This window comes from Aedes aegypti, chromosome 2, assembly GCF_002204515.2.
Source record: "Aedes aegypti strain LVP_AGWG chromosome 2, AaegL5.0 Primary Assembly, whole genome shotgun sequence".
NCBI lineage: Eukaryota > Metazoa > Arthropoda > Insecta > Diptera > Culicidae > Aedes > Aedes aegypti.
Genome location: NC_035108.1, coordinates 13,775,268 through 13,919,446, shown reverse-complemented (window position 1 = coordinate 13,919,446; position 144,179 = coordinate 13,775,268). Strand labels below are relative to the sequence as shown.

At 39.8% G+C, this 144,179-nt stretch overlaps 6 protein-coding genes across 14 annotated transcripts; 3 read left to right on the top strand and 3 right to left on the bottom strand.

The window, feature by feature from the left end:
- Nucleotides 1-30,203: 30,203 nt before the first annotated feature.
- On the bottom strand, nucleotides 30,204-48,131 carry LOC5575759 (splicing factor 3B subunit 3). Of its 9 annotated transcripts, none has more exons than XM_021839932.1 (14): nucleotides 47,990-48,131; nucleotides 47,596-47,687; nucleotides 47,320-47,518; nucleotides 45,353-46,528; nucleotides 44,303-44,610; nucleotides 34,460-36,406; nucleotides 34,215-34,263; nucleotides 33,970-34,021; nucleotides 33,715-33,763; nucleotides 31,429-31,642; nucleotides 31,182-31,236; nucleotides 30,955-30,998; nucleotides 30,686-30,741; nucleotides 30,204-30,486 (listed from the first exon to the last, which is right to left on the bottom strand). In XM_021839932.1, exons 3-6 carry the CDS (start codon nucleotides 47,348-47,350, stop codon nucleotides 34,469-34,471), a joined length of 3,453 nt encoding a protein of 1,150 aa, XP_021695624.1. In that variant the 5' UTR covers nucleotides 47,351-47,518; nucleotides 47,596-47,687; nucleotides 47,990-48,131; the 3' UTR covers nucleotides 30,204-30,486; nucleotides 30,686-30,741; nucleotides 30,955-30,998; nucleotides 31,182-31,236; nucleotides 31,429-31,642; nucleotides 33,715-33,763; nucleotides 33,970-34,021; nucleotides 34,215-34,263; nucleotides 34,460-34,468. The 9 variants fall into 9 exon arrangements, with proteins under 9 accessions (XP_021695624.1, XP_021695625.1, XP_021695618.1 ...); XM_021839933.1 differs by having other exon boundaries at nucleotides 47,605-47,687; XM_021839926.1 differs by having other exon boundaries at nucleotides 47,320-47,687.
- Nucleotides 48,132-75,442: 27,311 nt separating this feature from the next.
- Nucleotides 75,443-87,676, top strand: LOC5575758 (kinesin-like protein KIF23). Its single transcript, XM_001662129.2, has 4 exons — nucleotides 75,443-75,660; nucleotides 75,723-76,451; nucleotides 85,416-86,802; nucleotides 87,081-87,676. The coding sequence occupies exons 1-4, from the start codon at nucleotides 75,650-75,652 to the stop codon at nucleotides 87,564-87,566; spliced, it is 2,613 nt and encodes an 870-aa protein (XP_001662179.2). The 5' UTR covers nucleotides 75,443-75,649; the 3' UTR covers nucleotides 87,567-87,676.
- On the bottom strand, nucleotides 87,612-88,844 carry LOC5575750 (THUMP domain-containing protein 1 homolog). Its single transcript, XM_001662128.2, has one exon. The coding sequence runs from the start codon at nucleotides 88,701-88,703 to the stop codon at nucleotides 87,687-87,689; it is 1,017 nt and encodes a 338-aa protein (XP_001662178.1). The 5' UTR covers nucleotides 88,704-88,844; the 3' UTR covers nucleotides 87,612-87,686.
- A 13,996-nt stretch (nucleotides 88,845-102,840) lies between these two features.
- On the top strand, nucleotides 102,841-103,498 carry LOC5575751 (histidine triad nucleotide-binding protein 1). The gene has a single exon (XM_001662127.2). It carries the CDS (start codon nucleotides 102,957-102,959, stop codon nucleotides 103,428-103,430), a length of 474 nt encoding a protein of 157 aa, XP_001662177.1. The 5' UTR covers nucleotides 102,841-102,956; the 3' UTR covers nucleotides 103,431-103,498.
- Nucleotides 103,481-104,898, bottom strand: LOC5575752 (28S ribosomal protein S22, mitochondrial). Its single transcript, XM_001662126.2, has 2 exons — nucleotides 104,607-104,898; nucleotides 103,481-104,541 (listed from the first exon to the last, which is right to left on the bottom strand). The coding sequence occupies exons 1-2, from the start codon at nucleotides 104,740-104,742 to the stop codon at nucleotides 103,541-103,543; spliced, it is 1,137 nt and encodes a 378-aa protein (XP_001662176.1). The 5' UTR covers nucleotides 104,743-104,898; the 3' UTR covers nucleotides 103,481-103,540.
- A 6,026-nt stretch (nucleotides 104,899-110,924) lies between these two features.
- On the top strand, nucleotides 110,925-136,518 carry LOC5575753 (peroxisomal membrane protein PMP34). Its single transcript, XM_021839924.1, has 4 exons — nucleotides 110,925-111,653; nucleotides 111,731-111,791; nucleotides 133,523-134,335; nucleotides 135,973-136,518. Exons 1-3 carry the CDS (start codon nucleotides 111,582-111,584, stop codon nucleotides 134,320-134,322), a joined length of 933 nt encoding a protein of 310 aa, XP_021695616.1. The 5' UTR covers nucleotides 110,925-111,581; the 3' UTR covers nucleotides 134,323-134,335; nucleotides 135,973-136,518.
- Nucleotides 136,519-144,179: the final 7,661 nt, after the last annotated feature.

The following is a 144,179-nucleotide window of genomic DNA, read 5'->3' as shown; positions in this document are numbered from 1 at the left end:
AAGAATCCCAAGTAACAATGGCACCTGAATAACCTCTTTGTAGCTGAATAAGCTGGTATTCAGCTACCAATGTTATCTGGGATACTAGTGACATTCTCATAAGAATCCCAGAAGTATTTCCGGAAAAAAAATCCAGAGTTATTTTCGGAGGAATTCCCGAAGAAATTCTAGTAGAGTTCTAGTATAATTTTTGGCAAAATCCTCTTAAAATATCCAGAAGAATTGCATAAAAATTTTCGGTAAAATCTTCCATAGTATTTCCAAAAGAATTTTCAAGAGTTCCGAAGATTTCAAATTCCAGGATTTCAAAAGTAATCCTTAAGAAGATATACACAAAATTACATACAGATTTCTACAAAAAATCCAAAAAGATGTCCAATAGAATCGGGATATCCAAAAGAATCGCATAAGTAATACCAGAATGTCAACCATTTTATTTTGGATGAATCCCAAAGCGATATCTTAAAGGATTCTGTGATTTCCAGAAGAACTAAGAAATAAATAGAAACAGAAATAATCTCAAGATTTCCAGAACAATCCCAGAGAGGTTTTGAAGGATTCAAGAGTGATTTTAGGAAGAATCCCGTAGGAAACTCCCAAATAATTCTAGAGTAATTTCTGGAACAATGATTAATAGGGGAAGCTGGTCCAATTAGGACCCGGTTCTAAATCGGACCATCAAGCATTTCTCAATACTGGCGCTATTGGAAAGATCGTGTGTACCGTTTTTCTACCCACCGTCTGACAAGTATCTAACACAATACATTTGACGCTATTTAGTTAATTCGTTTAATTTTTATATTAGTTTGCTGTTTTGAAGCGCTCTAGTGTGCTATCGGTCAACATTATTTCCAAGCTTCTGTAATTGACAATACTTTTCCAATATTTCTGTGTTATTTTATAATCAAATCCCCTAAGCCTAAGCTTTATTATGACCATATGGTTTTGATATGTTTATGCACTGTTTATGCTCAACTAGTTTGAAAATTTCAAAATGTGTGTTATATATAGGCACGACTTTGATAGCGAGAATCATATTTTTTTCAAACAAATACATATTTTTATATTTCTGTATTTTTCCGTGGGGCATTTCAAATGCTGCCTACGAAAATGTTGTTCGATAAAATAATCTTTTAGATTGACAATTTTGATTTTAGTAAATCAATTCTTATCTAGCCAGCACAGACCATACTTTTGTGTTTTGTTGGAACTCAACTAGTAATGAATGTTTTTTATCAAAATTTTTCAATGTGTTGTGTTTAATAACATTGTATCGAAGATGTTCCACTAGAATATTGGTTTAAAATTTTATTCGGTTTTGCTTGGAAACATTTGACAAAATGGTAAAACTAAAAAAAGCTAGTTTTTCTCTTCACATAAGATAATTTTACGAACACGTAGCATTTCATAAATTTTCAATATAAATAAAGGTTAATAATTTAATGCTTATTTATGCAAAACATCAAATCTTCGGGATAGGCAACAAGATTTTTAAATTTGGTTTTGACGCTTTCAAAAATCGACCACAGCTGAAAAGGATCTTTAGTTTCTATTCAAATTTCATATACCTAAGTTTATTATTTCCAATAAAATAAGTGATAGTCTGATTATTTATCGTATCAGAAATGAATAATATATTTTGTCAGATTTTCATTGTACGTTCTTAATGACCTGGTTCATTTTTGTTTACAACAAAGTCGCTCAGATATAACGCGATTCGTGCAAAACTGATAAGAGAAGCTTCCACCCTTTAGTTTAGCATATACAAATGATCAGTGTACCGTAATCCGGGGTATCATTGATCAGCGGGGTAACATTGATCGGAATGACTCATCTCGTAATAAGTTGGTTTCATCATTTATTGATGAAACATTTCCAAAGCATGAATGTTGCTTTTTTTCATATATATATATATAGTCAACACTCCCCAGCCCGTAAATCCGGTAGCCGTTTACTGGATACTCCGGAATTACTAACAATTATCTCTCACCTCCAGTACGGCTAGATTGATCGCTGCTCGCCGGAACACACCTCTACTGGTTCGCACCTCCACCTATACTGCCATCTTCTGCTACTATCACCCTTTCAACAATTCCTCTGATCCAGCTCTTCCTATTCTGCCCATCCACTACAAACACGAGGTCGCCGACATTCAACGGCCTCCGCTCTTCGCACCATTTCGTTCGTCGGTTGATCCCCGGCAGGTATTCTCTATACCACCGTTGCCACATTTTGTCCGCCAAATACTGTGAACGACGGTAAACATCCCGCAACGCTTCTCCCAGCTGGAAAGGTCCATCCACCTTCAGGTCTTCGGCGACGACCGCCCCACGCAAAAAATGATTCGGGGTAATCGCTTCCTGCTCATCCGACTCCTGCGACATGTAGGTAAGAGGACGGGTGTTAATCATGTCCTCTGCCTCAGCGAGGGTCGTTTGCAGCACTTCGTCCGTTAACTTCCGCCCATCGTCAAACGCCTTCAACGCCTCCTTCACTGACCTCACCATCCGTTCCCAGATACCGCCCATATGGGGGGTCCCGGGTGGGTTAAAATTCCACTTCGTCGTGGCACACATGACGGCTTCAGTACACTCCTCGTCTACCTGCTTCACGCTCCTACCAATTTCTTTGCTGGCTCCTACGAAGTTTGTCCCGTTATCCGAGAAGAACTCCTGCGGCATTCCACGTTTGCACACAAACCGACGAATCGCTATCAGGCACGACTGCGTCGACAGGCTGTGTACTACTTCGAGGTGGACTGCTCGAACTGCTAAGCAGGTAAACAGCGCCACCCACCGTTTCTCGCTTCGGCGGCCGACTGTTACCGTCACTGGTCCGAGGTAATCTACCCCAACCGCACTGAAAGGGCGCAGACTCGGTGTTATCCGCTGCACTGGTAACGAGGCCATCAGCGGGACTTGCGGTAAACAACGATGGACTTCGCACCACACACACTCGATTACCACCTTTCGGATCACCGCTCGCAGTTTTGGGATGTGGAACTTCTGCCTCAACTCGTTGAAAACGGTCTCCCTATTCGCATGTCCGAACGCTTCATGGTAACATTGGATGACCAACTCCGTTATTCTGTGATTCCTCGGCAAAATGATCGGGAACCGCTTGTCGTACGGCATGTACTCGGCTCGCTGCAGCCTCCCATCGACTCGCAGTACCCCATCTTCATCTAATATCGGCTTCAGCTGATACAGCACGCTCTTCCGCTTCAGTAAATGTACCTGCATTCCCTTATTGCGCTCCGTCTTCAATGCATGCAGCTCGTCCGGGAATCCTTCGCTCTGCGCTTGCTTCCACAGCACCACCTCCGCCTTCTGGAACTCACTCTGCTGAAACGGTTGCTGAACAACCTTCATCCCCGCTTTTATCTTCTTCACCAGCGCCTCCGATGCTTTGATCGTCCAAATTGGCTCTCCTCCAGCTTTTCGCCGACAGTTTCCAACGAACCGTAGCACTGCAGCTGTGATTCGCACCAACTTTTTCCACCGATTGGTAACTTCCACATCAATCACCGGACCACCGCGAATTGCATCGTGGAAAAGGAAACGCGCCTTCATCTCCTCGACCGTGTTTGCCGTTGGTATGTTTGGAACAGGCCATCCTTCCTCCGCTCCGTACAGAAATTCTGGTCCCCTGAACCACTGGCTGTCCGACACCAGGGGAGGACCATCACCCCACTTCGTCAACACGTCCGCAATATTACATCGGGTCGGGATCCACCGCCAATCCGCTAATACGCCACAGCTCCGTATGCGCACTCGCTTGCGTCAGTGAAGATGTGCAGCTCTATCGATCGGAGAGAAGAAGAGTAGAGATCTCCGAAGTACCTTCTGGGTATACGCAGCGCTTCCACAGCAGACAGCAGGCTCATCCACCGCGTACTCCATCGCATTCTTATTTTTGACAAACTGCGCTGAGCACGGCGAACACGTTGAGCCAAACGTGGCTACGTCCATCACGTAGATTTTTGGTGGCTCGCTCTCCGCCGCTCGAAACAGGAAACGCTGAGCTTGCTTGTCCTCCTCTCTTATCCTAATTTGATGGTGCATTTCCTTGATGTCCCCACTAAATCCGATTCGCCGTTCTCGGAACCGGTTTATCACCGCGGGCAGCGATGCCAGCATGTCAGGCCCCTTCATTAGCTGCGAATTCAGCGACACTCCATTCGCAGAAGCACGGCCGTCCCACACTAAGCGAACCTTCCCTTTCAATGGATTCAGCTCGACGTCCAACGGTATGTACCACACTTTGTTGGGATTGGCGTTGGCGAGTTCCTCTGGTGTCGCCAGATGTGCATACCCTTTGCACTGGTACTCCTCGATCTGCTTATGCACGCTCTCTCTGAGTGCCGGATTTTTACCAAGCTTAATCTCCAACTGCTTGCTCCGACGCAGGGCCATCTGATAGCTGTCTGGAAACTGTGGATCATCGGCCTTCCATAACAATCCGGTTTCAAACCGATCTCCAACTCTAACGGTCGTCGTCTCCAGGATTTCTCGGGCTCTTTTGTCTTCTTAGGACTCCTTCACCTTACAAATTACCGATTCCTCCAACGCATACTGACTCTTGATGAGGTCGTGAATCTGCTCGTTGGTGACTTCACCGTGGTAACCGACAACGTGAGCATTAGTCGATTCTGCTCCACGGTTTGGACCGTATATGGTCCATCCCAACGGTGATTTGACTGCTATCGGTTCTCCAGGTCCGCCTAACCTTGCATCGATCGGCGCCATCGTATGCAGATTATTCAACCCGATCAGAATTCTCGGACGATTTCTCTTATACGGTGTAATCGGTAGATCCCGGAGGTGTTCGTAACGCTGAGACATCGCTCGAGCATCTAACGACTGTTCCGGCAGTGCCAATTCTCCTACGGTACACACTTCATTCATCAGCAGCTGATTCGTACTTCCTACAGCCGATATCTTCAGGCTGATTCGCTTCGAATGCTTCTCAACGCGGGCTACGTCTCCGGTCCACCTAATCTCGAGCTTCTGCCGGATGCCCTCTGCACCCAACTGATCTGCCAGTGCCTTCTCCACCATAGTAACAGACGCTCCATCGTCCAAAAACGCCAATGTGGTTAGGGATTTCTCCCGGAAGTACAACGTAACGGGAATCATATACAGTGCTGTTCTGAATAATAGCAGCGCATGTCGATTTTCATACAAAATGCTCAACTTTGACATGCTATAGTTTGGTTCCCTTTCAAGCAATCGAGCTGAAATTTTCTCAACAGAACTACAAATATGATCAATTTTGTAACTACAAAATTTCAGTTTTTTCTGAGTCCCTGCCGAAAAGTGAGACACTAGGTGAAATTTTTGGAAAAAATAGCAGTTTTTCATTTAAAATTTTTCTTCTACAAATATTTTAAACATTTTCGGTTTAGATGTAGGTTTGATAAGTAGGAGGAGATTGTTCCAATGGTAAGTGATATACAATTGAAAACTATAATGTCAAGCCGAAATTCAAATTTTTAAAACTGCTATTTTTTCGAACAATTTCACCTAGTATCTCACTTTCCGGCAGGGGCTTAGAAAATTTTGAAATTTTGTGTTTACAAAATTGGGCATATTTGTAGTTCTGTGGAGAAAATTTCAACTCGATTGCTTGAAAGGGAACAAAACTACAGCATGTCAAAGTTGAGCATTTTGTATGAAAATCAACATGCGCTGCTATTTTTCAGAACAGCACTGTATATATATATATATATATAGATATATATATATATATATATATATATATATATATATATATATATATATATATATATATATATATATATATATATATATATATATATATATATCTCGAAAACTTATTCAAACAGACTCAAATCAAAAAAATATATAAACTTACTTTATCGATTCTACGTGTTTCGCAGACGAAATCCTACACGTGGCGCTCTAAACCAACTCGATTTTTCACTTTTAGAACGTGTAATTTCCGGATTTACAAAACGACGAAAGTAAGATTTTCAACTTTCGCAACCTAACCCCTACTTTCGCCGCTCCGCTGTATGGAGAGACAAAGTGACTTAACCACGAATCAAAACAAAACACTACTTGAGCCGATTTTACACTGATAGAAAAACGTCGAAAGTAACTGAATAAATCGGCTTATCATTTTGTAATATTTTTTTTGTGGGATATAACAGGAACTCCCTAGTTTTTGAACGCGAGCTTAATGTATGCAAAATTTAAGCGATGTACTCGGCGAAAAAATGTTAAAAAGTTGATTAATTTTAAAACAGTTTTAAAAGACAGGTTGTGATTCTTCTGAATTTGTTTTCTCAAAACCGTATGAAAGTTACTTACGTCGATTTGAAAAAGTAATCGAGATATATATATATATATATATAAATATATAATATATATATATAATATATAATATATATATATAATATATATATATATATATATATATATATATATATATATATATATATATATATATATATATATATATATATATATATATATATATATATATATATATATATATATATATATATATATATATATATATATATATATATATATATATATATATATATATATATATATATATATATATATATATATATATATATATTAACTTATGCGTAAATTTGTCAAGTTCGCGAAACAATGATTTCAATGGTTAAGGATGACACTACCGAAGATTCATGTCTCACATAGGTTCTACAAGCGATATGAGCAAGGAAAATGCGGTTCTCACTAAAAATGACATCGCCAAAAACGATTCCGCTGTGAAAACTTTTATAAGTATGTTCAATTACGCAACATTAACGAATTACTGTTAAGAATGTAGAATTCCCTTAGGAAATGGTCTACCTTTAGGCGTATTTCGCTGTTCGAGGTGTTTTTAATTTTAAAATAACTCCAAAAGTAAATGAGATGTAAGCGTTTGACCTTCATATTCGGCTCCAGAGGTCACGATTTAAGTAAGTAACGACATTTTCAATATTACCGAACGTTGTTCACATGGATGATCAATGTTACCCCTTATCAGCTAAATGAAAAAATCACATAATACATTTTTGTAAACATGCTTAAATCTTTCAAAAAACAAAATACAGTATACAGTCACGAGCTATGGGTGGCAGTACTTGTTTTAAAAACATAAAACTCAGAACATTTGCATTTTTGAATTAAATATTTGAGAAATATCCTAAAAACTGATCAATGTTACCCCGGATTACGGTAATAAAATTGGAATTCTAATGATGTGTGCCGAAGGCTTCAGCGAGAAATGCTTCTGTGAAAGAAAATCGGATGAACATAAAAGTTGCATAATAACCACCTTTGGACGAAGCGTGCGGAACTCGACGGTTGTCTTATGGTAAAATAAATGCATTTCTGTTTAATTTATTTCATTCGGTCTTGATTTATGTCGAACATAAGGAAACCATATGATGAATAGAAGGGAATTAGACGCCGTCGCCGGCGTTCGTTGCTTCCTGAGGGCCCGTTTGGTGTGTCACGTGTCCACGGTTGTTTCCTTACGAGGCGAATATGCGGCATTTAATCTCTGGTAGGAGGAGGGGCGTTTACTGTTTGACTTGAGGATAGTGGACTGGGACAGAGTGTGTCCCTCAACATCGTGCTATCACTAAGAAATGAATCACTTTGATGAAAATGACCGGAACGGGGACAGACAATCTGCGCGACAAAAAAGCCATCCGCTTCTGCCGAGTCGAGTGCCATGTGGGCGCATTGAAGCGAAAATTGCATTTCCAACCAACAGCATGCCCACGAGAAGATCTTCAGCCCAGTTGAGTGAAAAGGTAAATCTCATAAAGACATTGCGAAGGAGGAGGGTCCCATTATAAGCAATTGCATTATTGGTTGCCCCTAGGGCCTGTCGAAGGAAGATCAACTCGTCTTGGGCGAAGCAGACTGGAGAACATCTTGAGACGATGTGCATGGATTGATCACGAGTGCGGATGGAGACTTCCTGCCTTCCCACTTCGAGAGACATGGGGAACGACAGTGTGCAGCAATAATGGCACGGGGTAATAATATGGTGTTGGAGACATTGACTGGGGCGCGAAAAGGTAGGCAGAACACCGCAAGAATTATGAGCACCGTGTGCAGCTAGCTATAACAATGAGCGAGTGTCGCGACGATATCCAAATTGGGTGCTCGATGATGGCGCCACGCCACTTAGTTTGATCGGTTAGGTTTGCCTCCGAGATTGATGTGTTTGTCTACAGTGCGGAGTAGGTGTATACTTTTATCTTACAATTACAATTGTAATACCAGGACATTTCACAATACAAACAGTATTTGGAATATTTATTAGTTACCGTTATTATAAGTAATATGTGATATTTACTTTCAGTGATCATACGCACAAATAATTAAAAATGCAGGTATTAAATGAGCACTATACTGCCCATAACTGCATATTTGTAACATTCGCCAAAGTAGGCATTGAGTAAATGGAATACCAAATTTGCATTTTATGGCAGTATGGGAGAAAACTAAAATTTCTAAAAATTACCAGGAAAGAGCTTATTTGAAGTTGATATTCTGTACAACTCATATCGCATACTATGTGAATAGTCAGAAAACAATTCTGATAGAAATTTCATTGCTATTACATTACGAGGCTCATTTATAATCTCAATGTGACAAAACAACTTGGTATTTTTTCGAATTTTCTGGAACAATCTCGCAGATTTCAGTAAGTTGATCGAAAGTATTTATCATTTGATGACTCCCCATGGTATTAACTCCAGTTTGTCAAAAATTTCGAATGTGACTGTTATGCAGTTATGGGAAGTATATTGGCGGTATACAAAGGGGCCCCTAGAACCGTGGCAATAAACCAGTAGCTATTCACCAAGATCAAGCTGAGGGTCATGGATTCGAATCCCACCGGTCGAGAATAGTTTCGTAGAAGAAATTCAATGCTATCCAGTATTTCGACAGCTATACCACGTTGTTGCATGTAATGGCAACAAGGATCAAAATAAGGTACCGCGGGGCAAGTAGGAACGAAAAAAAAGATAGTTCAAACAAATTGTTCAATAAAATTTTCAAGTGTCAATATTTTTCAAATCCAACAACACAATTACGTTTTGGCAACAATTTTGCTGGTGTGTGCATGAAAATAATAGAATAATTTCGAAATTGTGAAAACCTTGGAAGAAAGTTTTAGAATGAGCCAATGGACGCAGTTACCTCGCTAAGCGGGGCAAGTGAGACACATCCAGTTTCATGTGTCAATCCACATCAGTAAGTCAACCATTACAATAATAGGATTGATAAGTCATAGATTTTTAATTTTAAGTACATATTTGATGTACATAAGGGATCAACCATAAAATACGTTACGTTTAAGGAAGAAACCCTTTATTTAATAGTATGTCACCTCACATTTAATATTAACTGAAAATTCCTCAATAAAAGCGTAAAGAGGAATTAAACATGTTCAAAATATATCATTTATAAGTTGTTAATTAAAATATAGCACATAAACATTCAATAATTGACGAAATTATAAATATGTTTTGTTATTATTTATATGCATGGCAGAAAACCACCTTATGGGGTGGAATTGTTTTCCATTACTACTTAATTTGGTAGAAATAACAAATAAAATTCAAATAACATAGAAAAGTAATCGTTCTCATGATGCATTTCAAAGTTCAGCTGTGTGTTTGTTCAATTTTGATGTCGTATTTCAAAAATAAAAAAATAAATAAAAAATAAAGAATAATAACACTTTTGCAATTACGTAATTTGAGGTTGATCTTTTTTGATAAAAATCATTTGTTTGAATGTTTTAGTGCTACTCTCTAGCAAAATGTATGAAATGCGTACGAAAAGTTTTGATTCTGGTTTTTGTTTTGATAGGTCCCACTTACCCCAGGTATAAATATATTTTGGGGTAAGATAGACCATCGAAAATTTCATATGAAATGAAAACAAAATACTGATTTATCGTTAGCAGCTTATAATAATACTAAAAATTATAGCTTACTGATGGAAATTCGATTTACAACACATTTTTTTTGCGAGTCAATGTAAGACGTTAAACGTGTCACAATTTGTCATGCAAGTTGAAAATGGCTCTGAACTGACAACTGTTACATGAACCACATGGTTATAAAAATAACAATATGTTTAGTACTAAATACATTCCTTGTCATTGTATCTTCAACTTTCTAGAAGAATACCCCCATGAAAAACTTTTCCTAGTTAAGTTATGACGAAACGCCCCACTTACCCCGGGGTACCTTATAAAAGTTTGCACCTCTTAAACCCAGCAGCGCCACAAAAGTCATTCTCCTGTTAATGTGCGTTCAATGAATTCGGTAGAATTTCGCGTTTATTTATATAAAAAAAACCTCGACGACATCGTGGAGGGTAAGGTATATCGTCGAAAGACATGCGGATTGGGCGCGACGACGAACGTTGTTTGAATTCACGGGGAGCGAAAATAGACTGAATTGTCAAACGGCGGCGACGACGGCAGCTGCGGCCATCCGCGTGGCGATGATGAGACCTTGCCATGATCGCTTGCCGGTGCCTTAACTGCACATTCAAAAACATATGTACCATTAGGGTGGATCAGCTTCGCGCGTTTTTTGAAGTTATATACAGAGGTCAACATTCGTTCAGCAGAGCAAAACAATCCAAATGAATAGTTCCACCGGAAATTTTTATCGTGATTATATACTACAACGACAACTCTTTTATGCACAGTTAAAAATAATGAAGATTACACGTCATGTAAACTTCATTTATGCCATGTAAACACAACGTCATGTAAATTTAATTCTGAAATCATGTAAAAATGTGTTATATGTCATGTAATCACTCAGGATCCTGCTGGATTACATGACATATAATTGAAGTTTACATGACATATCATGTAAATATCCATTATATTCCACGCTCCAATTATGTGCATTATATGTCTCAGAAACTTACACGTTTCGTTCGAACTGTGTGAGTGGATGTTGTTCTTTTCTTCTTCTTAGCATTACATTCTCACTGGGACAAAGCCTACTTCTCAGCTTAGTGCTCAATTAACACTTCCATAGTTATTAACTGAGAGCTTTCTTTGTCAAAGTAGCCATTTTTGCATTCGTATATCGTGTGGCAAGTTGATACTCTGTGCCCAGGGCAGTCAAAGAAACTTCCATTACGAAAGGATCCTGGACTGAACGGGAATCGAACTCAGACACCTTCAGCACGGCTTTGCTTTATAGCCGCGGACTGTAACCACTCAGCTAAGGAAGGATGCTGTATAACACTTACTGTGCTATTAATTACTGAATGAAAAAGGAGGGATAAACACAGCAAATGCCAATTTGACCAGACATTCGTTTAGTCTACACGCTCAAAAAAGAGTTCTGGAAAACGTGAACTGTCGAAAATACACCATGAACTACCATCATGTTTACGCATAATTTATTTTAATTTATCTATACACTGATCAATAACTAATAATTTTAGTGTTAATGCCAACCTCAGTTCCAAGGTATTTATATTTCAATAACAAGATTTACACATGTTTGTCTAGCGTAGCATATCAATTAAGTTATCTTAATCATCCAGGGCAATTCAATCTTATGGTTACTTGGGTTGAGTTTAACTGAGCTTAACCTTCGGGCTCTCGCTGTTGTACTTTGTACAACAGTTTTGATTTATGTGCTATCACTTTTCAACAAAGATATCTATCGACACCAAACCAAAATGTATTCCTCAGGAATCTTCTTAAGAATAATACTCGACAGGTTTTTTTTACAGTATCGCTCTTTATAATGCGATTAAATCAAGAAATTTATGAGGAAGTCGCAAATAACAATGAACGCATTATATACGGTTCGAGTAAACCACAGTTTGAAATCGGTATATCACAAAATCCAGATAATTTAGAAACTTGGGGTCTTTAGTAAAGTTTTTCTGGAAGTGAAGCGCTATCTGATGGTACCTCATTTAATTCGGAATTTGAACGCTAAATGGCACTAGTGGGCATGGAAGTTTTACTTTTGTTTTGCAAATATTTCAGGATCCTAATCATTTAGAAGGATGGCGTCTTCGACAAAGTTGTTTAGTGAGTTGAGAACTATCATTGTTCAAGATAGTTCATTCAAAATTTTGCCACTAGGCGGCGTTAGTGAGCATGAAACTTTTGTTTGCAGATATCTCAGAAGCCTGACCACTTAGAAAGATAGCGTCTTCGCTTCGGCAAAGTAGTTCAGCAGCTCAAGGGCTATCATTATTTGAGCCAAGAAAGGGTTAATTTGTCACCAGGCAGCGCTAGTAAGCATGAAATTTTTGTTTTGCGGATACTGCAGGATCTTGACTTCTTAGACAAGCACCTTCGGAAAGTTGTTCAGAAGCTCAGGACCTCAACCATCTTTCTAAGTTGTCAGGATCCTGAGATCTGCTAAACAAAAGTTACATGCTCACTAATGCCACCTAGTGGCAAAATCTCGAATTTCTTGGTGAAAATAATGATAGCCCTTGAGCTACTGAACAATTTTGCCGAAAGCATCATCTTTCTAAGTGGTCAGACTCCTGGGATATTCGCAAAACCAAGGGTGTTGTACAAAGTACAACGCGCAACTACTCGCGTTACAAACCGAAAGACCCTTGGAACTGAATTTAAGCCTGGGACAACTTGGGACAAAAAGTACTCGATGTGTTAACTACAAGCTTATTCGATTTTTTTAACCGCTTTATAAAAAAACACCATAAAAGCCACTATTTTGAAGCTTTTTTTAATTGTTTCTAGGAAGCCTTTTTTGTGAGCTTTTAAATGGTGTAAAACATTTTACGTAAGTATTATAGAAACAATGTTATATTCATTTGAGTAAACCATAGTTTTTGTTAATAAAAACAAGTTTTTCTCCATAGGCTCAATTTTGGCACCTCATATCTGAGTGTGCAATGCAAATCATGCCCTAATATTTTGGGGATTTCTTAGCAGACATGTTAACAATGAAATGGCGAACAAGAATTGAAATTTGGGGCACATCACTTTTTTGATTATTGGCCACCTTATAAGCCATAGTGCATACATGGAGAGTGGGGGGCGAGGATTCTAGCCAAAAACTGGGGTTCACACAAATTTTAATAATGTTGTGTGGACAAAACACCACAAGGGGGAAGGGGGTCTGAATATCAAGAAAAATGATCACGTGACTTAGGGATAGCCCTTTTAACCCACGTTTTTCTTTCAGTGTATGTGAATGTGTACACGCCTAAAAATATATATCAGATTGCTTAAATACACGGAGACGGAAGTCAACTCAATTTTGGGTTGTTTCAACGCAATTCCATAGTTGAGCCCAATAACTCAATTTTGGCTAAATTTCCAAGGTCCCCACTAGGTAGTTTGGCCTTAATTCCATTAGAAAAATATACTCAATTTTGGGTTGATTTAACGCAAAATTGAGTTCTTTCGACCCAAACATAAGAAAAGTTGCATTTACCCAAATTTGGCTTATTGGGCCAAAGTATCCCCATTGGGTAGATGCAGCTCTCTCTATTTTTGACAACATTCGTGTGGGAGAAAGAGAAAACCGAGAGATTTTGGGTTGAAACTATAATCGATATACTTAATTTTGGGTAAAGTAAACTCGAAAATTAGGTAAAATTATTTCTCCGTGTACCATTCTAAAACCATATTCGGTCTATTCACTCATTCAAATGAATTTTAATGATTTAAGCATTGCTTAGTATAAACAGATCTTATATCGGTAAATGATTTTTCCAGAATTATGCATTTAATGCTCAAAGTTTTAAAATCATGTACAATGAATAAAATAATCCATTTTTCTTCAATTTCAGTAAACAAAGGCAAAAAGAAAAAAAAGAAAGACAATTTTTGAATGCAACGCATTTATTTCCTTACTAGTGGTCCCGGCAAACTTCGTCTTGCCATCAAGTAGGCTGTTGAAAAGCGCCATGTGACGTCTCATACAAAAAGACAGTTATATTCGCTCTCGTTTTTTCGACTTTCCCGGTGTATATTTTGAGTTTTTTAAACACACAAACACCTCGAAACACTTCAAGAACCTAACTGTGGAAGAATCAGGTAAATCCTTTGACTCGTTCTCAAGTTATTTCGTGACATACAAACACCATTCCATTTTTATTTACATAGATAGATAGATAGATAAATCATATCATGATGTATGGGTCTCAGCTACTCATGGTTAAGGATTCTTCCAATCTGTTCCTCGTTGATCATAATATATTTCCCCAGGCCCCCTCCAGAATTTTGAATGAAAATATATATGAAAAAAATATTTACATAATTCTAAAGTGAAGTAAAATCTTCTGAATCTATTGATAAACATTCTTCAGTAGTTACGTTCTTTTATTTTGTTCAAGAATAGTGGAAAAAACCTAGCTTGTCGTTCACAGCATTATTGTGGCGGTTCTGAATTCATTGAATTGTGCGACCATCGAAAAATTAATCGTCCTGCTGTCGCTCGACATCTCCGTTTCAAAATACTGTGATATTAAAAAGCGTAAGTATCCTAGAAAATCGGTTCCTTAAATTCGCATTTTCTGAGTGGGGCAAACCATACTGTTTCAAATGTTCTAGCATAGTGTAGCCTTTTAACTTACGATTTCCTGTGTTATTGGAGGGTGCCCTGATCGAGGTGTCCGGTGATGATGATTGTCCCCATAAGATTTCCTTAAAAAAAATCATTGATAAAAAAAGGTCTCGGCAAAGAAATAAATAGGCAAAATTACTAAAGGAACTTCTAAGACGTAAAATAGCTGCAATTATTGGCGAAAAACAAGGCCTAATTCAAAACATATCTCTTCAATGAATTTCGAACTTACCTAAGGCTTCAAAAAAAAAGTAAAAATATCGGCCATAATTTTTGATTCCAGCAATATGTTCTTTCTCTGTTTTCGCTTCATTTTTTAATAATTTCGTATGAATGAACTTTTTAATTTATCTCTAAACTACGTTTTACCCAGTAAGTTTTTTACAGTCTCAAGAATTTTAGTGATCAAATTCGTTAAAGTATATCAAAGAGTGGTTTATACCTTTTGCTACAAATATTTTAGAAAGTAGTCAAATAATATTGAGATTTGCTAAAAATTGCTAAATCTTGAAAAAGTTCAAACTTTGCCCTAACATTTTTTTCTAAATAATCGTTGATTCTGTCAAATTCCTTTATATAGGGGAGTTTACGTATTCTTGACAGTCCAAACCGATGTCGCGCTTCTTTTGCAATTTTCTCGAACATCAGCAGACAAATTACGTTTTTGCCTGTTTACATGTATGGGATGGTACACAAATTATGTCACGCTAAATTTCAACATTTTCGACGTGTCTTAAAGCTTGTATGATTAAACTGATCACTTGAGTGTTTTCTTTCAAAGCTTAAAGATTCGTATGAAACAAAAAAATAGGGAAACCTGAGTAGATACCCAGAAAATCCTGAGTCATCTACTTACTAATCATACTCAATTAAAATCTTCAAGATTTCAAATTCTCAATGTTTTCCTCTACATGTATTTGTTTAATATAAGAAGATGCTATTTCATAAGCTATTACAGAAAATCTTACATTATTCCTCCATAAACTAATGCGAATATTTCTTCAAAAATACTTAGGAAGATTTTTTCAAGAGTCTCATTTTTTTTTCACTCATAATGAATTCAGCATTTTTTCGGATAGGTACTTCAAATAATTCTTCGCGAAGATTTGTTACAATTTATTTATTTTAATTCTTTAATTTATCGATGCTTCTAAGAGTATCTTCAAGAAATCTCACAAAATTTTAATCTATCGTAGCAGAAATTCTATTTAGAGAATTTCTGGATTCTTAAAAATCTTGGAGCAGGGGAAAAGTACTAAAATTTCGACTCACAAGAATTCGGCAAACGTTAGGTAAATGTTACAATTTTAATTTCACCGGAAAAGGCCGATGAAATTGTCAATAAAATTAAATTTATGATAGCGGGGATGATCCAGACATAACAAATTGCAAAGAATCGCAGATTGAACACTTAAGGAGAATGTCAGAAGAATCTCCAGAATATCTGGGGAATTTTTTGTGTTCATTCTGCGATTCTAAACATCAGTATAGGAAAGCTCCTAATGAAAATCCTAAAGTAGCGCTTGGAAATTCTGAGGATTTTTTTATAGATAGTAAAATATAGTTTACTTTACCATACATAACAGAGCTTTATCAATGGTTAATAGCTAAGATTGATTACTCATTTCGTCCAACAAATTTATCGTATTCAATAATTTGCAGATAATCAACTCGTTTGATGTTGTAATATAGTATTGATAGATAATTTTCCCTGACCTGTAGTGAAATTCCCTGACTTTTCAGGTCAAAAATTGGATTCCCTGACATTCCCTAACTTTCCAGGTTTTTCCAGGTAGTCGACACCCTGACTTTAAGAATTTCAGAGAGATTTTTGAACACAATTTTGGTAGTATTTATTGTAATATTTCTTGGAAAAATCCTAAGTATTTCCAGAAAATCCTTAATACATTATTAATGAACAACTTAATGATATTTTCAACAATTAAAATTTATGTGTAATAAGTACGTAGTTTAGCTTCATGGAGAAATGTTCAAAATTCTGATGTCTTCTTTTGAGCAATTTGATACAGTTTCTTCGAAAAGCTCCAGATTATAAAGCCTAAAGAAACTCCGGGAAAAATCTGTTTAATAATAACTACTTATTCCGTGGGAGTCCCAGCACAAACTGAGTGAATACTGGTAAAGGCGTTCTTGCACTGGAAAAGTACGGAAATAGTTCATGAAGAGATCCCCGATACTTGAAGCAAGAACTTCAAAGGGATATTCTTCGTGAGTTCTTTGGAAAAATTCTTTAAGGATTTTTTAACTGCATTAGACAAAGAATTGTTCGCCGCAACAGCGTACCGAGCACCTCTGTGATGAGCAACAGTGAGCAACTACCTGTTCTATTCCGCTCATCTGACAACTACGAATGGTCAGAAACGGTGACGAGCAAAAACAATAGTAAACAGCGATACTGAATAGATTCGAATTATTGATAAAGTTATTGAATTACTAAAATTATCCTACAAAAGGTGAAATATTATTTATACTTAAAATTACATTAAAACTTACAAGCTACCTACAGGCTAAGGAATAAAATTTGAATTTGTGTTGTGGATGGATTAAAGTTTAGTACGGAGACCGAATTGTAGGTAAACCCATGAATTTATTACTGAACTGATACTAAAAATAAAATCCTTTATAGCTTTAAGCTGATTACCAAATTTGAACTTATTGGTCACTGCTGGAAGAACTCCCATCACATATATCTATCCCAACAGATATTTTCCGTAATTATTATTGTTATTATTATTATTATTATTTATTTACACACTTAATTTAGAATGCCGAATCTCGGCTAATTTTAACCGAGATCCACACAGCCGAGTAGTCGGCAAACAAATTTCCTGGGATCTCAGCAAATTAAAGCCGGGTATCAGTAAATCGTGCGTCGTTGCTAAGCAACCGGACAATTTGTTATCTGAGTCTCGGTTAAAATCAGGAAACCGAGATCCGCACAGCCGAGCTCGTGAAAAAAATCTAAGTGTGTACCATACGTGTGGCATTCGTGTCGAATTTTCCGTAATGAAAATTGTAATTTACAAGCATTATTGATATTCAGAGATAAAAGCTGATTGGAGACAAAAACACAAACAGATAAAATCAACGCAAGTTTTCGCAAACTACGAAATTTGCGAAAATCATGATTATTACTTCGGTAAATCAAGAATTGTCTAGGCCCCCTCCAGGAAAAAATCCTAGCTACGCCAATGGTTTCAGGTTATTAAAATCCAACACAATGAAGCTTAGATGATTTATACAAAACATGTGATAATTTTGCATCACCCTAATCGTACATAACATGTCGCACTACGTGCGTGTAAACAAGCCCTAATAATGATGAGTATGACGACGACAATGCCGACCATGACGGCGATTCCCAAAAATTCACGCTGCGTGCGATGTGTGCAACTCATCGGGGGATATTGCCACCGCGTGGCGCTCAAATAGCATCGCCATCATCATCATCATCCTCATAGGCTGCAGGAGCAACGTGATATATTTCCCAAAAATAGAAAGGTGCATTGCGACCGAAGACGACGACAGCAACTGCAGACGCCACATGCTGCTCCTATAGATATAGATCTTCTTCGGCTCATCCTGCGTGCAATGAGAATGTCTTTCTTCTTGCTATTAATAATCCTGAAAACCGTCTCCAGTAGTCGTTCAACATCGAGAAGAGAATTCAATTTCTTGCACTTTTGGTGAACACGTGCATCTCCTGCGGCTTGCCACAAATAGTATAGCGCTTTGACTCAAATCGTGCTTCCCGCTGCACCTATATTAGGATCGAAAAATCTATTGGCTTCGGGTTCAAGTAGGTCCATTGAATGACATAACTCACGCGAGGTGAACCAATTTAGAGGCCTCACCCCCCGAGACGAATGTGTGTTTTTTCGCGCGTTGTTGGATGCTGCTGCGTAAGACGTGCCCACAGTTTTTTTTTACCTTTATACACTACCGTGCAAATGTTTGGGGACACACCCTAAAGCACACAGAGAATAGTTTTGTCCGTAACTTTGTGAAAACACGTCTAATGGTAACTCTCTATAGCTCATTCTAAAGCCAATAAGTTATCTAACTTCTTAGGTATTTTGACCACTATTTGTGGCTTTTATATATGTGTATTTTTAAATTAATTTCTCATGGGTAAAAAACAAGTCATATATCAAAGTGCTAAAGTTCACCTGATTAATGTACTAAAATAAATCATCGTAATTGGTTAAACCGTTACAAAGTGTTTCATTTGAAATATTTATTGTACATGAAACATTATACATTAATTTGTATACATGTGTGCTGTTTTAAACAATTAATAATTACACAAATTTCATATAAATAATGCATTCAGCATTTCATCTATCACTAAATGTACCGTATTCAAAAACTTTAAATGGGAAGAACATTGATAGATATTTCAAAAAGAGCCATTTTCAAATGCAAGTCAGACAAGTAATTTTCTACAAAGATTGTGATTAAAAATGTCGCAACTTCAAGTAAAATCTGAGTAACAAAATTCAGATAAAATGGTCGAAATACATACGAGATAAGATTAATCGTTCGAATGAGCCATGAAGTGCACGATCAGTTTTGTAATCATTGATAAATGGACAAAACACTTTTGTATGGTTTTTCGGGGGTGACCCCAAACTTTTGCACGGAAGTGTACGTTCTACCGAAGAGAGACCTTTGAACGAATTCCGATTGCGCCACACCTTTGCGACGATTGCCACGTGAGATGAGGTTCTTGGTTCGGGTTGGAGAACGCGCCACCAAATCCCAATCTAATGATTTTCAATCCTTTTCCGAGCAGAGCAAAAAACAGCTGCAAACAAATCGAACAAAACGCCGAACCGCGGCCAAGAAGAAGGTAAACGAAATCCCAATATTTACAGACACCCGGTCTGGGCTTTGGCTGATTCAAATCCACAATGAAGTGATTTAAAACTCGCGTTTGCAAACGCGAGAGAAGGGCAGCACTTATTCTCACACTCGAAAACGACTTCCGTCCAGCTGGACTCGAATGTCCATTCCAGTCGACCATCGATCGAGGAGCGCGCCATTTGGCTGATCATCTGCAACACGGGCAATATCGAACAATCAAAATGTTTGACATAACTCTCCTCTTCGAGCGCCTTTAGAGTGGTATGTTGGTCCCCAGCTGATGATGATGGTGAATGGTTCGGCTATGGTTGAGTCATACAAATGACGGTATACCGAGGCAGCTGAATCAGCAAAAAGCGAGGTGAAGAGAAGCAAATCATAACAACCCTAATAAGAGGTGATCGGACCCAAATACTCGCGAGCCGAACCGAACAGCGCATAATCCCATTGATGGAGGCACCACACGTGTGCACAAATTGGGTTTATCAGTCGAAAATTACAACCGATTCATTCAGGGTTCAAAACGTGTCGTTGCAGCTGCGAAGGATGGGACCAGCAGGGGAAAACCCAAAATTCTTCTATGGATCATTTCAGAAGTTTTGCCTAACACTTTCAGGATTCAAGATTTGGTTTCAAATCTCATCAAATCATTTCCACACATTTCCATTACATTTTCACTACATTTGCATTATTCTGAACCGCGCTTTAAATCGGAGAAATATAGAGAATATGCAAATTTTTGCCTAAATTCAAATGCTTATAACTTTATGAAGAATGGATCAAATTGGATGCATCCGGAAGCATTCAACGGCACATTTTGTTTAGTTCCAGTATCTTGCTGGGTCATGTATATTGGCCACTGGACGCCGGAGATTTTCCGAGGTAATGTCAAAATGGATTTTTTCTATCGCTTGTATTTGTGTGCAGTGTGAAGTTGTATAGATTTTTGCTATTTTCCCGAAAACTAGAACTAATAGGAAATTAAATGCCGCTGGACTCATTAAAATTCGTTGAAAATCTTCAGAAATATTACTATTTCCGTAAAACTGCTTTCGGAATATGGTCATTTATGTTTGTATTTCCAATCATGCATATTATTCGGAACTACAGTCGACTCTCCACATCTCGATAACTCTCCCTATATCGATGATTCCTTCATTTTGCATACGATTTCTCTCTCCATATCTCGATATCTCCATATGTTGATTTTGTTCCCAATTTTCTCTCCATATGTCGATATGGAAGCTTTGCTATCTGTGCCTCAACGAACACGGGAGCGCACGATGCAAACTGAACTTCCGGTGCAACGTGAACCAGTGCAGCGAACGCCACAATTTAATTTTTCTCAAAAACTTAAGTATTTTAAAATTTTAGAAACAATTATGTATCTTTATCTTACTTTTAATAGAATCAGTACAAATAAATAATTGTTGACAGGCAAATACAGCCGTTTGCAAAGGTTTATTTTGATATAAAAAAATAATATTGAATTTTTGCACAACACAGATTTTTACCAAGATTTTTGAAGGTTAACCTAAGATGAAAAAGATTTCTTCGGTCGAAAACACAGATGAGATTCGGAAGAAATGTGGCAACACTGGCTACCGCAGCAAACGGTCGCTATGTCGCAAGTCGTCAACGGCCATCCCCACCTGCGAGGTCTGCCGGAGGCCGAATTCCATCTAGGAGTCCCGCAAATCTTGATAGGACTGAAGGACATCCATCTGTATGCGCCTCTTGAATCCAGGATTGGTAAACCGGATGAACCAATCGCCGTCCGATCCAAGCTTGGTTGGATCTACGGTCCTACGCGTGCAAGCCGAGCCGAGTCTGGAATAGTCGGCCATCACAACTGCGAAACGGTTTCGAACCAGGAGTTGCACGACATGCTACGAAGCCACTACACCCTGTAGGAGTCGGTGATTTCCGTGGCGATGCTGCCGGAATCCGAAGAAGATAAGCGAGCGAAGGCGATTCTCAGCAATGCGACTGTGCGAATTGGTGACTGCTTCGAGACGGGGCTATTGTGGAAGGAGGACGAAGTACGGTTCCGCGACAGCTTCCCGATGGTGATGAAGCGTTTCCGTTGTCTGAAAAGGCGGCTAGCGGAAGACGATCAGCTGTGCAAGAAGGTAAGCGAGTTGATTAATGACTATGCGATAAAGGGCTACATTGACGTAGCGACAGAAGGGGAGTTCAGACAATTCGAGCCAGAAGAGGTGTGGTACTTGCCGATCAGCGTGGTGGTGCATCCCAAGAAGCCGGGGAAAGTACGTCTGGTGTAGGACGCGTGTGTCGCTGAACTCGAAGTTGTTGAAGGGGCTGGACATGTTGACTCCGCTTCCCAATGTTCTAGCGAAATTCCGTGAGCGAGTGGTAGGTTTCGGAGGCGACATCAGGGAGATGTATCTGCAAGTGCGAGTGCGCGCAGCAGACAAGCGAGTGCGGTTCGTTTTCCGCAGCAGCGCGTCGGAAGAGATGAAGATCTACACTATCGACGTGATGATGTTTGGCGCGACGAGTTCTCTTTGCACGGCGCAGTTCGTCAAGAACCGTAACGCAGAGGAATACGCCGGACAGTTTCCGGAAGCGGCTAGAGCGATAGTGGAGAATCATTACGTGGACGATTATTTTGACAGCACTGACACCGTCAAAGAAGCAGGGAAGAGGGCCCAAGAAGTGAAATTCGTCCATTCCAAGGGCGGGTTCGAGATCCGAAACTGAGTGTCGAATTCGGATGAGTTTCTCCATGGCATCGGAGAGCGCACACCCGACCAGAGCGTGCAGATCCTGCAGGATAAAGAATCCAATCTGGAGCGTGTGCTGGAAATAGTGTGGAATCCAGTTAGCGACGAGTTCACCTTTCTGGCGAAGCTTCGAGAAGATCTGGTGCCTTATTTCTCTGGCGAACGGCGGCCGACTAAGAGGGTGGTGATGAGCAGCGTCATGAGTCTGTTCGATTCGCTAGGAATGCTGGCAACATTCGTGATCCACGGGAAAATGCTGATCCAGGATCTGTGGCGAAGCGGCAGCGACTGGGATCAACCGATCGACGAAAGAAGCTGTGAAAAGTGGGATAGGTGGCTCGTCTCCCGGAGATTGAACAGGTGAAGATTCCCCGCTACTATTTTCATGGGTCGAGGTCCGTGGATTATGGTACGCTTCAACTTCACGTTCTTGTCGACGCCAGCCAGGACGCATATGGTGCAGCGGCATATTTCCGGGTGATCACAAGTGATGGGCCGGCTTGTTTTTTGGTGATGGCGAGGTCGAAGGTTGCTCCGTTGAAAATGATGTCCATTCCGAGGCTAGAGCTGCAAGCGGCGGTGAGATTATTGCACACGATCCTCGAGGCGCACTCGCTAGACATCAAACAACGGTTCATTTGGTCGGATTCAAGAACCGTAGTCTCCTGGATCCATTCAGAGCAGCGGCGGTACAAGCCTTTTGTGGCGTTCCGGATCGGAGAGATTTTGAACCTCACGAAGCACAGCGAGTGGCGTTGGATATCGACGAGTAGAGTGGAAGTAGCCTGGACTCGAATGGATCGTTGTTTCGAGGTCTAAGTTTTCTTTACCAACCGGAAGAACGGTGGACAAATCAAGAAGCAGTAGATGCGAATGCTCCTGAAGAGGTACGGGCGTGTCATCTGCTTCACGACATTTCGATAGTAGAGCCAATGGTCGATGTGTCGCGCTTTTCCCGTTGGAAGGTGTTGGTCAGGGCGGATGCATGCGTCTACCGGTTCATATCCAACTGCGACCGGAAGAGCAAGGGTCTGGCGATCGAAGCGATTCCGGCAACACCTAGAGTGCGCAGTTTGATGAAGAAAACCATGCCAGCGGTGGCAGTTCCACTAAAGCGAGAAGAGCATCAGCGAGCGGAAGCCTATCTTTGGCGGTCGGCACAGGTCGATTCTTACGAGGAAGAAGTGAAGACGATGGTGAAGAACCGTGAAGTACCACGCAGCGAGGGGCAACCGATCGAGAAGTGCAGCAGTCTGGACAGCTACAGCCCGTTTTTAAACGATGATGGTGTACTGAGGATGGAAGGCAGAGCGGCACAGGGTTCGTTCCTCCTTTTCGAACTCCGGTTTCCGGTTATTCTACCGAAAAAGCATCCCATTACCCGGAAGTTGCTGGAATATTACCATCAGCAAGCGGCGCACGCGAATTCGGAGACTGTGCGTTTGCGGATTCCGAATCTCCGAGCTGAATTAAAGGACAAGGAAATGCGCTTCAAAGGTTCCTCGGATGGCACCTCTCCCACTAGCGCGGATTACTCCTGGGTGGAGGCCATTCAGCTTCACCGGCGTGGACTATTACGGTCCGATCATAGTGACGGTTGGGCGTAGATCCGAAAAGCATTGGATCTGCCTATTCACGTGCCTCACAACGAGAGCGATTCACCTGGAAGTGGCACACAGCTTGACGACGCAGGCGTGTCTGATGGCGATTCGACGTTTTGTGTGTCGCAGAGGCAAACCGGTTAAATTCTATTCCGACAACGGGACAAATTTCCAGGGAGCGAGCAAAGAGGTTATTCAGAAAATAGATGGAGAATGCGAAGAAGCGATGACGGATGCTCGGACTCGGTGGAACTTCAATCCACCAAGCGCGCCCCACATGGGAGCGGTTAGTCCGATCCGTGAAAGCAGCACTTCAGCACCGTTTTAATTTCAATGAAAATCATTCTCACAAAACTTGAAGTGATTTGGAAAAAATTTGGTTGTGCTCCCGCCATTTAATGTTTGTATGGAAATTACGATGGAAAAGGCAAACCTTTTGTGTTCAGTCCTTTAACTGCTCGTAATAATAATGTATGGAAAAGTTAACAAATTTCTCTCATGTGAAATCTTTCCAGCTACAACTTTGTCGATAGGACGTAAGGATAATTTGTTATTTTTGATAACAAAGCCTAAATAATGCTGAGATGCTCATTCAATTACATGACGGACTCGATTATCCGGGATTCGATTATCCGGACTTTTAGACTCGATTATCCGGAGTATGATTTTTTATATTCTTGTTTTTCAGTTTTTATGCATAAATTTGAGATAATTCAGTATTGCAATACACAATATGAATGGTTTAGAAGTTTAAGAATTAGGTAGGAGAAGGGGGTTTTCTGCGTACGCTGACCAAAAACTGTTTTTTTTTTTTTTCTTCTCAAAACCCCTGATGTTCCTAGAAATAATTTCTGGCTACTCCACTGCGTCATATAAATAAAACAACAAAAAAAGATAATCTTTAAGTTCGTTTATCACAGATTTCAATTTTTTTTTTCTTAGTGATTCGATTATCTGGAGTGAAGAATAGTCGAAAAAAAATCGGATAATCGTGTCCGACCTGTACTTTCAGACCAACACTGCTTTTTTACTGTAAAACATAGTAGCCTGGATTACTTTGATCTATGGACCGATGCACGAGTTCGCTATTTGACGTTTGAGCGGTACCGTGTTATTTACGTGACCATGGCAACGAGTGAATTCGGCACCGCTCAAACGTCAAATTAGTGAACACGTGCAAAGGTCCATGGACCAATGCATGAGTTTACTAATTTGACGTTTGAGCGGTGCCGAGTTCACTCGTTGTCATGGTCACGTAAATAACACGGCACCGCTCAAACGTCAAATAGTGAACTCGTGCATCGGTTCATTCTTCCCGCCAGGAGCAACACTGTTGCCTGCCGAACAGTTTGTGAAGCATGCCACATGCAAACCCACTTTATTATTTATTTATCTATCTATCTATCTATCTATCTTCTATCTTCTATATTAATAAAAAATTGAGTCGTGTTGGTATATCACGAAATGGCTTAAAAACGAGAAAACCGATTTGCACAATTCTTTCACCGTTGACTTCTTGAAGGGTTCCACCGTGTTGGTGTGACAAAAAAGTTGAGGGAAGTTTCCGGAAAATCTGGTAAATCGGGGAAGTATTAACATGTCATTTTGTATGGGAGGTTCCATGACATTTTTCAATAGCCTACTTGATGACAAGACGAAGTTTGCCGGGACCACTAGTGATGAATCAAATCCTGACGTCCAATCAATCCTACTAAATCAAACAACGAACCAACACTCAACCTCCTGACGTGATCTTTAAGTCCCTTCTAACATTAGGGGGCGTCCATAAATAACGTAGCGCTAAATTTTGCCATTTTAAACCCACCCCTCCATTGACCACACTTTTTGTATGGAGCTTGAGCTTGAGCTTGAGCTTGATTGGCCGCCCGTGGATGCACTCCAGTATCGCCAGATCAGCTGCACTTACACAAGGAACCAATCGAATGACTGCTTGGGACTAACAGGCATCCTCAGTGTATAAGTGCTGGTGATCTTCTATTTTTAGGCAACAATGGCACCTGCCACGTCAGAATGCAGACCAATGAGGGGAAGGGGGAGGAATTGATGATGCATTGAACTGGCTCCCACGTAGACCGTATATTCCACTGCATCTACGCCAGTTCATGCGGGAGTGTATGGATTGGGGGAAAGGCATGGCAGAGAGGTTTGCTTTTGTGGTTAGCAGACTGCCTATGTATCAGGCGTAAGAAAGGCGTGCGCGTGGAAGTAGGAAGCGTTAGGGAAACGGTTTCTTGTCCGTCTCTGGTTCTAGCGTTTGCTATGAACGAATAGTTTCAGTGTGATATATTTAGAATGGAAGATAGAAGCAAGTGAGAGATATACAACTACAAAGTACGAGGAAAGGGACGGGCCTGGGATTGAACCCATGACCTTCTGCATATGAAGCAGAAGCGGTAGCCATCAGACCACCAACCCCGTCAAGACCACACTTTTTGTATGGAGTGTGAAAATTTTATATGGATCTTTCCTAAACCTCCCTCTCCCAAAAACGTTACGTAATATGTGGACGACCCTTTACATGTCACTACATAAAAAATTTGGTTCTGCGGACGGATTTACCATAAATATTACTTTTCTAATTTTAGATACAATATTTATTCAGCAAACATAAGGAATATTATGTTTCTACACGCAATCGATTAAATTTTCAGCTCGATCCGCTGTCTAATTCTTTAGAAATGTGCTCTTAAAAATTTGAAGTTTGGCTTTGATACATCTTCATCTTAATCGCTCGCACCGGCAATTTTCAGCAGACCAGAAATGCGTTTGATTTTACCATGTCTATTGTCGAAAATAAATTGATGAAAATGATTTCGGCGAAGTGTACCAGTAAAGTGGTGATATGTACCATAAACATAGTACGCTCAGGTTTTTTTTTCACGTAGGTCGATGTCTCGTGTAAAAAACTCTAATTTAAAATCAACGTAAAAAACGCGTTATTTCAAAAAACAACGTAAAAAGAAACAATGCACGAGTTCATTATCTGACTTTTGAGCGATGCCGTGTTATTTATGTGGCCATGGCAACGAGTGAATTCGGCTCCGCTCAAACGTCAAATTGGTGAACTCGTGCATCGGTCCATGGACCAATGGACTTATGCACGGGTTCACTATTTGACGTTTGAGCGGTGCTGTGTTATTTATGTAACCATGGAAACCAGTGAATTCGGCACCGCTCAAACGTCAAATAAGTGAACTCGTGCATTGGTCCATGCACGTGTTCACGAATTTTACGTTTGAGCGGTGCCGAGTTCATTGGTTGCCATGGCCACATAAATAACACGGCACCGCTAAAACGTCAACGAGTGAACATGTACATTGGTCCATAGACAAAATTGCAAACCAAGAGCCTTTACGTTTATGCGAAAACTGTGGTTTTTCGTGTGACTTCATCTCGAAATTGATGTCAAACACTTGAAGGCTGTTATTTATGCGTTTATGAGCAAAAGAACCCAAGAAATTTTAAATAGACATTTTTTATTCTGCAATCATTGATTTACGTTTCATTTTTGGACGCTCGTTTGGTCATTTTCAGAAAATCTCGCACATCACTACTATTTTACTTGCAATATTCTAAACGATTCCAACGCCACCTGTGCTTAAGGAATTTCTATAGGGATTCTTACAGAAATTCATCAAGGAATTTATCCAACAATTCCTCTATGATGTATTTCTCTAGGGGCTTAAAGAATTTTCCTATACTGGAATAAATACATGCATTTCTCTTTGAACTCTTTCAGAGTTCCTTGCACAAATTGCTTCAGAATGCCTATAAGAGCAGCAATTGTTCTTAGAATGCTTATGCAATTTGATACATTTTATCACCATCCATCCGTGAGATCATAAACAGAATATTGGATTTACTACTCTAATCAAATTTATTCCAACGTATTTATTACAATAGGATTCAAACTAAATAGCAAACTTAACGAATTTTCAATGACCCAGGCACACAGACTTGACTGGAGTGTCAAAATGAGAATATTTCGTTCGAAATAAGTCATTGCTATTATTACGCGGTGTAAGTTTTACGTAACTTCAAGTGAATATTAATAAAAATACTTATAGTTTTTGATAAATTTGTTTACGTCGATTTCTGACGTGTTTTTTACATTATTTCTTGAATTAACTCGCTTGAAAGAAAACTTCAGTGTGGATTGTTTTGAAATTCTATAGTATGTAGTTTCAAGAATGGGCGTATTCGTAGCCAGCTAAAGTAGTAATTTTTAATATTTGTTCAGACGTGTATTTGCATCGTAGCTTGCTTTGTAAAAGCCGAGGAGTCCTCTGCACTTTCACAAGAGAACACTGGGAATTTAAATATGGGAAAGGATTCATTTAGGTAAACGATAAATAGGGAGCCGGATCCTATTCTTGGCACTTTTGTTTCACTTCGGCAGTGGGTTTTTTTGAAAGCTACTGAGCTCATTTTTGGCTACAATATGCGTCATATTGAATTGCTTCGTTTCGGTCGAGAAAAATCTCCCGTACCAAAGTGAATCATGGAAGTGCCCAAGTAGCTCTGCACCCTATATAGTTTGAAATGAATGCGGATGATCGTTACCGATCGTGCGGCTACTACGCGAACCAGACACGATCCTGATTTTGTTGCTTGCTCCACAGGAGCATCTAACAGATTCAACAGACCAAACACTACTGAGGCGCATTGTTTTTCCCCGCACACTGTTTTTGTTTTACACGCACTATACGAAACGGACACACTTGATCCGGATTCCGTCGCTCGCTCACAAAGGATCAAAGATTCAACGGACCAAACACTACTGACCCGAATGGACAAAAATCCATCCACCTAGAAATTTAAAAACGTTGTTATCAAACCCTTAAATAAAGAGAGCCCTAAGCAAAGCTGCTCAAAATAACATTTTCTACAAGTTTGCTGAAGAGTGCTATCACGATATAACTTCAAATTAAAATGTTTAATAATTCTCATTCTCGTTTAGAGGCTGTCCATTAATTACGTAAGGGTTTATGGGGGGAGGGGGGGTTTGAGATTTCTTACGCGCCATAAAATTTGTTTTTTATTTTCATACAAAAAATCTTATCATATGGGGAGGGGGGTTGAAAAATCCCAAAAATTGCCTTACGTAATAAATGGATCGCCGCTTACGGCGGATCCAACTTTCGATCGAATCCTATTCGTTCGAATCCACGGCCCACTTGATTTTGCTGGCGAAAACGGGGTATCAGAAATTATACAGGAATGCATTCACCAGATTTTACAATTTCTAAAAAATGTGTAATGATTAATTACGCAACTCAAAACAGTTTCGTAATGGGAAAGCGTTGCGTTATGAATCATTACAGCACTGGTTTCAGTTGCTTAATGACTATTCTCGCACTGCATACTTCAGTGCAGGAAAGTAGGCTGTTTCATGACAGATTGACGTGATGGAAAACAGCCTATTAGGGTGTTTTATGTATTTTGGACAGAGCGTTACGCGTATATAATTTGGCCACTTCCATTTGATTTTGCCTTAAATGTCCAAATTATATACGCGTAACGATCTGTCCAAAATACTTTAATCACCCTATGATGAGAAATTGCAAAAAATGTACGTATCTCGTTGCAGAATTCGGTTTTTACAGCACGATTCGTAAGTAGGATAATTACAACGAGTGCGGTAAAAATCGAATTCTGCAACGAGTTCCGTAAACTATTAGTTCGAGACGATTTTCCAGTCCTGAAACTGTGCAAGTGCTCATGAGAAGCTAAGAAGCAGTCATTGTCCCAGTTGGGACGTAACGCATTAAAAAAAGATGCTGCGCCTACAATAAGACTGCTATGCTGTAGCCAATCAAGTTCGGGTAAGTTGTTGATAAATTCTGAGTTTGCTCCAATACGCATCCATATAATGCGGGTTATCCCATAACTGTGGGATGACTGAACAGTACCATTTGTTTAGAAAGTGTGCGAAAAACTCTCACGACCCCATCCTTTCGACGCTGCCTCATAACAGAGGAACCAACCCAGCAATCATTTAACAATCGCAACCAATTGTCCGCATACTTATGCAGCGTTTCGAGAACCGGAAAACCGGCACCACCATAGGCAGTGAAGATACTGGAGGGGAGAAGAAAGCCGTCGTCTTACTGTTAACATGCATTGCTACCGTTCTTTTGCTATGTCGCTTTCGCGATCGACACCTGGGCACCTGGGCCCTGGCAAAATATATGGCGGCGATGACGACGACCACAAGAAGCAGCAAAGCGGAGGACCTTATTTGGGAAAAAGATCAGAAAGGGACCCGAAACGACACGCTGCCATCGTCATCTCGGCAGATTCGGATATTACTTGCGTGAGAAAAATTTCGCTGCGTTCGTTTCAAGGATTGTTGTTTATTGACTTTTTTTTTCGTTTGTTCCTTACGTGCTATTTGTATAAGAGGGCTATGTGTGTACGGATGTTTGAGTGTTCCGTTGCTTTATGATTAAAGACAATCGCCGTTCGATGCACGAAAGGATTTTTTTGTTGGGTATTGGGGTGATTATTACGTGGTGATTTTGAAACGTGTGGGTTCACTACAACGTGAAAAGAAAGATGGGTAATAAATACTGTCGGCCTCGGATTGGCACCCCCAAAAGTGTCTTGGGACGGGAACCTGTAAGATAAAAGAAATACAGACCATTAGGATCGATTGTCAGGTGTGGGATTGAAAAGTTTATTGTTGAGATACTGGGTTGTCAGTGAAACAGTAACGAATCATTATAAAAATTAATAAGTCCGAACTTATATTTTTGTTGATCATCACGAAAGAGACTGTTAAATAGTATTTTTATTTAGAAATAAGGAGAACTCACCTTAGCTTGGATCGATGATGCCATCAAATAATTTTCTATAGAATGAAGGATTCAATCTGAAAATTCAAACAAAATAAAGATAAATTAGAAAACGTTTCTAGCCTTAATTAGGTTGATTGATGATATGATGAAAATGTGGTATAATCAGAACTAATAGATAATCATTCTTCTGCCCTGAGCATTTGGGCCGTAATAGCGTATATTAAGAGTAACATCATTTTGAAGAATATTACATGATGGACATGATTGTAGAATACAAAGAAACTCACCATTGGAGCTTGAAGGCAGAGTAGCAAACACCGATTCCAAGAAGCTGCAATAAGTAAAAGAAAACGAACTTCATTAAGTTTTATTACGAAACAAAACGTTATAGACTTTGGATGAGAGGAATCAGTTAAGGAAGTTTTAATCAATGGAATTCGTTAGTCTATCTTGCGTGAAAAGTATTTCATCACAGAAGTACTAGAAGCCATTGCAAACTGTGGGTAATTCTTACCTATCCAAGGGAAAAAATATCCAGTTGCAAATGAAAATCCAAAACCGACAGTTTCCTAGAAATAGAAAGAAATAAACGTTTGACGTTAGACTATTGAATGAAAACAAAATAGACTGATTGAAAGAATATCAAGGATCAGGTCATAGAGTTTTAATCAATGATGTTCTTTAGTCTATCTTGCGTTAAATGGTATTTCATCATTTAAAAGCGTGAAAATCAACTTTAGCCAGTTTATAAGACAACTCACCTTATGAACTAAACTGATGAATCCCTCGCGATTGCAAGGATTACCAGCAATCGAGTTTACGTAGTTTTCGCTTGAAGATATGCGGATCAACATTTGAAAGTGTTACCGTGGACGTACCATATTTGACGCGGTTAAGAAAATTCTAAATTCAAACACTTGTCAAATCGTCTAAATCTATCCGATTTTGTTGAAATTTGAATCTATGCTAGCTCAACTATTATAGAATTAGGGAAAAATCAGTAAAAAATATTAAACGATTTTTTCTTCATGTTTGATTGACTTTTTGTGGAACACATTAGGTTCCTTAATTGACGCATCAATTCTTCAATGTGCCTAATTTGACGCATTATGTTCCTTATTTGACGCACTTACAAATAATTGCTAAAGTTCAAAATATACAACAGTTTCAGTATTCAATAGTTCAATTAATTGAAAAAAGCGTTTTAGAGAGGACATAAAAGTTAGAACCTTTGGAAAAAGTTTTGAATGACGTCATCCGGTAGTCACTTTAGCTATGTGTTTAGTTAGTGTAGAAAGTAAAACCGGCGATTGAGTTCAATCCATAGTTAAGCATTATTGTTTAGTTTAATGTATCTTCGTCGTGATATTAAACAAGGGAAAGATTTGAAAACTATGTTGCGCTGGAACGGGGAAGGTAGTTGCTAAAATAAGGACAAATTGGTCAAAAACTAGAACGAAAACAATCGGTTCCAAAAATGGCCGTTTGATAATCTTCGTTACTTATAACACGTGAACTACGCCTACACGCAAAAAAATTGTGCGGTAAAAACTACCATTTTAGGGGGTTAACTCAAGCGCTCGCACCGGCAATTTTCAGCAGACCAGAAATGCGCTTGATTTTACCATGTCTGTAGTCGGAATCAGATTGTTGTAAATTATTTCTGTCAAATTTACCAGTAATGCGGTGGGGTGTACCGTAAACATAGTAAATTGGTCTGAATTTCCATGGTAGTTTCAAGAATGGGCATAGTCAGCTAAAATAGTTATTTTTACCACAGAATTTTTTCCCGTGTACTTGTCCCATGTTCTATGTCACCCTTATGGACCGCGGGACAAATATGCGTAGAACCAACGGCAGTATGGGCCTCGAAATAGATCGAGAACCATATATGGGTCATACATTAAATACGTCATGTTATTAGGGGGAAGGAGGTGTTCTGCAAGATGTGACGAATCATACAAGTTTTTTGAAGGCTCCATATAAAAAGTGTGAAGTAGGGCGAATGGGCGGGGTTTTTGTAGAAAATGGTATGTTTTTGTGACACGTATCTCATGGACACACCCCCTATTGTATAAATTATACGAAACAAATCATTGAACCTACACCTCACCTCCTGACGCATTTATTGAAGCTTCCTTGAAACATTAGGGGACGTCCATAAACCGCGATAAATTGTACAATTTTCAACCCCTCTCAACCTTGGCCACATTTATTTTATGAAAAGTGCGAATATTTTGTATGAATCGTTGCGTTTCCTTGAACCTCCTCCTCTTCCTAAAAACGTGACGTAATCTATGGATGACCCTTTACATCCGATTACATAAAGCCTCGGATTGTTCTGCGGACGGATTTTTTGAATGCAAGCACCATAAATATTTATTTTCCTATTTTCGATTCAACAAAACATGCTGAACAAAATAGCAAATAATTAGGAACATTGTGTGCCTAACTTGACGCACAAGATTTTCATACAACAATATGTCTTAAAGCTTAAAAGTAGAAAACTTTCGACGTCAATTCATGAATAAAATAATATTACTGACTGTTGTTGATTATATTGCTGTCAAACAGCACAATAATTTCACGAAAATTGATCAACAATAGTTAGCACATTCACTAAGGAATGAAAAAATTGACGCACTTGTCGGATGCATTTTCAAATAAATTTTATTTTTTAACTATTATCAATCAAATATAAACTTTTTTCGATTGGAATCCTTCAATAACATGTAAATAAAGATTAAGCAATACATTTTTGAGTGCTAGTCTGATCTAGAATTAATTTATGATAACATTAATTAGAAAATGCGTCAAGTTTGGACCCGCGTCAAATATGGTACGTTTACGGTACCTGCAAAAGAAAAGAGAAGCGTGGTTGAAAAATCTGGTCAACTCAAATACGCCGATTTTAATGTGTGTGGCTTCGATCAGAAAGGATAAGTTATAATCAACAAAATTCAGTTGAAACACGGTTAACCGACAAGCGGTTAGACATCATGGAAATACGCCTAGCTTCAATGCGAAGTATTTAAAACTTGACTCACCTTAATTAGATTTAAATAGCTTTGCTCCAAGTAACTTGGGTTGGATAGTCTGGAAACAAGGAAAGAAAACACTATTAGATCGAATGATGTCAATCGCGGGAAATGATATCGTCAAATCAATAAGCATCAGTGCTTTCTAACGTAGTTCTAATCAATGCTGTTCGTTAGGTGTCCAAAGGTCTTATTTAAGCAATTCATCATTGCGACATTCTTATGTACGAAAATAAAGGCATCATAGAAGAAGATGAAACTTACCATTCTAGTGAATCAGTGGTTGGAGAATCGCAATGCTGTTTAGTATGAATATCTGAAATTGAAGAGAAAATGTCCATAAACAACTTTGTTCTGAATTGACACCACTTTTTAATCGAATACGTAAGCATCAGTGCTTTTTAACGTAGTTTTAATCAATGTTACTTCTTTAGGTGTCCAAAGGTCTTATTTAAGCAATTCATCATGAAAAATTTCAACAATTGCAGTTATGATTGAATACAACTCACCTTAAAAAGTTACTCTACAGTACATCAAATCAGACGCTTCCTCACAAATCTGCAAACGATACAAAAAGTTCAATTAGTCCAACGGTCCAGAATCGCTAAACCTTGATCAAGTAAGAACACAAACGTCAGTTAACTACTTAACGTAGGATCGTAAACATTGGATGTTCTTAAGTGTCCAAAGGTCAAAATTTAAGTCATCAGGACAGGCAAAGCAAAGTCGTTGCCCGAATCAATCCGAAACTCACCTCAACTCCTTAGAACGCGTACCGCGTCCGGATGTCTTCCAGCTTCTTCGCCACCTCGTTCGGCGTTCGTCCCAAATCCGACGCGATGCTCTTCTGCTTGGCCGGATCCATCGAGGTGAACTGTTCGCACAGATCCCCATCCATGACGTGCTTCACCGGGTAGTAGTAGCTCCGGTAGCTCAGATGATCCCTACCGCACAGTGGCGTGTTCTCGTTGCGCATGTGCATCTCCAAGTGCTGGAAGAAGTCGTAGTCTTCCCGGCTGGTGAAAGGCACCAAAGCTCCCACCGTTCCGCTCATCGTGGCGTAAATCAGCGATTCGGAACCACCCGGAATGAGGGTGGCCTTCTGCAGGGACATGATCGTTTCGCCCAGATGGAATGTACAAATGTTCTCGGCCTTTTGCGAGGCGCCGTTTAGCAGACCTCGATCCCACAGGGCTTTGTTTCCGGTTGGATCTTCGTCGACGTCGTCCGAAACCGAGTGCGGCAGTCGGAGGATAGCGATGTTCCCGAACTTGTCAGCCGTTGCCACCGTGTCGTAATCCAGCAGAGTGGACGTTGTGATCCACCTCGGGTGGGTGTCGTCAGCGAAGATGATCAACTGATTCTCAGCCCGTTTGTACTTAATGCAGTAGATCGATTCCTGGACGTCGGAGACGAACACTCTCGATCCCATTGCTTGAATGTTGACGATCTGATTGGGAATGTGTTTGTTCTCGCATTTCCGCAGAAGTTTCTTCTTGCCGAGATCGTAGATCCTCAACACTCGTCCCACTCCAACCAGAACTCGTCCTTGGAATCCGGCAATCGCCCCTGGAGCATCGTCGATCTCCGTCCTGTGATAGTGCTCTAGTTGATGCGTGTGGACATCGTACTTGTACACATCTATGAATCCGCCATTCGCTATCTTCGGGTTCATCTGGAGATCCTTGGCAACTCCGGCCACGACGTACCATTTCTGATCCACAGCAAATCGCACCAAGGCCATCGATAGCACGGCTTCGTTCTGTGCCAACTGTACCTTCGAGTATGTATGTCCATTGATCGGATCCATCACTCGAATCTGCGAAGCCCACATTCCGGTACCGGCCTTAGGCGCCGAAAATACATCCTCAGGAAGTACCTCGTTGATAAATGCATCGGCCATCTCATTGGCCAACTCCTGCTCGTCCTCTCCGGCAGCTTCTTTCATCTCATCGGCCATCTGCTTCTTACGGATGTTTTTCGTTTCCTCCGTGTAAGCATTGTGATCGGTTTCGCTGATGACCAGCTTTCCTGTCTCGTTGTGAATCAGGAAGCGTTTCGGCGTATATTCCAAGGGGAATGTGATCTGGTTAAACACTGCGCCTAGTTTTTCCAGCGCCAAAATTCTCAGCGTGTTGGTTGAAATGGCTACGATACCCTCCGAACATTGTTCGCTGGAGAATCCAGACGCGTACTCCAAAGTCTCGTACGACAGTGGCGTCAAATGGAATCGATTCTGGAAGTAATAGCTCAGCCAAGTTCGACTGGACATGGCCAGCACGGCTTCCGATCCCTGCATCTTGATGCGGAACAGTTTCACCGGGCGAGATCCCAGATATCGGGTTCGGGTATCGGCCAAATCGCCAGAAACCGGATCCAACACCGTACGCAATAGGACTCCGTTGGTCAACCCGATGTTCAAATAGATGCAACCGGCGGACGAGGCAACACCCTCCTCGTTAGTATCTCCGGTTCCCATTTCGACTATGCAAAGGGACTCGGCAGCCGATGGCAGGGCTTGCATGGACCGGGGCGAAAGACAATCGCTGGGATCAAGGGAAATGACACGCACCGTATTGTCTGCCAAACCGACGGCCAAGAACCAGGAGCGCTGCTCTCCGGCCGGAACCGACCCTAAGGCCATGCACATCACATCGCTGGGCATTTTCTTTCGCTCGGTGTATTCGTTGAGCTGGCCGGTCTAAAGGGGGAAGGGGCGAACAAGATGGAAGAGAACTGGTCAGTATTGTTGGGAAAGAGAGGGACGAACAGTTTTGAGTTTGGTACAAGGTCAGCACTGCAGGACACCGTTGTACTCTTCAAAACAATTCTGATTCAGGTGTTCATCATGGAAATTATACAATATGCCGAGGGATTTGTAGCTTAACGTTTGGATAGTTATACTATGACTTGAGGTCTCACGCCACTCGTAGAATAAACCCAAAAGTTAATGGATGGGGGCCATTATAGGAACCATGCTAAAAAACATACCTCCACTAAAAAGGAATAGTATTCCTAATATTAGTGGAATGATTTCTGCAGGGCAATTTAAAATGAATCGTGAAATCTATCGACTGATACATTAAAATTATATATTTCACTATTTTATCAGCATATTTTAGCTAGTGCTCCACTAATGGTATTCATTTGACATATAACATTTATACCGTAAGGACGCCATTCACCGCTCATTTAACAGCATTTCAACACATTAAATTCTGTCATATATCGGTTTTTCGATATTTTTCGCAACTTTTTGCGCTAGACGCAAGGTAAAACATTTGTTTTTGTACGAAAGAAGTTGAAATGTGAACAACGTATAATGGTACCGAATAAAATGTATGCCAATGATACATGTGTAGGGCGCCATTCACCGCTCATCCCAAGTATGAGGCTCTATCAGGGTGTCTACTCATTTACAGAAATAGAATTCCCTGATATTTCCAGGTTTTTCCAGGTTCTGGAAAATAATTCCAGGTTCAAGAAACTCTTTAAAATCCTTAAGTGTTTGGTGAATTTTTAATATTAGATGATTAAACATTTATTTTCAAAGATAGGAGTTTGGCTTTGAAACATTTAAAAATAAAGTCTAACGAAAAGTATTTTCAAAAAAATATCTGTTTGTTTTACGTGTGTAAACAACTCAAGAAAAAAATGGTTATTTTGTAATAATTCCACGAAAACCAAGAATTATTATCAAATGATCTGAAAGTGCCTGTCATCGTCAAAGTCAGATATTAACAACGATTGAACTTAAGAAAAAAAAAGACTTCCCTAAAATGGTATTCAGTTTTATGTACATCAAAAACGTACTCGTTCCATTACGATTGCTCGTTGTGCTGTAAATTTTATTCACATATTACACCGATAATATTTCCAGGAGTATGATTTGTGATGTTTAGCGAATTCTGTGAGTAATTCTGCCAAGAATTTCGTTTTAGATACCTTCATGAACTCGATCTGGATTTTTTCTAAGGATCAGGAATCCGTCCAATAATCGTTTTATGATTCAACGAATCTAGAAGTTTTCCAAAAAATTGATTTAGATCATCTTCAAGAATTCTAACCTCGTTCAGAAATTCCTCCAAGTTTTTTGATAAAGTATTTAAAGATCAAGGGATGTCTCCAGGAAAAGATCAAAGAAATTTGTCAGATTTATAGTAGAAAATTTTGAGAAATTCACAAGGAATGCCGAAAGTTGGGAAGAATTCATTGAGATTTGAAAATTTCATTTGAAATTTTTTTTAAGAAATGGAACCACAAGAATCATATTTTGATGAAATGATGGAGAAATGCCGAGAGAATTTCTGGAGAAATTTTATAAGAAATCCCAAGTTAAATTTATCAAGAAATTCTTGGAAAAGTTTATAAGTTTATAACTCCGATTTCACCGAACAATGCCTGAAGGATTTTGGAGCAATTCCTGAGTGTAATCGTGAATAAATTAAAAAAAGGGTCCTTATGAAAATGCTTAGAATAAATGAAGAAAAAAAATGGCGTAGAAATTATTATAGGGTTTCTTGGAAAAATGTCGAAAAAAAATTTTTTTTTTTCAAAAACTCTGAAATAAATCTTAGTGGAAGAGCTCCTTTAGGATCTGTGCGAAATTTTCTAGAAGTGGAAAAATCATGTGATAAACGCTAGGTTTTTTTTTTGTTCAGGATAATCTCTGTGAAAATTACTGCAAGTTTTTTTTTTGTTAAGCTCTGGAATAAACCTTTATGAAAGCGGTGGAAAGCTCTAGCAACTCTGGGCCAAATTCTTAAGAAATTCTTCTAACCATCCATTGAAAAATTGTTGGTAGCATTCCTGGAAGTATTCCAGAAGAAATCACTGGAAAAATTACTAGAATTCCTGAAGCATTCCTCGGGATCTGAGAAAAATATCATTAAGAACTTGTGAAATAATCGTATAATAGTCTTTGTAGGTTTCTCTTGAGTCTCTAGAATTTTGCATCAGGATTTACTGCAAACAGATTAAATGTGAGTTTAGCGGCCATTTTGATTAAAATAGAGACTTTAGAGACCTTAACCAAAAATAGAAACTTGCATTAAAATAGTGAGACTTAAATAGACAAGACTATAAAAAAATCTGCTAACCTTCAAAATATAGTATTTTTGTCTTTTTTTCTCTTTACCTACAAAGTTTATTATTTTTGTATAAAAAAAGAAAAAAAAAATTGAAAAAAATTGGAATGTTTTCAACTAGGTTTCATATGCTCATGAATGAAACCCAACTAGAACTGAACTAGCCTTTATCAACTTGGCAATCTTAAATTTTGCTTCATTGCTTAGGGTGCGGCTTATTTTTCAAAAGTTCTCAAAACCAAAAATTCGTGAGCTCTAATAATTTTAAATTACATTAAAAGAGAAACCTCAAAATTTGAGCCAAAAATATTAACATTCAAAGGTCGCCACCAAGCGTTTTGAAGGTGAATTTTCAGGTTATAAAAAATGACCTTCAGTAAAGCAGGCTTGATAGAAACTCCTCTGCGAGGCAAAGAGGAGGCGATTTTACCGTTTCTCTGAGGATAATAAAATTAACTCAAAATTTTCAACACAGATCCTCAAGCAATTCGAGTGAGAGTGCAAAAAAAATGCGAGGATTTTTTCAGGCACTCTCTCTCTCGTTGCGATGCTCACCATAACTCACATTTCAAAACAACTCTTGAGTCTGCCGCCCGAACAGACAGTCCTCGGGGAGTTGTGAGAGCACCCTTTTTTGATGGAATTTTACTCTGTTGTGTTTTGTGCTGCATTTTCCTCGCTCATTTTTCGTTGCCTCTCTGCTTAGCATTTTTTCGCTCCCTCGCAAAGAGGCAAAGGCAGCACGCTGCTCTAGAGTATGTCACCGAACTCTGGTGATGTTGAGGAGAATTATGAAGCCTGCAGTGAAGTAAATATAACGTTGTTATTTATCAACCGACTTTAAAACGTTTAGCATCAACACCTTCAAAATTAAATTTATGAAAACTTTGTAGAACACCAAATTTGTCTTAAATCAGTTTTAGTTAAAAACAATTTATCCCAAATTTTTCCTCATTTTACTAAAAATTTCAATTTTGTTTGACCATAACTTCATGATTACTCAACTGATTCCAAATCTTTTTACATGCTTTTAAAGTTAATTCAATTGTTTTCAAACCTTTCATACATAACATTTCATTAAAAATGTCTTGACCCAGTTATGCAGTGAAAACATGATTTTTTAACGAAAAATGCCAGTTTTTTCAAATTTTTGCCAGTTAAATATTATCTCTAAAGCTGAAACTAGTTTTTCTCATTTGTTAAACCTTTAAAAATTGTTGCAAAGTCTATTTTTAAATAATTTTGAAACAAACATATGTCTGCATATGTTAAAAAATATATGCACTTTTCATCTCGTATTAAGGCAAGATGCTTTATATATTTAAGTTTTATAGAAAAAAAAATCAATTTCCGGCGAAAAAATTTAAGTAATCCAAAGATATTTGATTTTTTCATTAAAAATCATGTTTTTGGGTAGTTTTTGTGGAAAAGCTAAGTCAAAACCATTTTTTAGAATAATGTGTTGTATGAACAGTTTGAACACAACTAAATTTGCTTTGAAAACATGTAAAATTATTCGGAATCGATTTATATTTTTTAGTAAAATTAGGAAAAATTTGGATAAAAATATTTTTAACTTAGACTATTTTAGACAAATTTGGTGTTCTACAAAGTTTTTATAAATTTAATTTGGAAGATAATGGTGCTAAAAGTTTCAAAATTGGTTGAGAAATAACAAAGTTATGTTTACTTCACTGAAGGTCATTTTTTATAACTTGAAAATTCACCTTCAAAACGCTTGCGCCACCTTTAAATGTTAATATTTTTGGCTCAGATTTTGAGGTTTCTCTTATAATGTGATTTGAATTCAGTGAAGCACACGAATTTTTGGTTTTGAGAGCTTTTGAAGAATAAGCCGCGCCTTACTAAACATGTTTATGTTGAATAAATAAAAATCGTTAAAAGGACTAAACATGTCAACTAGCGTTTTGATAGCGGCGCAGCCGAAAATTTTTTGATTGAAAAGATTTTGTTTCACAAAAACGACATATTCTACCATGCACTATTGCTTTAAAATAATTTCCCTGAGTGTAGCCAAAATTCCCTGAGAATTCCAGGTTTTTTCCAGGTTGAATAAAATTCCCTGATATTTCCAGGTTTTCCAGGTTTTTCCAGGTAGTAGACACCCTGATACACAACTAGTTGGAATTAATTTACTTTCATTAGCTGGTTGTTATCTTTGTACTATAGTACAACAACATATTAAAGCGTGGCAGCTTAGAAGCATTTTTCGATCTGCCATAATACAATCATTGCTCAACTCATGTTTACCGCCTCAAACAGCCTAAAATTATTTTTTTATAAATAGTATATAATATTAAATCATATGAATTTTATTGTGATACAATCCATTCTGGTATACTGGTATACAAGAAAATCGCCAAAATACATAAATGATTGATTGTAATTAGTGATTTCGTTTTAATTTCCATGAGAACCAAGATTGTTCATCAAATGATTTGAAAGTGCCTTCAATCATCAAACTAAGATATAAAGAAAACACTAATCAAACTGAAGAAAAATTAGCCGTTCCTTCAAAATGGAATTCAGATTTAAGGATCAGCGATGTACCCAGGAAATTTCTCTGGAGGTCGTTTTGAATATTTTCATAGATGATATCTTGCTGAAATCAAGGCTGGTGGTGACTATAACCGACCCTAAAAATAACAACTTTAAAGACCTCTAACTTAAAAAAAAAAAACTTAAAAAAGACTAACAGAAACCAAGATCTGAGAATTTATTTCTTCATTTGAACAGACATTTATTTAAGAATATTTCTTAGATTTTGTTTTAGTTCTTCGTAACAAATATAACTGCTTATTTTGCTGTAGATTTCTTTCACATGTTACTCCGAAGATCTCTTCTGGAGTTTGATTTTTGATTTCTAAGTAATTCTTCCAAGGATTTCGTTTTAGATACGTTAATGAAATCAATCTGGAATTTTTCTAAGGATCAAAAAATTCCTCCAAAGATTGTTTCATTTTTCAAGGCAGTTCCAAGCTCTCCAGAAATTTATCTGATTCTTCCATTGGTTTTCCTATTACATTCTGCAACATTTCTGTTTAGAGCATTCCAAGAAATTAAAATTCCATCAGGGAGTCCACCATTTTTTTTAATTCCCCAAGGACTTTAAACTTATCCAATCATTCATCAAGGGATGTATCCAGGAACATGTCAGAATTGTCAGATTTTTTGGAGAAAATTTAAAAAAAAATCCAGGTGGAACTTTGGAAGAAAATCTTAGAGTAATCTCCGATGAAATTTATGTGAGCTCAAAATTTGCCTTAATAAATTTCTGCAATGATCTCGAAAAGAACTCCTGGATTCATTAGGAAAATCTTTCTTGGATTTGTCTAATAAATTGCTAAAATAACTAAACAAAAAACATTCGAATCACTGAATAATGTGCTATAACACTTTTTGAAGTTTTTCCTAGAAGAATTGCGGACAGAATATCTGAAGAAATTTATGTGTGATTGATCGGAATAGTAACTTTAATAATTGTTGTAGTATTAACTAGTGAATACTAGTGAACCTTGAATGAAGTTGTGAAAAACCCATGGATATTTAGAAATGTTTTGATTTTTTTTTTTAGAATGTTTGAACCGCAGCAAAAATATTTTGATGAAATGCTGGAGAAATGTCGAGAGAAATTTTTGGACAAACCTAATGAGAAATACCAGGTAATCGTAGATGATTTTTTTAATAATCCTTTTCAAAATGCCTGTAATAAATAAAATAATTATCGTAGGAATTATTATAAGCTTTGGAAAAATGGAAAAAAACACTGTAATAAACCATTATGGAAGAACTCCTGTAGAATCTGTCGGAAATTTCCTAGAAGTAACAAGTTACTAACAACTGAAAAAATCGCAATAAAAGCCAGTGAAAAAAACATCTGGAGGAAATCCTGGAATAATTGGATTCTTTGAGAGTAATCTCTTTGAAAATTAATGGAGGTAGTAGCGCTGGAGTGCTCTAGGATTTTCTGGATTGAATTTTGAAGAAATTTCTGGATTAAATTTTGAAGAAAGCATCCCTTTAGAATTTGCTGGTAGCATTCCTGAAAGAGTTCCTGAAGTATTACAGAAGGAATCTCTGCAGATATCACTAGGATTCCTGAAAAACTCCTCGAGATCTGAGAAAAATATCATTGAGAACTTGTGGAATAGCCGCGTAATAGTCTCTGAAGGCTCCTCTGGGGCCTCTAGAATTTTGAATCAAGATTCACAGCAAGCATATTAAGACAAAAAAGGCCTTACATAAAAAAGGTATGTTAAAGACTAGATGACAAAATAGTTAAATGACTGCACATTGAAAGTAGTGTTTTAGCGGCGCAGCCGAAATTTTTTTTGGAGTCGCAAAAAGGACATATTCTACCATGTATTACTAATTCAAAATAATTTCCCTGATTGTAGCTGAAATTCCCTGAGAATTCCAGGTTTTTTCCAGGTTCAACAAAATTCCCTGATAATTCCAGGTTTTCCAGTTTTTTACCAGGTGGTAGTAGACACCCTGTTATTGTATAAATATTCTTTCATGATTCTATTTCCAAATAGACCCCAAGTCAAATTTAGGGAACTACGAAACATATAAAACGGCTCAAAAGCGTTTTTTAGTGACAAGTCCGTGTTTGAATATGTTTACCTCGACGAAGGACCGGTGCATACACGGGGCTGTCATTTCCGTAGAACTGTCAAAGTGCTTCAAAATCATCTGATTTGAAACCTCTCGTGAAAAGGCCTATTCAAGTTGTTGTTGATCGAGTTACAGTCAACAAAATAGCTCGATATTGAAGGGACCATCGAGTTAGGGAGGTATCGAATTACAGAACACAAATCCAGTGCAAATGCGATTCAAGGAACCATCGAGGTAGTCATGAAAACCAACTTTTACTATGGGTCTCTAACTCGATATCGAGATACAGAATATCGAATAAGGGAGAGTTAAGGTGAAACAAGATGGCCGGCACAATGGCCGACTTCTCCCCCTACTCACGTTTTCAAAGGCACAAAACTGGAGAAACAGTTGGCAAACGTTCCTGATTTTCTTATTTTGAGCTTTCTGCTAGTGCACAAAGCCAAAATAAAAAGTGCACTGTTGTGGGATGCTTTCTTTGCGAGATTTGTGGCCTTGAAGTTTTAGTGCAATCTTAGAAGTTGATTCCAAACTGTTTCACCTTAACTGTTGTTCAATTTGAATTGAGTTACATCTTATTGGTGCTCTAATTTCAAATAGGCCCTTCGCTAGAATTTTTTTTATTTATTAAAGAGGCTTTTGCTAGAATTGAGCCTTAATTTAAAAGTTTTATAAATGGTGGGCTTTGCACTTACCTCGTAATTTCGTCGATCAGATCAGGCATCAGGAACAGTATTATTGAATGAGCGAAAGGAAATCCGTTTACAGATTCCAATTTTTTTTTTTTGTCTTGTTTGATCTCCCGAACCCATTTACCAAACGCTACAAATCCCTCTCCAAGCATCCTAATTTCTCCAAACCCCCAAACTTACCGGATCCATCTCGAAATACACCAGCTCCCCGCCGGAAAGCGCAATAACCACCTGCCGCTGATTGACGGCGCACTTGGTGATGGTCTTCTTGCCCGGGGCCTTCCACTCGTTGACACGCTTGTCTGCCCGGATGTGCCGAATACCGTCCGGATAAACCTGAACCAGGGCGTCATCGCCGAGAGCCGAACAGCTCAGCGTTGGCGTCGTTCCCAGGAAGCCACTGTCGGTGACTTCCTCGACGGTGTCGCCAATACTCAGCACCAAAGTGGCATTCACGAAGGACACAATGATGTACGCATCGAACTCCTCTGCAAGTAGGAAACGAAGAGAGAAAGAGGGAAACGTGACGTGGTTTCAAATGACTCTAAGCTTCGAGATTTGTTCTTTGAAAAAGTTGCCTAACCAATTGAGTGTGTGTGTAAGTAATCTGTTCTAAGAGTTCTAACTCGAATCGAGCATCGCTTATCTTACCTATTGGCGCAGAACATTATTTCTACTGACGGTTCGTAGAGAGAGTGATCACCTCCAAAATTCAACTCAACCACGACGGTCTGAAAATGAGAGGAAAAACTGGTGTTTGTGACAATGGTTTCGTGCTTTTGCTTTTTTTTTTTTTCTTTGGCGAGATTCGCGCAAATGAAAGACTCAAAACACCAGCTTTTGTGATTAATATTTTGTCTGACTTCTCGAATGTTTAGCTAATTTCGGATCTGAACAGGGCCACTGGTTGACTGACGGTGGTTGCGGGAAGAAATGTAGCTGATATGGTTTATCTACAGCGGTCAGAGCCCAACGGGCAATACGCCAAGGATCAGGAATATATCTACTTTAGTCGCATCCGGTAGAACCGGCGGACAGTTTGCTCTTCGACATTGAGGTACGATGACACATTGAAATGGCGCCACCAGCCCCCGATTTCGGATGCTCGCAGGCCGGAACCCCGTGAGAGGAACTAGCCACGGCTCCAGGTGATGTCGATTGATTCCCCCGTCAGTCAGCCCTTCGTTTTAAATGCTAAGTAGACGGATATAACAAGCGTGCAACACTTACCATCAATACGTTTCTTGACGGTCCAGACAGCATTCGGATTACCGGGCAGTTCGGAAACGGCCATTTCCGAAACTTCCAATCCATGCCGAAGCACTCGGATCGACGAACGGGGTCCACGACCACAAGCCAGGTACAACTGTGGAGTGTCTTCATTGGCCAAATCGGCAACTTGACAGCCCAGAATAGGAGCGTACGAGTGGATTTCGTCGACCATGACCAAATTCTTCAGCTGGCGAGGTGCAAAGAAGAAAGTGTCCCCCTCTTCCAGTGGCATAGCTGAACTGAACTCTGGCTCATCGTCGTCATCGCCAAGGTGAGCAATCTGATACAGGTAATGGTTGCCAAACTCACAAGCCACGAACAGAAAACCTGTTTTCAACACGCACATTGCGGTTGCCGGAGGAACCGTATCGAAATACTTGAGCTTGATCTCCGAAACGACATCATCGTCGGTTTCCAATGTGACTTTGAAGATGTCTCCCTGCTCGGTCTGAACCAGGAAAAAGTACATCGATTTGGTACGATGGGTGGCCGAGCAGATGAAGATCATTCCCCGTTCCGGGTCGTCCAGATCGTTACGCCTTCTGGGAATCGGACAACGAATATCATGCTGATCTCCAAGATTCTTATACGTCAAATAATTTTCCGAGCAAATCAGCACACCCGAAGGGCCGTCATTGCCACCCGGAACGGAGATCAGGAAATTGGCGTGTTCTTCCAGCGGTTCCGAGTACTTCCGGACCACGTGATTCAATCCGAGATCCAATTCGTAGAATGTCAAAGTCTGCTGTGTTTTGGCCGCCGCCTCTCCCGAAGGATCCAAATCCGCTTCTTCGTAGTCAATTTCCAGACATGCGAACATAGGATTTTCAAATCCGACATCCACTCCGACCATATGGTAGGTCAGAGTGCTCGATTTGTGTGCCTCCAGCGGAGATGAGATAGTCAATCTGGCTTCCGAGTCACGATTCAGAATGTAGACCAGCTTCTGCTTCTCGATGGCCCCGATCATGACGGCGCGACCTTTGGGGTCGATGGCCAAAAATTGTCCCGGCACAATCCGACGACATCCGGACTTGCCGAACGTTTCCTGGTGAACCTTCTCCAGTTGATTCTTGGCCGGATTGTACTCCAAGATGACGATTCGTCCCGAATCTGAACCGACGACGGCATAATCTGCAAGGGAAAATCCAAGTTTAGCATAAATCCAATCACAAGTGAATGAAACATCTTTCAAAATGTGTCTATCCCATCGAGTCGTGTGCAAAATCCTACTACCAGGAAATTACACGCCTATACATCGATGAATTTGCTTTTCCTTGAATTATGACATCCATCCCCATCGGCACTAAGCCGGGAGACAAACGTTAACCTATCCAAGGGTAGACTCATTCGAAAGCGTTTTCTCATACAGTCGCCCCACAGTTATGGATAACCAACAGATATGGACCAGTGTTTAATTTATCTTTTCAACATTATTCGAACATGTTATCTATATAATGGGCTTTACATGAATGTTAATTCTTGTAAGTGAATTGCTTTTGTAGTGTTCTGATCCATAATATAGGTCCGTTTGATTCATAATAGGGGCCTCGGCCCTCCTCAACGTTCTACGTCTGAAAGGCTCCTTTTTTGGAAGTAATCTTGAAGTATTCACGGTTATTTGAGGTGTATTCATGAAAACAACTATATTCTGCAGTGTCAGGGTGGTAATTCAGTTTTGTTCAGCGTCCTTAGTTGATCCATAACCGATGGGTTGACTGTATGCTTCGATTTATAGAAATGTCCTCTCAAGTTTCAATTCGTAGCGCGCTGGGGTCACGCTACAAAAGCGACATGTGAGTTTTCTCTCTAGGCAATGGTTAAGAGTTTTCACCCGTGATCCGGAATGTTGTATCGCTCATGGGTGAAGCAAGTTTTGCCTGATAAGGTTCAATCGGTTCCTTGTCCGCCTAACCTCAACGTACCTTTGGTTCCACCGGTCAGCCGGAAGGACATCAGCGACCGAATCACACCGAAGACTTCCGTCTGCAGCAGCGTGTGCACCTTGCCCGTGTTCGGATCCGGTCGGACCAGTTCCAAGCTCTTGCCCTTGGACAGCAGGATCTCCTGCTGTTTGGTTCCGGCGAAGCAGCCATGGACCGCGTGGGTTATGCCAGTGGCGCGCTGTAGGATAAAGTTGTATAAATACATTGCGCTTCGATCTCGGGTGCCGCCACTTTGGCCGGCAGGATGATGTTTACACTTCTCACAAGTTCACAAAAACACCTTTTCTCAAGGGCTCAGGTTTCTGCTTCTTCTTACTTGACAGTCATTTCCGTTGCAGTCATCTCATCTGGAAGTGAAGAAACAAAATGTCGGTTTTGAGGTTAGAATTTGACGAATTGAAAAATTTAATTTTTAGCAAGTAGTTCCGATAAATCGCTAATAGTTTTGGAATAAAAACATAAAATCCCCTATTTTAGTTTCAAATCTACAACTTTTTGACTAATTTAGTTTGGATTTTCAGAGAAAATAGCCACCGAATTGGGCGTCGTGTTGGCATTTCACGAGGCGTGGGGCAAATTTTACCTACTACTCTTATCCCATCTAAAACACAAATCACACCAAAATTACGATAATTACACTTATATTAACCTCTTGAGATCAATTTTCCAGGAAATTTCAACACTTTAAAAGTGTCATAGCACTATTTTTTCAACAAATTTCACCGAACTTTAAAACAAGACGAACCTCACTTGCCGATGACTGGCGCAGAAATGAACGAGTGCTGCGAGAAAAGAACGCAGCCATCAGAAACGAATCGGGAAACAAAGCATAATCGCGAGAAAAAGGAGAAACACGATTTGAAATGCCGAGAAATGCGCTACCTACCGATTAGGTCGATGAAAAGGGGAGATTTTGTTTAGGTCGAATAATGATAGGGTAATTGCCTCGGTAATGTGTTGTATTTTTTCTCATGCTGACCCAATGTCATACACTGTAAACTCTGCATTACCCTTTAAAGAATAAAAAATGCCCATTTTTTGCTGATATATGCAGCTGTCAAAATAATGGGTGTTTCAAAATTTCCAATAATGGGTATTTTGTGCCCTTTTACATATACCGTCCATTTACTCTTTAATGGGTGAAAAATTACTTGACAAGAATCGGTCGGCAGTGTTTGAGATGTGCTTCATAGTTTTTTCCCGTAATATCAAAATAATTTAGCAGAAATGCGGGAACGTCCAAAAGGTAGGTACATGAATTGCTTTTATTGCCGTTTCATCTATAAAACAATCCGATTTTACAGGATAATTTGGCTGCAGAGTACATCCCGTGTGAATGTTCTGCTCTTTGCTCTACAAGAATCTCCAGCGCCATTTTACAAGCCCAAAACAAACTCAATCCCTGATGGATGAAGAGGTTACATGGATATATTGATCGGAATAGTATATTTTATTAAGCATTGAATAAATTTGTTTATATTTATAAGATTTTACTGTTGATTATTCTATAAAAATGAATATAAATATTAAATAAGATTTTCAACTACAAAAAAGAGTAAATTTTACTCTGTTTCTTGCAAATTATGTTTTGGATAATGGGTAAAATTTACTCGTTGATCTGACGTACAAGCCGTTTACTCTTTAAAGAGTAAAGGCCCTTTACTCTTTTTATGAGTTAAACTAGTTTCTCTCAAAGAGGGTACTTTTTTACCCTTTAAAGGGTACTTTGACCTTACAGTGTATATAACAGGTCCGGGTCTTAGGGCAACTTCACCGGTGGTCTATTTTTTGTTCCAAATATATTCCAAAAATGGACCTGTCAAAATTAATTAGACCAGTAAAAATAGACCAAACCACATGAGCATGCACCGGTGTTGTATTTTTTTTCCGATCCATTTCGAACGTGTTCACAAAAACAAACATGTTGGTGATGATTGAAAAAGGTGAAATTCAGAGTTCATCCATCCTGGGATTCTTGGCGTTTTGTGTAGTGGAACTTATCGAATAATTTCCGGAGGAACTATAACCTAGGAGACGGACTTAGGAATTATTGATGGAACTCCCGATAAGAATTTTTGAGGAACTCCTGGGTAGAACTCGGTAGAAAACTGCCAGCGGGTTTCTTGGAGTAACTCGCAGGGAAATTCCTGAAGGAAGTACGGTTGAATTCATGGAGGAACTACGGAAAAAATCCGGGAAAAAACTCCGGAGCTTCTGGTGAATTTCCAGTGGAGCTCCCACTTATTCCCAAATGGAGAAATTTCGAGGAGGAGATCTCCTGAGGATGTCCCAGGGGAAAGATGGAGCTCTGAAGGAATTTCCGGCAAGTATTCTGAAAAAAAAAATCCAAAGGGAAATCCGGAGGAATTTAAAGGGGAACTCTGAAGCAATTCCTAGATAAACAGCGAAGCTAATCCTACGAAGAAATTCTGAAGTCATCTCCGAAGTAATTCATGGTTCATATCTCCAAAGGAATTCCTGGAGCAAATCTTTAAATAAATTGTCTGAAAAAAAAACCCTCGAAGGAGTTTTGGAAGAAACTATCCGATGGAATTTGTTAATGAAATCCCCGGAGAAATTCGTGATTGATATTCCCAGAGAAAGTCCTGGATCGAAATCCACGGATAAATTGCTATTGGAATTCCCCTGCGTCCCGGATGAATCCTTGAAATCTCCAGAGGAATAAGTGGCGATAATTCTTGGAGGGATTCCTAGACGAAATGTCAGCAAGAAAATTCCTGGAGAAAGTCCCCTGAAGAATTACTGGACGAAATCCCTGAAAGGATTACTATTGAATTACTATGTAGAGCATGTTAACGAACAACCTCTGGCAGCACGGTTGTGTATCCATACAACCGCCGCTACTGTGGTGTGCCCCTACCAGTTAGGCAACACTGTGGTAGCTGTCATTATTTTCCCTCCACTTTCTTATTCTTAAATGTATCTTCGATTAATACAAACGTGTTTTTAGTTTCTCTCTAAACAAGAGTAGTTCTTTTATTCACTTCCGGTTCCTCCGTGTCGTTCCGAAACCCATTTCAGGTTTTGGGTCCAGTAATCGCGTGGCGCGAGTGTAACCGTTTCGGAAAAAGTTTGTTCGCGATGGAGGAGGAAAAAGCCGAGCGTGTTTTCCTGCCGCTTTTCGACGGCACGAATTTTGCAGCATGGAAGTTCCGCATGCTAATACTCCTGGAGGAGCATGAGCTCGTGGAGTGTGTGGAAACTTATGCTGCTGATGTGCCGGAACTGCAGGAAGTGGATGGCGATAGTGAAGCAGTGAAGAAGACAAAAGAATTGGCCAGAGAGAGAAGGAAGAAAATGGATCGCAAGTGTAAATCGTTGCTAGTGTCGCGTATACACGATTCGCAGCTGGAATATATCCAGGACAAACCGGCTCCGAAGGATATTTGGAATGCGTTGCGCCGTGTGTTTGAGCGTCGCAGCATCGCGAGCAGGATGCATCTAAAACGTCAGATGCTCACAATGCGTTTCGAGAGTGGTTCGCTTCAGCAACATTTTCTTCGGTTCGACAAGCTAGTGCGCGAATACCGGGCAACTGATGCAGTACTGGAGGATGTGTGGTATTGATTCGCTGTATTGTAACCCTTTGCTCCCAATGGCATTATGATAACTCTTAGCGACAACATAGTAGCCAAAGAATGTGAAGATGACGCCCAATCGTAAATCAGACAATCTAGTAGGCATAGCGTAAACCAACACGCGACTCTTCCAGTAACGTCAAAAGCAGCGCGTCGTAATTTAGGTGGTGCTCCCGTTTGCCCACTTCGATTCTGAGCTCCACATTTGGCGATCCTGCCAGGAGTTTAAAACTAATTTTCGTGTTCCTCGAGAGCCTGGATTTGTTAGCAAACGGGAGTGTCCACAGGAAAATGTGTTTGTTTCGACACCGCGTGTGAAAGTCAGTGTCTGTGGAGTGATTGTGGAGTGAATTTTCAGCCTGAGGAAAGATTTGAAAAAAGAAGGATTTCTGTAAGTAGGGAAAATTATTGTTCTCTGAGAACAGTTATAAAAATACTGCGGCTGACTGAGGAGATAAGGTGAGAAAATTATTTAACGCTGCACTACACGTTGAACCAGTATTTCTTGTTCTAAACCAGCATCTTCTCAACAGTTTCAGTTGCGCAAGAGTGCTTTCGAAGGGTTTTCTTTTGTTGTACTTGAAAAAAAAAAATCAAACAGATTGCTTTGATTGAAATAGTCGAATATACACATATTTGACAAAAGTACATACACTATTTCAGACCAATTTAATCAATTAAAAATGATATTCATTTTAAAAACCCTAGGGCAAATTCACATCAGATACGAAGTAAACATTCTGCTAAAAACGGGAACGTATTTTATAGCATTGGTTTATTGAAAAAAAAATGGTAAGCTTAATGGAAAGAGAGTTCTAGAGCCGAATTATTTTTCCAAAGGAGTCGATTGGATATGTCCGTGCAAAATTTGTAAAATAAATTTGATATGTTTCGTAGCATTTTGAAATTCTTTTGTTGTTTTTATCGTCGATTTTGTCTTAATATATTCATTTCAATTGCTATTTTGAAGATAACTTTCCGTTTTACGGTTGAACAGAAAGCTACTGCAGCTGTCATATTACTGATTTTTACGTAGCATCATCAATCGAATGCAATGATACTTTGGAAACCACACCGATGACTGTTGTTTTTTTTTTTTGCTGTTTTATGCGCATCTTGTTATACTACTTTGTTGTGATTGAATGATTTAATTCAATGATGGAAAGATTCTCAAGCCTGCGATAGATCTATGCAGCTACCGCAGGACGGAATATGTCCGGAAGGTCCGCACAATTACAAATCCCTTCGTATTTACTATTTTGAAAGAAATTATTTGTTTGCTTTTTGTGGTTATATTTCTATAGAATTGAAATGAATCGAATGAAAATTGAATGTTGGTGAGTCTGAGGGATTGTTGTCTTTAACCCTTGCTTCAGTACATTGCGTATACAATAATGTTTCACCTAACAGCTTGAATATAAGGCTGACTGATTCGGTGGATTTTTTATGAAAGTTGCATCGATAATCGGTAAGATCGAGCTGATTATTGCCTTATGTCCTTTTTTAATTAGCACCATATATCATATGACTATTGTTTTGAGGCAAATAAAAGACTTTTCTACTAATAATACTACTATACAGTGGCTGTTGAAATATAATAATCCATAAACAACAAAAATAGTAATTTTATTTAAAAATAAATTAAGTTTGGTGGTTGCTATGGAAAAAAAAATGTTCTTAACGCGACTGATGGTTGCGATGAAGAAAAATGTGTTTAATGTGACTGGTGGTCGCAAATTTATTATTAGCAAGTGTTATCGATGTTGGTAGCTCGACTGGTGGTCGCAAATTTGTTCTAAGCAAGTGCTATTGGTGTTGCTCGCTCGACTGGTGGTCGCAAATTTGTTCTTAGCAAATGTTATTGATGTTGCTAGCTCGACTGGTGGTCGCAAATTTATTATTAGCAAGTGTTATTGATGTTGCTAGCTCGACTGGTGGTCGCAAATTTGTTCTTAGCAAGTGCTATTGGTGCTGCTCGCTCGACTGGTGGTCGCAAATTTGTTCTTAGCAAGTGTTATTGATGTTGCTAGCTCGACTGGTGGTCGCAAATTTATTATTAGCAAGTGTTATTGATGTTGCTAGCTCGACTGGTGGTCGCAAATTTGTTCTTAGCAAGTGCTATTGGTGCTGCTCGCTCGACTGGTGGTCGCAAATTTGTTCTTAGCAAGTGTTATTGATCTTGCTAGCTCGACTGGTGGTCGCAAATTTGTTCTTAGCAAGTGTTATTGATGTTGCTAGCTCGACTGGTGGTCGCAAATTTATTATTAGCAAGTGTTATTGATGTTGCTAGCTCGACTGGTGGTCGCAAATTTGTTCTTAGCAAGTGCTATTGGTGCTGCTCGCTCGACTGGTGGTCGCAAATTTGTTCTTAGCAAGTGCTATTGGTGCTGCTCGCTCGACTGGTGGTCGCAAATTTGTTCTTAGCAAGTGTTATTGATCTTGCTAGCTCGACTGGTGGTCGCAAATTTGTTCTTAGCAAGTGTTATTGATGTTGCTAGCTCGACTGGTGATCGCAAATTTGTTCTTAGCAAGTGCTATTAATGTATCTACCGCGACTGGTGGTCGCAAATTCGTTCCAATAAAGTGTTATTGATGTAGCTAGAGCGACTGGTGGTCGCATATTTGTTCTAAGCAATGGTGGTGTACGCTTGTTACCGCGACTGGTGGTCGAAAATTTGTTGCTAGCAAGTGTTATTGATGTTGCTAGCACGACTGGTGGTCGCATATTTATTTCAATCAAAGGAGGCGTACACTTGTTACCACGACTGGTGGTCGTAAATGTATCCAAAGAATGGAAGATATAAGTCCAACTATGTGTGATAATTCATATTCACAATCAAATAGATCAAGATATGATAAATTAAAACATTTAATAAAAGTGAAACAGTGCTACGAATATTTTAATACCGTTCTATTAGTGTGGGTACGATACAGTGGAACAATATTGCAAAATCGCATGTACAAGAGAAAAGTAGAGAGATTTGAGTCAGTATACAAGTCCTTAGCAATGCGTAAGATATATTATAATCCTAGAAGCATTCACGATTACGTAGGACATATAATGCATGAGTGTTTGTTGGGAATCCAGAATGGTACCCAAATCCTTCACGTGAATACACATGGAGAAGTATTTTCTTCAGACAACTGGTGGTTGAACTAGACAGGGTGTTTTCTCCGAGAGAACGATAACACAATACTTCTTTTTTAGGATTCCTCGCTATGTGATTCAAAATACACATTCCAATAAGAGCATCAACATCATTTTGAAGAGTCTTAAAATCATTTTGAAGAGCCATCACAGATGGAACGTTCACATATTTTGAAATGATGGGCATAGCTTAGTCATGGACCTTTAATTCATAATTGACATCAAAGAAATATATATGTCTCTAGCAAGAATGTTTATCTAACTAACACTCCTTCCCTTGACTTTCATAATAAAATTATATAATGAAGTATCAACTAAGAATACAGTCATATATGCGCATGCTAATGTGTGTGGGCTTCGTGGCCTCGCGGTTAGCGGCGTCAGTCGTTTAGGCGTATTGTGCCACGAAGTGTGGGTTCGATTCCCGCTCCAGTCGGTGGAAACTTTTCGTCAAACGAAAAATTCATCGCTGGGCTACTGGGTGTTCTGTGTTGTCCGTTGCCTAATGTTCGTGATTGTTCAGTCTGTGCAGCCTTTGGCTGTAGACGGTGTAAATTGTCTTTTAATGCTTATGAAGGATTACTGCAATCAATCATGCATTAATATTGGAAGAACAAAAGGAGCATTAATAAAAAAAAAAACCAATAGATCAAAATGACAATTCTACATATATTTGTGAAAGTAAGTAATATGTACTGATTCGAGAATATGATCATGTTTTTTTCAACATTTTTTATTCCTGAGAAAAGAGAGGATGTGTGGTATTGATTCGCTGTATTGTAACCCTTTGCTCCCAATGGCATTATGATAACTCTTAGCGACAACATAGTAGCCAAAGAATGTGAAGATGACGCCCAATCGTAAATCAGACAATCTAGTAGGCATAGCGTAAACCAACACGCGACTCTTCCAGTAACGTCAAAAGCAGCGCGTCGTAATTTAGGTGGTGCTCCCGTTTGCCCACTTCGATTCTGAGCTCCACAGAGGAGATCGACGTGATCTGCCACTTGCTCCTCACTCTTGGCAGTTCGTATGCCACCGTGGTTACCGCGATTGAGACAATGCCGGAAGATAACTTGTCGCTTGAGTTTGTCAAGTGCCGGCTACTTGACGAAGAAACAAAGCGTAAAGGTGTCGAAATGTGTTCCCCCGCCGCGAGTGGTGAAGCTGCTTTTTCCGGCTCGAAGAAGCCACCGAAAACGTACAGAATGAAGTGTTTCGGGTGTAAGCAGGAGGGACACAAGTTGTCGGAATGCCCTATGAAGAAGAAGAATAGCAACAAAAGTGAAAAATCGAAAGCGCATCTTGCCGAGCAGGGTGGTGTTTGTTTTGTTGGCTGCAGCAGGGGTTCCGAAATACAGTGTGGGTCGCGAAAAGTGAACTGGTTCATCGATTCAGGTTGTTCGGACCACCTGGTGAACGACAAATCGTTGTTCGATGATTTGAAGGTTTTGGACAGTCCGATTGAAATAGCGATCGCGAAAAATGAACAGTGTATTGTGGCGAAACATTCCGGAACGGTCCGTGTGTACTCCGAAGTCAACGGGAAACAAATCGAATGCACAGTGAAGGGCGTTTTGTACGTGCCAGAATTAAGGTGCAATTTGTTTTCGGTGATGAGAGTGGACGATGCGGGAATGAAAGTGATCTACGAGAAAGGCAAAGTGCGAATTATGCGTGGATCGGAAATCGTCGCCACTGGTGCGCGTGTCGGACGATTGTACGGTTTGAATTTCTCAACCGTCAGAGAAAGTGTGAACGAATCGTTGCTTACGTGCGGTCGAATTCCGAAGAGTTTGGAATTGTGGCATCGTCGGTTCGGGCATTTGAATGCAAGAAGCCTCGAAAAACTGATACGCGATGAAATGGTTACCGGTTTGAAAGTGGACGGCGCGGTTAAGACTAAGGACATGGTAGTGTGCGAGCCGTGCGTCGTTGGAAAGCAAACTCGGAAACCTTTCGCGGTACGTGATGGAAAGCGTTCGTCGCGTGTGCTTGAACTGGTCCATTCGGATGTGTGTGGTCCGGTTACGCCGGTTGGAGTATTGGGAGTGAAATACTTCGTAACTTTCACCGATGACTGGAGTCATTTTGCCGTAGTGTTCCTGATCACATCGAAGGATGAAGTGTTCGAGTGTTTCCAGACGTACGAGGCGTTGATGTCGGCAAAGTTTGAGCGTAAGATTCACCGTCTGCGTTGCGATAATGGTGGTGAGTACAAAAGCAAACAATTTGAGCGTTTTTGTAAGTCCAAGGGGATCCAAGTGGAGTGGACTGTTCCTCACACACCTGAACAGAACGGAGTGAGCGAGCGGCTCAATCGAACTCTGGTCGAGAAGGCTCGATCCATGCTAGAAGATTCAGGAGCAGATAAGCGGTTCTGGGGACAGGCGATCCAAACCGCTGCGTATTTGCTGAATCGTAGCCCGTCGTCGGCTATTGCTCCGAACGTGACACCGTATGAGCTGTGGGAAGGTTGCAAGCCAGATGTAAGTAAACTTCGAACGTTCGGCTGTGGTGTGTATGTTCACGTCCCGAAGGAGCAGCGAACGAAACTGGATACAAAAGCGTGGAAGGGGATTTTCCTGGGATACGCTAACAATGGTTATCGCGTGTGGAACCCCAAAGCAGGAAAAATCGTTCATGCCCGAGATGTAGATTTCCTTGAAGCTAGTGAGGCGAAGTTACAGGTCAACAGAGTATTGCCGAATGATGTCTTTTCTGTTTCCAAAAGAAAAGAGCAAAACAACGATAGTGATGATGAGGAAGAAGTGAGTTCCGTATCCGATGGTGAGTCGAATGAAGAGTTCGACAGTTTCCGTGATGATGGTTCATCGGATCCTGGTGAAGGAACGGTGGCGGTCGATGGCACTGAATCAAGCGGAGAAGCAGATCGGAGCAGTGGTGAAACGGGTAGACCACAGCGGAATCGGAAAGTTCCGCCCTGGCATAGGGACTACGAAATCGACTATGCAGCATACGCGCTGAATGCAACAAGCTACGTGGAAGACCTCCCGAATTCCATAGCAGATGCGAAGAGACGAAGCGATTGGAACTTGTGGCAGGCTGCTATAATAGAGGAAATGGATTCTTTGAAGAAGAACGGAACATGGAAATTGACGAAGCTTCCGGAAAACCGTACACCGATTACCAACAAGTGGGTTTTCAAGGTGAAGCGTGGCGTTGATGGAGCACCGGACCGGTACAAGGCACGGTTGGTGGCTCGGGGATTCAGCCAAAAGTACGGGATAGACTACAGCGAAACGTATTCTCCAGTTGCGAAGCTGGATACTCTGCGCACTGTATTGGCTCTGGCGAACCAGGAAAAGTTGGTCGTTCATCAAATGGACGTTAAGACGGCCTTCTTAAATGGAACATTGGAGGAAGAGATCTATATGGTGCGAAGATTCGAGATGACGGAATGTAAGCCGATTTCAACCCCTCTGGAGCATCGATTGAAGTTACCAAAAGGAATAGAGGAGAAGAGGATTTCCAAGCCGTATCGCGAGTTGATAGGCTGTTTGACCTATGCGGCAATGACAACGAGACCAGATTTGGCAGCTGCTGTAAACTTCCTGAGTCAGTTTCAGAGCTGTCCAAATGAAATACATTGGGTGCATCTGAAGAGAGTTCTACGATACATCAAAGGAACCGTCACTGTTGGATTGGTGTACCGCAGAAGATTGAATGTGCCAGCAGTGGAAGTATTTTCGGATGCAGATTGGGCGAACGATCAGTTTGATAGGCGTTCCGTCAGTGGATGTGTTTTCCAAGTGTTTGGAGCAACGGTCGGTTGGATAACCCGGAAACAACAGACAGTCTCTCTTTCATCAACGGAAGCAGAACTTACCGCATTGTGCACGGCGGCATGTCACGAAATGTGGTTAATTCGTTTGCTAGAAGATCTGTGGTGGAAACCGAAAGAAGCAACAACGTTCTACGAGGACAACCAGTCTGCGATGCGGATTATCGAGAATTCGAAAGATTTCGGACGGCTCAAGCACGTGGACGTGAAATTCCATTTCTTACGAGATCTGGTGAAGCAAGGGCGTATTAGACTTCGGTTCCTGACTTCGTCGGATCAGCCAGCTTATATGATGACCAAGGGTCTACCGGTGGCAGCTTTCCAAAGACATCGAGCTGCTATTGGTCTATCGAGTTGCAGCGGTTGAGCAGGGGTGTTAACGAACAACCTCTGGCAGCACGGTTGTGTATCCATACAACCGCCGCTACTGTGGTGTGCCCCTACCAGTTAGGCAACACTGTGGTAGCTGTCATTATTTTCCCTCCACTTTCTTATTCTTAAATGTATCTTCGATTAATACAAACGTGTTTTTAGTTTCTCTCTAAACAAGAGTAGTTCTTTTATTCACTTCCGGTTCCTCCGTGTCGTTCCGAAACCCATTTCAGAGCAGTGATTCCCAAAGTGGGCGAATTCTTGTAAATTTGTAAAACTGATTTTGGAGGGCGAAAATGCAACTACGAATTGTACGGTCATCTATGCTCATGCTCATGATTTTGGAGGGCGAAAATGCTAGATAGGGTGCGAAAGTGAAATTATGGAAGCAATTAAAAAACAAAAATAGATTCATATATATTTCAATAAATGTATCTTCATCCAAGGAAGAATTTATTTGACACCTTACTATTTAATCTGTTCATGCATGTACCCCTAAACGCGCTCATTATCAAATTATAATAGATAAACTTAATTATTGATACCTGAATGGTTGTTGCGAAATATTATATTGAATGTATTTTGAAAGAAGAAAATATGTGAAAACTTTTGTCGATATTTATAAATAAACTTATGTGAGTTTCATGGACAAATCGAGTTCCAATCATAATACCACTAAATACCACAAAATAGAGTTGAGTAGCATAAAAACTGCGTGGATCTGAGCTTTAAAAAAATCTAAATAGAACTGAACGATGTATTTCAGTGATTGAAGAGTTGAAAAATAGTCAGGGTTTACTTATATTTTTTTTATATTTTAAAAATAAGGTCATATGAATAAAACCGAGTACTTGCTCATGCTCAACCCGATTTGAGCGAAGTAAAGTCTCTGAGCATTTACTCAAAACCGTATGAATAAAACGGTACTTTGCTCAGAGTAAGTTCGAATTTCGAACTTAGCATTTACTCTGTCAAAAATATTGTTTTGTTTTGGACAGATGATTTTTGCAGAGAAGAAGATTCCGAGCGGTTCAAAAAGTAGTGTTCTTGTGAATGTTTTGCCGTTTTCTGCAGACTGCTGAAGCCACCTAACAGCCCGGAAAAGCTCAAACGGGGGAAAGTGAAGCCATCCTGTGCAACTTGCAAGGGCTAAACACGGTTTTCACAACTATGGATGTGTCTGCAGTGTGGTGGCAACCGATCCCTCTGCAACGGTAAGTGTTCTGCACTTGTGATATTTCTATAATATATTTATTTCTATTCCTTTCAAATAGTCCTTATCGGTGGATAGGCACCCATCGAATCAGCAAATGATCGTGATATCCAGTGGAATCGCCACAACTTAAGTGCACCAAACGGCAACGTCGATCGGAGTCCTGCGGGTCGATACAACAAGCAACCGCACCAGCAAGATAATTTTGCTGCCATGTGTGGATTCAACATGCCACAGGCGACCGGATCAGTAGTCAGTGAAGGAACCGCGGGACAAGGCAATGGAACTGCAGTTAACGCCAAGAACGCTGATGCGATAAGCACCAAGGCAAGCAAGCAGATTGCAAAATAGTTTCTCAAACGGAGAGACGGTAGGTTTGAGAATGACACGGCCATCTCTGGTCGTTGAAAAGATGAATAAACTAAAACTACGAAACTAAAAACGGATGTTACAATTTTTCAAAGATTTCCTTAAGTAGTCATATTGGTGAAATATGTGCACTTAGTGAAGGTTCTAAGAGACTCAAAGTTCCCCAAAACTACAGGCGCCTGCCAAATGGCATCCTGCGAGCTAAACTACTATAGTTATCAAAAAATACATTTACAAACCTTTGACGGGTTTCTTTGAATATTCCCAATACTTCCCCAAGCTTTTTGTTAGATCTGTTAGAAATTCATCCGAAGTTCAATCCACGAATGCTTTTGAAATTTCTTAGAAGGTCCATCCAGCTTTTTTTTTTTAAATATGTCTTAAAATACACTAAAAACTACTTCATTTTTGTTAAAATAATTCTTTGAAAAATAATTTACAAACTACTGCAAGGTCATCAGGAAAATTTCAATAATTCATCCAGCTGTTTATTTGAAAATATCACTTAACACATCTTAAAGTTTTTAAAGAATACCAGAATGCATGCAGCGATTACTCTCAGAAAAATCAAATAATCTAAACAGGATACCCCTAAACAAGCCAATTCTTGGTAATTTTTAGAAGTTTTAGTTTCGTCCCATACTGCCATAAAATTCTCATTTGGTATTCCATTTACTCAATGCCTACTTTTGTCGAATGTTACAAATATGCAGTTATGGGCAGTATAGAGCTACAGGAAGTTTTCAAAATATTTCTGAGCTGTTCGAGTGGTTTAGTGGATTACATAAAAATAAATGTAAAATCGAATTTAGAACTATACCATTTAATTCCACCATAGTTTGTATCCTTTGACAGATACGCGTATTTCGACTGTAAGACCGTCTTCGGTGTCGTGTACTAGTCGAGTCTAGAGCACATATCAAAATCCTTAAATATTGCAATTTTAGACAAAACTTTCCATTTTACGGTTCACCGAAAAGCTACCACAGCAATCACATCACTGATTTGCACTGGTCAATCATCTGTAGGCTTCTATGATACCTTGGATACCCTCTTGATGAGTGTTGTTTGTTGCTATTTTTCATAGCGTTTTCCCTTTCAAGCATACTATGTTTGATTTTTTTTGTTTCAATGATTGAATGATTCCGAAGCCTGCGGAAGAACTATGACAGCTGCGGCAGAACTCTGCGGCTACCGCAAACTGGAAAAATTTCTTAACAACCGTAATATTACCTAAGATAAATTACCTGTAAATAATATACGGAATCTATTTTTGGAAATGTTCTTGAAAAAATAATACGTTTCAGAAAAAAGTGGTTTCTAAAATAAACATGAAGTATTGCTGAATTATTCACGGAGACTCCCAAGTGTAATGATAAATAAAATTCTTAGAAAAAAAAATCCTCAAACCTTTATTAGAGAGCTCTCTGGATTAGTGGGAGGAGCAATACTTATAAGAAATTTTGAAATCGCTTACGAAATAGTTCCTTGTAGTATACCTCAAAGAAGTATTCAAGAATTCCAAAAGGAATTTTAGTGGAATCCCTGTTGAATGCTTTGAAGCAACCCTCCAAAAAAAAAAAAAATTCTTCGGCTATGCCTGACAAAAGAGCTGGATAAAATTTTGAAACATCTTTTCCACTAAAAAGAGTATGGTTTATTATTTTCATAGTGTTTCGTTTCATTTAAAAAATGGGTAACTACTGTTAACTCCAGTTACCACACTTAAATTATTTTACCGATCTCAGCAAAAGGAATAACCGAGAACCCAACAGCTAAGAACCAAGGTTCGGTAAACGTTTACCGATATCTCAGTAATTTTTTTACCGAGATTCGGTGAATAATTACCAAGATATGCGCTGTATGGTTCACGGTGAATCCATTTCCCAAGATTGATTTCAGAATTTAAGTTTGTAGGCAGCGGAAAGTGCAAAAAAATGCCATTTTTACCTGGAGTTAGTAAAATTATTGTGGAAATAGTTCAATATCCGAGTAAATTCATTCTTTTTCTTCACAATTTTTCATCTGAGCATGGTCAGTAGGTGACTCAGAATTTTCTGAGCATTTACTCAGCTTTTACCACTTTATTCATACGAATTTGGATGTTCGAAAAGTAAATGCTCAGATGCTCAGTTTTATCATACCAACTTGAGTAAATGCTCAGGAAAATTATCTGACAGGTGGATTTGAGTAAAGTAAAAGCTTTTGCTCAGTTTATTCATACGACCTATAGATTCAACATTTCAAGTTAAAAAAGAAGACAAAAAAGCAGAAAGTGAGCCAACACTTTTTCGATGATCGAACAGTAGCCAGGATAATAGATTTGTTAAAACAACAGCAGTTGGTTCTTGCTCGGGAGTGTCTCAAGGCGACACACAAGTTGAGGAATGTTTCGGAATATGCACCGCGACGCGATGGCCAGGCAGCTGTGAATGTACTCTTCGTTGAATGATTGGCCCATTTTGGTGGAGATTCCATTTCCGTTTGCAGCGTGCTGATGATTAGCCTCATGCTGGTCATTCAGTGAACTCGAAAAGTGTCGGATTTTCAGAAACCCATTCAGCTGAAGATCAGGAGGTGCGACCAGTTGGCCTTTTCCTTAATTAAGGTACCCAAAAAAGGTAAACCAAGAAGCGAAAAGAACACCGCATTCCGAGAGGCATCCGTTTCAGGTCGAAAGTCACTAGCTTGAACTTTCAACTCATCAATTGACGACAGCCGTGGAGTGACCGCTTGCTTTCGCATCATTTGGTCAGTTTTCCGGATTTGCATCTCGGAACGTGGAGTTCGGTTCAACCTTTGTGACCACAGCTAAAAAGTCGAAAGTGTGCCGCGAGTTTTTCGCATCGAACCACCAAACTGGATCCGCCTGGCCAATTCCGATCGATTAATCGACCGTCGGTGTGATGATGGTTTCCGTATCGTCGCGTTTTCACAAGGTGTGATACGTTTTTATTTCGTGACGCCGCCTCGCTGGTCCTCCCGGAACACGAATTCCCCAATCAGATCTATTGCGGGAAAGGGAATAAATACTGTTAAAAAAACAGCAGCAATTAAATATTGTTCCTATTTTTACTTACCGCAAATGAGTAGGAATTAAAGACGGCGACTGCTTCAGCGAGAAACATCCGAACTGGTAAACAAACATTTGTCAAACCAGTTTTGGAACAGCACAAATCTTGGTCCAAATCTGACCAAAAATAGAACACGCAGCTAGCCTGTTCCAAAAAAATAGACCAGAAAACTGGTATAAAATAAAATTGGAACATTATTTGAAACACCGGTGCAAGCTCCAATTTTGAACGTGGTCCAAAAATTTGGAACCAACGCGTGATTTGGACCACCGGTGAAATTGCCCTTAGTATGTGTTTGCTTGTATTAGTCACGAAAAAGATGTAAACAAAACGATCAGCTGATGGTGACGGCAAGGCTGCGAAAAATTTTGTTCGCAGCTTTTGCAACGTGACGTCATCTTCGGCTACTTCGTGAACTTTCGGTTCGCCGAAGTTGCTATTGCACAACTACCACTTCAAAACTGATGTTATCACATATACTAATTTGATGTTCGCCCGCACCTCTAAATACCCCACATCGATGCTGACCATCTTGAAAAATGCTTGTAGATTAATTCCAAATGTGGATTTAAGGGTTCATTCACAAATTTCATAACGCTAAAAATGACCATTTTGACACCCACCCACCCCCTCGCAACGCTATTTGTATGACTATTTTCCAAATTTCGTATGAGCTGTAACATCTTTCAGACACCCACCCACCCCCTTTAGCGTAATGAAATTTGTGAATGGGCCCTTAAGATGTGCGCCGAAGTTTTCAACAATTCCTTGAATTGTGTGTTGTGAAAATGTTTTGCCAAATGTGGGACAACCTCTTTAAAACAAGACAAAAGGGTGACTCATGGGAAACTGGAAAAGCCAGTAAAGCGCTCTACAACTTCACTTATTAAAGGCCGGTTTGCTACTGACAAGAAAAGGAATCGCCTAGGGTTCATTCAAATGTTACGTAACGCAAAATTTGGCAGTTTTAGACCCCCTCCCTCCCCCACGTAACAGCTTTTGTATGGAAAATTTTAAATTTTTGTATGGACCGTAACACTATGTGAGACCCCCTCCCTCCCCCTGTTGCGTTACGTAATATTTGAACGATCCCCTATCTCGATGCGTGGAAAATTTCTCCCAAGAAATGGTCAAGAAAAACACTTTTTTTCTGATCGCATTACGCAATTGAGAAGAAATGTCACTTCATAGGGAGCCCTGTAGGAAAAGTCTTGACCCTTTCAGTCAAGGAATTTCTTTACTTTTCTTGAGCGAAACAGCATACTTAGCTTAAGTTAGCCATTTCTATCAATCAAAACATATTTTGGTTTACTGGGTTTTTTTCGGTAATCGTAAAAATTACCGAAAAATCAGTACCGTGCACCCCCGCTAATTTGAACGGTACCTCATGCAAACCATCGGGGTTCATTTTAAATTTGAACATCTAGTCACCCTAGAAACGTATTTCTGGTTACCTCTTTCACTGTTTTGTTTTGATTCTGCGTTCCATGAGCTAAATGACGTTTGAACCATTTTTAATCTGAACGATGTGCAAATTAGCGGGGTACAGATTAAAAAGTGTTCAGATTAAATGTGGTCAAACCAACGGGGGTACCCGGTATCACGCCGTCTTCAATTGGGCCCTTAAATTTTTAATGAAATCTTGTTTTTATTTAATAACACGAAAAAGCATGTTACTGTAACTACTTAAGCGAGGTATGCACTTCAACAGAAAAGTAATCGCCTATCTCGATGCGTGGGAAATTTCTTGCAAGAAATGCTCAAGAAAAGCATTTTTCTTTGATCGTAGTACGCAGTTGAAAAGAAATGTCAATTCAAATGGAGCTCACTGTAGGAAATTTCTTGTCCATTTCTTGGGCAGAATTTTTTACTTTTCTTGAGCGGAACAGCATACTTAGCTTTAAGCAATTTTTCCCGCTCAAATAATGGCTATATCATTTTAAAAATTTGGTCCATAAATGAACCTTGACACTTTTGATCATGTTTGACGTTCGCTTAGTCGACAAAAACACCACAGGGGTTTTAGTTCGACCACTGGGGTTGTTCCTATCTGACATTTCGTAAGGGACACGGAAAACAAAATACACCCAAAATTTGAGTTTAAGCCAAAGGATGTGACAAAATCTAAAAAAATGTTTTTTTGGGCTTAAACCAACGGAAAACATTAGAAAATTGAGTAAACATGTGTTTTTGGCCTAAACTTAAGCGTTTGGCACTAAAATTGGGACAGGGCTTTAAGACCCTAGTGCAATAGTCAACGTCACGCAAAACGCAAAATTAAACATGTGTGCAATAATTGGGCTCAAAGTGTGCAATGATAGGATGTGGGTGGTTTCGAAGTGTGCAATAATTGGGTTTTGGCAAGAGTTCATGAATGTGTAAAAAAGTCTATCAAATCAATTAAAAAGCACAACAATGGATGGAGAATCTGATTGCCGAATATATTTGCTGTTTTTGAGCGAAATTCAGTTTATGTTTAATGGATTCTGCCATATTTGACAACCAAATTACTGACGCTGCTTCCTTATGGGTAGTGTCCACTTCGTAAGTACTGTGCAAAAGGATAGGACAAGTAAAGGCCAAGAAATACTTCAGTTGTCCAAATTACTTGAGCTGTATCCAGTTGACAATTAGAGCTGATTTCGTAACATTGGTAACGCCTGCCGTACAAATCAAATGGAGCTGTCACTATTCCATACGGCAAAATGTGCCGCTCAATTATTCCGCAAGTAAAAGTGACACTTCGCTCATTCTGGATCAGCTGTCAAAATTACTTTGGTAATTAGCAACAAATTGTACTTGACCGCTCTACTTAAGCTATCAGTACACACTTTGTCAAGTGTGCAAATATTTGGCTATTTGACGTTTCAGACGTTTGCCTAACGTTTGCCGTTTGCCTATTGTTTGCCAAAGGTCAGTACACGGTGGACAAACATTTGACAAACTCTTATTTGTCCATGTTTGCCACTCGAGAACTGAACGGAGTTGCAAAGTTGACCAAATAAAACTTGTTTTGGCATACTTTTACAATATATATTTCCTCATATCTTCAAGTATTGGCTACTACAAAGTTAGACAAATATTTGCACATCAATGTTTGTGCAAATATATTTGGTCAGTACACATATGACAAATAAATTTGTCAAAATTTGGCAAATATTTGCACATTTGGCAAAGTGTGTACTGATAGCTTTAGGATGTGGATACTGCTTTAACCGTGCAATCCAGCTTTTTAAAAGCGCTAATGGCTGCCGCCAATAGGCTCGCTTTCTGGTAGGGATCGGTCGATTTGACGTTTGGCTTGGGTCGTTTTATATTGAGCCAACCCAAGCCAAACGTCAAATCGACTAATCCCTACTAGAAAGTGAGCCTGTTGGCGGCAGCCATTAGCGCTCGTAAAAAGCTGGATAATTGGCAATTTGCCCTACACTGAAAATAATCTACACGTTCGATCCATATTATTTTCAACGTGAATCTGTCTTGTCAAATGGCAAGGTGAAATAACGTGTAAAACTTGTAATTCTGTTGAGGTTTGACTTTGGATCGATAGCAAAGGCTTTTACATACAATTTCAACGTGTTTTACGATTGCGATATCAATCACTAGTAGAACTAGTTTGCCTAACATGACAAGGACTATCATTTGCTATTCACGCGTGACAAGTTTATTACCGTCAAACGGGGCTTCTTTTGACATTATTTCCACATTCTTTAACTTTGAGGATTTGTAACTCTTAAAATTATGGATAGAAATTGATAATTTTTGCCTATATTTAAGTTGTATATGTACATACCAAATGTGCAAAATATGAGGCAAATCCATCAAGAAATAACAAAAATACTTGAATAGCGAAAAAAGTGTGGCCTCAAAGACAAAAAAGGGGCTACTTTGGACATTTTCACAATTTGCTAATGAAATGATTTTTCCTTATAACTTTCAAACTGATTCAATAGATTGTCGTCCGCTGTGATGTTATTGAACGTTTTTCATTGATAAACTTAATGTAGAAAATCGCAAAGCTAGAATCAATTACACATATATAACAAATTTCAACGAAACATGCCATTCACTATTCTCAGTTTGAAGTATGAAACTTAAATTTTCAACTTCCTCTTCAATGGAACTATCAGTTACGAATGCTTGATTTTCAAGTTGACATAAACGAACGACGTAACTACTAGGTACTGCGATGATAAATGAGTCATGTACAAAAACTCTTTTTTTTCTATTCTTACTGTTATATGAACGATATGTAGAAGGATCACATTAATACCGGTAACTAATTTACTACCAGTATGTAATTTTCATTAAAAACGCAATCTATGAAGTAAAGTTTTGCAAGATCGTAAAGAAGTAAGTTTGTTTTTGTAATATGCTTTTAGCTTCTTGGCAGTTTTGAGCTGGCTTAATAATTGTTTAATTTAAGCATTTGAAAGATGCAACTGTTCTGTACTACAAATTCATGTAAAACATGACGAAAAATAGTTTTTTATGGATTATGTTGTGAATTTGGCATTGGTACGTATTGAAATATGTGTGTTTTATGTCTATTCACTTTAACAAACATTTATTTAATTTTTTTTCATGTTGTAAAATACACAAACCAAAACATTATAATAAAATAAAAGTCGCAAAAATAAGACCTTTGATCAATTAATTTAATAAAACCACAATTTTAAGCAAAACAAATCACAAGATTTTGATGAAACATGACGATTCGATAGTTTTGTGATGCTCCCAATAAGTTTCCACGACATGGATAAAATTTAAACAATTTTTGTATAGCTAATGTTTTATACCTTGTGAATATTTATTTGAACTTTTTTGAAATGTTTTCTTGTTTATCCTGTTATTGTTGATGTTGTTCCAAGAAAAAATCATGCCTAGTGGTAGAGCATATATTGGTTAATAAAAGTGCTGAAGACATAAAATTGCTCAGATTAATATTTACGCTGCTAATAAATGCAAATGGTGAGTGTCCAAAGTAGCCCCTGGAATCAAAAGTAGCCCCGTCCGACGGTAACATGTTATTTTTTCGGAAACCGTGCACCCTTAAATGGGTGTCTGGTATCAGAAAATCAAGAAATCGCTAACAAAATCTACAGCAAACTTTCTGAAAATTTGTAAATTAACGTGTTTTACATTTGAATTCGGATTGCCAATAGCGACTGGTTTTACACCATCGATTGATGTGTTTTACAATGGATCATTGAAGGTAATTTTTGTCAGTGCTCACCGCATCAAAACAAAGGCGCCACTGTAAATGGAATTTAACATTGTGACAGCATTGCTGTTCTGTCAAACACACAAGGCTACGGTGGCGCTATCTATGCTTCCCATAGCGGCCGTTTTGGTTATTTTAATGATCCATTAGTGAAAATTCACGTGTGAAACACATTGATCGAGCTTGTAGAATGTTTTCAGTGTATACAACAACCACAGAAAGCTTATAATCTTGGGAATGGGACATCAATATATTGATGAAAATAAGGGTTCATTCAAATATTACGTAACGCAAAATTTGCCAATTTTAGACCCCCTCCCTCCCCCACGTAACAGCTTTTGTATGGAAAATTTTAAATATTTGTATGGACCGTAACACTATGTAAAACCCCCTCCCTCCCCCTGTTGCGTTACGTAATATTTGAACGATCCCTAATGAGGCTAAATCAGGAAAGTTTGATCGTGCATTTGGACATTTCCCCTCATTTCCCCTCTCAGTTTGCCCTCGGTAGCCTAAGTGAAGCATGTTTTGTGCCTGTCGAGTGATTTATTTGCTCAACATCATAAAAATTTCTCGATTTTTATGCGGAGCAACTCTGAAAAACTGACAAAATAATACTCGATGAAAATATAGATAAAAGTACACGCAAACAAATTTTGTAGTATAATCTACTGAATCCATGGTAGAATTAAGAACTGCACTAACAATTTTCAACCGACTACAAAAATCTGTTAAGTTTACTATAATCTGGTAAAAATCACTGACCAGTGCAGTAAAAGTGACCATGTCCATAGTAGTCTCGACTACATAGCATTGTATTTCAATCCGTGACACTCACCTTACAATACAGTGTGGTCAAAAGTACAATGCCAAACTTGTCAAATCAAGAATGTTTCTAGTCATAAATGCTGCAACTGTGGTTAATTAAACCGAAAATATTTTCTTGTGTGGTGCTGTGGACTATGTTCTGGTAGTGTTAACAGATTAGTGTAGTCGGTTGAAAATCGTTTGTGCAGTTCTTAATTTTACCATGGATTCAGTAGTTTCTACTATAAAATTCATTTCAGTGTATTGTCAATAAATAATATTGTCAATATCGTGGTCGTCTACACGGAGCCGCAACCCAACTTTGACTTCTTTTGACGCAATTCGGTTCTTCCGTGGGATAACCCAAATTTGGGTTAACTGATACATACCTATCATTAGGTTGTTTCCATTTGACAGCGGCAAAACAAACAACTCAGTGCAAAAAAAATCTACCAAGCGTTAGTTTTCGAAGTCTCCGTGATGGGTTTAAACAACTTAACGTTAGGTAAACTCGAAAGAACCCAAATTTGGCTTATTCCATTGAACTTCGACGCTGGGTCGGTGCGTCTCTCTCTGTTTTTGACAACATTGCTGTTGTGAGAGAGGCAAAACAACCCAACCGTGGGTAAAATCTACAGTGATACCTCCATGAGTCGATGTTCCATGACTCGATATCGACTCATGGAACCATAGGGCCCATTCACAAATTTCATAACGCTGAAGGGGGTGGGTGGGTGTCCTCGCGCTGTTACGACTCATAAAAAAATTGTAAAATATTCATACAAAAAGCGTTACGAGGGGGTGGGTGGGTGTCAACGCTGCTGCTGTAGACCGCACTGCTGCCGAAGTACTTCCAAACGCAACCTTGATAAAGGTTTCGTTAGAAGATCCGCTGCCATCCTTTCAGTAGGACAGTATTCGTACTGAACAACTCCTTTCGTCTTCAAGTCCTTGGCATAATGGAATTTGGTTGAAATGTGCTTCGTACGGTTACTGAACTTTTCGGAGTCCAGCATCTTCAAACAACTTTGGTTGTCTTCAAATAATAATACTTTCGTTCTCTCACCTAGGTCCTCCAACAGTTTCTGCAGCCAAACCGCTTCTTGAGACGCTTCGGAAAGAGCCACGAATTCTGCCTCTGCTGTGGACAAAGACACGCAAGATTGCTTCCGGCATGCCCACGAAATTGTGCCTCCACAGTAATGGAACACATATCCGCTGTTTGATTTCCGATCGGTCCGACATTCTGCCCAATCGGCATCGGCGTATCCAACCAGACCAGAAGAATCACCTGTACTGCTTAGCCGAAGTCGCAGATTTGCTGTCCCCTTCAGGTAGCGAACCATTCGTTTCAGTACGTTCCAGTCGCGTTGGGTTGGACAACTTACCTTACGACTCAGGATCGAAATTGCCGCTGCAATATCCGGTCTGCTGTTGACCGCTATGTACAGCAACTGCCCAACTACCTTTTGGTACTCCAGATTGGTTGGGAGCAGCTCGTCATCATCGTCCGTCTTACCGTACCCAGGATCGATTGGCACGGTTGACACTTTTGCGTCTTGTAAACCAACGAAACGCACAATGTTTTCAATGTAGTTCCGCTGACTGATGAAGAAATCTCCATTATGGTCCCGATCGACTTCGATTCCCAAGTAAATCTTGACGTCACCGAGACTGGTAATCCGGAAATTTTTCGACAGTTTCGTCTTCAAGGCACCGATGATGCGCTCATCCTCACTCGCCACGATGAGATCGTCAACGTAGACGAGAACATAGCACCACTTGCTATCGACATGCTTCTTATACAGGCAGGGATCTGCCTCAGAACGCTCGAATCCATCAGCTATATCAACACCTCGTGTAGTCGCTGATTCCAAACACGAGCCGCTTGTTTGAGCCCGTACAAGGATTTCTTCAAACGGCATACCTTGTTTTCTTTCCGCTGACGACAAACCCAGGAGGCTGCTTTATGAAGATCTCCTCCTCAAGGTTGCCGTTTATGAACGCTGTTTTGGCGTCAAATTGCTTGACGGACATCTTCTTCTTCGCTGCGACGGACATTAACGCCCGAAACGTTGCATGGCGAACAACAGGTGCAAAAACTTCTCCATAGTCGATTCCTAATCGCTGGTTGAATCCCTGAGCCACCAACCTGGCTTTGTATCGAGCTATTTTACCGCTTTCGTCCCGCTTTTCGTAAACACCCATTTGCATCCAATGGCGCGGCGGCCGGCCGGCAGGTCGACCAAATCCCAGCCATCGTTTGCTTGTATTGATGACATCTCTTCCGCCATCGCTTGGCGCAATTCGGTATTGTTTGGACTGGCCAACGCTTGCTTCAAAGATTTCGGCTCCTCCTGAACTAAATTTTGCGCACTACACGCATACCGCTTTGGAATTGTACCCAGGTTGCATCTCGTTGACCTTCGAGGTGTACCAGCATCAACACAAGGTACGTTCTCCAGTCCAGCTTCGCCGCTACTTAAATCATTTAATCCATCGTTTGGAACATCCCAGACATCGTCATCATCAGATTCGATCGGCTCATTTGGTGGTTCCGGTCGTTGAAAGCTGATAGATGGAACAACCAGACTTTCTTCCACTCGGCTTGAACCAGATCCACATGTGCTCAGGAACCTAACATCACGGCTAATAGTTACCTTTCCGCTTCTTTCATCAATTAGGCGGTATGCCTTCGACGCCTCACTGTATCCGAATCTCAATTTAATAGCTTTTCGATCTAGCTTACCTCGCTTTGCATTTGGCAGGAGACAATATGCATCCGCACCAAACCGCTGGACGTGACCAAGATTGGGTTTCTTTCCGTACCATCGTTCGTGTGGTGTGCCACTGATGGACCGCGACGGCAGCCTATTCTGCATGTAATTGGCCGTCATAACCGCTTCTCCCCAGAAACGGTTGTCCAGATTTCCGTCGATAAGCATGCACCTGGCCATTTCAACGAGGTACCTGTTCTTCCGTTCAGCTACCCCATTCTGCTGTGGGGTGTACGGTGCCGTCAACTGTCCGACGATACCATTTTTCTTCAGGAACGCTTTGAACTTCTTGCCGGTGTATTCACCACCTCGATCGGATCGCAAAATTTTGGGCTTCCTTCCAAACTGCGTCTTAGCCATTTAAACGTACTCAGCTAGTTTCTCGAGCGCTTCGGATTTCTCACGCATCAAATAGACCACTACTTACTGTAGTCATCGATGAACGTGATAAAGTATCGTCTTCCGCCCAGAGTAGTTGTTCGCATTGGTCCACATACGTCGGTATGAACCAAATCCATCACCGCAGATGATACACTTTCTGATGCCTTCGGAAATGGTGCTCTGTGCATCTTGCCTTCAATGCACACGTTGCAAGCACCGCTGCAGTTGCAATTGGCTTGTTTAGGGGTATCCTGTTTTTTACATATTCTGATTCTACGTTAAAAACTGAGCCAGAATCCAAAGTTTCATAATTTTCCGTGCCCTGGAACTATTTTAAAACACGTTTGAATTTCGTATGGAAATCGCGTTTGAATCACCCCTCGGCAAATTTTACTCCGGGACGAGCTGTCATTATTTAAATGGAAATGTCATTGAGTCGACGGAATTAAATCTATTTTAATCATTTAGGGCCCATTCACAAATTTCATAACGCTGAAGGGGGTGGGTGGGTGTCCTCGTGATGTTACGGCTCATACAAAATTTGTAAAATGTTCATACAAAAAGCGTTACGAGGGGGTGGGTGGGTGTCGAAAATGGCCATTTTTGGCGTTATGAAATTTGTGAATAAACCCTTACTATATCAATATTAAGATATTAAAGCGCAATAAAATCGTGTTACACTTGGAAAACTGTGCTCCTTCGATCAAACTTCAAAAAACTGCGAATTTTTCATCACTAAACAACCCAATTCTTCACTTTCACTCCGTTAGCCACGGTTTGTAGCTTCAGCACCGCTTCACAATCTCTGTGCCCCAATCGTCGATGCCACGCGTGCACGCAGTCATCATTCACCGATGCCATCGATACGCGTTCGGTGGGCTGACGCAGCACGTACAAATTTCCAACGGATTCCGCCATAGCGCACACTTTCTCACCTCTCATGATCCTAGCTCCACTCGTATCGAATGTGACGACGAATCCCCGTTGCACCAGTCGCTTCACGGACAGCAAATTCGATTTCATCTCTGGAACATACAGCGCGCACTCTATTGGCACTTCACGCCGCTGACCAGCACCATCTATTACGGTAATCCGTCCTGAACCACGGCCTTTCGAGCAAGATTTCGTTCCGTTTGCGACCCAAACGTCCTCAATAGCTGCATCGTCCAGATTCTCGAAGAAGTTCCGGTAGTTTGCTATGTGGTAGTCGCACCGTCCCGTTTGCGCATCCAGTGAGAAATGCGTAGTGATCGTCGTCATCGTCGTCGTTGCGTTGTGACACGTGGTTAGCTTTATGTTGCTTGGTTACCACCTTCGGTTACTTGGATACCGCACCGTTCGCTTTCGCTGCCTTCCATGCTCGGAATTTTTCACAGCTTGCCTTCTGATGCCCCAATTTCTTGCAGAAAAAACACCGATCTTTCTCGGTTCTCGAATCCGCATACAGAACGTTCTCGGACCCGTCATCATCACCATTGCACTGCTTCTTTTTCTGTCAGTCGTCTATGAGCTTGCCTTTCACCATGTCCAAGGTCAAATATTGTTCCGGTCGGGCTTCGAGAGCGGTCACCAACGTCTCATATTCTTCCGGTAGACTGCTGAACAGAATGGCAACCACCCGAATAAAAAATACAATACAAAAACAACATAACGTATTGTAACAGTACCATTCAATATATTGGAAATACAATACAGTATATGTAAAATGACAATACAGTTACAGTACAATACATTGTTTTGAACAGTTCACTGTATGGTATATGAGATTTTTGCAATATAATGTATGGGTGGTTAAGTATCGTAACAATACAAATATAGATATTTTCTCATACAAACATTTTGAAAATACAATACGATATAATGTTCATGTATTGTCTTGATTAGCAATTCGTGTATTGTTGTACAATACAAAAACAATTCAACGAACTGTATCATGGTTGCATTCGTCGTTACAGCTAATGTCAAGGGACTTCTAAAAAACTACTTATTTTAACTTTTTGAATATTTTTCACCCAACATTTCTTGCTTTCTGAACTTGTTTTGTTTATTTCTTTCAGCAAAGCTACATAGAAAAAAGCAACAGTTGTTTTACGCGAAAATAGGAATTTGACCAAAATTGTAAGGTATAAAACCAATCAAAAACAATACAATGTTCTGTTACAATATATTATATTGTTTTTGAATTGTATGTCCAAACAAGAATAATATCGCTTCGACATTCAATTACAATACGCTGTATTGTATCCAATACGTTATATTGTACATTAATGGTTTATTCCATTCACTGAATGATACGTTTTTATCCGGGCAGCCACTGGTCGTCCAGGATTTTTTCAGGCTGCAAATTGTTGAGCTTCTCGAACAACTCCACCAGCTTCGACACGTGCGCTTCCATATCTCCATGCTTCTCCAGGCGTAAACTGCAAATTTTCCGCATCACCGAAACCTTTGTCGTCAACGTTTTCTTCACGTGGAAATTTTCCAGAGCATTCCACGCATCCGCAGCCGATTTAGCCTTCCTTATGTGGATTAATTGGTTGTCCTCCACGGCCAATCCGATCGTTGCCAGCGCTTGCTCGTCCTTTGTTCTCCAGGCATCCGTGACAGGTTCCGGTTTCACATCCGCAACAACCGACCAGTTCCCTTCCTTGGTCAGCAACAGCTTCATCCTGAAACTCCAATTATCGTAGTTGTAGCCATTCAGCTTCGGAAACGATACCAGTCTGTCCCCCATCTCGGTGGACGAAAAAACTTTTTCTTCGCCAGATCCGATTCCGGTCCCAAAGGCCCATAACCTATTGGCGGAATGTGGGAGTCAATCGGACTGGACTTGAAAAGATAAACTTGACTACAATTAAAATACGTCTTTATTAGTTGGTAGTATAATTCAAACTAAGAATTAAAATTGAAAATTCAAATTTCAAGGGTTGCTTCGATTGTCGATGGCATGCTGCGTTGCATACACAATAGAATTATTAGTAATAGAACGCTAATGGCGTTGTTGTCACAAACTGATTTTAATTATTATTACCTTAAATTATGGTTTTTCATTCTTTGTTCAATACCATGCCGTTGTTTTGGTTTTTAAAAGTAATCTGACACTTTGAGGCCCGGTACTCAAGCTGTCAGTTCGTGGCAAACTAGATGTTGGTAACACGAATAGCAGCGACATTAGCATTCTTAGGTTAATGCTTCTACTGCATACACTCGACAATTTTTTGGGTAGTCTGATTTCTCCATGTAAGCGCCACTTTTCGGTGCAGTTCCGAAATTGCGCTACTCCATCATCGATTAGGTCGATATCCCTTTTTTTGGCTCATTTGGGCACTGATTGCGTGCTCCGCTTTGCGTGTCTTCCGCGCATTTCGGTGCTGTTTTTGCTGTTGTTGTTTTCTTGTAACGAACTTTTCATGAGTCCCGAGTGCCGAACGGATTATTTTAGATTTTAAGTGCATTTTCCGTCCTTTAGAACCGTAGATTCAATTGAAAAATTAATGAAAAACCTCTATTTGATACTGACGAAATACCACAGCTTCGAAAATGAAGACGATGTAAGTATTCGAGGGGTGATTTGAAGGGATCGCAAATGTCTAACGGATTTTACTTCCATCAGGCGCCAGAAAACTCCCATCAAGGTCCTACCGAAGGTGACGCCCCTGGCAAGTCGTGGAAATTCTGGCAACAACTTGCAAAGCGATCCGGTCCACGTCTATTGCCGCGTCCGTCCGTTACCCTGCGAATCCGATCTGTCCTGTTTGCGGGTCACCGCTCACAATACGGTCGTTTTGACGCCGCCGGAAATTGCCATCAACTATAAGATTACGAACCTGAAGGAAACGCAGTACATTTTTAAGCATGTCTTCGAGGCTTCCGCTTCCCAGCACGAAGTCTATTCTTCGGTGGCTCAGCCCCTAGTGGAAGGATTGGTACGTGGAAGGAATGGGTTGCTCTTTACCTATGGGGTCACCGGAAGTGGAAAAACTTACACCATGACTGGGGACATTCACCACCGGGGGATTATGCCCCGATGCCTGGATGCACTATTCCGGACGATTGCGGATTTCCAAGCGAAAAAGTTCGTGTTTAAGCCGGACCGTTTGAATGGGTTCGATATCCTGTCCGAGGCGGATGCAATGTTGGAACGCCAGGCGGAAATGCACTCCAAGATGAACAAAGCGAAGCGAAATAAGGAACTGGATCCGGAGATTGCCTCGAAAGCGTCGGTGGAACCGTCCGAACTGAGCGGAATCGACGAGGACAATATCTATTCGGTGTTCATTACGTACGTGGAGGTGTATAACAACTGCGTTTACGATCTGTTGGAAGAGACGACCATTCAGAAGTGAGTATTTTCTACTAACAGGGCCAAATATAGGGCTAAAGGATAGCAAGTTTCTTTTTAGAGACTTGGCACTATTTTTACGCAAGTATATTTAAGGTAAAGATAAATCGAAGCCAAACCTCAAATTTTCAAGAGCACGAATCTGGAGAACCGAACGTCCGTTCAGGCAGAAAACTTAATCGATTGGTCACTATCATCTGGTGGTGACCAATCGATTAAGTTTGCAGCTCAAACGAATGTTCGGTTCTCCAGATCCGTGCTCTTGAAAATTTGAAGTTTGGCTTCGACTCAAGTCTCTATTTTAAGCAAAATTGTCTAAAAGTCTGCTATTTTCTTATTCTGCTTGCAGTAAATTCTGATGCAAAATTCTGCAGGCTCCATATAAATCTTGAGAGACTATTACGCGACTATTTAACTGATTTTTCAAATAAGCTTCTGGAATTATTCTTGTAATTTCTCTAGAATTTTCATCAGGAATACTTTCAGGAACTCCTACAGTGATATCTACAAAATTATTCTAGAGATTCCTCTTCCAATCCTCTCAGAAATACTTCGGCGACTTTTCAAAAGGATGTATAGCAGTGGCGCGGGAAGTAGGTAGGACAGGTAGGACATGTACTACGCACCTAAACACCTGGGTAGGACAGTCAAAGGATTGTCCTACCCACGATTCGACAGCAGAAAGGTTGAAAACTAATTTAAACAATTTATCATTTGTTCAATATACATCCAAACTCGATCAACGTCGTAAGACACGATAAGGTATTTGATGGAGTTTCTGCGTGATGAAACATTTGTCAAGCATCTTCAGTTTTTCCTGAAAACTTTTGCGATTAGGGTCACTTCTTTGCAAAGAAAAACAAACTACACAAATTGGCACAATGTTTGGTGTTTATCCATTTGTTATCTACAAATAGATGAGGAAATAAGAACAACCTCTTTGGTTAGTTTGGCCTATTTTTGTCAAATTTGTTTAATAAAGATATAAAAATAAAGGATATTCATTTTTACCCTCCCCTTGGTTATGCGACCTTGCCGCGATGGGAGGACATAATCCATTAGCCCATATGATGGAAACCAAAGGCGTAACCTGTAGTGGTGGTATCACATTTCGGCAATTTTTGCTTAAAGCCGCGTCATAATTCATATGGCATAGACGCAATAATATCTCGGATGTGATCCAACGGACATTCTGCGTCATTGATAGAATTGATGCCCATTTCAAATAATTAATCTATTCGAAGTGGACATTAATACTATTGGTGACGTTCAGTTTGCCTTTTGCTAACCAGAATGATCCGTAGCCACTCTTACTATTAGCTAGGTAGATACATCGTTATCATATACGACGTAGGGGATACATAGGAACTCTTAGGAAAATGACTAGTAGATTCACTGAGTAGAAATAAGTGGCAACAATCTTATTTTAATATGGTTTTTACATTGCCATAATAAGAAATACCTCTTTTGTAACAACGGTATAAATAATCTAATTCCAGCTTCATTTTCGCAAAATTTACAAGTAGAAAGTAGGCGTAGTGAAGCATTGCGTTTGCCACCGAAAAGTGAAGCATGTAGGAGACTGTAATAGAAGCCTAAGGTAACTTTACTCTTCAATATTCACTATAAAATGACTATGGAAACTAAGACGCTGAGATCGATCATTAGGGTACACTTGCTAGTTTCGAAAAATTGTTGAACAGACAAGGAAAGCGATTTTTTTCTTTAAGGATATATGAACGTAATGACCAATAAACACTTTTAACAACAAAAAATAAAATTAACTAGAACTACTACTAAACAGCCTAATGTTGTTAAAACTTGACGACAATTGACATTTAAGACTCTAATCTTACGTAAAAGACAGGAGTAATCAGAATAGCACTTGAATGACAAATTATTCAAAACCATTTCGACTAGACAGTATTAGTAATGACACTACTACACAACTATTTCAAACAAATGTGTAAGTGGTGAACTCGCCAAGGGCGAAAAGCCACTCTAATAAAGATAAATAATAATAATTCAAACAAATTCTGATGGAGCTGTTGATTTTCACAATGCTTCCTTTTCTCAGAAGCAAGGGAATATGGGCACTTTTCAAAAACTACCACGTCACAATAATAAAAAAAACAGTGTTCATGTGGGCGCCATGGCCTAGTCCGTCTGAGTATTGGTCCTGGTAGAGGGGAAACTTGGCAAAAGCCAGACCGAGGGTTCAGCCTTGACAAGTTAAGCTGTCAGGCAGCTCCAACTGAATACCTCAAAAAAAAAAAAAAAAAAAAAAAAAAAAAAATAAAGTCACTATTATTTTACTGCCTGACTGCTACCAGCCCTGCTCTAGGAGATCTTCCAAAGATTCGTACAGAATTTCTTTTTAGGAAATTCATAATGGTTTAGTGCAGAGTGTTTGAAAACAATAGCTCAAAAGATTTTTTTTATTTTTAAGAAACCCTGCAAATGTTTCTTCGCCTGTTCATGTGGATTTCTTCAAGAATTCATTCACGTTTTCTCTCAGAAATCGAAAATTCCTTGAGGGGTTCTTCAAACAACTAGTTTTACCAAGCATTTATTGAATAGTTTGTCAAAAAAATCCATGCAATCTTCAAATTTAATTTAATTTTTTTTTTAATTTCCTTCAAATATTGCTTAAGAAATTTCTAGAGAGCTGTTTTTCAAGAAATTTCTTAAGAAAATCCTAAGAAATACTACTGCAAGATTCTAGCGATTTTTAATCAGAGAGTCATTGCAGAGAACCTTGTTCATTAAGGGTGACTTAAACAAGTTTTGTAAGAGGTTTATCTAGGATTTCTTTAAAAATTCCTCACTTGTTTATTTTTCAGAAAATTTTCTGGTTATTTCCCAGGAGACATTCCTGGAAGAAAAAAAACTTTCAAGATTTATGCTTAGTTTCCTGTTACTATCAAGAAAAGCAAAGAAATCTCATTACTGAATGGATCAAGTAATTTCCTACAGGGAGGTTCATTTGATATGACATTTCTTCTAAACTGCGTGCTGCGATCAAAAAAAATGAGATCTTCTTTAAAATTTCTGGAAGCAATTTTTTCATGCATCTTGAGAAAATCTCAAAGGATTCATTTTTTGTACAAATCTTAGATGTAATTTTGGAGGATGTGCCAGAAAAATCGATGGATGAATCACTGGATAAAATCGTGGGTGTATGAACTTCTTGAAAAATTCCTCAAAGATTATTACTGAAATAATCTTTGGAGATCTTCCATTTCTGTAGTTTTCCTTGGGGAAATTCATGTTGAATTCTTGAGGTATCCTGAATAAAATTCTTAGAGAAATCTCCTATGAAAGTTCGTAGAGAAATTCCATGGAAAACAATAAGAAAAATAAAAAATCGATGAAATTCCTAGAGAAAATCATTATAAAACAAATTCAGTAATACTTGTCGTAATGTCCAAGAGGAATTAAAAAAAAAATCTTGGATCTTAGAAAAATGCCTGCTCTGATTCTATGAAGAATCAACGTCTTAAAACTTAGCTCTTTCTAGGTTTTATTTTCCTGGTTCCTTCAATTTCCTATTTTTAAGGCACTCAGTCGCTACCAGCTTTGTTAAAGCGAAAAGCATTTTAAGTCTTGTGGTAACGACTCGCATGAAAATGAGGGGGTTAGAAGCAATAAGGGGGGTCAGGGACAAATACCTTGTTTTAAGAAAATCTATTTAAAAGTTTTTTCCGCAATTTTTCATTCTATACAAGTACACGCAGAAGAATTTTAATATGTTGAAACTAAGAAACCATTGATTAGAATCAATAATTTGTGTATGTATCAAATCAATTCATTCGCATGTTAGCTTCTAAACCAGTATATTTTTAAAACAACAAATTTTCTAGTTGAATGAAAAAAATTGTAGTAGATTTTCGCTTCAACAATTTACAATTATTATTTCTATAATTGTGATTTATAGAATCTACAATATTTTTCATTTACGGTCGCCATCATGTATTTGTGAGAAAAAGTGACGCGAATGAAATGAATAGAGCTGAAAGTATATCCGATGAAAAACGATAAGAATTCATTAACATGCTGCAATTTTTTGATTTATCGGACGGTAAGTATTTGAGGCAAGTTAATACTTTCAGAAGACATTTCATTTATATATCACACAATTTATTGTCAGCCTATATGTGCCGAAGAAATGGAAACTATACTTTTAGCGGCAGGAGTAAAACTATAGCACATGAAAAGCAAAAGGTAATTATAAAAACAGTCCATGTAATTAACAAATGAATCAATTTGCATATTTGTTCCAGAATGTGCCGTCCGGGTTGTTCAGGAACGACAACGGCTGGTGAAATTCGATGTGAGCTGCTCACAACCTATGGAACCATCTAGAGATGAACTTTGTTCTAGAACATCACAATCATTTATTCTGATTAGATAAACATGATTATATAATAAACGAACAAGCATCAATAAAAATATCGCCTTTTGCAACTTTGGTTGAGGTTTATTAAAATTAAAATATTATTTTATTAAATGAACAGTTATTATTTTTTGTTTCTACATGACTCATACAGTTACTTCAATACAATGTTTTTATAGATTCAACAAATGATATTTTTGTTTCGAAAAATATATTTTTTGTATTTGACAGTTAGCTGCTTTGAGGCATTTTCAGAAACAACAATATTTATTGTAGGAATAAATGAGTATATTTATTGAAACAACAATAAATGCTGGTAAGCCGTGGGTCTACAATAAAATTTGTTGAACCTATGCAGAAATCTGTTGAATTTACAATATATTTCTCTGCGTGTAGTAGGGTCGGTGTTCCCTTAGTGGACAGTCCCCTATAGTCGCACTAGTGGCTTTTTACGGCCGTTATGCTATAAACCTTTTCAAAACATTTTTTGACATGAAGGTCAGGAGCTATTTATCTCAGTACCATTGATACACAGCTTGATTTTGTTCAAAAAATGATCTAAATAATTAGTTTTGCTTAAAATAAACCTATTGTTCCTATAGTAGCAATACTGAGAGAAACTATTTTTTATTTTACAAAATAATTGATGAATTAAGAACTTTTTTTACATCAAACGAAAGCTTTTAATCCACACTTTGTAGGAAAAATATAAAAGTTTTGTAAACATACGGTTTTGATAAGTATTTTGCCCACGCCGGGATGCTAGTGCTACTATAGGAACAGAAATTAGAAATAGTGCTACCATAGGCACATGTATTCCTATAGTGGTACACGCGATAATAAATGCAAACATTTGAGTTTTCGTAGTTTTCATATTTTTCCCACAAAACCAAGATAAAAAGCTTTCAGATGATGAAAAAATAATGACGATAGCGTTATTTTTCGATTTTATACGAATTTTTGTTCTTAGCTATGCGGCTATTGGTACATCGACCCTATGGGAATCAGTCTTCTAAGAATCATGATGTTTCTTTTTCTCCTGAGCGAAAAAATCACCTGAAAATATCGTTAGAACGAATCGTTCAGAATCAAAATGTCACTAAACACTTTGCGTCAAGTTATATCTATAAATCAAAGTTCAAATCCTATTTTGCATGCTTGGTGGATTAGATAACAAAAAAGTTTGATAAATCAAACTTTAAATTTTATATAAATGTCAATAAAAACAGTTTTTTACACAACTTTGGCGACTAGTAGCCAAAAATTGTGACTTGCTGGAATATTTCTTAATTCTTATTCTACGAGTGGCGTAAGGTGAGAATCGTCGGTGAGGTGACAATTGTCGACTCGAGTGAAGTGACTCGCCGTGTAAATCAAATGGAGACTCACTTCACTCGTGTCGAGAATTGTCACCTCGCTTGTCGTCACGAAACCGACGATTCTCACCTCACGCCACTCGTTGAATAAGCCCAATCGTTGAATTGTTTATTTTTGCAAAATTTGCTAAGACTGTTCGTCCAAAATTTAAAAGTTTATAATATTAATTAAAATTTATATTGAACAAAATCATGTTCTATCAAAGTAGCTGAATGGATTCATAGATAAAAAAAACCAATGAATACAATTTTTTATGAAAATTTTCAGAGAGAATGAAAGACGAATTTATTAGTGCACAATCAATCATTCTCATTCAAAAGTTACAGAATAATTGTCGGTCAGTGTAAAACATTCTTTCAAATTGGCTGTACGAAATTCTTTCTACTCTATGAACATATTTATCGGGAATTTGTTGGATTGTATCATGGAACTGAATTAAGTGGCGTTTGACAAATTAAACTGCTCTGCAATAACATTTCTTACTAATTATAGCTTGAATGCAAATAGTTATTTATGCAACAAGTTGCAAAATTATGATTTTTTCAACGAGTTGCATACAACATTTTTTGCTATTACGAAAAAGTCCGTTTAAGCTGGATCATTTCCGAAAGCACAAACAAACTTTTAACAAAACCACGTGGGCTTACATCCAAGTGTAGTATTTTTCAATTGCGTAGGCTGCGACATAGTAGACTTGCATCATACAGACCCATATTCCCTATTGGAGGGCAGTACAGTAGCGGGTTATGCTGCCACCTCTACGAATGCTGGTCGATCCGTTCCCAGACAAGTATTGTCAGATCCGTCTGAAAATGCAGTTTGCCTAAAATGGATTTTTCTCGGTATCCATGCAAAATACCCTAGATTTCGGAAGCAGGGCGTATTGGAGCGCATTCGGATGCGAATCGAATGCACCACTACCGAAGTTAGGTATCTCGCATAGATTCTGAGAGAAGTCTAACTTATTCTAACTTTTCATCGCGTCGACAATACCACCAGTTCTGAATCTGGATCGCACATCACATATAAAATCAGATTTTTTTGAAACGGAATCGCAAAAACAGTTTTGCGTGCCAATTAGTCAAAAAGGCGTGGGAGAAAATGCGATTCTTTTAATTATCAATGACATTAACCTAATTAAACAAAATTTCGTAATCCCTGGGCTTGGGATTATATTTTCCAGGGAGCGATGAATTTTGATAATTGATCGCTGTTGTTAGTAGTTTTGATTAGATGTTGGGTAAATTTCAAAGCAATGGCAACCTTTTTATTACAAAATTTAGATTTTATCTTCTGACCTAAAGATTCTGGTTAAACTACTGTACTATGCAGTTGGGCTGCACTACGCTATCACTCATCAAAATTACTTTCACTTCGGGAAAATATAATTTCAAACTGGCGAGAAGATTACAGACTGAGGGTGGGTTAGGAGCACAATCAGACCCTTGAATGTGCAATGTGGGGTAGTAATTGGGAATGCCATTGACGGTTTGTAATCTTCTACGAGGTTTTCGAAAACCAACAGGGCGCGTGCACCGGGTTGCGGATAGGAGCAAAGGGAGATCAATAGCATCTACCTAAAATAATAGAGCAAAAAGCCGTTCCATGATTAGGTAATGTTAAGCGATCTTCTATGGTGTTCTAGTACTATAAAATTCTTCACTCACTGGGAATTCTGGCCTTGATAATATCAATAGTGATAAAAACATAAAATAATACCTAATACTTAATAAGTACAATGTAGCTTTAATGTAGTAATAAATGAAATAAAATCAATTTTCTATACTTGACAAGGTTTTGAAGACAATCAATGAGTGAAAGAACTACCTATTAGAAAAGCCACATCAGCTAAGTCTATACATATACAAATGTTGGTCATAGGGTCATGGCGAGCATTCGATATGTATGTCTATGACTGATTCTGATCTAATAGGGGCACTAGAAGACCACGCGGACAATTTCGAAACAAATTATTTTTATACATCGGTCTTACGTTCCGAAAGGCTCAGCTATGCTGCAAAGTAATTTTATAAGTTATTCATTACTGCTGTTTAATTGTTTATAATTCTAACAAAACTACATAATTAACTCATTACTAATCACTGTTCCTATATTCTCTTTTTCTCTCCTTCTTATCTGTTGCATGATTATGATCATCACTAATATAATGCATGAGCATGCACAATAAGAATAATTTCAGGATTGAAAGCAGTACATGGATACCTGGATAGAATAGCTTCGAAAAGGGCGCTCAAAATATAATATTTCTGATCAGGGAAGTATTATTATCAAGGGTATGTAAAATTTTTCCATTATTAACACTTAGATCACACAAACAAATGAACTAATAATATCAATTATTTTTAAAATATTTTTATGTAAATCAGCATCGTCAATCAGTGTAAAAACAGATAAAGTTTGTAAAGTTATCACCATCGATTAAATTGCGCTCTGTATAGTAATGTTCATTCAGTATCAAAATCTCCTAAAGCGTCGCATTGTGCCATCAGCAGCCCTTAGCATCACTCTCATATTGTTGTTATTTTGTTGTTTATAAAATTTCTAGAAAGCGATCAGCATATTCTTTCTTACTTGTACAATGGCCGATCTATTTGGAATTTTAATAAGTCAAATCAAACTTCAAAACTCAAATTTATTTATTTATTTTATTTATTTATTTACTTGAATCCATCAACAGGCAATAGCGAGCCCCAATGATGGTATACTTAAAACTACTAGGATTAAATTGCTTTCAGCACATTTACATTTTGCAGCATTAATCGCATTACTGTGTCAAGTCTTCTCCATTCCCTATACCCTACCCCAACCCTTCTTATCCTTTCCGATGGTGTTCAAGTGGTCCGCATAGACTATTACGGCCATTACCTATCCCTTACCCCGGCTTTGGACTGACTTGCGCTCTCATTGCCCCACCAAACGCTGCAAAATGAAAATGAAAATGACATTAACCTAATTAAACAAAATTTCGTAATCAAATCGTTCATCTTAAATTAGATGAACGTATGTGTAAAACAGTACTAACGAACGACTATTGAAACTTTTAAGAAGTTTGCGTAAATTTTAGCTGTATAACAAAATCGTGTAAAATTCATAATCACAAAATCAATAGGCTTAGAAAAGGATTCTTGAAGATGATGGTACCTAACAATGTTCTTTCTGGTTTATTTTAGGACACTGCAGAGCAAAATGGTCCGCGAGGATGCTAATCGCAATATGTTCGTTCACGGTGTCACGGAGGTCGAGGTCAAAACGATGGATGAAGCGCTGGAGGTGTTCCAGTTTGGCCAAAAGCGGAAGCGCGTTGGCCACACGATTCTTAACGCGGAGTCCAGTCGGTCTCATTCCGTTTTTACGATTCGTTTGGTGCAGGCTCCCGTAGACAATCACGGAGAGCATGCGGTTCAGGACAGAAATGCCGTCACGATCAGTCAGCTTTCGTTGGTGGATTTGGCGGGCAGTGAGAGGACCAGCAGAACTGGAAACACGGGTCAGAGACTACGTGAGGCCGGTAATATCAATAACAGTTTGATGACGTTGCGAACGTGTCTGGAGATTTTGCGGGAGAATCAAATGACGGGGAGTTCAAAGAAGGTACCCTACAGAGATTCAAAGATTACTCATCTGTTTAAGAATTATTTCGACGGCGAAGGACAAGTTCGGATGATCGTTTGCGTCAATCCGAGAGCGGAAGATTACGACGAGACGGCGCAGGTTATGAAGTTCGCAGAGATGACCCAAGACGTACAAATAACGCGGCCAACACCGGTCAAGGTTGATGTTGGCTTGACTCCAGGCCGCCGCAAGGCCAATCAACTGTTCAAGCTGGCAATGAACGACATCGAGAAGCGACACAATGAGGGTGTCAAAGTTGATGTTGATCTTGGGCTCGTCTACAGCTTGGGACCGAACTTCCCAGAATTGAAGATGAACGGTCCTGAGGCACAGGAGATCATTCGAGAGTTGGTGAAACTGCTGGAGATGAGAATCGCCAAACGCCGGTCGTTGTGCGATGATTACGATGCGCGACAGGATCGATTCCGAATGAATCTGCTGAAGATTGAAAAGGAAAACGTTGCTCTGAAAGCGGAGAATTCTTCGATCAAAGGAGTGCTGAACCAAAGCCGTCAGAAGATCAAGGCTATGGAGAACAAGATTGTGATCTACGAGAGCTCGATCGATGATCTGAATCGTCGCAATCGAACTCTAGAAGAAAGAGTCCGGGATCTACAAACGCAGCTGAATCAGAAAACCCAAATGCTCAATCAGAAAGAGATCGAAAAGGAACGCCAACGGAAGAAGTTCACCTCGAAGATTGCCGTCGAATCGGAGAAAATGAGCCGCGAGTTGGAAGTTAAGCTGCAGGAACAGAAGAACAAACTTCGCCAAGAGATGCGCGATAAGGACGAACGGCTGAGGCTAGTGTCGGAGATTATCAAGGGCGAAACGCCGATCAAGAAGGTTGCTCGTTCGAACAGCGTGGACGAATTGGCGACGCCCCTGACCAATCACGTGACCGGCACTCCCAATGGGGCACTGCAAACGCCACGTTCCAGAAGGGTAAGGACTTTTCTCTAATTACATTCATCATGAATAACCCAACAGATAAGGATCAGTGTTGGATTTAACTCAGAATTTGTCATGAAATAGTTATGCAATTAATGTGCCTCAATTCAATCACACTTTGGCACAGAATTCATGCAGTGATACTGATTTCCATGCAAATTACTCCAAGATTTTTGTCTAGGATATCTTTATGAAACAATTACGAAACAATCAGTAATTTTACTAAAGTTTTTATCATGGAAGTTATTGTACGCATTTATGTTTCTTTGTAGGGAGTTGCTGTGGCCAATCCCCGTCATCGTAGGTCCCGTTCTACCGGAGAGCGTTGGCTGGAGCACAGAGCTGCCAATCCCGTTCCGCTGGGAACCATCCTTCAGCCTTACTACACCGATCGGAAATCGGTAACGAAACTGACGGATGCTCGGGACGTGACCGGGGCCAAGGCTTCCAAATACTGTCTCATTTCGCAGGACGCTGATACCGAGGGCGAAGTGGAGACCAAAATCTTCAAAGGAGACGTGGTCCCGACTGTTGGCGGAGGAGCTCAAGTCATCTTCAACGACGTGGAATGTCTGAAGCAGTATTCACCGACAAGGTCGCCCAACAGCCGAAAGCGGTCCAGCAGCAATCATGTGACGACAGTTGCCGTTCCGGTGGCCAGCGCCCCGACACTGGCCGAGATTCAAGTGACGAGCTCCAAGCGTAGCACAGGGATCGAGGGAGTTGCCGGAAGCGGCGGAAAGAAGCCGAAGCATTGATTTTTCTTACTCGATTTTAAATAATTTAGATATTCGTTGTACATATTGAAGAAAGAAATTTTGATTTATTATTTTATTATTCCTGAATATAAAACCGATAATTCAACGTATAATAGTGTATTATTCCGCGGTAGATTCTACCGCATCTGACGCCGGAGTGTCCTCTGGCTTATCTTCCTTCAGCTTCTCGTCTGTCTTGACATCTGCTGTCGAGTCTTCGGTCATTTCGGCATCTTCTGTCGTCTTCACTTTATCGCCCTCTGAATTCTCTGTTGTCGCATCCGTCTTATCTTCTGCCTTCTCGACCTCCTTGTCCTCCGACTTTTCCTTATCACCTTCATCCCTTTGGGCACAAATCTCCACCATATTGTACTTCCTCAGCTGGAAGTAGTCCGGCACGACACTAATCAGACACAGTCCTTTGATGACTTCCACAATGATGGCCAGATCCGGATTCTTCAGATTGGCCTTGTTGTGAATGTTCTTCGAAGTAATCAGACCGGCCAGCTGGTCGATGACTTCGCTCCGGTCGACATTGTTGTTGAAACGCCTGTTGAACATGATGGCAAACTTCTTCGGTTCCTTCAGGAAGTACTTGTCGAATAGGGCGCCCGCTGCATCGATGATGTCCTTCAGATTGGCCCTGGTGACCACTTCGATCGGCATTAGCCGCAGAATGTTTCGGCTTTTGCGCTTCTTGGTTTCGTTTAGTTCGCGGAGGATTTTCAACGCAATCTCCTTGGGTTCCTTCAGGGTCGTTGTGATGAAGCAACAGTTCTTCGCTCCGGTTTCGACCGACTGGAACCGGAACTGAGGTCGCTGCTTCTTGGCTGCCTCTGCCTGATTTTGTACCTGAACTGAGATGTCAACTTCCTCCTCTTCGTCCTCGTTCTGATCGGCGGGAGTCTTTTCCTGGGTATCTTCCACTTTACCGTACAACTCGTCAGCGCATTCGTTCAGCAGCCGGTAGCTCTCCTGAATGCAGTCTTTTTCGCGGAAGTTGCACGTCACCATAAATCCACACTGCCCCGGTTCCAGGAACTTCTTGGCTCCGCCGGCAAACGCTTTGGCATAGTAATTTCGCTTGTCCGATTTCCCCTTTTTGTCCATCTTGGGACGCTTCGCTGCGGTCGACATCTGAGGAGGAGTAGGTACTGACTGGACTGAGAGAACAATAGAAACGGTTACTGTTTTATTCAAAATCGCGCCGCACGTTGAGAAGCCGAAGTCGAACCGATCGCGATTTGTTTACAAGACGAGTACGCCATGCTGACGTTACAGGCGTTACGCGCGATATGAGAGACATTCACTTCATTAGACTAATCCACTTATCAGTTCAAATTTTGCTGTGATTGTTTTCCTAAATACATAAGTGTTCTAGAATATGAAGAAGCTACAGGATTACTGCGAATAAAATAATTATCAAGCACCTAACAAATTAAAAAATAAATCTCGTAGAAGACTGAAATATACGTTAAAGCCAAAGGTATCTTTAAGATTAAGATTCACTTTTCGGTGGCAAATGCACAACACCTACTTGTTAATTTTACGAAAATGAAGCTGATTAGTTAGATGGCGATTTTATACCATTGTTACAAAAGAGGTATTCCTTGTTATGGCAATGTAAACACCAAATTAAAATAAGATTGTCGCCACTTAGTTCTACTCAGTGAATCTACTACCCAAGGAACAATTGGTAGCTTTTAAGATACTTACGTGTTTAATACAAGCTGCATAGCAGCAACCATTGCTGAACAAATTTTTAGTTGAATCATTAATTGAATAATATTAATTTCCGCTTATAAAAAAGCTGTTATTCCACTTGCAGTTTGTGTTTTGAATAAGAGCTGAATAAACCTCCGAAAATGCAAATATAGTAGCTTTTGTTCTACAACACATAAGAAGTTTAACAATTGACTGATTAAAAGCTTCTATAGGTTGTAGCCATCATTTTAGTAGCATATTGAACATTTGTGTTGCGAACATTATGTGCAACGCAAATATTTTACTCGGGTACCGCAGGCACCCGACGCCGAACTTGTCGTCGCAGCCACGTGAGTAGGTTGCCGTGGCAACGGCGCACCCGCGATCGTAGCAAGCGGGAAAAAATTCAAACTGAAAATGAGAAGTGAAAAAAATATTCGAGAAGAAGGAAGCATTTTTGTGTAGCAAGGAAGCAATAGTAAAACGTTTTTAAAATAGTTAATCAAATTAGTTAAATAGTCAGTTTAAATGAGTTTTTAGTTCATATTTACGCCAATTAGTTATCCGAGTGGAATTGAGTGGTTTGTTCCGTGGAAGTGTTTCGCTTGAGTCACGTGTTTGAAGTGCTGCATATCGTGGAACCTGGCTGGAGCCAAAACTGGTGCTCCTCTCCCCCAAAAAGCAGTTACTTCTGTCCGTCTTCAGGTGAGCCAACTGTCGGTCGATTCCGAACGAGCCACGCTGTAACATTTGGTCCTTCTGTCCGTCTACAGGTAAGCCAACTGTCGGTCGATTCCGAACGAGCCACGCTGTAACATTTGGTCCTTCTGTCCGTCTACAGGTGAGCCAACTGTCGGTCAATTCCGAACGAGCCACGCTGTAACATTTGGTCCTTCTGTCCGTCTACAGGTGAGCCAACTGTCGGTCGATTCCGAACGAGCCACGCTGTAACATTTGGTCCTTCTGTCCGTCTACAGGTGAGCCAACTGTCGGTCGATTCCGAACGAGCCACGCTGTAACATTTGGTCCTTCTGTCCGTCTACAGGTAAGCCAACTGTCGGTCGATTCCGAACGAGCCACGCTGTAACATTTGGTCCTTCTGTCCGTCTACAGGTGAGCCAACTGTCGGTCGATTCCGAACGAGCCACGCTGTAACATTTGGTCCTTCTGTCCGTCTACAGGTGAGCCAACTGTCGGTCGATTCCGAACGAGCCACGCTGTAACATTTGGTCCTTCTGTCCGTCTACAGGTAAGCCAACTGTCGGTCGATTCCGAACGAGCCACGCTGTAACATTTGGTCCTTCTGTCCGTCTACAGGTGAGCCAACTGTCGGTCGATTCCGAACGAGCCACGCTGTAACATTTGGTCCTTCTGTCCGTCTACAGGTGAGCCAACTGTCGGTCGATTCCGAACGAGCCACGCTGTAACATTTGGTCCTTCTGTCCATCTACAGGTGAGCCAACTGTCGGTTGATTCCGAACGAGCCACGCTGTAACATTTGGTCCTTCTTGTTAGCCGGTACAACGGTGCGCCCCTCTATCACACACCTTGTGCTGCAACATCGCGCACTACTATATGGTTATCATACCTTGTCCATTCAACACACTTTGATCCTTTTTCCATATAGTAAATAAACGATTCGCAACGACGTCGCGTGCTTTTACAATCGTCTCCGATAATCCCGTATTTTTCCGGTGTTTGTTCCTCCGAACGGCGTGATTCCACTTCGTAACCTGCCTCTGGTCTCACAGGTTATGGGCCCAGGTGGAAGTTCCGAGGAAAAAGTGTTTTTTCGGTCGATTTTTCCGGTGCAAAGTTGGTCGCGATTTGGCTCGTTTTCGGCGGGTGCTTCCGCGGTGCATTAGTGTGCGTGTGCTTTGCCGGACTGAAAAACTGTTTCGTTCGTGTGTGTCGGGATGGAAGCGCTGAGTAAATTCTCCAAACTGAACAACCAAAACTGGCAGTCATGGAAGTTCAGAATGGAGATGCTCTTGATTCGCGAAGAGCTTTGGTATGTGGTGGAAGAACCAAAGCCGGAGCCCGTGACGCCTAAGTGGTCAACGGATGACAAAAAGGCGAGGGCTACCATGGGGCTATGTGTTGAAGACAGTCAATATAGCCTCGTGAAGGGTGCGACTAACGCGAAAGATTTTTGGAAAGCGCTTCGTGATTATCATGAGAAGGTGACGGTCACTTCTCGAGTGAGTCTTCTACGAAAGTTGTGTAACCTAAACCTAGTGGAAGGTGGAGACATGGAGGCTCATTTGTTCGAGGTTGAGGAGTTGTTTAGTCGGCTGGAAAATGCCGATTTGAAGCTGGAGCAGCCGATGAAAATTGCGATGATGCTTCGCAGTTTGCCCGAGTCATACGGTGGGCTCGTGACAGCGTTAGAGAGTCGCTCTGACCAAGATTTGACAACCGAGCTCGTCAAATCAAAACTCCTCGACGAACACGAAAGGCGCAGGGAGCGAGGTGGTGGTCCCTCGCATGAGCGCGTAATGAAAAGTGACGTGAAGAACTCGAATAGTGTCGCGGAAAAAGTGTGCTTCTTCTGTAAGAAGAAAGGCCACTTGCGTCGCAACTGTCGGTTGCTGCAGGCGAAGAAAGAGCCAAAGGAAAACGAGAAGAGCCCCCACAAGGCGAAGCAAGTCAGTGCGGAGTGTACGAGTGCAATGTTGTTTATGGCCGGTGATAATCATAGTTGTGATTGGGTCATTGATAGTGGTGCGACTGCACACATGAGCAATGAGCGAAAATGGTTTTGTTCGCTCGACGAAACCGTTACTCCGGATGTGTCGCTGGCTGATGGCACCACAGTGAAGGCTGCGGGACGCGGAAAAGTGATTGTGTTTGGGGTTGATGGCTCTGGTGGCACAGTGGAAATTACTCTTGGTGAGGTACTGTATGTACCGTCGCTGAGCAGCAGCTTGGTGTCTGTGCCAAAGCTCACCGCAAGAGGATTGAAAGTGGTGTTTGCGGAGAACAGTTGTGACATTTGTGACGATTCCGAAAAGGTGGTTGCCAGGGGTGATCTTCGCGGATGTGTGTATCATCTGAAAGTGTCCGAAGTAGTGAGGAGTGCGAACAGTGCTCGGCACAATGAATTGTGTCAGCACCAATGGCACCGAAGATTTGGGCACCGAGACCCCACGATAGTGCAGAAAATGTGTAATCTTGCTGATGGTGTGAAGGTGAAGGACTGTGGAATCCGCCTCATGTGTGAGGTATGTCTTGAGGGTAAGTTGCCTCGAACGGCCATTCCAAAAACGGCCGAAAGGAAGTCAACACAGGTCCTAGATCTGGTGCACACCGATCTGTGTGGCCCGATGCGCACCACCACACCGGGAGGAAAGCGTTTCCTCATGACGGTAATCGACGATTACAGCCGGTATACCGTCGTGTACTTGCTTAGCAAGAAATCTGAGGCAGCCGATCGACTCATGGAATACGTCAGGTATGTAGAAAACTTGTTTGGCAGAAAGCCGCGTATAGTAAGATCAGATGGTGGTGGCGAGTATGCCAATGCGAGACTGCAGAAGTTTTTCGCTGCTGAGGGAATAAAGGTGCAATATACCACGGCATACACACCTCAGCAGAACGGCGTCGCCGAGCGGCGCAACCGTTATCTGCAGGAAATGGCCACAGCGATGCTTCTGGATGCGAAGCTGGACCATAGGTTCTGGGGTGAGGCAGTCCTTACCGCTGCTTACCTGCAGAACAGGCTGCCATCGAAATCGGTTGATGTTACTCCATACGAAAAGTGGCATGGTAGGAAGCCGAAATTGAACCACTTACGGGTTTACGGCTGCGAAGCGTGGGTTCATATCCCAGCGGTGAAACGCGGAAAGTTCGACGGTAAAGCTCAGAAGCTGGTGTTCATCGGCTATTCGGACCAACACAAGGCCTATCGATTCGTCGATCTGGCAACGTGGAAGGTCACCATAAGCCGTGATGCACGGTTTCTCGAAATGAACGAAGCGAAAGATCCATCTGGCGAAAAGGGAATCTTGAATGAAGAGGATGGTATTCCATTCACACCGGCACGGCAACTGGAGGGAAGAGAGCAACCGATTGCTGACCCTGTACCAGGTGAAGAGTGCGAAGAGTCTAACGACGAAGAATTCGATGAGTGCGAAGAGTATGTGGAGGAAGAGCCAGAATTGGCAGAAGATCCCTTGGCAATCAAAAATGAACCGATAAGTGACACTGACTATCCGATGAGTGACAATGACGATTTGATGAGTGACGAAGATAATCCAGTGAGTGAGATACGTGGAAAGCGAAAGAATCGCGGTAAAATGCCCAACCGGTATTCCGATTTTGTTGTGGGTGCAGCCACGCAAATGGTGAAAGAGCCGGTGACCTACAATGAAGCAGTAAACTGTGCGGAACGTGACTCCTGGAAGCAGGCGATGGATGACGAAATCCGGTCGCATGAGCGTAATGGTACCTGGGAACTTGCGGATCTGCCAGCAGGACGAAAGGTTGTGGGAAGTCGCTGGGTGTTTAAGGTCAAGCAAAATGAAGCAGGACAAGTGACACGTTTCAAGGCTCGTGTGGTGGCTCAAGGCCACATTCAGAAGTTCGGCGTCGACTATGACGAGATCTTCGCTCCCGTTACTCGTTATTCGACATTGAGGACACTGCTGGTGATAGCTGGAAGAGATGAGTTGGTTTTGAAACACCTGGATATCAAGACCGCTTATCTTTATGGCGAGATTAAAGAGGAGGTCTACATGCAGCAGCCACCCGGCTACGCAGTGCGCGGCCAAGAAACGAAGGTATGCCGATTGCGACGAAGCATTTATGGACTTAAGCAGTCCGCCCGTTGCTGGAACAAGAAGTTATCCAGTGTACTTAAGGCAATGGGCTTCACTGCGAGTCCCACCGATCCCTGCTTGTACATCGCTACCCGGAATGGACGAACAGTGTATCTCCTTGTATACGTTGATGATTTGCTAGTTGGATGCGCAGTTGAGGAGGAGATTACACGGGTGTACGAAGAGCTGAAGAACCACTTCGAGGTGAACTGGCTGGGTGATCCGAGATTCTTTTTGGGATTGGAGATTCGTAGAGATGCAGATGGAGTGTTTAGCTTGGGTGTACAGCAGTACATTCGCAAGTTGATCCAGAGTCTCGGACTTGAGAACGCGAAAATTGCACGAACTCCAATGGACACGGGCCATCTGAAGCTGGAGGAGAAAGGCGAGGCATTCTCGGACAACACGAAGTACCGTAGCGTTGTATGAGCTCTAATGTACATAGCAACTTGTGCTCGACCCGATATCGCAACGAGTGCTTCCATATTGGGAAGAAGCTTCGAGGCTCCGAAGGAGAGTGACTGGATAGCAGCAAAAAAGGTCGTCCGGTACCTAAAAGGTACAGCTGATTGGCGACTGAGGCTAGGAGGAGACACAGCTTCCATGCTGGAGGCATTCTCAGATGCAGACTGGGCCGGTGATCCCAGGACGAGAAAATCCATGACCGGATATGTATTGTTTTTCGGTGGTGGAGCTGTGACTTGGACGAGCCGACGACAAGATTGCGTTAGCCTCTCATCGATGGAGGCGGAGTACGTCGCCCTTGGCGAGGCGTGCCAAGAGGTGATGTGGACAAGGCGACTACTTCAAGACTTGGGCGAGAAACAAACGAATCCCACCCTGATCAATGAAGACAACCAAGGGTGTCTAAGTTTTGTGCACTCGGAGAGAACGACTAGAAGGTCGAAACACATAGAAACCAAACAGTGCTTCATCCGTGACTTAGTCGACCGTGGTGTCGTGAACCTGAAGTACTGTCCCACTGACGAGATGAAGGCGGACATTCTCACGAAGCCGCTTGGAGCGGTGAAGCATAAGCGTTTTGCTGAACAACTCGGACTCGCGGCTGATCGAGGGCCTTACGTTGAGGAGGAGTGTTAGCCGGTACAACGGTGCGCCCCTCTATCACACACCTTGTGCTGCAACATCGCGCACTACTATATGGTTATCATACCTTGTCCATTCAACACACTTTGATCCTTTTTCCATATAGTAAATAAACGATTCGCAACGACGCCGCGTGCTTTTACAATCGTCTCCGATAATCCCGTATTTTTCCGGTGTTTGTTCCTCCGAACGGCGTGATTCCACTTCGTAACCTGCCTCTGGTCTCACACTTCTGTCCGTCTACAGGTGAGCCAACTGTCGGTCGATTCCGAACGAGCCACGCTGTAACATTTGGTCCTTCGAATGCCTACGAACGGTCTATATGGAACCACAGGTACGTCGCTCTGGAAGAACGAATAAAGGTGTAGTTCCTAAGCGTTTAGATAATTACGTAGTAGAATTTCCGAAGCAAAGTAGTATGCTTTGTACTCCACCCAACCATCCCCACGGGGGAAAAAACGTTCCTGCTCAGCAAGGTACGACGCCGGAAAACAAATCTGTCGTTTCCGATGTATCGAAATCTGCCAAATCCCAATTGCGATCTAAAGGATCGCGGACCTCACGGAGCAGCAACACTGACAGCCAACTTAAGCTTCTGGATCTGGAGGAGCAGAACGAGGAGGCTGAATTGGGTCCTAAAATGTTTAATGAATTCTTGTTTTTATTTAATAATACGAAGGAGCATGTTATTGCAACAACTTTAGCAAGTTTTCCAGCTCAAATAACGGCTATAACATTTTTAAACTTCAATTTCAAAAATGGTTTCGAATATGAACCTTGACACTTGTGATCTTGTTTGACATTCACTTTTTCGACAAAAATGCCACAGGGCATATAGTTTGAACACTGGGGTTGTTCCTAACTGACATTTCGGAAGGGACACGGAAAACAAAATATACCCAACATTTGAGTTTAAACCAAAAGGTGTGACAAAATCATAAAAAAATGTTTTTTGTACTTAAACCAATGAAAATCAATTAAAAATTGAGTAAACATGTGTTTCTGCCCTAAACTTAAGCGTTTGGTACTAAAATTGAGACAGGGCTTTAGGACCCTATTCATGGTAAAGGTATACACCAAAGACAAATTAAAGACCCCTATGTCCCTTGCAGTTGCTCGAAATTTTATGGCTCATAAGGTAATCTAGAATGCCGTTCAAAGTGTACTGCGATCTGTCAAACTTGGGTACCTTTTGCACTACCGAGGGACGAAATGCAGTACTAGAAGTGGTACCCAATCTGAGCCCGAGTGTGACGGATTTGTATACACTGCATTTGATGTATACAGTGTTAGTTATTTTTAGTCATTTATTTGTTTTCAATCAATTTTGTGGCAGTTGAATAAAAGCTGAGATGAATGCTTATAAACCGATTTTGAAGTTGTAGAATAAAGTCAATATACAACGACACGCTTTATAACTTCTCCAAATTTGTGTGAACAACGCCTGAACAAAGGCTTCACTTGGAAATAATTAAAATGTTGTTCAACATGATGCTGAATTAAACTGCAATAATGTAGTTTGTTAAACTAGTGTTGTTAAATCATCAATCCTTATTAAGCTAAGTGAAACCTGAATAAACATCATTACAATATATGATTACAGTCACTAAATGATAAGAAGCTTAATAATTTCGCCAGATTTGCTTGAACAATGTGTGCGTAGCAGCTGCAAAGTAATATAATAAAGCAACTATTCAGTATGTAGTTGTGAAAAATTGCTTAATAAATGATTATAAAATAGGCAAATGTTTCTTGGGTAGCCATTTTTCTGCGAGTAATATTCCCTATGTCGTATATGATAACGATATATTGCCCATTGCACGGTGACGTCATTAGAAAATCGCTCTCTTGTCGGCAGAGTACAGGATCACACAGCGGAATACCAGCGAAGGATATTCGGAATTGTTGAGTAGAAATTGCACGTGAGAACTACGATTTAACAGAGACTTTATTTAGCGAATGAAAAACACGTCGCGCACTTAGTAACGAACTTTTACTTGTGAGCTTTTCTATCTAGCGAAGCACACACCATAAACAAGGTGCGTGCGCACGGAAGGTGCATACATCAAGGTTCGGCGAAAGAGGTACAAAGTATATTGATGTAAGAGGTGAACATTGTACCTTCCCACACTCCCCCTCAATGTGAACTCTCTTCACTTGAACGTTCCTCGTACAGCCCAAGCAGTTCGCAGAACTCTCGGTGCTTCACGGGACCCAATGGTTTAGTCAGGATGTCGGCTTGCATTTGGTCTGTCGGGCAATACTGCAAACGAACTTCTCCTCGATCACAAAGCTCCTTTATGAAACGCTCCTTTGTATCAATGTGTTTCGATCTCCTGCTTACCCGTTCCGAGTGAACAAACGCCAAGCACCCTTGATTATCTTCCATAATGATCGTTGGTTGCTTCTGAGTTTCACCCATGTCACAAAGAAGTTGTCTGAGCCACAAAGCCTCCTGGCACGCTTCACTGAGTGCCACGTACTCAGCTTCCATCGACGACAAGCTTACACATGGTTGACGACGACTGGCCCACATAATGCAACCTCCTCCAATCTTGAACAGAATACCGGATGTCGAGCGACGACTAGCAACATCGCCAGCCCAATCTGCGTCCGAGAAACCGGTAAGACTTTGCTGTTGCTGATCTCCTCCAAGATGTAACTGGTAGCACCTCGTTAACTTCAAATATCGAAGCACACGCTTCGCCGCAGTCCAATCACAATCCCGGGGAGCACTGAATCTTCTTCCCAGAATCGCTGCACTTGCTGCAATATCCGGCCGTGCAACAATGGCCAAATAAAGCAGCCCTCCAACCAAACTACGGTATCCAGTTGGATCTTCGAACGGTTCACTACTGTCCACCATCTTCACATATCCGGGGTCCATTGGCGACTTTGCCGTTTTACATTGTTCCATAGCGAAGGCTTTCAACAACTTGTCAATATAGTTACGCAGTCCCAACTTGAACACATTTCCTTCACGCTTAACTTCAACCCCCAAAAAATGTCGCACTTCTCCAAGAGATGTCAGTTCAAAATCCGTTTTCAACTTGTCGCATATTTTGTCGATCTCCGATTCGTCCGTAGACGCAATCAGCAGATCATCCACATACACTATCAAAATCACTTTGGCACTTACAATGTCCTTGATATACAGGCACGGGTCTGCCGAGGCAGCCTTGAACCCATTCTTCACTAAAACTTCATCCAATCGCCGGTTCCAGCATCTAGCTGACTGCCGCAGCCCATAGATGCTGCGTTGTAGACGACACACGAGATTTTCCTTCCCTGGAACGACGAAACCTGGCGGCTGTCGCATGAACACCTCCTCCTCGAGTGAACCGTACAGGTAGGCCGTCTTCACATCTAGGTGACGAACGAGCATATTGCTCTTCGCCGCTATCGAAAGAAAGGTACGGAACGTTGATTGGCAAGTTACGGGTGCGAAAACATCTCCAACGTCAACTCCGGAGCGCTGAGCGTAGCCTTGGGCTACCAGCCTCGCCTTATGTTTTACGATTTGGTTCTCTTCATTCCTCTTCTCCTTGTACACCCATTTCGAACCAATAGCCTTCTTGCCTTCTGGTAACGGGACCAACTTCCAAGTTTTGTTCTTTCGATGAGATTCCAGCTCTTCCAGCATCGCTCCGCGCCACACAGGGACTTGCAAAGCTTCCTTGTGGTCGGCTGGACCTTCAACTGCACACGCGGCAAAACCTACGGCATATTCCAGGTCGTAATCTTCCAAATGACGTGGCTTTGCTCCAAGATTCGGTCTACCCGACCGACGAACTCTCGGACTGGAACTTGCTTCAGGTTCTTCGACTTCATCATCTGCTTCGGCTTCATAGTAATCTTCGTCAGTTTCATCAAACACTTCTCCCTTCTCTTCTTTGAAGGGAATCAAATCGATCACTTCTTCTTTTTCTTTCACACTTTCAGTTTTCTTCTTCATTTCAGCCGATACTTCCACTGACGTCGACCCGTTGTCCATCTCGATGAAGCGAGCATCTCGGCTCACCGTGATCCGATCCGTCTCGAGATCCACGAAGCGATACGCCTTCTGCTCCATCGCATAGCCAACAAACGTTAGCTTTCTTGCTTTGCTATCCAGCTTCTTCCTCTTAGTATCCGGCACGTGGACATACGCTTGGCTACCGAAGACACGAATGTGGCTGAGATCGGGCTTTCTTCCCCACCAGAGCTCGTGAGGGGTTTTCTGGATTGACCTTGATGGCAACCTATTCTGGATGTATGTGGCGGTTAGCATTGCTTCGCCCCAGAAGCGCTTTTCCATTCCCGCGTCGACCAACATACATGTCGCCATTTCCGTCAGCGACCTATTTTTGCGTTCGGCAACGCCGTTCTGTTGCGGTGAATAGGGGGCGCTGTATTGCGATTGAATTCCTTGCTGCTTATAGAAACTGCGGAGCTCTTTGTTAATGAACTCTCCCCCTCCATCGGATCGGATAACCGATGGCTTGCGACCAAAAAGGTTCTCAACCCACTTTACATACTCTTTAATGATCCCAGCAGCCTCGGATTTGTGTTTCAGGAGGTAAGTCACCGTAAATCGACTGAAGTCATCTGTTATGGCCATCGCGTAACGGTTTCCGCTCGGTGTCTCATTGTCCATCGGTCCACAAAGATCCGTGTGGACGATGTCCAGAATACGAGCCGACTTCCTCTCGACAACCGGATTGAACGGTAGCCTTGCCGATTTACTCTCCAAGCAACATTCACAAACTATTCTCAAACCGCAATCACTCACCTTGATTCCTGTAGCCAAGTCTTCCTTCAGAAGCCGTTCAGCAGCGGCCCAGTCACGGTGGCCGAGCCTCCTATGCCACTGATGCTGGCAGTCCACTTTATGCCGGTTTACCGACGCAGCCAACGACGTCTCTGCTACACGAAGGTAATACAAACCACCATGTCGAAATCCAGTGGCAACAACAGCACCACCAGCAGCCACAATTTCACATCCGTCATTATCGAACGATACACGGAAGTTCTTCTGTGCCAATTTTCCAACCGAAATCAAACTTGTGGAGAGTCCTGGCACGAATTTCACCTCATTCACTTCAATTTTCATGGTTTCGCCGGAACCGTCAACACCAAACACTACACCACTTCCTTCACCCAGGATTTGGGTTTTCTTGCCATCTGCCATCGTGATAAATCCACCCGAAAATTCCTCCAACGAATCGAAAAACGAACGATCGTTGGTCATATGCGCGCTGGCGCCACTGTCAATGACCCAACTGCACGATTTCCCATCACCGACGACAAAAGCAACCCCTCGCGATTCACTCTGGGCAGCTTTGGCTTTACCGGATCCACTACCACTTGCACTGGACGAATCCCCTTCCTTCTTCTGAGTAGCCAGAAACTTCCGGCAATTTCGTTTGATATGACCGGCCTTCTTGCAGAAGTGACAAGTGCGAAAATCACCAGTCGACTTGCCTTCCGCGGATCGCATTGCCTTTTCGATCTTAACAGATCCACTACCTTTTCTCTCGAGTTGCCGATTATACTCATCAACGAGCTTCGACTTGACGACATCAAGCGAGATGTCATCGTCAGACCGACTGTCTAGCGCGGTAACTAAACCGTCGTACGAAACCGGTAGGCTCCTGAGCAGCATACAAATTTTAGTGTCCTTGTCCAAAGTTGTACCGGCTGCATCAAGGCGATCGAATAAATCATCAAACTCGCGCAAATGATTTTCGATATTTCCGTTTTCGGCGAGATTCGACGCACACAGTTTCTTCAAAAGCGAAACTCGAACGGACCGAGTCGTCTTTTGATGATAACTTTTCAAAGCGTTGAACGTGTCGCGCGCGAAAACACAGTTCTTAACGAGCGACAACTGGCTGTCTTCCAGCAACAAAATAATCGTCGCTTTAGCCTTACGATCGTTCTTCTTCCACTCTTCGGTGCGGCCTGCTTCGTCGGGGAGAGCATCTTCGACAATGCCCCACAAATCATCCCGAGCCAAAAGCATCTCCACCCGCACTTTCCACGTTTGCCAGTTGCAACCGTTCAACTTGGCGATCGAAAATTTTGCCTCACTCATCGTCACCAACACACTGCGTACGGGGTGAACAAATGCAGTTCCCCTCTTCTCACTTGCAATACTGTACCACTTTCGCTTTTCACACCAGCAGACTTGCCGGCCGTTTTCTCACCAATACACGCACACTTTTCCCCGTCGCTTTCGAACGACGCTTGCCCTGCCGATGCAGTGGCGAAGTCCCAAAAGCACTATTCGGCTCTTCCCGGCCGAATCTTCCAACTACCGAATTAATTCCTTCTTTGGCCACTTGCTGGGCCCAAAACCTGTCGGCAGAGTACAGGATCACACAGCGGAATACCAGCGAAGGATATTCGGAATTGTTGAGTAGAAATTGCACGTGAGAACTACGATTTAACAGAGACTTTATTTAGCGAATGAAAAACACGTCGCGCACTTAGTAACGAACTTTTACTTGTGAGCTTTTCTATCTAGCGAAGCACACACCATAAACAAGGTGCGTGCGCACGGAAGGTGCATACATCAAGGTTCGGCGAAAGAGGTACAAAGTATATTGATGTAAGAGGTGAACATTGTACCTTCCCACATCTCTTTCCCTCCTTCGGGAAATCTGAAAACAACGGTGGCAGTACCTGTCAAAGTTGACAGGTATTGGCACCATTGTTTTCAAGTTTTTTTTGAAGAGCGAAAGAGTGAATTTCGCCGTGAAATGCCTAATATAGCTAGCTAATAGCAAGAGTGGCTACGAATCATTCTGGTTAGCAAAACGCAGACTTATCGTCGCCAATAGTATTGACACAGACAAGCAGACGTAACAGTTAGAACAATTATCAATTTAAAACATATATGTCTTATGACTATAGTCTATAACTAATAACTATAGTCACGTGAACATTTACGCTCAATGCTAATGTCCACTTCGTTGGTTTGACCACATTTAATCTGAACACTTTTTAATCTGTACCCCGCTAATTTGCACATCGTTCAGATTAAAAATGGTTCAAACGTCATTTACCTCATGGAACGGAGTGAAGTGAGATGGAACGTAGTGGAACGGAACGCAGAATCAAAACAAAACAGTGAAAGAGGTAAACAGAAACACGTTTCTAGGGTGACTAGATGTTCAAATTTAAAATGAACCCCGATGGTTTGCATGAGGTACCGTTCAAATTAGCGGAGGTGCACGGTAGTAGTTTACGCAACAAGCCGTAGAATGACGTACTCATCGTAATTATCCATCGAGGCTTGCCGATGTACGACTCGTGCTGTAAAAATCGAGTTCTGCAACGAGTAGCATACAACATTTTTTTACAATTTCGAGGAAGACCATTTGAGGGTATCAGAAATCATATCAGAAAGTATTCAAAACAGTTGCGTAATGAGAAAGCGTTGCGTAATGGATCATTAATCACTGGTTTCAGTTGCGTAATGACTATTGCGCACTGTACAATTTAGTACATGAAAGTAGGCCGTTTCATGACAGATTGGCGGGATTATTTATCTGTTTGAATGTAGAAATGTACTAAAAAATTATGGAAATTGTATGAGAAGACAAACTTCAAACTTTGAGCGCTTTTTTTTTTCTATGTCTACTTTTTTCCCATGGCACAGTCATTATTTTAGCAGCAGTGAAGCATCGCCATAATTACAACACCTTTCCCGCGCTTTCGAAATCGAACAATAATCATCGAAAAGTCTTGTTTTGATCCCGTGCCAAAGATCTGAATGAATCGTCTGAGCGCTTCCGCTGGATTAATCCGGCGTTTGGTACAACCGAAAAAGGTCGCATGGTCACTGTCCCAGCCGCTGCGATTGCTGACAACCGAGACCGGATCCGGCAATCCAAAGCCACCGGTTCCCGATGCCGACACCATCTTCGATAAAATCATCCGTCGCCAGATCCCGGCGGACATCATCTTCGAGGATGACCTTTGCATGGCCTTCAACGATATAACTCCGCAAGGGCCGGTCCATTTCCTGGTGATTCCGAAACGAAGGATCCCAATGCTGGAGGATGGATCGACCGGTGATACGGAACTCTTCGGGCATCTGATGTTGATTGCCGGTCAGCTGGGGAAACAGCGTGCACCGCAAGGATTTCGCCTCGTGGTCAACAACGGAGAACACGGATGCCAGTCGGTGTCTCACTTGCATTTGCATGTCATCGGAGGACGCCAGCTGGGATGGCCACCGGGATAGTTTGGATGTTATGTAATCGAATTTCTTTCGTTAATAAACGATACACGATGTAGCTTCATCGCCTTTTATTGGTATGTGTGTACGCTCTATCTTAAACCAGAAACTATAGCCTATCTCCCGCCGTGCATCTTACGAATTCCTTCCGCCAATTGTTGCCTCTCGAGGGCCATCTCTTTGTACGCCGCAATCGCCAAATTGAGCTGCACTTTCTTGGTACAATGGTCGGTAACAAACTTTTCTATGACAGCGAGATACTTTTCATCCTGTTGCAGATCTTCCAGGCTCTTGTCTTCCGCTGTGAACATGGGCGCTTCCGAACTCAGCACGAAATCCTTCAGTTGGTCGAATCCTTCCGCCTTAACTTGCACTCCTTCGTGCAGGGAAGCAAACAAGGCAATCAGTTCGACTCCGTTTCTCAAATAATCTCGCTTGATCATATCCAGCAGCAAATCGTCCACCAATCGATGCCACGCCAAGAAGAATGCCATCGGTCCAAAGTGTCTCGTCGATCGCAGTGAATCAAATTCCTTGTTTTCGTTCACGTGCAGATAAACAGTGGCGGTCAAATTGTGATATTCCTTCTCATAAGGTTCGAACTGAACGCAAGCCCTGTCCAGCACAAACTCGTATTCCTTTGCCTCCAGGATCTTTTTAAGATTGCCCGCCTCGAACATCTTTGGCGTTCGCACGTATCGTCCCTTCAGTGGGAAGTAAATCTGGTTCAAACGTTTCCGCGTCTCGTAGGCAGCTTCCTGCAGCGTCCCATCCGGAAGGCGCTCCACAATGGTTCGCTTACTGTTCTTCAACCCGAATGTGATATCCGTGAAGACCATCTTCGCCTCGGAGAAGCCTTTGAGTGCTCCATCCTTCGACAGGACCTTCAAGTTCTCGTGCATTACGTCCACGACCGGAGGCATCTGTAGCATTCGGTCTGCTCTTCCAATCGATTGCATTACCTCCCGGCGCACCTGATCATCGGTCATGAATTTGTACTCCACGGTGTTATCCCTGACCGAACGCTTCCGGAAGACCCGATCCAGCTCTAGCCGGGTCATCGATTTCAGCAGCTTTTGAACGTCCTCGCGCATAAACACCGGCCCCGGATCTTTGTCTGGAAATAAGACTTTATTTGAAACGGACCCATAATAGAGAACTGACGAATAAAAGACCACTCACCATAAGACAGAAACGATTTCCCTTCCGAGCCGGATGAAGAAGAAGCGACGCAGTACCATCGCGCCGCCGTCTTATGTGTGGTGGCATTTTTAATGAATTCCGATAGCAGCCGGGCACCAGATGGAACTTTCAACATGTTCGTTTAGTTAAAATGCAATCAATTTCACTAGGGTTTTTGTCGTAGAAAATTTTGTTCAATGTTTTCTTAGGAAGGGTACGTGATTACAAAACAGATCGGCACACGACGGTCACATTTCGGTTTGCGGTGCCTGTCAGAATCGATGTCAAGTGCTAGAGGAGTTACGCGCGTTATGAAGGGGTACTGTTCCCGGGAATCACTAGAAAATCATGCCACACGGAAACGCGGATCTACTCAAGCTCGAATCCGCAGTTGACAAAAAAGCGCTAAAAATAGTGCTTTGTTTAAATCAAGGGTGGAGGGCGGCTGTCAACTGGGAGTAAATTGAAAAGCCGCCAACCTAAATCCAGAACCAGTTTTAAGGCCGGTTTGCTACTGACAAGAAAAGGAATCGCCTATCTCGATGCGTGGAAAATTTTTCCCAAGAAATGGTCAAGAAAATCACTTTTTTCTGATCGCAGTACGCAGTTGAGAAGAAATGTCACTTCAAAGGGGGCTCTCTGTAGGAAATTTCTTGACCCTTTCAGTCAAGGAATTTCTTTACTTTTCTTGAGCTTAAAGCCAAGTACGGACCTGAAACGTAAATCACTCAAGTAAAATTTATCTTTTTTACCAAAGAAATTTTGACAGCTGATTCAGTGTGAGCGAAATGTCACTTTTACTTGCGGAATAATTGAGCGGCACATTTTTCCGTTCGGAAAAGTGACAGCTCCCTTTGATTTGTACGGCAGGCGTTACCGACGTTACGAAATCAGCTCTACTTCTCAGCTGCGTACAGCTAAAGCCAAGTACGGACCTGAAACGTAAATCACTCAAGTAAAATTTATCTTTTTTACCAAAGAAATTTTGACAGCTGATTCAGTGTGAGCGAAATGTCACTTTTACTTGCGGAATAATTGAGCGGCACATTTTTCCGTTCGGAAAAGTGACAGCTCCCTTTGATTTGTACGGCAGGCGTTACCGACGTTACGAAATCAGCTCTACTTCTCAGCTGCGTACAGCTAAAGTAATTTCGGTAGCGGAATTATTCCTTGACCGTTTCTTGTCCTATCCTTTTGCACAGTACTTATGATCAGCGTACCGGCCATAAAGTAATTTCGGTAGCGGAATTATTCCTTGACCGTTTCTTGTCCTATCCTTTTGCACAGTACTTATGATCAGCGTACCGGCCATAAAGCTAAGCATGCTGTTCCGCTCAAGAAAAGCAAAAATTTCTGCGGAAGAAATGGTTAAGAAATTTTTCTTCTCAAGTTCCCTAAAGTTTCTAGAAATAATTTCTGGCTACATTAGTGCATCATATAAATAAAACAATGATAAAAGACAATATTTTAGTTCTTTAACCCGTATAGGCCTGAGTGGAAGCAAAAATACTGAAACCCTCACCGCTCAGCGAATACTAAACAGATTCAAATGATTTTTTGTCAGTTCACTGGCCCACATATCTAGTTTCTAGAAGTGGCCAGAGGAACTCGGAAATATTCCTGTGGCCGGAGTTATTCCGGCGGGTTACTGGGTCAAGTCGGGTAAAAAGAGCTATTTTTTGGACATGCCAAGTTACCTTTATTTATTTGCAATGGCAATAATTTTAATTTGCATAAATCATAAAGATCTGATATTCAACATCATAAATGAAGTGTTTTGCACCATTTAAAATATACCGGATGTGGCCATTCGGACGTAATGCCCGGAAGAACCTGCTATAGATTTGTTGGATACTAAACCGTTTCAATTCTCGAAAAATATAAATCAAACATAATTTTGCACTAAAATGCGTTCCCACAAGCTTGGCACAGATGTTCAGATACAAATTGGCCACTTTATCATAAGTTTAAGGCATCCCGGGACTCGAAAATGATCATTTGTAGGATTAATCAAATGCAAAACACATAGTTATCCAATTCAATCGTTTCTTAAAAGATTTACACTGCTGCAATTTTCTTAAAATTCCGTCATGTAGTGGCCACATTGTAGCCGATTCCGGAAATTATGTGTGACTTGAAATTTGCCTACCTTAAGGGGCACGAACGCACAGTACCCTTCTCACCCGACCTAACCCAGTTATCCACCGGAATAACTCCGGCCACAAGAATATTTCCGTGATACTCTGTCCACTTCTAGAAACTAGATATGTGTGCCAGTATACTGACAAAAAATCATTTGAATCCATCAATAATTCTCTGAGCGGTGAGGGATTTAGAATTTTTGCTTTCACTCAGGCCTATACGGGTTAATCGTTGATTGACACTCCGGATAATCGAGTCCGACCTGTATCAAAGTACACCCGATTCTGTTTTTGCAAGGATTTTTTTTACACGGCCGTGCAAAAAAAGTTTCCATACATTTTTTCTCACCAAAACCTTATTTTTGCATGAAACGTCGAGAAATGGTGTTACTTTTTTTGCACGGTTTTTGAAATTTTGAACTGAAAACTTTTTTTTTGCTATTCCGTTGCAAATCAATCAACTTTTCATTGAGAAGTTGATCAACATAACGGCCTACTTTTCCTACCAAATAAAACAGTGCTGAAAAGTGCTACTTTTCAGCACTCTTTTCGGTGCTGCAAAGTAGCACTTTTCAGTACTGTTTTGGTAGGCGTCAACCGAACAACCCAGTGTCCTAGTCTCTTCATGCCATGCTTATTGTGAGCGGCGTGTGAGTCGAGACGAGTCGTTCTCACCTCGGGTGACGTGATGTGACTAATGTTAATCAAATGGAAGCGAGTCGACACCTCACCGACTCGGTCTTGCCTTATATGCCGCACATAAAAAGCACAATTGCAACTGATTCTTGAGTTTGTTCTATGTCTGGCGTGAGGTGAGAATTGTCGGTGTTCTTTAGCGAGGTGACAATTCTCGACTCGAGCGAAGTGACTTTCCATTTGGTTTACACGGTTTACACGGCGAATCACTTCACTAGAGTCTACATCCGTTGTGCGATCAGGCTCCGACACAGGTTGGCGATACTGATGTGGGGTCAGATCGTCCAGCATTTGTAGTCACTGTGCTTTCTTACCTGTTTATTCATCTAATAGGGAATATAGATCTACATGATACCGATGGGAACGAGAAGAATTGTGACATTCATGGGTACTACTGTGTCACAGCCTACGTGATTGAAAAATACTGAATTGAAACTACGCATGGCTGTATGCCCATGTGGGTTCTCTTGCAATGTTTGTTTGTGCTTTTAGAGTTCAAACGGCATTTTTCGAAATAGCAAAAAAAGTTGTATCCAACTCGTTACAAAACTCGATTTTTTCAGCACTCGTTGTATTTATCCAACTCGGCGAGCCTCGTTGGATAAATGTACAACTCGTGCTGAAAAAATCATCATTTTGCAACTTGTTGCATAAATAACTATTGCATGGTACGCATCCCTCGTGCAAAAACAGAATAGGGTGTAGTTTGGACAGCTGATTTCCAAGGAATGAAATCTGGCGTAACAATTCAAAAGGGTAGATACCAAGGGGTGGATCACTTCTAATGCATCTGTTATTTCGACAAAATTTGATGCATTTCTATGCATTTAAATGTCCACGTCCAGCAGATTTGTTCATGGCTTGCTAAAACGTTTGGCTGTTGTCTTTGTCGAAGTGTCAAACTTGGCATTCCACAAACTTGAGCAGAGCTGTTATATCATCATATATTACGGATTTATGGCATTTGAGAATCGACTTCGAATACTTGGATAACGTAGATTCTAATCTCTTCGAGGACAAATGAGACTGAGAAAATATTTAAAGGAACGAACGAACGTTTGCGTTGATAAATTAGGTAATTTTATTATTGTTAAAATAATTCTTACTATTCTTCTTGATACAATTGGGTCCTAAAATGTTTAATGAATTCTTGTTTTTATTTAATAATACGAAAGAGCATGTTATTGCAACTACTTTAGCAAGTTTTCCAGCTCAAATAACGGCTATAACATTTTTAAACTTCAAGTTTAAAAATGGTTTCGAATATGAACCTTGACATTTGTTATCTTGTTTGACATTCACTTTTTCGACAAAAATGCCACAGGGCATATAGTTTGAACACGGGGGTGTTCCTATCTGACATTTCGGAAGGGACATGGAAAATAAAATATACCCAACATTTGAGTTTAAACCAAAAGGTGTGACAAAATCATAAAAAAATATTTTTTGTACTTAAACCAATGAAAATCAATTAAAAATTGAGTAAACATGTGTTTCTGCCCTAAACTTAAGCGTTTGGTACTAAAATTGAGACAGGGCTTTAGGACCCTATTGAAGCTTAATTTCAGACTCCTCAGCCATGTTGTCCCGGTTTGCCTTCCTTTCGAGATAACTATGTATTCTACATTCGAAACTGCATAAGGTGAATTCATCCAGCAAGAGGAAGCGAAAAGTAGTTACGGATTGCGTGCTCAAGGCGGAGTGGAAGCAAATCTATCTGGAATAGTGCATTGATATTTTAACTACTTATCCACAGGGGAACATAGTTCACTTGGTCCTAGAATGTATGTCATTCGTGTAAAAAAGGAACACCATCAGTAACAAGGATTCTCATTTTTACATCGAATGATCAATTCTGATAGTTAAATTTAAGTTTGTCCAAGAAACGTACGTAACAAGTTCAAGACATGGTTCGGTCTGTAGAGAATCCTATGAACCTGCATCCAATAGAATTGATAGAGTTGTACGCCTGAAGAAGTCAATGTATATGCGAATTAGATTCTGTATTAATATACAAAAAGTATGCGTTCTTCCACCTTACCCTAGTGGATTACAGATTTTGGCGAAAAAATGTATTCCGCTTTATGAACTGGAGAAATAGCCATTGAAGAAAATAAAACGTCATTATATAGTCAAAAACATTATTATTTTTGCTTTATTTTTTTTTTCAACCACTAATATGAGTTCAAGAATTCGATCTGACTAACCATATTTATAAAGGCGAGCTCAGTGAGGTAAATCAGGTTCATTTTTAACAAGGAAGAGTCACTTCACAGAAGGAAATATAACTACTCATGCTTGCTAGTACAGTCATCTCTCCCTTACTCGATATTGAAGGGACCATCGAGTTAGGGAGGTATCGAGTTACAGAACACAAAAGCAGTGCAACTGCGTTCCAAGGGACCATCGAGTTAGCCATGGAAACCAACTTTTACTATGGTTCTCTAACTCGATATCGAGATACGGAATATCGAGTAAGGGAGAGTTAATTGTAGTTCCGTTCTTTATGCACACAGGACAAGGCTAATGATACAGTATGCTAAACACATGGTTTATAAAATCCGATGGGAATACTTGCTCTGCTCGATAACCTGAAATAAATAACGATTAGCAATTTGTAAGGAATATACCACGGTTTAAAATATGCAGTATGCCGTGAGGAAGAACAACGATATTCAAAACATTCACAACAAACAAATACGCGTTGCCATAGAACAATGAATTGGTAATGTGTCGTTGTTAACGGCAAAGCTAAGTTAATGCGAATGTTGAAAAAATGCATTTGATGCAAATAAATGTACATCTGATGTGCACCGAACAAGTGATCCACCCCTTGGTAGATACGCGTATTTTGACCTCAACTGTAAGGCCGCCTTCAGTGCCGTGTACTAGACTCGACGAGGTCGTATCATTCCACAATTTTTGTGTTTGTCAATGTTCATTCTTCTCCTCTTACTATGTGTGAGAGATGACGGTAGTGGATAAGCCAATCGTGAACCGTGAAGGTGGCGGAAGTGAGCAAACGACAAACTCGAACAAAAGTGGTGCGAGCGCCACCAGTGGCCCGTCGGCCAACTACCAAATATTAGAATTGGGTGCTATTCTGCTGTACAATGAACATAGTTAGAGTGTTACGTCAGTTTGTCTGTGGTTTCATTAAAAAATATATGACCTCATTTGGGATAACGCACAAAAGTGCCGAGTTGGGACAAAAGAATCAAAATTTAAGTACTTCTTTTTCTCCATGTAGTGAGACCTTGGAATTTTTTTCCAAAATCGAGTATTTGGGCTCAACGGGCTCAACTACTGAATTGCGTTGAAACTATTCAAAATTGAGTGGAATCTCGTTTCCGAGCATATATTCTTATCTGGCATCGCTGCTTCCGGGAATTCAACCTGATAGATATTTTCCGGGAAGTAACGACCGTAACGCTCAATGATACGCGTAAACAAACGGGTTTGTCCGTCAAAAGGTTCTTCTTCGTTTCTCATTCACGATTCGTTTCTCGCGGGGAGCAGCTGCGGCAGTGTCGTCACTCAGGTGTAATCCGCAATGATATAAAAGTGAAAATCGTGCATAATATTAATCCCCCCTCGAATTGGGACCTAATTCCAAAGATTAAGTAGCTTTGAAGTATCTATTGGTGTCGCGAGAAGACGAGTGTTGTGTAACTGTCGTTGGATTCGCAAAAATCGACGAGTTTTTGCCGCTGCGGGTTCCTTGCTTTATTGAGCAAAGTTTGCTGTAATATGCATTGAAGTGCGTGTGTGTACCTAATTATCGAAGAGTATTATTTCGCGGATTTTAGACACGGTTCTTTGTATGTAATCGCGCGATCGGTAAGCTATTATCGCTGTATGCAAAAAAGGTAAATATCGTGAGCAAAGAAGAGGCACTCGGTCTCGGTTAGTTGTTTCCCCTTCTGGAGGAGGAACATGAGCAAGCAGTTCTGAAGTATCGTCGTCATAAATTGAATTTCGGTAACAACCGAGGATCGCAATATCCGAACTTGCTGGCTGACCTCTGAACGGAAAGGGGCACTTGGGAGGCGACCGAACAAAAAAAACAAGTCGCAGTGAAGTGTTTTTGCTGCCCTATCGTCATCGATTTTAAGAAGGAACTCTGCCGGAACAAAATATGGCTCAATCGAAACCGTTGAAGGAGGTGTTCAGTTACCTGTCCTGGGTGCATGCGGTGTCCGGCGCTACGGTAATTTGAGCACCAGTCAAGGAGCTTCTTGGACAATGACGTGATTGATCTAAACGATTCCCTTTCGTTCATTACAGGGCAGCGTGATTGCAATGTCGGCTTTCTACCCGCTGGACACGGTTCGATCGCGACTTCAATGTGAGTACCCAAACAGCAATGACATCATGAATGTTTGCCGAAGCTTTGTCAGCAATAAATCTGTAGACTTAGACGTCGCATTTGTACCTAGATACCTATTTCAAGCGTTCGAACTTCAAGATGGTGTTAATCTTCTGGATTAGATGATACGTACTCCAGGGCTGGTAGCAGATTACTGTTTATAGCCGTAATATCAAAGTAATAAAACTCAGTCGTCAAAGTTAATATTGATTCAGAAAAGTATCACTTTTTGCACTAATACTCTTTTAGTTATGTCAGCACATAACAAACTGATTTTAATTAAATCGCAATCGTGAGACGAATTAATCACAATCATCGATGATCAGTACAAATTTCAATGACGAGACGTTCTTCTTCGTCTTAATCAAACTGTCTCCAAAACATCGCAAAGTATGAATTATTTTTCTATCTTAGACGATTCTATTACCGCACTTTCATAAAATCTAACAAGGCTTCATCTTTTACTTAGATAAGATATTTTAAGAATTTTATTTTATTGATGTACAAGGGGGTCACACGGTGTGCTGGAACACACATATTATCGAACTTGCATGAACCTTCGATCTTTTTTCACTAAAAGTTAGCCTTGATAGTCAAAAAGCGGTTGCGGAATATTAAAAAATCTTTCATCGGCAAAAAATTGAAAAAAGTCGATTTTTGTATTTTTACCCTTCTCTCATACATGAGTTCATATGAGGATATGAGATTTACACTAATTTTGATGCGTTATAATAGCTCAAAGACTTATTTGATATACCTTGAACATGAATTTATTACAAGACGTTCTCAATTGAGCATAATTTCTACCTACATTCACACAATGTGACCAGCCCATGGTGGTATGCCGTTTATGAACGACATTGCATTTTTACATAAATTTATTAAGGTAAACATACTACAACTTATCAATATTTGCAATTCTACTGAATAATTGAAATCATTGGAGTTCGTTATTGAACATGAAGTTTTTTTTTAAGATAACAGACAATTATGTAATTAAATTCAACCACTAAAATAAACAGCCATACAATTATATAGGGCAATGTACTGTTTCGATTTTGTATGGTATTTTCACTTTAGCTGGTCTTGTTATTTACATTTGTTTTGATTGAAAGATGGAGGAAGATTTTACGCAAACTTGTATACGGTGTGCCTACATCCAAAACTAGAACACATACATATATTGTAAAGTATCGTTACATATACAGGGTTTATACAAAACATGTAAGATGCGAAAATAAAATCTATGATAGTCTTATATTTCTTGTATGAGTAACAATATTTTATAATATTTGTAAAGTTGCAGAATTCTATTGAAATCTTGCAGCTGCTGGTTGGGTGCGTTTGCTAAAACCTCACATTATTAACGTAGGGTGCAGAGCTACTTGGGCACTTCATGATTCCAGTCTGCGAAGATCATCTTTCTACTCTCAGATTTAAATAAGCATGCTATGAATTTATCTCAGCTTGCAGGATCGTTTTGAATCCTGATTTTTCCGATCTCAGTGAGCGAGATTTGTTCTGGGATTCAATCCCAGGATGGAATCCTCATGAATGAATTGTCATTCTCTTTCAGCCAACAGGTATGTAAATAAGTACTTGATTTGTTTCTACTCGATAATAAATGGTGTCATTTTAGGTTTTTTCGTGAAGAAATATATCCTCCATAGACCTTCTACTCTTCAGCAACTCCGCTATTATTGAGATAGGAACGGATAATCCATGTTTATTCTGCCTGATGTACGACCGATGTTAAAAAAAAAGATTTGCCCAAAAGTGTTCAAACGAACTGTCCAGCAGCAATATCTTTGTTTTCTACAAGCCATTTTAAGGAGTTTAGCATGGGAATTCAGATGAAAATGGCTCAATCAGCGATCCCAATATATTTCCATGGCTTATGAGTTCCTATGGAAATTGTGAGATCCAATAAAAAATACATATCATTCCTGAGCTTTAGCATTTGACAAGAAAAATTTGAAAAAATAGAGAAAATTGACCATCCCCAAAGATTAGTAGTACTATGTTGCGCATACCAGTAAGGTGTATTTTTAATTTTGAGTTTTACTTTGTTCATTAATAACTTAACACGCATTTGACGGGCTTTAAACTTCCATCTCTTCGTTGTTAACTTATTTTCGCAAATGACTCTTATGAAATTTCAAACAACCCTCCCCTTTGAACTTCCTTGAAAACGAAAAAAACTAGGGATCGTTTGGCTTAGTTACTCAAGCGAGCCAGAAAATTAGAGTTTAAAGCTTTCTAACAAATACTTGAAAAAGACCAACGCGCTGAGAAGGAATTTGATGAAATTATTATAAAGCAATATTATTTCTACAACGCTTTCACATTTTTTTATTTATAATAAAATTTCAACAGAGCAAATAATTCCATTCATTTATAAATTCATCAATTTCCCAGGTCTGATGGTAGTTCAATTCTTCTTGCTTCAAGCATAGGCTTCAGATAATGTAGGATGCCAACTGCACTGCAAATCCGAATCTGAAGCTCCAAGAGTTCTTATTGATTTGTATTTGATTCGCTGTAAAGAAAAAAATAACGTGAGTTTTTGAATGGCTTCAACTTTAACTGCGACAGACATAAACTAATTTACCAAACACGAATCAAAATGATTTAAGGGGAAAACGTGGACATAAAAACAATAAAATCATAGAGAAATACAGTTAACTCTCCCTTACTCGATATTCCGTATCTCGATATCGAGTTAGAGAACCATAGTAAAAGTTGGTTTTCATGGCTAACTCGATGGTCCCTTGGATCGCAGTTGCATTGGTTTTGTGTTCTGTAACTCGATACCTCCCTAACTCGATGGTCCCTTCAATATCGAGTAAGGGAGAGATGACTGTACATACTTCGTGAAACGTGTGTCATGTCACAGATAATTTTTCTATTAAATTATCAAGGTCTACTTGATTTATTTTAATAACTCTCTTCAATCAAGGATCGAATCCTGGGATTCAATCCTCCCATACAAGGCGCATGATTCAATGCATGCCTTGATTGGAATATAATGAGCGCACGCATTCGATCTTGGTCCGTGGGTTTTGAATCTCAGCAGCTCTTGGAGTGAGATTTTTTGAAGACTGCATGATTCACTTTGGCATGGGGAGGTTTTATCGGCCGAATTGTCTGAATCTTTGCAATAAGAAGCGCTTTAATAGGACGCATATTGTGGCCAAATATGAGATTTCTAGCTTTCAAAAAACCCCACTGCCGAAGTGAATCAAAAGTGCCAAGAATAGGATCCGGCTCCTGTGAAACTCCGAGTTATGCCACTATCAATCACCCAACATGCAGCGTCTGTAGCGGACGACATCCGATCACCGAGAACTTGCTGACTGACTGAGGCGTGTCAATGTGTTGAGGTATGCATGAACTCGGCCAGTCAGTAGCGGTTTAGACTAGTCCATATTATAGACTGGCACACACCACACATCCTCCCCCTTCTCTGTAAAAAAAAAACTGGTTATGTACTTCTATTTTGTTTTTGAATATGATTATGTGAGAAAAAAAAAATGATAAGAATCACGCTCTTGATATTGAAAATGAACGCCATTGATGTTTTATCTTAGCTAATTTCGCCAACTATCACTTTTAGTGCATCTTTACTTCTCCATATTCATATTCAGCATGTGCCTTGTAAACAACATGTTATTCAATTTCTTGTTTATTTTTGCGGCAAATTCAATTTTGTCAAAACCATTCTTACTCATACTTCGCCGTTTCGGCAACATCTTCGCCAGGGTTGGAAAAAAATATGAAATTCGTTCTACAGTAGCCAAACAAAGCCAATCGCAGTCAGTGAAGCCAGCGAAACTCACGCCCATCGTTGCTGCTGATTTTCGCGAAATTCAAGCCTACTACTATTACCATTCTCAGCACTGATCTTCGCATTTTCCTTAGACAAAATTGGTCCATAGTATGATCGTCGTGAACTACATGCTATTATTATTCGTACGTTATTGCTCCAATTAGCACGCGCTAGTAGTTGAAGTTATTGAGAGCATGGACGGACCGAACTATACGCTATTTTCATACTTGCATGATCGTTTCGACCAACACGCTTGTCTTTTCTTTAGACAACGTTTTCTCAACGCATAATCGTCCCAAACTACATGCTGTTCTTGATCGTGCGTGGTCATCCCGATCAACACGCTTGCCTTTTCTTTATACAAAATCGTCTCAAGGCATGGTCGTCCCGAACTACATGCTCTTCTTATACTTGCGTGGTCGTCCCGATCCACACGCTTGTCTTTCCTTTAGACAACATCCTGTCAATGCATGGTCGTCCCGAACTACATGCCATTTTCATCGTTGCGTGGTCGTCCCGATCAACACGCTTGCCTTTTCTTTAGACAAAATCCTCTCAAGGCATGGTCGTCCCGAACTACATGCTTTTCTTATACTTGCGTGGTCGTCCTGATCAACACGCTTGTCTTTTCTTTGGACAACATTCTCCCAAGGCATGGTCGTCCCGAACTACATGCTCTTCTTTTACTTGCGTGGTCATCCCGATCAACACGCTTATCTTTCCTTTAGACAACATCTTCTCAGCAAAACAAAATAAATTTTATGACAGTTTTCACAGCAAATAAAGAAAAGTGTGTAAACTTTACATAACGACTGGATTGTTATATATCCATTCAAATCCTTGAAGAACGATAATAATTCAAGCCTACTCCTATCCAAGCGTTACCACCGCCGCTATATGTGGATTTTAAAATAAGCGCAGACATATATCTAATGGATCATTGTATGTAGTTTTTGCCTGTGCTCGTCGCATCAAAACAAAGGCGCCACTGTATATGGGATTTAACATTGTGACAGCATTGCTGTTCTGTCAAACACACAAGGCTACGGTGGCGCTATCTATGCTTTCCATAGCGGTCGTTTTGGTTATTTTAATATGATCCATTAAAAATGATCTCTATTAGAGCTAATAAACTTCGGTATGACTAGAATTCAAGTACAAACTCTCTGCACAAAATATATTCCTATCATGTTATGTTGTAGACGATCAGAGAGCATTGAAAAACATGATAACCTTTTTTTTCCTTCGAAAATGAACAGATCCAGTCAGTACTCATGTACAATTAGTGGGATAAAATTGGAAAATTGGTGTTCGGCTACATAGGTTATAAACTTCCGGATGTTTTTTTTATTTTGTTATTTTTTTTTTGAGAAATCACGCGTATCGCAAGAATAAAGGGTCAAAATGATTATGCCAATAGAAAATAGTTTAATAATTAATTAATTATGAGCTAATTTTTGGGTCGAAAAATTGAATTTTGGACGTAAACAAAAATTTTCAATGACATTTCTCTCCTTCTTCCCTAGCGACCTCTATGATGATGGCACATTAAATTTGCCTATAAACACCGAAACGTTGGAAGCTTTGATGACTGCGACGCCGAGAAATTCCCCAGTGATATATTCCTATCTCTTTCTTCCATAACATTTGTAATATTTAACAGCAAGATAAATAAAAGTCAAAGTCCAACACAAAATCAAAGAGCCTTCCAATGGGACGAATAGCAGTCCTCGATATCGATCAAGGACACATCAACGTTGGGATTTAAAAAAAAACAGCCCATCTTGAAAAGCATCACCATACGTTCCTAAGCAGCTCGATACAATGAGACAATCTGACGTTTAATCACCCTTCTCTCCCTAGTACTTGCACGTATATGGATCGTTGTCATATGATAACCGTGTTTGTATAAAACAAAAATCGAAAACAAATTCATTTCTAGCGTAACATTTGAAAAAGGCCTATCTGCAAAACGTAAACATTGAGAAATTCTCAATTGAAGATTCCGTACCATATTTATAATTCCTATTTTAAACCCATTCGCATTTTTACTAGTTTCATACCTGTGTTCGATACCCATTAAAGTCTGTTGCGTGGCCCATTATGTTTCTAATCTCAAATAACACAACAACTCGTAAAAATTGGTGAATTCAAACATCATCGGCAGATAGGCCCTATTATGAATCTTCAAACCAGTTAGGCCCTTTCAGTTAGGCCCTTTGATTGAACATGGTTTCAGTTAGGCCCTTTTACAATTTGCTAATTTTATTGATTTTTGAATTGGTTTGCATAAACCTTGAACAGAATTTAGCGATTATGTGAAAAAACACTATATAATAGCTAAATATTGGAAATTTTCGGTTGAAGATTCAGTACCATATTGATTATTCCTATTTCAAACCCATTCGATTTTTACTAGTTTCATACAGACTTAAACGGTTTCGCCGAGAACCCAACAGCTGATATCTCGGTAATAATTTGACGATTCTCGGTAAAACTTTTACCGAGATCTCGGTAAACGTTTACCGAATCTCGGTAACTTTTGCCGAGATCTCGCCAAAAAAAGCGGATTGCCGAAATCTCGGTAAAATAAGTACCGAGATTCGGCGTTGAAAATTACTGAACTCTCAGCTGTTGGGTTCTCGGCGAAAAGTTTTACTGAGGTCGGTGAAATAATTTAAGTGTGTACTTGGGGAAGATCCAAAAATGACGTCCATCGTTTTTCGGTATTTCTAGAACCCTTCTACCTCCTCTGTCACGCTTTTTTTAATACCCAATCCATGCACTGTCACATTTTCGTACATCCCCCCATTGGAGGAGGCCCCAATCGATGGACGTCATTTTCGGATAACCCCTTGTGTTCGACACTTATAATGGTCTATTACGTGGCTCACAACGACTTGAATTTGAAATAGCACAACAACTTGTAAAAATAGTTCAATTCAAACATCATCCGCAGATAGGCCCTTTAACGAATTTTCAAACCAGTTAGGCCCTTTTTGAATTTGCTAATTTTTTTGATTATTGAAGTGATTTGCATAATTCTTCGACAACATTTAATCACAGACAAACAGACGTAACACTTAGAACAAATCTCGATCAAAATCATAGTCACGAGGACATGTACGCCCAATGCTAAAATTAGTGTGTTTGGCCGACAGGCCAACAGATGGCGTTAGTGTGTAAACGTCAAACGCGAACAAAAACTATGCGAGCGCTGCGGGTGGTCGATTGGCCACCTGCTATATTTTTGATTCGACCGTTAAAAAGGTGGTCGATGGACAACGATGAGAGTGTGACGTCTGTTTGTCTGTGATTTAATGATTATGTGAGAAAACAACACAATTTCATACAAGCTAAATATTGGAAACTATTCTATACAAAATCAGCAACATATTGATTATTGATATTTCAAACCCATTCACTTCTTTTTACTAGTTTTATACTTGTGTTAGACACTCATTATGGTTTATTACGTGGCCCAGAACGTTAGTAATCTCAAATAGCATAACGACTCGTGAAAATGGTTGCATTCAAATATCATCAGCAGTTAGGCCCTTCAATGAATCTTCAAACCAGTTAGGCCCTTTCAGTTAGGCCCTTCGATTGGACATGGTTTCAGTTAGGCCCCTCCAGTTAGGCCCTTTTATTAAACATAGTTCCAGTTAGGCCCTTTTGGAATTTGTTGATTTTATTGGTTATTGAAGTGATTTTCATAGTTTTTAAATAAAATGAAGCGAGAGAAAAACAATGTAATAGCTAAATGTTGGATATTCTCGGTTGAAGGTTCAGTACCTTATTGATTATATCTGTTTCAAATCCATTCACTTTTTTACTTGTTTTATACTTGAGGGCTTTCCTTAGCCGAGCAGTTTAAGTCCGCGGCTACAAAGCAAAGCCATTCTGAAGGTATCTGAGTTCCATTCCCGGTCGGTCCAGGTTTTTTTCGTAATGGAAATTTCCTTTACTTTCCTGAATATAGAGTACCTTCGTACTTGTCACACGATATATGAATGCGAAAATGGCAACTTGTCAAAGAAAGCTCTCAGTTTATAACTGTGGAAGTACTCATTGAACACAAAGCTTAGAAGCAGGCTCTGTCCCAGTGAGGACGTAATGCCAAGAAGAAGTATAAGAAGAATTCTTGCAGGGCTGTTACAAAAACAAACGAATTCGTTTTTGTGAAAATCGCGACTTTGGAACTCGATCCACAACTAGAGGCAACAAATAAAAATTAACAAAAAAAAATAATTCAAAATTTTTAATGTAGGATAGGTTATGGACATAGTGGTTCCCTATTTCGCCATATGTGATTACTTTAATGTCTTCAAAATTTGAAAATGTTTGTTTGTTGTAGTAGTTAGATTTAACATATATCTTGATGTAAAAACATTTAAAATATGAAAGTTATTCAAATTTTACACGTGGCCAAATAGGGAACCACTATGGCCATAACTGGTACACTTTCCCTAATTGATTTTTTTTTCAGGATAAAAAAATCAGTTTTTCAACTAACTTCGCATTAAGATTATGATAAAACTAGTAAAAAAGAGAATGGGCTTGAAATAGGAATCAATATAGTACTGAATCTTCAATAAAGAAGTTTTATTAATCAATGTTGATTTTCTCACATACCTAATCGATTGATTTTGATCTAAAACTTTGAAAATCCCTTCAATAATCAATAAAATTAACAAATTACAAAAGGGCCTAACTGGAACTAAGTTTAATAAAAAGGCCTAACTGGAGGGGCCTAACTGAAACCATGTTCAATCAAAGGGCCTAACTGAAAGGGCCTAACTGGTTTTCAGACTCGTAAAAGGGCCTATCTGCCGATGATGTTTGAATTCAACCATTTTCACGAGTTGTTTTGTTATTTAAGATTTAAAACGTTATGGGCCACCTAGTAGACTATTATGAGTGTCGAACACAAGTATAAAACTAGTAAATAGGAGAAAGGGTTTGAAATATGAATAATCAATATAGTACTGAATCTTCAATAAATAATTTCCAATATTCAATGTTGATTTTCTCACATAATCGATTGATTTAGTTCTAAAACTTTGAAAATCTATTCAATAATCAATAAAATTAACAAATTCCAAAAGGGCCTAACTGGAACTATGTTAAATAAGAGGGCCTAACTGAAACCATGTTCAATTAAAGGGCCTAATTGAAAGGGCCTAACTGGTTTGAAGACTCGTAAAAGGGCCTATCTGCCGATGATGTTTGAATTCAACATTTTTTACTAGTTTTTATGTTAAGTTAGATTTAAAACGTTACGTGGCCCAGTAATAGACTATGAGTGTCGAACAAAAGTTGAAAACTATTAGATAGCAATGAGTTTAAAATAGTAACAATTAATATGTTACAGAATCTTCAATCGAGCATTTCTCAATTTTTACGTTATGCTGATCACTATACAAGGGCTAAATATTGACAAATATGGAGGAAAATTAAAAATGCACGGAAGGGCCAATCTGATTTTGATGGAAATTTTCAGTTAGGCCCTTTTATGACCAGTTAGGCCCTCTTAGTTTTATCATTTTCAGATAGGCCCTTTTAAATTTGAATAAAATTACCATTAATAATGCATTTTGCATGCCCGTAAGAGTATGTAGGAGTAATTTACGTAAAAAATGATACGAATAATGAATAATCAAGTTTGTTTACATTTTGCAGTTAGGCCCTTTTCAAATGTTACGCTAGATTTATGTTTGTTGCTGGAGAGAGAAGGTTATAACACTTACACGGAACAAAAATGAACAACCCCCATTTGAGTATTTTTTAACTTAGTTTTGATTTACATTTCACTACCTTCTTCATTCGCACCTTCTATTATTGTCAGAGAGCGAAGAGTAAAAAAAAAAACTAAAAACAGAACACTAGTTTGCCATCTCAAATCTGTGTTAGGTACAAAAGCACTGCACTGTAATCTGCCAGTTCAGCGTTGAGCTAAAGAAACTTACCGATAGGTATTTTTTTCGCATGGCTGCAAATGAAAACAACTTCATCCTCATACACTCAAAATTAGGTTAACATACGAACTCCCCGAATAGAGTAGAATGAACTTACTTTTGAGTACCTTAGATTTACCGTGCATACGTAAGCAGGAAGGGAGCTAGTATCACCGTATTCACCACCACCAGAACTGCACAGAATATCAAAGATTATGTTGGTGTCCACATAACGCACGGAAAATACACACACATCCACACCGTCAAGTCATTCGGATCCGCTTAATTTTTCTTTTCTGATTTTCACTGCTTCACTTTTGCATACATGCTGGGTGATTGTGGCCTATTTAATTGATTTTGATAAATCCAGCCTGGCAGGATCGCCAATGTGAAACTCCGAGTTATGCCACTATCAATCACCCAACATGCAGCGTCTGTAGCGGACGACATCCGATCACCGAGAACTTGCTGACTGACTGAGGCGTGTCAATGTGTTGAAGTATGCATGAACTCGGCCCACTGAGAAAAATCTACACGTCAAGGTCGTGTGTTTTACTTATAGATTTGCGCAATGAGGAAAACCACATGATTTGAGTGTGGTAGCCATATGGATTTTATCATTGATTTCACGGTATAATAACATGTGTATCAACATTAGGTTGTCATGTGAAACAAACATGAATTTCCAAATATTAAATCATGAAAACCAACTGATTTGCTTATTGAATTCGAAATGTAGTAGCTTTAGATAGTCATGTGTGATAGAACATAAATGTCATGGGACTGAAAGAAGAAATTTGGTAGAAAAACTTTTGCTCCCCAAAATATGGATCCGAGGCTCCTCTGCTTGTCGCAAGCTCTCTTCACTGATAAAAATCCACACGCTCGATCTGTGTGTTTAAAATTATGGATTTATTCATGAACGTCCATATCGATTTGCTATGATTTTCTTGCAAACTTCGTGTGTGTTACACATTAAATTCCTGTGTTTTGCTTCATGGATTGATTCATCAACCGACAACAGGGATTCCATATTTTTTCCACATAAGTTCCCGAAGCTTTCTCTTCAGATTCGTATGTGTCAACCTATGGACGCATAGATCATCACCCCAACACGGATTCAGTGTGTTTTGCTTATGGTTATCTTGTGTCATAATCATCATGTTCAAGTTGGTCGATTCATTGATTTGCGCAATGAGATTGTTATGATGAAATCCATGAGCTATGCTATCGATTTCCATGTTCAAAGCTTCTAAATTGTTTGTGATCAACCCATGGGATGCATAGTGAACTGAATTGCGGTTGGACCTCGTGTCGAACGACAGTCATCATCATGCTTCCAAAGAGAAGAAGCAAATTTTGAAGCTGAAAGTGTTAGATGAAAATTTGTGAATTCGATTTTTCTTTTATTAGTGAAGTTGACCGATATACGAGAATTCTACCTTTCTATAAGAAAACATTGATTATAATGTATAGTTTAGTAGAAAAATCGGATTCCACTAACAGATTTTCCTGGCTTTCAGTTTCGAAAAAAATGGAATATGCTTATCCCTGGCTTCCCAAATTATGGATTTGTGGCGCCCCGCTTGTTGCTGGCTCACGGGTTTGAAAAAAAAAATCAAGAGAGCTTGCGACAAGCAGAGGAGCCTCGGATCCATATTTTGGGGAGCAAAAGTTTTTCTACCAAATTTCTTCTTTCAGTCCCATGACATTTATGTTCTATCACACATGACTATCTAAAGCTACTACATTTCGAATTCAATAAGCAAATCAGTTGGTTTTCATGATTTAATATTTGGAAATTCATGTTTGTTTCACATGACAACCTAATGTTGATACACATGTTATTATACCGTGAAATCAATGATAAAATCCATATGGCTACCACACTCAAATCATGTGGTTTTCCTCATTGCGCAAATCTATAAGTAAAACACACGACCTTGACGTGTAGATTTTTCTCAGTGTTGATTTTTTTTTTCAAACCCGTGAGCCAGCAACAAGCGGGGCGCCACAAATCCATAATTTGGGAAGCCAGGGATAAGCATATTCCATTTTTTTCGAAACTGAAAGCCAGGAAAATCTGTTAATGGAATCCGATTTTTCTACTAAACTATACATTATAATCAATGTTTTCTTATAGAAAGGTAGAATTCTCGTATATCGGTCAACTTCACTAATAAAAGAAAAATCGAATTCACAAATTTTCATCTAACACTTTCAGCTTCAAAATTTGCTTCTTCTCTTTGGAAGCATGATGATGACTGTCGTTCGACACGAGGTCCAACCGCAATTCAGTTCACTATGCATCCCATGGGTTGATCACAAACAATTTAGAAGCTTTGAACATGGAAATCGATAGCATAGCTCATGGATTTCATCATAACAATCTCATTGCGCAAATCAATGAATCGACCAACTTGAACATGATGATTATGACACAAGATAACCATAAGCAAAACACACTGAATCCGTGTTGGGGTGATGATCTATGCGTCCATAGGTTGACACATACGAATCTGAAGAGAAAGCTTCGGGAACTTATGTGGAAAAAATATGGAATCCCTGTTGTCGGTTGATGAATCAATCCATGAAGCAAAACACAGGAATTTAATGTGTAACACACACGAAGTTTGCAAGAAAATCATAGCAAATCGATATGGACGTTCATGAATAAATCCATAATTTTAAACACACAGATCGAGCGTGTGGATTTTTATCAGTGCAGTCAGTAGCGGTTTAGACTAGTCCATATTATAGACTGGCACACACCACACAGCTCCCTATCCTTTTTTTTCCGGTGTCGGGGACATATTACCACTGCGACCATTTATTTGATCTTTTGTGGTGTCATCCTCTTTGTTTTTGCCGCGATGAGAGGACTCATCACTATAAGAAGTGACTATCCACCCATCAGTTGGCGTGTATCCCAATCAGGTACTGCATTTCGTATGAAACTTAGTACCTGTTTGGGATGAGAGTTCCAGATTTCCCAAGGCTCTAATAAGCCTTTTTCAAGATATCTACAACGCTTACGGTAAAGTGCAACACACTCGCACATTAAATGTTCAGAGCTCTCACTCTCCAACTTGCAGAAGCGACACTTATCCTCCTGCAACTTTCCAATTATTTTTAAGTGGTATTTACTAGGACAGTGACCTGTGATTAGTCCAGTATAAGTACTTAACTCATGTTTATTCAAGTTTATTAACCTTAGTGTTTTTCTGGCGTCCGGTTCTATGAATCGTTTCGCCTGACGGGAATCGGATGTATTGGTCCAGGTAAGTTTTATCTTTGTCCTTTCTAAATTCTTTAATTCTAGTTTAAAACCACATGGAGCTATTCCAAAATAAGGCTCAGGTCCAATAAATTGAGTGGATGACCCTATTTTAGCTAGCTGATCAGCTTTCTCGTTCCCTTCTATTCCGCAATGACCAGGAACCCAATAAAGATTGACCTTATTGCGACAGGACAACTGCTGCAGTAGCATGGTGCATTCCCAGACCAGTTTAGATGTATAAACGTTCGATTTTAAAGCATTGAGAGCTGCCTTACTGTCCGAACAAATACAGATATTAGCATTTTTATAGCGCCTTTTTAGACAGATGTCGGCACATTCTAAGATGGCAAAAATTTCCGCCTGAAAAACTGTTGGCCAACAACCTAGTGGTAGTGAAACGTTTACTCCCGGGCCAGATATTCCCGCACCAACAAGGTTATCTTGCTTCGAGCCATCTGTAAAAAAGATTGTTGAGCCAGAACGGAAGTTCGGTTGTCCCACTTCCCAGTCCTGACGAGTTATATCAGGAACACAAAAGAGATGATCGAAAAAGTTTCGCTTCATCATGCAATCTTCGCTTATTGAAAATATTGGATTTATATTTAATGTTTTTACGATGCTCATATGTCCTTTGAGATCGCTATCATTAATAGTAGAGGACCTTCTGAGTCGTGAAGCATTTTTAACAGCATCCATTTGTATAAAATCTTGCAAAGGAGGTAGATTCAACATTGCGTCCAAAGCTTTAGAAGGAGTGCTACGCATCGCCCCAGTTAATGCAGCTGTAGCCAATCTTTGCAGCTTGTTCAATTTGGATTGAGTTGAGATTTGTTTGGTTTTTTCCCACCAAATAACAGATGCATATGTAATAGTCGGTCTCACAATGGCTGTATAAATCCAAAGTATCATCCTTGGTTTTAGTCCCCATTTTCTACCAAAAGTTCTTTTGCAGCCCCAGAAAGCATTTCTTGCTTTTTCTATCTGTTGTTCAACATGTCTGTTAAAACTGAGCTTACTATCTAAGATAACTCCAAGAAATTTTACTTCTGAAGACAGAGACAGTCTAACATCTCTTAGTTTTAGACTCGATATGGAGATTTTGCGTCTTTTAGTAAACGGTACAATTGTGGTTTTGTTAGGGTTAACGTTTAACCCTTCATTTTGGCACCACCTTAAAGTGTAGCTCAACGCAGATTGCATTCGATCAGAAACGATTGCATCATATTTTCCACGAACAATAATGATGATATCATCCGCGAATCCAATTACTTCAAACCCTTGATGCTGCAGTTTTATAAGAAGATCATCAACAACTAGGGACCAGAGGAGGGGAGAGATAACTCCGCCTTGGGGACAGCCTTGAACAGCTCTTACCCTTACAACTGAATCACCAAGATATGCTGATATCTCTCTTTTTGACAGCATCTCTTCTATCCAATCAATAATACTTTTTGAAAAACCCCGACTTCTCATGGCTCTTCTCATCGATGTGAAGCTAGCGTTGTCAAACGCACCTTCAACATCAAGGAAAGCTGCCAAAAGTAGTTCTTTGTAATCAAAAGTTTTCTCTATTTTTGTAACTAAGGAATGGAGAGCCGTTGTCGTGGATTTGCCAGTCTGATAGGCAAATTGAGCTCTATTTAACGGTTTATGCTTAATTATATCTGATTTAATATACTCATCAATTAATTTCTCCATTAATTTTAAAAATGTGGACGTAAGACTTATTGGCCTAAATGATTTCGGCAATGTTTTATCCTTTTTATTTACTTTGGGTATAAACACCACTCGGACTTGTCTCCATTTGGTTGGAATATACCTTAATAGAAAGCTGCACTTGAATAGGGTCAGCAGGGTAGGAATAATTTTTTCCTTGCACTTCTGCAAGTGTATTGGAAAAATTCCATCTAATCCTGGGGTTTTAAATGGATCAAAAGTGTCCAATGCCCATTCTATCTTAGAATATGTAAATATATGATCCGCTAGATCTGAAGCTTCTTCATTGGACATATCCGATCCATTTGATAAGCTAAATGTGCTAGTTTGATCAGATGAACATGGTAGTGACCCTGGAAAATGAGTTTCCATCATTAATTCTAGAGTTTCTTGTGTATTTTCAGTAAAAGACCCGTCGTTCTTTTTAAGTGTTCCGAGACCGTTGGTATGGTCTTTAGAAAGAACCTTTTGAAGTCTTGCAGTCTCAGGAGTACTATCTATGCTTTCACACATGTGTCTCCAATTTTTCCGCTTTGATCTTCTTATCTCTATGTTGTAATTGGTTAAGGCCTCTCTATACTGAGATCAGTTCGATGTACGTTTTGCCCGATTGAATAGTTTACGAGCATTTCTTCTTAGTTCTCCCTATCCTTAGTTACATACATACTTAAAACTAAATACAAACCTTAAAACGAGGTAACTTTGATAGTTTTTTGAGCGAAAATATAATTATTTAATTTTTTTTTTGTAAAACAAGCACTGGTATGTTAGTTATCGATTGCACATAAAAGATTGCATAACTGTTCGATCTGAATGAATCTATATTTTTTAATATAATCGAAAGTTAGTTTTTGTAATGCGGTAACATTAATAATGAGTAGCACATGAAAATCCACAACAAACTATTGTTTGATATCATCACAGTTTGATTTGGATTGGAGAATGTTAATAGGGAAACTGGATTAGATTTTATCAATTAAAATACAATGACAATTTGGTCAAAACAAACATGACAAACACCATTATAAGTTGATAATAATGGGTATAAAATTATATCTCTGAATAGATATCTATCGATAATCATGTTTCGACATTGAATTTATCATAATTCAGTCGGTTTTTGGAACATGAATAAGTATAAATCGAATGAATCCCGTAAAGTACATGAGGCGTTGCATACCTCTAGCTTTTTAACGTTATGTAGGAATTTGTCACTTTGATTACAAAAATGATTCCAAATTGTATGTTCTTCGCTATGAGGTATGATACCGTTCTACTATAGCTAGGCCATCAAGCATACGTACCGAACTCATTATAATTTCATGAAATAGTGGTAGTAAAAGTTTGTGAGCGTTTTGGAAGTGCTAAAATCTGATCATTTTTAATATTCGAATATAAAGCCTCAACTGCCAACTCTCGATTGGCACGAAAACAGCTCCGAGATGAAGTGTCACACTGATACTCCTTACTTTAGCATTCGTTTTGATTAACTGAATATCATAATTTTTGTTATTTCGTTTAGTACGTCAAAGTTACCCGCATTATAATTCAGCCCTTCCATTCAAAATCAGGCACTTCAAACCCCAAATATAATGTGCGCATTGCATATGAGTAGATAAGTGACTGCACAAAATTTGTATCACGATGAGCTTGAGACCACATTAAGGCTATATAAGCCATTTACTGTTAATCATGTTATAGTAAACCCTCTTTCAAGACTTTTGCGCGTATAAGCACATTAATACAGCTTATACCGCCATGTGTATCCATTTCGGAGAATACCTGTTCTGATTAAAAAACTATGCCGCATACGTAAAATATTACTGATTTGATTCAGAAAGAAGAATACAAAGCGTTCGTATGTGCTTTTCTGAAGTGAAAAGTGAAATTTCCATTATATAAAATAAGGCATACCACCATGGGCTGGTCATATTGTGTAAGTGTATGTAGAAAATGATGCTTAATTTGAAGCATCTAAGAATTCAATCATGTTAAAGATATGTCAAATTGATCTTTAGGCCGTTAAAAGTCATCATATTAGTGTAAATCTAATATTCTCCTATGATGTACGTATGGGGAAGGACCAAAAATGCAAAAATCGACTTTATTCAAATTTTTGCCGATGAAAGATTTTTTAATATGCCGCAAGCTTATTTTGACTACTAAGGCTAACTTTTAGTGAAAAAAGATCGGAGGTTCATGCAAGTTCGATAATATGTGCGTTTCAGCACACCGTGGGTCAGGGGGCAAGTCTCCAGCATAAGTTTAAAAACTCACACCTTCCATATCACACCGGGGTATAGGAGTTTGGGAAGTAGGCAACGCAACATCTTTGATCTGGGGTTCTTTAAGTTTTGCTTCTACACAAGACTTCCACTTATGTAGCTGTTATTTCGTAACTATTCATCTGAACTGTGTGTATTGAAGTTTTGTTCAACGTCGTTGCTGTACCAAGATTTTGTATATATATTCCCTTGCTTTTTTGAAAAGGAAACATTGTGGAAATAAGCCATCCCGAAAATGTTTGAAAAAGTAGTGTCATTATTGTATTATTACTGTCTAGTCGAAATAATTTAAAATAATTTGTCATTTAAGTGTACTTTTTAGTCATGCTACTGTGATTACGCTTGTCTATTACGTGAGATCATAGTCTTAAATGTCAATGTTGAAATGTCATTTAAGTCTGAACCAAATTAGATTGTTATATCGGATACTTGTCCCATTTAGCTGGAGGCTGCTGCGTTGATCCGTTGGTTCCGCCGGTCGTTCCCGTATCCGCGTTTCCTAAGCCATTACGCTGCTATGATAAGGGATGTTCTTCCTCTCCGATGAATTGTTGCCCGTAGTATTGGCGGGTTAAATATGAAAACAAGGATAGAGAGAGAAGAAATGTTAGTGATTGTAACACGCTGTATTGCAGTATTGGTCTACACTGAAGTCATAAAAAATCGCTCTTTGGATTCCCACGATAACAATCTTTGAAACTAGTTATAAACCACAAGAAATTTATCCGAAAGAGCGAAAATTTTAATGTTTCAATGTAGGACAATCCAGCTTTATTGCATGTTCTTGGTGATATTCGCACAACGGCCATTCAGAATGGTTCGACGGATGCAGATAAAAGATCATTATGATAAAATTAACGCGACGTTTGTAAAAAATTACTTTTTTATTTGCAACTGTTAATTCAGATAGGTAAGCTCAGACTTGATTATTGTATAGAATTTTTAAAGAAGTAAAAGTAAAGTGTTAACGTGAAGTAATGACCTTCCATCCCATCTTCAAGTGCTCACCACAAGCACAACACTTCGTTCTGGCACTTTAGAATGTCCATGTTAAAACTTGTTCACACAAGAAATCTGCCTCGACCGAGTTGGCAAATCGCGCCCATACCCCTTTCTGAACCGAAGGACAGGGTATTTAGATAATATATTCTAAGAATTATATACATACGAACAAACGAAAAAAGGGTCTAGTCCAGGGCTGCCCAACGTACGGCCCGCGGGCTGCATCCGGCCCGCGTCCTTATTTTGTGCGGCCCGCGGAGGGTTCGATGATTCTTCTCATATTTTTACCGTTATGTATTATACCAACCCGAAATTAGAATTTACTAAGTCTATTTAATTTTCAATTTAGTTTTTACAAAATCTTGAACAGGATTTTTTAAGAATTCTGGACACGGCTTTCACGGATAAAGCTAAATATGCTGTTTCACAGACCTACATTTGAAACGACATTTCTTCTCAACTGCGTACTACGATAAAAGAAATTTGATTTTCTTCCATTATGCAAGTAATTTCGCAAGCATCGGCCTTAAGAATCAGCCTTAAGATTTTTTTCTTACAGAATTTTTACCAGGATTCCATAGGATAGGATTTTTAACGAATCAAACACATAATTTTGTTTAATCATGGGCAAGATTACAACATAACGCTATGTAACATTTTGCCAGAATACTAAACGAATAAATAACAACATTTTGAGCAGGTTTCTTTGGAAATACTTTTCCAGCATTTTCAAAGATTTCTAGGTGGCATTCCAAAATGATTATTGGGTGAGATTCTGAAGGCATCCTAGGCACGATTCTTGTAAAATCTTGGACATTCTGACCAAGATTTTCGTTAAAGCTTGATTAGGATTTAAGCACGAAATGTTCATGCTACCGTGTACGCACCTAACTTTGCGCAGCTCCAAACTTTGCGCATTTTTAAGAAGCACGAAAAAATGATAATTAATCATTGATTTTTTTAACAATTCAGTTTCAGCAACATGTTCGTTTATGTGAAATAAGTATTTGACATACATTTGTTTACTAAGAAACCCTCGTTAATGTTAGTAAATAAACAAAAAACCTTATCGTCATACGCATAAACGTCAACTTTTACACCTTCTTAGAACAAGCGCTAAGGAGTGGCACTGCAAAAAATCAACATTTTTATGAACAAAACTGTGTTGTGAAAAGTATATTTGCGGTGTATTTGCAAGAAAGGTAATATTCTAGTAATTCCATTTGTTTTCCATATAATATGTTCAATTTTTATTTGAAAATAGCGATGCGCAATGTTAGGACCCATTTTTTACACGAGGGTCTTAATTTTTGCGCACTTCTAGCAATTCGGAATGGCACGTAAATACATGTACGTCCTTGCATATGACAAAATCTGGCGATCTTACCAGGAATGGTCACTCAATCCATAAGGCAGCGGCTACATGTAATATTCTTGAAAGTACCTTTTGTATGAAGCTGAAGGCAAGGTGTGCATAGTAAAATCTCGGAAAATCCACTGTATTAACACAGGAGACTATTACTGTAAACTTGGATAATTGATAGCGCAAAGGTTGGCTTCCCAATTGAAGGACAATGATTCAAGCTCCAGTTGTCTGAAAAAAGCGTTCAATTATGGAATATCCATACTGGCGGCAAATAGATAAAAAAAAATTAATCGCGAAAGATCAACGATACATCTCTCAGTTTAAGAATTAAAAAAAAAAAAACAAGAGAATAAGTTATATGAAGCAACGTACGATAACAAATAGGCATAAGCTGCGGCTGTAAACTATATAGCTCAGATTGTAATCTTGTGAATATATGTATTATAAAAAAAATAAGAACAGAGTAAATCTCTATTCGTGGGCACTCTATGTTTGAGGTGATTGAATAAATTAAATTGAAATTCACGGAAAAAACTCTTGATGAAACTCATATTAGTTGTAACCTTTTTATTTAATACGAAACCAGTAAAAAAGTAAAATTATTTAGAGTAAACGAGCAATTTAAGGCATGCGCAAAGTTAGGCACATCATGCGCAAAGTTAGGAACAATTCAGATTTTGTGCGCAATGTTAGGCACAAGGTATTGCATCACCTTTTGCATTTTTTTATTTTTTTGTGAATCATTTTTATTTTTTTTAAATCACGCGTTCTACTGAAGGGTTAAAAGCCTATCGTTGGCAGAAGTTTGAATAAAAAGATACATATTTTAGCCTTATTTGAAGCAAAAATACGATGATAATTTCTTAACTGCGCAAAGTTTGGTGCGTACACGGTAATAATATATGGTCGGTTTGACAGAACTCGGAGAACAATGTTGAAAAAACATCCTGGATATTATTCACACAGGATCTAAAATTTCTGGGGTAGATTCTCAAAATATTCCAGACTAGATTATTATATAATTTTGAAAGGGACTCTCACAATGGATAATGGACAAACCGACCAGCAGAATGCTTAGCAGCAATTATCTTCAAATTCGAATGAGATTATATTTTTTGTAATTTACTCCATTATTGTTAGATTTTATGAACTTCATTTACTGACTTTTGTCAGATTTCAAGAGAATATTTGTGCGATTAAAAATGTGGCCCGCGTCACAAAATTATTTCTCGAATTTGGCCCGCGGTTCAGAAAGGTTGGGCAGGCCTGGTCTAGTCCAAAATGTAAATAAATCGGATTTCTGCTGATTTTTGTGTATAGAAGCCTATTTTTAAAGAAGCATATAATAATCATAAGGAAATTGAAAAAATATAGATTGCATAACAAAAATTCATTTACAAAGCAGTCTACCTATGGGAAAAGTCTGGGTTTCAAACCAAATACTTATCAAGCAGCAGCGGTAGCCTTTAGATCACCCTCCCCCCTTATTTTTTCAATAATTTGCTTAGCGAGAAAATCTTTCCAAATTTCTCAAGAGTTCATAAGATTGTTTCAGAAAGCTATGTAGAAGTTCATTAGAAATTTCTGCAAAAATTGTTTCATTACAAATAACTTTATGATTTCTTTTAGAAATACATTCTTGGTTTTTTCAAGAATTTCTATGAAATTCTCTTCATTATTCGCTGAAGACAAGCCTGATGGGGAATCTTGTAAAAATAATTGAAGACTTTCTTAGAAAAGATAACTTATTGAGATGGTATTCTTGAGAAATACCTATTTGAAACCTCTAAGAAATGCTCAATGACTATTTTGAAGGAAATATTTGGAGAAATGACTGTTTACATTGATGAAGATAGGACATCTCCTATAGAAATCGATGGAAGATTTAATGGGTGAATTCTTTTTGATTCGAATCTATTTTGAAACTCTCAGTCGCTACCAGCCTTGGTACTCGAATTTACGTCTGTCTGGCTTGAACAAGAATCTAATTGATTGGTACTGTAATAAAAACATCAATACATGCTGGGTAAACGATAACAAACAATGTCAGATTCATTAAAAAATCTCCAACCACCTACACTGCCCATAAATGCATGTCAGTCTCATGTTTGCTGGATTTCCTATTCACATGGGACAATTGTGCGTTTATGGGCAGCACGCGCTTTTCCTTCTTATCAGTAAGCCTGATACAGCTCAAATCTCTCCTAGATATAATTAATTCAACCGCTGTTCGCATAGCAACTAACGTTACTCCCCTATCTCTCTCTCCGTCTAGTGGAAGAGCCAGAACGTCGCAAAGCACTCAGCACATGGGCCATCCTGAAGCAGCTCGTGGCTGAAGAGGGCTTCGCTACGCTCTACCGTGGCATCGTCCCCGTTCTGCAAAGCCTGTGCATCTCCAACTTTGTCTACTTCTACACATTCCACAGCCTGAAGGCCCTGCGCGGATCCATCACGGGTGGTAGCCAGTCGGCACTGGCCGATCTGCTCCTGGGATCGTTGGCGGGAGTTGTAAACGTCTTCTCAACGACACCGTGCTGGGTGGTCAACACCCGTCTCAAGATGAAGGGCCTGGGTCATCGAGTCAAGGACAACACCATGCATTACGACAATCTCCTCGATGGGCTGATCCACGTGGGTCGAACCGAGGGAGCCAAAGGACTCTGGGCCGGCGCAATACCCTCTCTCATCCTCGTCATCAACCCGGCCATCCAGTTTATGGTGTACGAATCGCTCAAACGGCGCATGGTTGGAGACCCGAAACACGCCTCGTCAGCTGCTTTCTTCGCGATCGGAGCCATAGCCAAAGCAATAGCCACGGTACTCACCTATCCGTTGCAGCTGATTCAAACCAAGCTACGACACGGCAACATGGACAAGAGTCTGGATCTCCCGCCGGATACAGACATGGTGCAGATGTTGCTGATCATCCTGAAGAAGCAAGGAGCCGCCGGGTTGTTCCGGGGGCTCGAAGCCAAGCTGCTCCAGACGGTGCTTACGGCGGCGCTGATGTTCATGACCTACGAAAAAATTGCTCGATTCGTCACGGTCCTGCTGGTCAGGGGCAAGAAGTGATAGGATCATCTAGGGCATAGGTTCCCAAACTTTTCGAGTGCGCGACCCACCTAGCTGTCTGGCATATTCTTCGCGACCCACCAGGTGAAAAAAGTTGATAAATTAATTTTTCCACTAACATTTTTGAAGTCTATCGTTACTTTTTTGAAAATGGCATGCACCGCGAACGTTTAAATTACGAAGTCTACGATGTTGCTTACATTTCAATGTGACTAATTCTCGTTCAATTGACAACAACAACAACAATCACATCGAAATATTATATTCCACCATATTACATATTTGATGGGAATATAAAATTTTCATAAAATTTTACGAACCAAGGAAAACAGTTTTTCTCAGCTAAAAAGTTATTTATTTTTTGATATTTAAGATAATTATTTTTTTCTGAGCTGGAAATTTCAACAGTAAGAGTACTGTTTATCAATTATCACTGAACTCCCAATATTTGTGATAGAATTATTTGAACAAAGATTTCAAATTTCATTTTTGCTAAATTTATTGTACACAGCAAAAAGTTGTGACTATTAAGTAGCACGCAATTTGGAAATCAACGGAAAATTGTGGCAGGCATTTGAAAATTACAAGCGTTAGCCAACAGCTGAAGCAAATCAGACTATCTGTCAACCAATCATGACCCTTGCAATAAAAAATTCAGCTCAGTGCGCTAGAAATTTATTGTTGACTGCTCTTTCAAATTCAAGCTAAGTATGCTGTTTCGCTCAAGAAAAGTAAAGAAATTCCTTGACTGAAAGGGTCAAGAAATTTCCTACAGAGAGTTCCCTTTGAAGTGACGTTTCTTCTCAACTGCGTACTGCGATCAGAAAAAAGTGATTTTCTTGACCATTTCTTGGGAGAAATTTTCCATGCATCGAGATAGGCGATTCCTTTTCTTGTCAGTAGCAAACCGGCCTTCACGATGAAACCGCCAACCATCGAGCGATTCTGTGACACATTCATTTAAGGAAGAAGCTGTTCCACTTTCATTTTTCATTTACTGAGATGGTGAAACAGCCGAGAGAGCTGGAGCGTGTAGCTATCACTAAAGGGTAGCGAGTTCGATTCTTGGATACATTTTTGTATTTTCTCTTTTAATTTTGAAGCTATCATCAACTTATTTTCAAACCAGCAGCAATGTAGTTTTAAGATCGCACATAATGATGAATATATTTTGATACATTCAATCCGTCATAGTTTTAGACGTTTCGTTCGCACTATGTTTGTTTCCGAAATTTGCCACAAAAATGTAGTATGTAAATCTATAAATTTATCCAAACTTTTTGTACAGTTACGTTGATGTGAAAAAAATCACTATATTTATACAAAACTTTTCTTATACGAGAAAAAAGTTTTGTTTGAAACAAAATGTTTTTAAAGCTTCAATTTTCTAACATCTTTCCAAAAAAAAAAATGCCATATCAAGTGTTTTGATCATCAGTACTTATGACTGTTAGGCTCTAGAAAAAATGCTGAAATGAATAAATGGGAACAATTTAAAACCATTTGCTTCGAATCGAGGAGACATATGAAAATGTAGGAAAAAATCTAAGTCGATCAACACAAAATGAGATATTTTTTCGCGACCCACCAGAGAGCAGCTCACGACCCCCCTGGGGGTCGCGACCCACAGTTTGGGAAACTATGATCTAGGGTTCTTATCTAAATTACACGTATTTATGGAGGAATAGGGTTTTACAGTTTTCGTGGCATTTTTAGATACACTGTATTAAGCAACTTTTCAATCTAGTCCCACACATTCCATTTTTTCACGCTCTCATTGGCTCTTCTTTTCCGCAACTTTTCTTCCGCGATTGGCTCTCTCCGCCTAAACAAATTAAGGGTGATGATTTTAGCACGTAAGTATTTGTTGCCTATCGAAGGCCAATGGTTAGGTTAATTGTTTGCATTGACGGTATGGATTTAGTTTAGTTCAACAACGTAGTACCTTCTTTAATAGCTATGAAGCATGTTAGACATGAACAACAACTGCAGTGATTGCTTCAATTTTCTAAGGAGAAACCTCGAATAGTTAACGTCGTTTCTAAATTGAAAGTTTTCAATTTAAAAGAACAAAGTGAAAATCGTGAAAAAAAGGTTTGATATTGATTTAACGTAGATTCTAACTATTGCAAGAAGCTATACATCACAAAGAATAAGAAATAAAAAAATAAACGACTGGCAAAGAGGATAAATTTATGAAGCATTATAGTATTTCTTGTTATCCGAAATTCTGTGAGGGGTCACGTCGAGGTTTCCGACAGATTGAGAGCAAGGAATGTCAACTCCACTACAAGTAACTTGCCTTTGGGGAAGGTACTAACACAAACAAACAGACGTCACACTCTCATCATTGTTCATCGACCACCTTTTTAACGGTCGATTCAAATATGTTGTAGTTGGTCAATCCACCACCCGCAGCGCTCGCAACGTTTTTGTTCGCGTTTGACGTCTACACACTACCGCCATCTGTTGGTCCATCGGCCAAACACAACGGTTTTAGCATTGGGCGTACATGTTTTCTCGACTATGATGTTGATCGCGATTTGTTCCAGGATGTCCATTCAGAATCAGTTTTCCAATTCCCGGATTTTTCCCGGACGTCTAATAAATTAAAAATACGGATGACAATCCTGCGGATGTTTGTCCTGCGACTTGCATAAAATGTGAACAAATTTGAAGGACTCGATCTAACTTATTTATGTATTATTTTTAATTAAATGTATAGAACACTATAAGATTAAAACGATTTGAATTTCAAAAGAGTTTTGGACAAAGAAATTTAAAATATTTGTTGAAGTATCTGAAAGACCGTCCCTCTCCTAGAATTCATAGGAAGTTCAGAAAGATTCAATAGCCAATGTTTAGGAAATGCGTTAGACATGATCCAGGGCTAGTTCCTGGAGAAATTCTTGATGTAGTAGAATTCATGTTGGAACCAAGGACATACTTTTTAACAGAAACGATATCTTCAAACACATTATATTGTTATCTTATGAAGCTGGCGGATCGGTTTACATGAATCTAAGATTGCATCTTCCAAGTAATCTTTAAAAGATATGGTCAAGAATCTCGTCAAAAAACTTAACAAAAAACTGTCCAAGAGTACATAAAATATCTTGCTGTTCATTTATTCATCCAAGATCTTGCCATGGAATTTGTTGCAAAAGATTTAAAGAATTCATTGTGAATCCCAGGGCTAGTAGCGGTCAGATAGCTGATAGCACTAATAGTGACTAAAATTATCAAAAAAAAAAAGTTACTTAATAACCACAAACATTAGTTTGAACAATTGAAGATCAGACACAAAACATAGTCTTCATAATCAAGAATATTAGCAAGACTACACATAATATAAAATTAAAAATTAAATTACTTTCAATAATTCGAAATATGTCTGAACAGTTAGTTGCTTTAAACGAATACATATAACTTTAACGAATTACAGTGGATATTGAACATCATTCAGGGGCAGAGTGTATCAATAAAACATTGGTAAATCTTGTACGGTGCGCATGAAAGCTAGGTCGCAGAGCTAGGCATACGCAACAACTTTTAATTTCCAATCATTAGAGAAAATCTTCTGGAAATTCAAAATGCATCAACTCTAAAGAAATAAATTCTGACAAAATTCTTCCATTAAAACTGTTTACATGCCTGAGCTGTGGAACACATTTCTAGAGATTTTTTTATGGGGATTTCAGGAAAAGTTCTGGAGTAAGTTTACGATAATAAAGAATGTTTATTCAGCAGAAAAATTGCAGATAAATTCCTAAACGTTCTTGTAGAATTTCCGGCAAAATCGAGAATTTAAAACAGAAGAGGAAAAATATCAGTAAAAATATATTAAAACTTAAGGTGAAGATGCATCGAAGCCTCGAATTTTCAAGAGCACAAATCAAGAGAACCTGACAACTGTTGGTGCTGAAAATCTAATCGATTGGTCACCACCAGCGAGTGACCAGTGAGTAGCATTTTCAGCACAAATGGTTGTCTGTTTCTCTAGATTTGTGCTCTTGAAAATTCAATGTTTGGCTTCGATGCATCTTCACGTTAACCCTCACGCGCTCACAAGGTAGCCTTATCCAAGCCTTTATTGTTTTCGATGAACTCGAGAAAAACTGAATGAGGTGATTATTGGGTTAAAATCTTGGCTAGAATAATAAAAGATTGATTTAGACGTATTATAATAATCTAGACTAGATATGTTTCAATACTTGAAGTATTCAAAACAACCGTATCATTAACTTCTCTACTAGCAGCTTCAACTTTTTACCATAGAAAAATAGTCAAACCGCCATATTTTTTTTGTTTCTCAATATGTTTGCAAGATCAATGATCAAAATCGACACAGATTCCAAAAGTAGAAGTTTTTTTTTAACTTGTGAAAAAATGATGCAAAAATATTGAAAAACAAAAATATAATCGCGATGTGAATTTTCCTTTTTGTAAAAAAATGAAGCTGCTAGTAAAGCATCAAGGACTAATTAATAACACTTATTTCAAACTGATTTCAAAACAATTAGACAATGCAACCATGCGTGTTTAAACAATGACTATTTTTATTCGAAAGCGAGTATTAGGAATAGAAATAGTGGTTTAGAATCGCAGAGATAAAAGGCTTGATACGCGAATGAATGCCTGGCGGATTTGTTGAAAATTCTGATACAATTTTTGAATCTATTTTTTAAATATATTACTGATCTAGTTTCCTGGCAAATTATTATAGGAATAATTTCTTCAATAACAAGTTTCTTACAAATATGATAAAAAATGTTGGTTGAAATTTCAGAGGTGTTTCACGCTTCTTTGTTGAGTTTCTTCCAAAAGGTAGGCCAAAGATCCCTTTAGGCTATTCTTCCTAGATTTCTCCAAAAATCTAACTAAATAAACTCAGTTGGTCTGTCAGGAATTAGGCTGACATTTTAAAACTTTATCAGAACTTCGTTGTAATATTCCAGATATTCTATCAGAAATGTCTGTGCACTATTTGCCTCTCCAGACACTTTGATATATTGATAAAAAAATGTTTTCATTAGAATAGCCTAGATGTTACGCTTTCGCTTCGTAAGCGGGAGGTCATGGGTTCGATAGAAATCAAACGAAAATTTCGCCAAGAACCTTGTCATGAATCACTAAGTACCCTACTAGAAATGTTTAATAGATCTTAATTGTTAACTATCTTTCTACCAAACCACCAAAAGATAGTGATAGTGGGAGTACGAGTGCATCTTCTGGGAAAAATTTCGCCCACAGTGCTTGAAATTAAATGAAACCGGTAGTCTTACGTTTAAAATACATATTTTCCCGGGGTGTTCTTCAAATTCCCGAGTATTTCCCGTATTTTTCCCGGTCATTTGTAATTCCCGGGTTTTTCCCGGTTTTCCCGGATGGATGGACACCCTGTTGTTCTAAGTGGTACGTCTGTTTCTCTGTGGTACTAGCAACGCAACTCCGACGGTGTGTGAAGAACATATAGTTTGCGACATAGTGGACTTTCTCATGGTATTCTTGAACGAACTCTTGAGCTTGTTGGAGTTTGTCTACTACTGCAGTGGGATAGCAATGAGAAGATGGGGTTGAGCGTCTAATGGCTACCGCTTCTACTCCATAAGCCTAAGGTCATGAGTCCAATCTCAGGTTTATCCTTTTCCTCTTACTTTGTACCTAGTTTTATGAGTTCATTATCAAATTTCCGAACCGAACAAGGTGTGATTTATTCAGATTTGGACAGACAAATCAATTGTATAACTATCATATCGACAGTAAACTACCTGTTTGTAGTCAAAAACTTTCTGTTTGTGGGGAACAGCTTTTTCTCAAAAGCGTAATTAACTCTTGACAATTCCAATCACTATCACGAATCAATTTAGATTCATTCACTTGCGAACACGACAGATACGAGTAAATCAATACTCTTATGCTCGCGAGCATTTTGTTTTTGTTGTTCCGTTTCAGCAGACATGTTCGCCTCTTTCCATCACGGGTCACTACGTAGAATTGTCCTCATTTTCGTTGGTATTTTTTCACTTCGTCTGAGCTAAGTAGAATGTAGTGATTAGGAGTGAGAGCTTCCTGCTCCGTATGTTCCAATGGAATGTAGTTTTTTTTTATTCTCAATTTTTCTAATTGGAAGATCATTTCGCCATTGGACATCACTTGAGCGAGGATCGATTGAAATGTTGTGGTTGTACTACAGCACAACGCCTAAATTCATAGTATTTTATTACCTCATCTATTTTTGGATCTGACGCTACGCTGTCTCTTTTGCGCTCTTTTACTTTTCGCAGGTAGATCGAAGATCACGCAGGGATGCTTCCTCAGTCCAAGAGAGGTCCATTTGTTCATAGTAGATTTTGTCGATTGCCGTGCTAATCAGGGTGCAGTTGAGGGTTCGGTCAGATGTCAGTCCGCTTTCAGACGGCCGTGATGTTGGACGAATGGACTCGTGTTGTTCTTGAGCAGACTGACGAAGTTTTTTGTTGAGAGGGCTGGGAATCAAACCCACGACCATCCGCTTATAAAGCGAACCTGTAGCCAACTATGCCACGTTGCCCCCCAATGGCATGTAGATTGAAGATCGTAAATTGACCACAGACTCAGCTCCACACAGAAAGGTCAGGAACATTTCTTCAGTAGGCGTTCTAGGATGGTTCATCGAGTTCATGGCAACTTTCACCGCTCTGACCATACGCTCCCACGCACCGCCCATGTGCGGGGAAGCAGGAGGAATAATATCCATTTTTTGTTTCTGATGGTATAACTTTCAGGTAACTTGAGGTTCATGTCCTTCAGTTGCTTCGTCAGCTCTCAATCCCTTGCTGTGGCCATTCACTCTCCTTCTTATACAAGAAGTCCGGACCCTCGAACCAGCGGTTGGTTAGATTCAGATCGGGAGCGTCTTTCCATTTCGTCACATTATCGGCAATGTTGAATTCCGATAGTACGTATCTCCACTCTGGCACCGTGGTGCCGTTGAGGATATCACCTATTCGCACGACAACATATTGTCGATATCTCGTAGCATCTGACCGTATCCAAAAGAGCACAGTGCTGTAATCAGTCCAGAAATACCGCTACTTGATTTCCACAAAATGACTCAGTGATGCACTTCGCTAAACGACTTCCCATTAGCGCAGCATTCAACTCCAGTCGCAATCGGTAATGGTTTAAGCGGAGCTACCTTCGCTTTCGATGCTACTAACGAACAACGTACCTGTCCTCCTGCTGATAAACTCGCATCGACGAAAATATGGTGCTCCAAAGAATCATTACTGTTCCTGTCGTAATCGGGAAAGCTAGTAGCTGTGGGTTTCTCTCATTGCTAGCATTCTGACGTGGCAGCTGCCAATGTTGCCTAAAAATAGATGATCAACAGCACTTATACACGCAGCGAACTGAACTATCGAATTTCATACATTTTGACTTATGAAAGGTGGAACGATTATTGCAATACGAACGCTTTATGTATCGTTTCAGCATCACACCACATCAAGGCGTCGATAGGCGCGTGGTGTACGCACGAGCCTATCGATCGCAAGGTCCTTGGTTCGATTCCAGTTTGCCGCGAAAAATATTTTTATTTCCAAATTTTGGTTTCATAAGGCAAATTTATGAATGTCAACCCGATTTCTTGTGGCGAATTTTCATAAGGGGTTCTTATGCTTATCGATAGTCCATTTGCCTGAGTGTATGAATAAGCTGAGCAAAAGCTTTTACTTTACTCAAATCCATCTGTCAAATCATTTTCCTGAGCATTTACTCAAGTTGGTATGATAAAACTGAGCATTTGAGCATTTACTTTTCGAACATCCATGTTCGTATGAATAAAGTTGTAAAACCTGAGTAGAAAATCCTGAGTCACCTACTGATCATGCTCAGTTGAAAAAATCAAGCTTACAAAAAATATTGAAATTGTGAAAAGAAGTATGTACTCGACGTCTTTATCGATTTAACGTTTTCGATCGTTGCGGGAGTTCGTAAAATTCTGCTACTCGGATTTTTAAAGGCCAGGTACTACGTCAGACAAATTTGTACCTACAAAAATGTGAATTACGTGAATGTTGACTTCTTGGTAGATTGCTGTTCTGTGTTAACCCTTTGACTCCGGAGCTAATAACCATCAGGTCGGCATTTAGCTGTTTACCGATATACGTGATGACCAGTATGGTCTACCCAAGAACGCTTAGTAAATTGAATAATTCAATTATTGTTGTTGCCAAAAGAGCTTATTATCTGCTGAGACTTTGGCATGGTTGGCGTAGTACGAACTTCCTCCTCGGATCGTGGAGATCAAATTCCAAATACTTCAAGCCAGGAATGTACGAACGAACCAGAAAAATAATCAAGTTTTCGTGTATATGATTCGAAATACTTATATTTGGATTTCGACAACCTCGGCATTCACAATCGATGCAAGACTTGGAATCTAAGTAGCAAGGACAACATTGAACAGGATACGTTTATTTCCTGGAATCCTTTAAATGTATTCATTTTAGAACATTTCCAAGAATGCAAATAGGAACCCCGGATAAAAAATACAATACAAAAACAATATAACGTATTGAAACAGTACCATTCAATATATTGGAAATACAATACAATATATTGTAAAATGACAATACAATTACAGTACAATATATTGTTTTGAACAGTTCACTGTATGGTATATGAGATTTTTGCAATATAATGTATGGGTGGTTAAGTATCGTAACAATACAAATATAGATATTTTCTCATACAAACATTTTGAAAATACAATACGATATATTGTTCATGTATTGTCTTGATAAGCAATTCGTGTATTGTTGTACAGCACTCCCAACACAATTTCCGTAGCTATTTCTTCTCAATTGTCACGAAAACTACCTAAGAAGTTATGATACGTCTTATCTTTTCTTTTCTTCCAGAATTTTCGTAGTAATAATTCTTGGGGACCATTTAAATATTACGTAACACATCAGGGTGAGAGAGCGGGTCTTTCGTAATGTTACGATACATACAAAAAAAATCATATAGAAGCTGTTACGTTGGGAGGAAAAGTTCTTTAAATGACAAATTTTGCGTTACGTAATATTTGAATAATCGCTTAGGACATCTGCAACAGTTTCAATATAAATTTCTATGAATATATCTCCAGATAATTGTAAAAAAAAAAATAAAAAAGGCACAAATTCCTTTACAAATAACACAATAATGGGAAGTATGCACTTCAACAGAAAAGTAATCGCCTATCTCGATGCGTGGGAAATTTCTTGCACACGGAGAAATATTTTTACCTAATTTTTGAGTACACTTTACCCAAAATTAGGTATATCGATTATAGTTTCAACCCAAAATCTCTCGGTTTTCTCTTTCTCCCACACGAATGTTGTCAAAAATAGAGAGAGCTGCATCTACCCAATGGGGGTACTTTGGCTCAATAAGCCAAACTTGGGTAAATGCAACTTTTCTTATGTTTGGGTCGAAAGAACTCAATTTTGAGTTAAATCAACCCAAAATTGAGTATTATTTTCCAATGGAATTAAAGCCAAACTACCTAGTGGGGATCTTGGAAATTTAGCCAAAATTGAGTTATTGGGCTCAACTACGGAATTGCGTTGAAACAACCCAAAATTGAGTTGAATTCCATCTCCGTGCAAGAAATGCTCAGAAAAGAATTTTTTTTTTGATCGCAGTTGAAAAGAAATGTCAATTCAAATGGAGCTCAGAATAGAAAATTTCTGGACCATTTCTTCCGCAGAAATTTTAAATTTTCTTGAGCGGAACAGCAGTGTTTATTCACAAATTTCATAGCGCCAAAAATGGTCATTTTCGACACCCACCCTCCCCCTCGTAACGCTGTTTGTATGAATATTTTA

What these genes read in the sequence shown, in the direction of transcription:
- LOC5575759 (XM_021839926.1), bottom strand. Translation starts at nt 47,545, where the DNA reads ATGTATTTATACAACTTTATCCTACAGCGCGCCACTGGCATAACCCAC. An exon ending in GCTGACCGGTGGAACCAAAG is followed by an intron (nt 46,529 to 47,319) that starts GTACGTTGAGGT and finishes TTTCCCTTGCAG; the next exon opens with ATTATGCCGTCGTCGGTTCA. An exon ending in TGTATTTCGAGATGGATCCG is followed by an intron (nt 36,407 to 44,302) that starts GTAAGTTTGGGG and finishes TTCCCCCTTTAG; the next exon opens with ACCGGCCAGCTCAACGAATA.
- LOC5575758 (XM_001662129.2), top strand. An exon ending in GAAGAGACGACCATTCAGAA is followed by an intron (nt 76,452 to 85,415) that starts GTGAGTATTTTC and finishes GGTTTATTTTAG; the next exon opens with GACACTGCAGAGCAAAATGG. An exon ending in AAACGCCACGTTCCAGAAGG is followed by an intron (nt 86,803 to 87,080) that starts GTAAGGACTTTT and finishes GTTTCTTTGTAG; the next exon opens with GGAGTTGCTGTGGCCAATCC.
- LOC5575750 (XM_001662128.2), bottom strand. Translation starts at nt 88,703, where the DNA reads ATGTCGACCGCAGCGAAGCGTCCCAAGATGGACAAAAAGGGGAAATCG.
- LOC5575751 (XM_001662127.2), top strand. Translation starts at nt 102,957, where the DNA reads ATGAATCGTCTGAGCGCTTCCGCTGGATTAATCCGGCGTTTGGTACAA.
- LOC5575752 (XM_001662126.2), bottom strand. Translation starts at nt 104,742, where the DNA reads ATGTTGAAAGTTCCATCTGGTGCCCGGCTGCTATCGGAATTCATTAAA. An exon ending in GAAATCGTTTCTGTCTTATG is followed by an intron (nt 104,542 to 104,606) that starts GTGAGTGGTCTT and finishes TCTTATTTCCAG; the next exon opens with ACAAAGATCCGGGGCCGGTG.
- LOC5575753 (XM_021839924.1), top strand. Translation starts at nt 111,582, where the DNA reads ATGGCTCAATCGAAACCGTTGAAGGAGGTGTTCAGTTACCTGTCCTGG. An exon ending in ATGCGGTGTCCGGCGCTACG is followed by an intron (nt 111,654 to 111,730) that starts GTAATTTGAGCA and finishes CGTTCATTACAG; the next exon opens with GGCAGCGTGATTGCAATGTC. An exon ending in GGTTCGATCGCGACTTCAAT is followed by an intron (nt 111,792 to 133,522) that starts GTGAGTACCCAA and finishes CTCTCCGTCTAG; the next exon opens with TGGAAGAGCCAGAACGTCGC.